The 144,179-nt window shown below is 43.8% G+C and overlaps 1 protein-coding gene and 2 long non-coding RNA genes across 3 annotated transcripts; 1 reads left to right on the top strand and 2 right to left on the bottom strand.

The window, feature by feature from the left end:
- Window positions 1-49,177: 49,177 nt before the first annotated feature.
- Window positions 49,178-60,477, bottom strand: ZFP64 (ZFP64 zinc finger protein). Its single transcript, XM_054845830.1, has 6 exons — window positions 59,559-60,477; window positions 58,778-59,017; window positions 57,233-57,394; window positions 56,171-56,233; window positions 55,332-55,583; window positions 49,178-51,233 (listed from the first exon to the last, which is right to left on the bottom strand). The coding sequence occupies exons 1-6, from the start codon at window positions 59,611-59,613 to the stop codon at window positions 49,933-49,935; spliced, it is 2,073 nt and encodes a 690-aa protein (XP_054701805.1). The 5' UTR covers window positions 59,614-60,477; the 3' UTR covers window positions 49,178-49,932.
- Window positions 58,440-85,412, top strand: LOC129214331 (uncharacterized). Its single transcript, XR_008579671.1, has 2 exons — window positions 58,440-58,644; window positions 80,213-85,412. It is a non-coding gene; the product is annotated as an uncharacterized LOC129214331 (long non-coding RNA).
- Window positions 85,413-104,406: 18,994 nt separating this feature from the next.
- On the bottom strand, window positions 104,407-106,044 carry LOC129214358 (uncharacterized). Its single transcript, XR_008579673.1, has 2 exons — window positions 105,874-106,044; window positions 104,407-104,545 (listed from the first exon to the last, which is right to left on the bottom strand). It is a non-coding gene; the product is annotated as an uncharacterized LOC129214358 (long non-coding RNA).
- Window positions 106,045-144,179: the final 38,135 nt, after the last annotated feature.

Genomic DNA, 144,179 nt, shown 5'->3' with positions numbered 1-144,179 from the left:
CTGCCCTATTTTCCTGGGGGGACAAATGCAGTTTTATAACGACCAGTTACCTGCAGCACTGATGAGATATCAAGCTGTGGAGGACACACGGGAAAGGTTTCCAAAATTTTGTACACAGAGGGAAGATTCAGCGGGCGCAGGACCGGGCTGAGTAACGGGGCTGCAGAGCCCCTCGCTGCCTCCAGCCCACGCTCTCCGGGCGGCTCTCAGCCGCGGCCTCCCAGACACGTCCAGGGAAGCCTTTTATAGCCACTACAGCCTCCACAATTCAAATTTCATTTTCTATGCGCTTATACCAGGCTTGTCAGGCTGCAAAGGGACTAGAGAGCCCGCTTCCGTGGGACTCTGCTCCAGAGCCTGCGCTGCCTGCCGTGGATCCCAGGCACGGCAGGATGCTCGGGGGGGAGCAGGGTGTTTTCTTTTTCAAGACTAGTTTCTCCTTTGTAATTTCTCAGTTAAATCTTTGGCTGTTCTGTTACTCAAAAGCAAATATTTGCATTGCTCAATCATAAGAGGATATTAAGTAGGTAATTTCCACATGAGCTGCTGTTCGCTGTATTCAAATGGAACATTTCTTTTACACCATGCAGTCCCCAGGTCACTGGAACCCCAAATCTCTTTGGTTAGACCGACCACTGGTCTTGCACAAATACAGATGTGAACATTACTGCCTTGCCACCAAGAAATTATTTTTGAGCATAACGCTTAAGAGTGTTTACAGTTCAAATACTAACAAAACATTTAGAGGTACACATTTCAATACAGTATATGGGAAACACCTGGCCTCAGAACCATTTGGGTAAAAATTGCTGTCAACCTTCTGTTTGTCAAAAGGGTATATTTATCCTCTGACTTTTTGTCATGACCTCTGCATTCTGAAATGAATTAAAGGTTTATGTGCAGGAATGCAGAGAGCAGGAAATCAGGAAATAGCATGGGAAATGGCTTTCCTGTCCCGTTTCACTGCTTTACGTACTGTAACGTCATCGAGTGCAGAGATTCTGTCAGTTTATGTTGGCGTCCTTAATTTGGGGTGTGCATGTCATATTGCTTTGTTCTCTGCTTCTGGAGTACCAAGAGGATCTATTAAAGGGTACAGTGCTGATTTAATTTCACTACAAGACAGCAAGAGACATGGTCAGATTTCAACGGTGATTCGTTTATGTGGTTAACGGGCAAACTAGACATGTCGGAGCTAGTTAGACACAATTAACACGCACTCTGAACCATCTGCCCTTGCACAGATTTTTAACAGTAAGAGCAGAAAGATCAGCTCTACCCAGGAAGCAGATGATTCACCTGGCACCGTCATTTTCACAAACTCATTTCCCTAAAGGGATATTCAGTGTGGAAGTGGAGTTCACAGACTAAGAGTGAAAGGCAATAATTTGTATTTCATAAACAATTTTCCGTAAGACTTCAATGCTTTTAAGCACTACAACAAAGAACCAGGTGGGCAAAGTGCATGACCTATTTGGTGCTTAACAGCCTTATTGAAATGCATTGAAATACCGAGCTGGGTGGAACGGCTCAATCTGGCTCTCAATGGTAGCAACAATAAATTGCCTGGATTATTTTCAAGTTGCAGCGTTGAACTAAAGGACATACGATTAAAAAAAAAAAAAAAAAAAGAAATCAAACAGGTTTTATAGTGGCTGGATACATTCCATGAAAACTTATCATCAATACTTTCTAAAAGTATTTGGTAACTGCTGGTTAGTAGAAGATGGAATCTCCAAATATCTGAAATATCAAATCTCTTTCACTCAGGTACTTAAATATGAGCATCAGGATCTAACTTCAAATTAGCTACTCTTTGGCTCGGTGGCCTTGAATGAAGTAACAGTGGGAATGGGGAAAGCTCTGAAAGCAGCAGAACTCACTCAGCACTTTATAACATGAAGTTCTTAAAGACAGCCCTGAGACTCTTAATTCTTCTTGCCTTTCCTGCTGAATTTGACAAGAATTGCCATATGTAGGACAGTAAGAGAGGTCTTACACTCAGTTTTCTTAGCAATACCTCACCTAAGGGAAAAAGGGCCAAATACTAGCCTTACAGATGATCACAAAACATCTTTTAATGCTGCGCTCTGCTGAGCTTTTCCTCTCTTAACGCTACTGTAAACAACATCTCAATCTACCTACATCATTCAGCTCCCTCCTCCCCAGAACAGTTTTCGTTATTCACTCTATATATCCCATATCTGGATGGAAAAACAATTGATGCCAATTTTTAATATTTTGGTTTCTATGCCTTTGTTTTAAACAAACCTACCAACATGGCTAAAACATGCGGGTTTTCATTCAGCTGTTTAAATGGGGTATTTGGAAGTAGATGGGTGTTTACAGGAAGCTCCAAAACAGGAATGTATATTTTTATGCAGTAATTAGTGATTGTTTAATATACCAACTGGGAAGGCAAAGAACAGCATAAACACATAATTGTTACCAGGCAGGGAGAAGTAGAGCATTAGGAGATAGCATAAATAGTCAAACGTGACCTCGAAAGGTCAAAAGAGAACTAAACAATTTTGTCACAGCACTTGCTTATTTAAGTCAATGCAAGTCCAATTTCCTCTCGGCTGTTTTGCCTGGTATTTTATACTGTCCAGTATTATTCTTATTTGACAGAGAAACACACTGAATCAGTTGTCCTAAGTACATTTACAAGTGGTGTGCGACTATTAAACAAGAAAAATCTAGAGCATTTTGCAAGTCAAAGATGACTATTTTAAACATAACGCCATGTAAAATGCTGAACGAAAACCATCCACATTATATTAATTTCTAACAATGATTTACTGAGGTCAGTGACAATAAAAATGCAAGTCAGCTATGGAGGCATTTTGTAACCTAGTTGATTTTTTTTTCAACCCCCTTCATGCTGCTGTGTACAAGATTACCCTGGCACTGAGTAGAAACAAAATTTAAAATTTAATCCCTGAAACAATTTTCACTAAATTCATTCATGTTGTGATCCCCACTCCCCCCTGAAAAAGGATCCCCTTTCTATTTCAATGCGAGGCTAGGATTTCGCTGTGGGGGAATAGCCCCTATGTGTGAGCCACATGGAAGACAGGATTATTTGGTTACACTTTAAATCATGTTCATTTTTAGAGCCTGTTCTTCATAACAAATAGGGCATTTTATCCTCATATTCTTTATCTTTTTTTCCCCTTTTCTTTTTTTTTTTTAAAGTTTCCTTGGAGTGATTATAAAAATCACTTAAATCCTGAAGGGGAACTATGCCTCAGTGACAAAACAAATTTGCCACAAATCATTTTACAAAAGAACAGCAGGACTTTAGACCAAACTCGGGAACTGTTCCTATTCATCATTCATTTGTTTTGGAAACTCCACCCTCCTCCTGCCATGTTCAATATCTAATTGGCATTCTGACACTTCAGATAACTAAACATCTGCTGCATGGATGCTTCTTAGAAGTCTTTTGTTCCGTAAGTTGGAGTTCAAGGGATACAACTCACCGATACACTAGATTCATGCCATTGTTAGGGCAACTACTCTTCCTGAATGGAGAGAAAACAGTCAAATAAAAGCATTTTGCACAAATACTTCCCCCTGCCCTTCTGATAAGCTTCCTAAGGGGTTAGTGTATTAAAATTCAGATGTCAGAGTGCTGCTGCTTCTTAGCTATTTCCGCCGTTTAGGAAGTCAGGGTCTTTGCAAGCCTCCTGTTAACAGCTGTTGACAAAAGGTTAATTTCTGTTGCAGTGACAAGCAGGTTTCATCACCGAGTAAAACTGGATGCAGATAGCGTTTGCTTTTTTTTTTAATGTAGTAGTTCAATGAACATAAGTGAACAAGGTGGGTAGCTACCATTCGGTGCTGCTGTGAGACCTTAGGAATTAACATTTTGAAAGGAGTTTGGAACACATAGATAAAAAGATGGTGTAGATCTGTGAAGCAATATTATTATTGGATCAAGAAATAAATCATATATAAAATTTTGTGAGCATGATTTGCATGTTTCTGCTGCTAGGTGTTCTTTAGCCTAAAGGCTTTATTATTTGATGCATCCAGCCAATATTGCGAATACATTATCTGTATTGCAGTAGCTTCTAGAGTTTCCAGATCAGCCTCTGTGTGCTGGGCCCTGTTCAGCCCACGTAAATGAGAAAAAGTCCCCGAGCTCACGAAGGACAAGACTGGCAAAGGCTGGGAGAGGAGGACGGCACAAGTCGGTACCTAAGCTAAGATGTGTTTTGGTGAACGGCCAAGGATAAACCCCACATCGACAGGGTCCTTCTGCTTCACTGTTAGACTTTTCACAGTGTGGTTCCTACTGAATTGTAGCCGAATCTGACTCTTATCCAGCAGATATTTCCCTGTTCATAACCATAGAAAGGACATTCCCTTCCCAAGTGTGGCCTTTGTTTGTAGAAACAGGTTTTTAAATGCCTGAAGGACCTGGGCAGAAGAATTCCCCACGACCTGGAAGAGTGCAGGCATCAGCCCGGGCAGTGGATGGGACTCCTCCCGCTCCGAAGACTCTTTGCCAGGCTGAGCAGCCGCCCAGGTGCTACAGCAATCCCCTGCCTGGCCACATTTCCAAGCCTTGCCTGATGCATTTTTATTCCCCTTCTGAAAATCTAACACTCTCTGAAATCAAGTTGCTGTAAACTCTGTGAGGCAGGTTACAGAGGAGGGCACTGATGAATGCCCCTAAAAACCCATTGTGCCCACTCCGCTGCATGAAAAAGACTGCTGAATACACTGCCCAGGAAACAACTCACGTCATTGTGCCTCTGCACACACAATCACTCAAATGATGCATGTAAATAAGAGATTTTATAGGCACATTCACTTTGCAAATCCTTCCCATCTATTCCAAAAGAGCCACATTGTAAACATTAACAGGCTGATCATAAGCCTGAATTTAGCAGAAAGGCTTCCAGTAACACACGAGTGGGACTGGATCAGACAGACTTCTGTATTCCCGATACCTCACTGGTTACCGACCTCGGACTTTGGCCCTTGCAAGCATTCAGTGTGCACGAAATCTCTTCCGTAACATCTAAATACACCAGCCAGCTATCAGAGGAAGGAGGCAAAATTGTGTTAAGCATCTGTGTAGGCAGAGAAAGGGATAGAAGAAAATAAAATAATCGTAGCTACTTATTTTAATTAACGTCTCTTCAGGAGCTGACACAGATAGTACAGTTGATTCACGAAGGAGTCACATTTGATATTTCCCTCTGCTATTTTTGATGAAGAGCTGGGTAGTTATAAAGAGCTAGATGAGATAGGTGAAAGTGGAATAGCCATTTGTACCTCTTAATAACTATGGCCAAAACCAATCTTGTCCCTCGTTAAATGCTGATTTATATTCAGTGTGGATGAGTCCAGACTGGCAGGATGGAGCTGGCTTATGGCTTTGGGAAATCTGGATTTAATTCCTTGCTTTCCTAAGCAAAATCTTTCTTGATTTTGGCCAAGTGACTCAGGAGTTGGACCTTCAATACATATAGTCTAGTGCTGCTGAATGTAAAACATGTTTGCAGCAGAGCATGAATTGGCAAATGCATCGCATTTCTCTTTATTTTCTCAGGGGATATCCTAGCACATGGCTAGGATAATTAAATTCTCCAAGGAATTTTACTGGGTCTTGCACTGGGTCTGCTTGGCCAGCCAGGCAGTGAGTGCCACCCCCACAGCCAGGATCAGCGGCAGCTCTTTGCCAAGAGAGTAGGAAATGAACCGCATGAGAATCAACGTTTGGGAATCTGGTACAGTCTGGATGTGGACCAGAGTCCATCATTTGAGTAACTTCATAAAGCATGTTGTAGGAGATGAGCTTCCTTTCTGTTGCCTGGAAAACACACTGTAAAATGACAAGTCCTTTTAAGGCCATTTCTGTGCCTGCTGTTGAGATTGCAAACCTGTGGCACCTTCAGATACACATCTCTTCATCTGAGTCAAAGCACTCAAAGCGGAACATTTTGGGTTTTCCCAGTTCAGCGCACAGATCGGGATCCAAGAGGCGGCACTATTTCACCGAGAAACCTTCAACGACATTTCTGCTTCTCCACAGAAACTTCTGCGTGCAAGTTTTCTGGCTAAGTCTTTCTTGTAAAGCAATTGAGAGCCTGTCAAATGAAGAAGGGGAAGGCGCTGGAGCTCTGTGTGCGCCACGTCTCCAGTTCTCTGCTCTCAGGCTGGTAAGACCAGGTCTGTACCAGGAAGACCAAGGTGAAGTACTTGCAAATCAGTGCGATAGCTCCCATGAGTATGTTTTTCCATTGCTGGGCCCAAAGGGTCCCTTGAAGCAATTTTCTTTTCCTTTGTGCCCCCTCTCACGTCCTCTCACTGGACACGGCTGTTGGGGCCTTCTGTCAGTCTGTCCAACCCACTTTCTCTTTTCTACCCCCTGCCTTTTCTTCCTTGTAAAGAAGAGAGATGAACATCTATGTCAGTGAATCCCTGACCTACATAGGCTGACCCCGAGGAGTCAGAGATAATGCACAAGAGTAAATGAGGTAAAAAATGGAGAAAAGCCCCCAGACGGTGAACTCCCTAGCAAGGTTTAGTCGCACCATGACTTCCTGAGAACCACTCGGCGCGCGGTTCAGTTTGAACCTCTCTGTGTCCCTTAAGGGCCTTTCAGATTCTTCACACAAATTTTTGGTAGGGTTTATTTCCAAAAAGGGTAACCCTAGAAAGAGGCCGATAAGGGAAGATTTCCTCATGCTCTCCTTTCTTCGCCCCTCCGCGGTGCCGGCACGCTTGAGCGGACGTGACAAACTCGGTTCTGCTGAGAAGAAGGCGACGCGATGGCCCGGGTGGGTCCCGCGCAGGACTCGTCCCTCCGCCGGGCTGCCGAGGGGACGGCCTGTCCCCGCTGCCCTGACCAGGGAACCCAGCGACACCCCCTGGGACCACCGCAACGCCCCGGAGATGTCGATGCCCAGCAAGGGAAAGCTTGATCTTCTCCGATTTAGTGGGACTGATTTAAAAAAAGAATAAATACCTATAGATAAACATAAAATGTCGGTCCATGCATTTAAGGCGCTCGTACCTGGCAACAAGGGTCATATGCAAAACACGCGAAAGCGTTTCATTCGAATGGGACAGCCTGCAGCTTTCTCACATTAAAAAAAAAAAAAAGAAAAAAATCCTTTCACAGAAGAGGTCTGAGAAGTCTTACCTGTCGCTGAGAAAGCAACAGTGTCAGAATCATATATATTCATCCCCAGCATGAAACAGGCTGCTTTACTGATGGTAACATAACATCCAGGTGTTAGGCCTCAACCCCACTTCAACTATTGTTTATTGCCATTGCATGGATTAATCCCTGCTGTCAGTCCGGTCTGCGAGATGCTCTCAGAAAGAAAGGTCTGCATAGCATCATGAGTGTCAGATCCTGCTTTGATACACTTTATCTTCCCTTATCCCTTCAAACTCACCATGACTACTCTGCCTGACATGCTAAAAATGCTTTAGAATTGGTGCATATAGGCTAAACTCTGGTTTCAGGGGAAAAAAACCTGTCCACCCCCACTTCTTCTTTTTTTTCCCCTTTTTTGACAGAAATCATTGTTGATCTGATAAGAAGTTTGTGGAGTATCCAGTTACAAACTGAGAATCCCCAGAGTCGGTGATTCATTAGTAGTTATCCTAGTGTTACAGGAAGTAAACAGCTTTTAGATGTGCATTTTGCATCTAATTATGTCACAGTCCACTGGCCTTCTCAAAGGTGTGTTGTTTTTCAGGGTAATACATTAAAGATAACAGATTTTACAACAGCAGCTGGGAAAAACAAAAATAGATAAGTCCTGGAAGCTTTTCAAAAGAAGCGGGAGATCTTTGCTACCCAAGGGGAGACGACTGGGTGTCGTTCGGAAGGATGTGAAACTTTATCCAGCAAAAAGGTGCCTGTCAAATCATCTCTATTTTTATGGCTCATATTCTCCTTCCAGAAAGATCCTGAATCCATTTGGTTTTGTACTTCCCCACTAAATGATTAATTTCACTTAATGCTCAATGGCTTCGTTCTGTCCTCGGATTCATTTAAAGCAAACTTTTCCGGATTTATACCGCAGCATGAGAGGACAGAGCTGAGCCCAGTGGGATTTCTCCACTTAGAGGTTTCAGTTTACTGCTAGGGGTCAGGAGCTGAATTGCCGTGTATCCGACACTAACGATTTTTTAACATAAGTTATCTGTCATTTTAGCTGAGTTGAGTTTGTCAGGACTCAAGAAGCGTTTTCTCTAACAGCCTGGATGCCAACCCATCGCTCCCACGCGGAGGCTTCGCCCGTTGCCCATCGCTCGCCCGCTCCAACGCGAGTGTGGCAGGGGATCTGGCACGACCCCGCTCGTGACAAGGGCACCGTGACCAGCATGGCGCGGGGCTGACGCCTCAGACTGTGCCCAGCCACGGGCAGGGAAGAGTTCGGGCGCACCGAACGTGGGTCGCTAAATCGCAGGGCTAGAAGGAGCCGGAGGGGTAAGTCAAGGAAAGCAGATCCTCAGGGACATGGGCCAGCGTGGCGGGAGAGGTGCGTCCGCAGGCACGGCCTGCCGAGACCTGGCACCGTCTGCAGTTGCCACGATCTTCACTTATTTTCAGAGACGCTGCAAAGAGGACGACAGCGCATTTTGGACACAAACAACAACATTCCTGTGAATGCTGTCCAGGATGTATTTAAGTAGGGGATGACTGATCCTATTAGTCTGCTAAATCCCAGACTCAGGGGTGCACAGAGCAGCATTCTTAAAAAACAGGCAGTTTTATTTAGTTTTGCTTTTAAAAATGCAATTAATAGTCTAAGTTACATTGAGGTAAATAATAATTTGATAGTGAATAAAAGTCAGAGGTTTCATTAAAGCCCTTTTCCCCTGCCATGCCTCCCAAAATTCTGTTGCCCATGTGCCAGGAAAAATTGCGTAGTGATTTTAAAGCGCTTGTGCGTCCCTTTTCAATTCCAGAGACTACTGTTCCGTTATTTTGCTGTGCTATGGTTTGCTGGTTTTGCCCAGCCCAGGGCAGCGCGGTCAGGCTGCCTGTCCTCTCTTCTGCTCTTTCACCAGTTCCAGCCGTATCTTAGAGAGCACCAGCATGAAATATCTCCCGCCTTCGCCCATTTGTAACGATGGGCAGCAAAGAGAAGCACCATCTTTTACCAGCCTATGCACCACAGTTTGTGCTGACAGCCTGACGAGCTAAACAGGTAGTGTCGGGGTGCCCTTGACTTCCCAGCAGTGTGCGGATTCACAGGAGCTTTTTCCTCGATGCCCCACCACACTTCTCCACAATCACCTGCCTCCATCTCGCACCAATCTCCTCCTACTTGATAAAAGCAAGGATGGCTGTCTGGACAAATTGGCCTATTCCCAGCTCCTCTGGGCTGGGAATGGAACTACAGGGTGGAGTCGGAGGATGGCTTTGGTCACTTGGGCTTTTGCCTTCCATCCCCTCCTTCAGCACCTAAAATGCTGTAATGCCGCAAACCAAAGACAACGCAAAAACAAATAAACAGCGAATACAGCTGGGTTTCCATTGCTTTTTGCCTGCGTGGGTTCTCCTGTTTCTACCAAGGAAAACCCAGGCAGCTGCTCCTGCCTCCGTCAGCACGCTAACGAGTTACCTCCTTCCTTCCACTCCGCACGCAGAAACCCTGGGAAATTGATCTTCCTTTGGGACCTCTATTTGTCTCAAATTTGGTTGGAATCGGGCAGTTTCTTGCAGTGGGGAAGGGGATGAGGGAGATGGGCACACATTAACAGAGGCGCAGGGAGTACAATCACGTACACATCATTTCCGTAGGAAACCGGGCTAAGCTGAGGCGGCCGGGGAACCGTGAGCAGAAACGGGCCCTGGGGATGCCCGAGTGCTCTGTTGGGGACCGGGGCGGCATTTCGCTCAGGGACGGTGCATCCCGGGGAACGATGTCCTTCTGCCTGGCACAGCGCTGCCCGCTTCAGCTCTTCCCGGCCCCGGCAGCAGCACCGCACAGCACCTGCAGCGCCTGCCCCAGTTCCTCCCATCCGCGGAAGGGAAATTAAGACTTCCTTCCTCATCCCGGCAGGGCATCGCTAAGATCTTCCTACTGTACGTGAAATATGTAAAATCTGCTGATGAGAAAGGCTATAGAAGGCCACGTTATTCCAGCGCTGCAGTGGGACCCTACGTCAAGAATGCATATAGTACCTGAATTTAAAGAATACATGTATTTTTTTCCATTTGTTAGATCAGCGTTTCACTAATACAAACTGAATTAATTTGTTTGAACTCACAGCTAGAATAGAGGTTATATTTCTAGGAAACTGCAAAATGAAGGCGTTTTAGAGTGCATTTAAAGAGAAACGCAAAAGCCCTGCTGGCAATGACAAAACAAAGTTTGAGCTTAGAATAGAAAATGGATGGGTTGTAAATAACAGTGATGTTAAAACCTCAATTGATTCAGTTCCACAGTTAATCTATTATATTCTTCCCATGGAATTTGTTTTGCTTGAAAAGGATTATATGAAATCATAACCTTCATTAACTTTGAGTGATTCATTTTTTTTTCTGTAACCAGATGTTTAGTTACAGCTGATAAAGCATGAAAACCTGCATTCCTCACAGCTTGCTCTGCATGGGTGTGTTGGGTAATGATGACAAATATTAAGGTACAACATTGCTGCTCTTTGCTGACATAGCAGTGACCGATTTACTTATCAGATTCAGCTGGGAACTGGAATGCCAAAAGAAGGGAAAATATGAATGTATCTGATATGAGCCTAATGGATCCTGAGAGTATTTATAGCTCAGAGCAGATTGAAAAAAATGAAATGCAAGTAAATCTGAAGAGAACCCATACTGCCATTCTGTGGGGCAAAGAAGGCATCGCATGGCTTTTGAGGAGATGTGATTGCTATCTCGACTGTATACAAAGGTAAAAATGCAGCTGCAGTTGCTCACAAATGCTGCAAGAGCTCCGTCCCTCACAGCAGCCTGTAAGCCCCAGACAAGAGCTGAGTGTCTCTGTAGAGGACACGGTCCAGGAGATGTAGCTGTGCCTGTGAACGTTTCGGCGTAGGCGATGGGCTTACACAAATGAAACTCCTACGCAGGGTTTGTACGAGCCTGGGGGATGGGAACGTGTCTTGTTAGTATTGCACTACCAAGTTTTCAAACACATTCAGAACCCAAAGCTTCTGTTGGTTACGGAGAGGTGTGTCACGGTGCTGAGACAAACTGGCTGCTCAGGGCAAGTAACCCGTAAGAGGGCAACCGTCCAGTCTTTGTACGTGCCAGAGCACTGGGATCGGCGTTTCTTTGAATAGCAAGTTCTACGTCTTCTAACAAATGGAAAATGTAACTCAATCTTGAAGAAATCCATGAAAATGTAGAAAGAAACTTCAAGGCTTTTCTTAACTGAACTTTTTATAAACAGATTAATCATTTCCAGAAATAGAAAACGTCAGTCAGATCATCTTGTCTGACACAAGGTCAGCTTTCTGCAAATAAGGCCAGTGGCATGTCAGATGTGGAGATAAAATAACAGCTTTGCATTATGCCAGCCCAAGGTGCAGTTACCTGTGAAGGGGTTTCATTTCATTTCATTTCATTTCATTTCAGTGCTCTGCCCAACCCTCCTTGGACCAAATCAAGAATGCAATTTTATTATCGCTCTTTTCAATGTCTGTGTTTAAACTGGTAACGCCAAAATCTTAGCCAAAGGAGAAGCAGTCCCCATAGACCGAGCACACGTCAGGGTCCAGGCCCATGCTGCATAAATGGATCCACCCGGGACAATTTCAGAAGTTACCACCCTTGTTTGTTTGCTCCCACCTCTCAGCTAGTTATCACCAACCCAGAGTCAGTAATAAACAGCGGCAGGCAGGAGCTTCGTGAACTGCACTAACCAGACCTGCAAGGGTCTGTCAGTCATCACTCTGTCCTGACATACTGCAGCTCCGACACCCCCGTTCTGGCCTGCTCTTGTTCAGGTACTTTTGTTTACACCATGGTGGTGCATTGTACCAAAGCGCTGCTAACTCTAGTTCTGTTGGGAATTGTGACGTTACAGAAGTGAAGCGACTTAAAAAAAATCTTAGTCTTCATTAAGGAAAAAAAATATTTTTTTCTTTTTTTTACGCAAGCCTGATGGAAAGAAAAACTCAGATATATAGCAGAGGGCTTGAAAAAGAGTAAAGATATTAAAAAATGAGTGTTGAGTCATTTTTTTAAATCTCATGATTTAAAATGATGCCTGACCTTAGATGTTAATGCTTCTTAATTAATAAGGTATGGATGAGCTCTACCTGTTTCCTGCCCAGCATTTCTCGCAGGACCATTCTGTGCCCACTTCCCAAACACTCAGGTACACCTTGGACCCTTGCCTCTAGGCAGTGAGCGCTACAGACAATGATACGGAAGAGAGAACAGAAGCAAGACCGTGTAATAAAGGTTATTGTTTTCCCCAGCATCCTTCATTAGAAATTGAAATTGGGTTTTTTTGAGATGAAAGCCCATAACCTCTATGTACTTAATAATGAAACTCAAGTGACTTGCAGTGCTTCTGCCAATGAAGATTGATGCCTTGCTGTTAACTTTGCCACCCGAACACGAAGGAATTTAAGACTGTATTTCCTGAAATACCGGCCACGAAGAACACAGAACCACTAGCCTTTGGCCCCAACAATCCTCCCAGGTGTTTGTTGCCCCGCTGGCACATTGCAAGAGCGATCGTTTAGCCAGGAGCCGAGGGAGCCATCCCGTGCAAACGGAGTACGTACTGCCCTGCAGTCCCTGCCCCTCGGAGTACAGCTCTCCCACTCGTACCTCCGCCTCGACGTCTGCTGACACGTGCCACAGCACCAGCAGAGCAGCTGGACAGATGTGGGCAGTCGCTTTTCCAGTTCTTCTAGGAACTGTCCAGAGGCCCGAATGCCTTGGTATGTCAAGCTACTGCACTAAATCAGTGCTTTATGAGTGTTCGCCCTCTCCTTCCCACCTCTCAAAAACCCCTCGTCTCTCCCTCTAGAAAGCAAGCTCTGCTACCACGTGCGTTTTTCCTTCGAGGGAGGAGGACGACAGGCGCCGCATTGACTAGGGACATCGCTTACTGCACCGCTGGAAGATGCTCAGCTGCTTCCGACAAGGTGAACAACGTGAGAACTTGCAAAGAGTAGGTTCACACTGACATTAGGTAAAATCTGGACCATGAATAAGTTAATGTACGATAACAGTGATAAAACACTGCGGAAGCCAAAAGGCGCGCACACAGGGAAGAGCTAATGCCTGGCTGTGTCGTAAGACAGACTGGCCACGGTGCCGATCTCCCGTGACAACGGGCACTTGAGTCGTGGTAAGCACGTCTGGCTGCAAATCACAGTTTCAGCGCTTAGTGACAGGTTGGCAGGTAGAAGGATTAGCAGTAGCATGTACAGTTTTATGTGCAGCCAGCCAGCCCAGTATTCCCACAATTAACAGTTTTGCCCTTATTGAGATACCAGATGTATTTTGTGAAACTCGGGTACAGTATCGTGCTGCTCCAGAGCCTTTGAAGTCAGCAGAGATCACGAGCTATTTTAGCATTTGCCAAAAGTGACAGTGTAATCAGCCATGCCTGAAAATAATGGGAATTGTCAACAGTTAATAAAACTACTTTAAGAGGTTGGACTGATCTCTTTTCAAAGGCAATCTCGCACCTGTGAAAACTTGTCTATAGCAGCATGTATCACCAAATTGTACAATTGTTATTGCAGTATAATCATCTGTTTGCACCTACAGAGTTGTAATCCAGCTGACTTGAGGGCAGGTGAGCCCAGACCTTCTGTTTCCTGCAGTTTCTTCTGATTTTATGATTCAGAATGGAACATTAGAAGAGAAAGAAAGCTCCCGTGGTAACTTATCTATGACTGCTTAATATAAGTAGTGGAAACGTTTGCTAGAGCAGAGACCCGTATTTGTTTACCTCTCCCAAGACAGTGCCCTAACCCCGAGGTAGGGAAATTATACGTATTCTTGTTCGCTCCTTACAACTCCACTTCAAACTCTAATTATTCCATGAAAAGTGAAACAGTTCCAACAGGAAAGACCAAGAACTCACTCCCTATTAAGACGCACTGTTGCCCCCGGCTGAGAAAGGAAGAGATGACCCTACACGTGGGTGACTGCTCCAGCCACAGAGACCTGGGCAGGCGGGGGGATCCCCTCTGGGCACGGCGAGACCCCGTCTCCGAACCGAATGCTGGCAGTAGAACAGGACGTGGCCCATCTGCGTGACCTGACTTCAGGACTACTAACCTAAGCAAAAGCCAGAGATGAGGCCCTCATAGTTTCCATCTCGTCCTTCTTTGTGGGACGGGGACCAGACGGCTTTTACGCTAGAAGTGATACTTGGAAACAATTGCTGAAGCTGCTTTAGATGGCACTGGCCTCTCCTATCCTTTCAAAATCTAACCAGAAGTAACACGATACACTCAAACCCTCTCATTGCAGGAGACGTTTAATGAACCCAAGGACTAACTAAGAGACTTAATTTCTTTTTTCCTGCTTTCTTTTCTCCTCCTCCTCCTGACCAAGCTGGGATGCATTTCTTATGCAATGCTTATATGAATGACAGCATGCAGAAGGCATAGCAGAGGATTTCCACAACACCCGGGCTTGTATTGTGCTTCACCTTATTATCATTCTCTAACCCTGCACATATGGTCATCTTCCATTCTTCTAACTGGTTCCAGGGCCCTGGAATTCAGCATGACCCCTGAGGGCTATTCTAATGCAATCAGTAGGAATACTATATCCAGGGCCAGTCCAAAATCAAAGGCCTGGCCAAAGCCCAGGATAAATTACAGCTGTTATAAAGAAATCACCTTTTCACCTTGGCCCTCATATTCTTTCAGTTTACAGTCATAACTCAGCAAGGCCAGCAACATTTGTCATTAATAAACCTGGTTGGATAAACAAGACTGATGGATTAACAAGTCACATGTAAAGAAATCTGAGAAAGTGAAAAGCTTTAGACAGAAGGATAAGCTGAAATTTTTTTTCTGAGGTGAGAGAAAAATTGATATATTTTTACATCTATTTTTCCGTACATTATCTTCACTTGCCACACGTGCTGGCATGACTGACAGCTGTAAGTACAGTAGGTCTGAACAACTACTGGAGCGGAGACACTGGCCTACGTGATCTCGGAATGCACGGATGACGTGTGATCTACGAGCCTGATGTTAGCGGACACCCTGGCTTCACTAAAGGAGAGACTTCTTGCCAATATTTATCTTTTATCCTACTTGGACACCATTGTTTTCCTCCAAACAAAACCCTTTTGTGAGTTTAAGTGAGAGGAAAGGATATTGGACTTAAAAAGATACATAACCAAATAAGACCCTCATTTCAAATTGAATTAAAGAAATACCTTGCATAAGAGTCATTTGATTAAGAATGTTAAACTAAAGTTGTGCCCAAATGTGCAGTTCTGCAACTTTGACAGTATCTGATTTTCCGTTAATGAAACATATACGCCCTGGTGGGAATGGCATGCCAGAACGTGAAGGGTTAAAGAGAGCTCTTGGAAACCTGTGAGAAAGAGGAAGAGCAGATTATATTCCCTAGCTCTCTTGGGAAAGCCTGTGAGGGCATGATTTTTCTTTATTAATCTCTCTGTGATTTATAGTATCTTGATTTGAAAATTGTTAAGTATCTGTTAAAAATAGGAAGAGCAAATGCTGTGAAATACATGTAGTATATTGATAGTTTATATAAAAGATATATACAGGAGTATATTACATTAAAAAAAACCCCGCAACCAAACTACTAAATTTTGCTGTAAGGGGGGAAAAAAAAAAAAAAAAAGAGAAAAAAAAGAGTGGAATAGTAGAACTGTACAGTAACAACAAATATCCACTAATGATTTGAGATCAAAAATCCTCCCCAGCGCTGCTCTGACAGCACAGGGACAGCGAGGGACAGGACAGTTCAGTTGGCTTTAAGAAAGCAAGGTCCAGGTGTTCAGAGATGTTTGCATTGAAATTCAAACTGATTGAGAAGTCTGTAATCTCTCTATTTTTGTTTCTGACACAATTTGGTCTAATTAGTCCTAATTTGCCACTCCGGGTAGTGGTCTCCATGCAGAAGGGAGAGGGTGGGCTGGCGGTAGCTGTGATTGAATATGCAAACGCCACGCTAGAAGCTCAAAACAATAACCCGGGGAAAAATAATTTATTAGGGTTTCGATGGGTGGGTTTTTTAAACTATTTGGCCTTAAACTGTCTTCATCTGGACATCAGCTGTTTACTCTGCAAACATCCCCACCCAGCCGGCACAATGCGAGGTGCCGCTGCAGAGCCGGCAGCTGCAGAGCACCTTTTGTGTTTTCAATTTAAAGCCTTTGGGTTGATAGTTCACATTAACATGGGGAGAAATATACAACTTGTGAGTTTGAAAAGCAGTTTTTACTCATAAAAACCTTTGATAGTTTAGCCATCTGGTCAGAGTGAAAGAAGCTCATAAAAGGGGCCCAAATAGGGTCAAAGGTCTCTTGCTACGTGGGTCAAGGGGGCCGAGGAGGGTTTGCTGTAGTGGACTTTACTAAAAACTTGTCAGTGAGGATCTTTGACAAATTATGGCACATTCCATGGCTTTTTGGGAAAGTATTTGATTACAGTGTGCAGGAATGTTGTTGATATTTGCAAGCTTTAGGGAAAAAGGCATTTAAATCAGAAGCTGTAAAGATCCTTTAGGAATCGTCTTGTGCGTGAATATGCATGGGGAAGATTTGTATTTTAGTCTGATTTCTTTTTTTTTTTTCTTATTTTTTTTTCCAGTATAAAAAGATTCAGGGGAAAACAAAACAAAAACCTCTCTACTGCAGAAAGCACAAAGGCTTTGACCTTTGATTCAGGTCATTTATTCTTTTAAATGGTCACAAATTATAAAACATCCAATTACTTTTTTTTCTTCTTCCAACTTTTGGTAAATGACAAAGCAATAAACAAAACGGGGGCAGGGAATTAAACATCTACCTTATTTTTCTGGTTTGTTCATATCAACCTAGTTAACGATACTGGTTTTATTTGTAAGAGGTTGTTATGAAAAGTAACAGGATTTAAGCAGACTGAAAGCAATTTTCTTGTAAAGGTTCAGAAGAAAGCAGAGGAAATAACATTATTTTTATGAGGTGTTTCATGGCACAGCATTATAATAAGTCATAGTACAGTAGTCATGTCTTAAGGGACAAGGCTAGATCACTGAAAAACACAAAAATAATTGTGTCAAAAGGTTTGTTCTTTCATCCTGGGGGAGGGGGGCAAATGGCAGAGAAATGACTCAGTTAAGATTATGTCCTTAAAATATACTATACTAACATTCCTTAGTGGAAATCCACCTTTTTCAGCTTAATCCAGCTTCCAGTTGTGCACGCGCCATGGACTGCGGCCCCAGAAAATTGGACACGTATTCGTCTCACTTGGAGCAAAAACTGCACATAGTTTTCTGAAGACCAACCTCAACGAGGGGAAAAACAATAAAAATTGGGACTATTGGAACTTATTAAAAACTTGGCTGGCTGGGATGACAGTTTGCAAAGCATTTTGCAACTTCGTGATTTAAAGGTATTTTGTTGTTTTGAAGGTTGACGGGGCAGTTTATAGCTACTGTGACTGCGGAGGAGCTCAGTGTTGCAAAATATCTGTTTTTTTCTTTGCGTGCACACAAAGCAGCAGTGTGCTGCTTCGTACACTACCTTTCTTGTGACACCCGAAATTAGACTCTGACCTTAAAACAGCGAAACATCGTATCTACGAGTGCAAAACAAAAATGCAGGATTACACCAAAGCAAATAAAGATATGCATCAGTTAGTTGTCACCTGACTGTTTTTTAACAAACATAAATCAAGTTTAATAAGTCGGATTAGTCGTTAAGTTTTCTTTTAAAGGAACTCTGATTTCTGTACATACTGTTGACCCTGAAAAGCCTGGGTGTCATACAAACATACCAATTTACCCGACTTCTGCATGTACGTGTATCTCCTACCTCCTGGCTGGAATTTATTTTAGGTGGAGATTCTCAGGGGATGTAAATCAGCAGAGCCCCACTGATGTCACCAGACCCTGGCTGCGGGGGGCACGCCGCTCTATCAGCGGAGGTTCTGGCCTATGGCGTTTATACTGCCCCTAAATAAATGAATAAGAAGCGTTAAGAGGTGATTATGTTTAGAGTGCAGATCTGCTCGGGAGCAGGTTACAGAGTGACAGTTAAATAGAAATCGGGGCTCGTTAACTACTCTTTAACAGACTTTATAATAAATAGGCTTGTCCATTAGTTGTAATGATCGTTGCGGAAGGGCATTGGCCACACTGGCAGGCTTTCTGAAATTAAGAAAGGAATAAAAAAAAGTGTGAGGGCAAAACCCGAACTGCTGAGGGTGTGAAGTAGTCCTGACCTGACCCACAGGGACAAAATAATCCCTCGCAGAAGAGAGCGGTTGTGCGCTCGGTACAGTATTTCGCCCCGATTGCCACGCACGCTGATACCTTGTCCTTCTCCAGGAAGGAAGGACCTTGTCTTGGAGACCTGCTGGAAGCCGTGGGCTGGAGGAGACATTGCCCGTCCTTAGGCTAGCGATCATTGGCTGACCTTACGTATCAAATCGCACCGGGAAGAAATTACCTTTCTTAAATCTAGAGAAGGTAACTAGTAAATGCTCTTCTTATTCATGTGTCTAATCCCTAAATCCTACTAAACTATTTGCCTCAGTAATGTCCTACTGCAGTAAATTCCACAGGTTAATCATACACCAAAGACAAGATTATTTTCTTTTATCCATTTTTGTTGACATATAAAAGGACATTTTAAATTTGACTGCCATTTATCTTTAATCATCAGATGAGTAAATAAGTGTAATTAACCACACAACTTTATTGCACCACAGGCACAGAAGCACCTCTGGTACTCATGGGGAACGCTAGCAAGATGTTGGGAGGTCCCAACGTGCTGTCCAGGCCTCAGTCCCCATGCCCACGGGCACGACGGTGGCACTGGATGAGACGCAGCCACCAGGACAAGTGCAGCGCCTGGCTGCGGCAAGGCAGACCTGCTGTAATTTCTCCTGAGGAGGATAGGTGGTTTCTATCCCTGAAATTCCTTAGAGATCCATTCGGTTAATGTGGGGCATCAGTTGCCCTTTGATGACAGAGCCCATGGAGCCTATATGTGCCAGCAGCTGCTCTGTAATTATAACATTACCCCAGGACCTATGGGGACAAGCAGTTGCAGTCTGGCTGAGGAGCATATGTGGGTCAGTAGCTGATGAAGCTGAAATTTATCATCGGAATGATCCCCAAGTGCTTTGCAAAGCAGGAGAATGATTAAGTATGAAGGTAGCACTAAGCAAGGTTTAAAGATTAAGGAAGAACAAGCTCAGATGAGAGGTATTTAAACTCATAATGATGTGAAAGCAATGGACAGTACTCTTGGTAAGATGTTAAAGGTTAGAAATACAAGGGTTTACAATACAGAGGCATCTCTTGGGTCAGGGAAGCCCTTATGCAGTCAGCAATAGGCCAAATCAACTCTCAGTCACACTGGGTTAAATCACAGAGTTACTCTCAGTCATTCCTGTGTAAGGGAAGTTGAACTTAGCACATCACTTGTTCTCATCTTTGGTTTGTTTTGTTTCATTGGCGTATACAGATTTACTATCTCCTAACACTGGAACAGAAATAAAGAATACACAGATATGAAGATATATTGTCTCTGCATCACTAGTCAGAAAACTGAAGAACGGTACATTATATTTCTTCGACAGGAGTGGGGGAAGACCTATTCACAGCACATACCACGGCGTTTTCTTTCACATTACTAATTCACGGACCTAAAGTTGCCCTGAATGAGAGAGCTCGTAGACTCTTTAGTGAGTCAGAAGTCCCCAGGTCTGCTCTGGTTGAATAGCACCTTTCAACTGGGCCAAGATACGTGTTAAAAATTATGCACACATTTACAATGCTTTTCCTAGTCAAGGCCCCGTCCCGAGCACACACTGCGTTTCTCTTTTTGAGACCATCCTTTTCCACGGGGGGGGGGGGGGGGAGAAATGAAACCCAAAACTTAAATCAATAGACTGACAGGTGAAACCAGGGCAAAAGTTGGACTTACTGCATTGCACTCAGTTATGGGCAGCTTTATTCTTATATAAAGACAGCTCAGGTTAAGAGACGTCTCTGATAAATACAATGGGAAACACGCCACAAGTCACTGAGGTCTGAGTCACCCACTTGAAATATTTCTTCCCAAGAACAGTTTGATACAGAGGATATTCCTGACTGCACTGCAGAACAGTTGTTGTTTTTAGGTGACTGTTTGACACAAACAGCCCCTGACCATGTTTTTTAAACAACCTCTAACTCCTGTTACTCAGTTATCAACTGGCTTTGTACTTAGCATGGTGGTTAACATCGGACACCTGCTTAAAAATCCTTGCTGTTCATAATACTGCACAGACTCTAACATGACAGATGCGGTTGTTTAGCTCCTATTATCACCTGATTTACACTTCTTGTTTTGTGCTGTTGCCTTTTTAATCAGGATTTTAGATTATCATCTTTCCAGCACAACAAACAAAACACGAGCGTTGCGATGAACTTATCAATCTCCATTAATTATATCAGCAATGTGGTGAAATCATCTGTTCTGTCATCTCTGGAATATTGCTTGGCTTCAGGTTTGGCGCTCTCAATCCGATTTGTAGATACTTATTCTTGCACTCGTGACCTCCTGATTGGATTATTGGAATTCTTTGCTGACAGCTCTTCCTGATAAGGCCTCGCACAGGATTCAATTAATCCAAATGCAGTAGTGAAGAAATTCTGTTAAACAACTGTTCTCTCCTCACGGTGCATACAGCCCTTTCCTCGCCTGACGGGACGGTGTTTTAGGTGGCTGCGGCGGCAGCCCATACTGTACCAGGAGCCAGCAAACATCTCGCTCTTCGGTGTGCCCCTCCTCTGCCTTCTTCCTGCCCCCACAGTAAGATGTGCTGACCTTTTGGGTGCTCTTAATCCCTTTATCTACTGACCTCCCACTTACTATTTGTCCTAACTATTGAAAGAGTTTCATCCTCAATATCACTCCGTGATGAAGATGTAAAGTTTCCCCCTTCGTGTTTTGCAGGTGGTACCCAACCCTGTAGTCTATACAAAGTTCAGTTTCCACAGCGGGACACCGTGAGGTAGTTTACACGTAGTTTACCATCCCTCGCTGTGGGCAGCTGAGATCACCGCGCTCTTCCCGCTGGCAGCGGCCTGGGCTGCGGAGGGGAAGATACACCCCAGCAGCAAGTCTACAGGCTCCGCTGGTAGATCGATACGGAAATTGCAGCGCTAATCCCAGTTCCTCGGGAGTTTCCTTAAATGCTGTATTTATTACAACAGAGATGGAATCTTAAAGCGACCCTGAGTCTTTTCAGATGCCCGGCAGCAGCGCAGAGGGTAAACTGCTGCAGGATTTAAAGCCAGGCATTGCAGTCTCCAGCCAATACAGTTTATCCAGCGGTAGGCAATGTGCATGCATGTTTGATTGACAACGTGTTGAGCTACTGCTGTGATCCGTAAGAGCCCTACTGAGAAACTGGAGGAAAGAAATAGGAGCCTCCTATTTTTGAAAGGGAAAAGTAAATACACTCAGAGATCAGAAATTCAAAGAAATTAAAAAAAAAAAAAACAAAAAAAAGGCAAAAGTTTTAAAATTAAATTTACAAAGTAAGACTCTACTGAATATCCTTGAGGTTTACTGAATAATACATGAAAAACTCTTGCCACTATCTCAAGGCAGTTAGAACCTGGTGCTAACGTAAAGCAGCCTGGAGTGCAACGCCACTGCAGTCAGAAATGCTGGTCAGACTTCTGAAAGATCAAAACTTAAAGCATAAAGTTTGCCACTAGCTCCCAAGGGAAAAAAAACCCCAAACATAAAATCACTGATAGATTCGAGGGCTGGATTTATTTGGGCCTTTATCTTTAAATGAAAGAAAAAAGTCTGGATGACACCTGCGTTTGCACAGAATTTGACTGATTTCCCTGGGATGGCAAGCTTAATGCTTGCACGGATCTCTCCCAAAGTTCTCTTTTGTTTTCCTTATCATTCCAAAAATACCTTTCATCATTGTTTTTAATACAGCCTGTTATAACAACAACGGGTATGATATTTTTATATCAAAATTTCAACCTATTAAAATATCTGACTTCACTGACATACACCAGAAAGCCAGGAGAAGTATTTCTGTTCTTCTGCACAGAATGTTGATTGTATTTATTAGTCAAAACCTTAACTGGGGTAAGGAGACACGGTTCTTAACCGACACTGAACAGATTTAGACCTCCTCGGTCGTATTTTCAGTACCTAGTGGGTTGGAGAACCTGGCAAGCCGGAGTCCTGCATCCGTTTGTGTAAGACAAAGAGGAGAAGCTGGAGGTTATCCATGCTATGGGTAGCCACGTGTCCACACACCCTGCTCACACACAACCTGTGCAAATATTTTTAAAATTCCAGAGCCCATAGTGTGTGTGGGAGGGACGAGGGGACCCTCATGAATCTTCCTAGTAAATCCTGAGGCTTATCAAATATTTATCAAAACTTAGCAGTTGTTTTGCCAAGGGTTTATGATAGATAGAATTTAGATAACTTCTGAAAATTAGGAGTGGATAATGAAGTTCACATGAGGAATTTGTTGTTGCTGTTCAAGAGTGTCGTCTGGCACAGAGTTCAAGGGTCCTGGCCTACTGATATTTAAAGAAACTAACATTTCACTCCAAATTTCAGCTGAGTATATTTCACACCACAGAAAAGCAAGCTTGTGTCAACCAAGCGTAATGTAACCCAGAGCACGCTACTGTTCGGTGCGAGACTATTGCAAGGGAGCTCGGGAACTTCTGAACCGTCGATGCTGGAGCACTTGGCTCATAAACAAAGCACACGACCCTCCGCATTCGCAGCCTGCAAAGCTGAACCAGCTGCTTCTCACTGCTGCCAACTAGGTGGCACGTTCTCTTATTGTGCCTTTTTCTGCTCCTCCCCTCGGCCTAGCTCCTGCAGCTCTCGGCGGCTTTGCAAGCCACCTAACCCTGGAGGGGCCGTGGGACCGGCGTCCCAGCGGGACACCCCGGGTTTGCCCGTTCAGGGTAACCAGGTGCTTTAACTGAAACGCGTGCCTCTGTGGCCCCTTTCCAGAGAGCGAGAACAAAGATGGATGTGCTAACATCCATAAAAGCGGTGTGTATCGTGGCCTCTTTTTTCACAAGTAAGATGTTCCCAGCCAGCGGATTATAAATGCCATGCTTCATTACATTTTAAACAATAAAAATGAATGACCCATCTCCAGCGAGTGTTGTATTTCTGGAAGGGAGGATAACCTGTGTGGTTAGGAACATGTCCTAAATCTATCTGCTCCATTAACCGGTGGAAGTTGGAGTAGTTCTAAGGTTTGAGAAGCAATTAATATCTTGCAGGCAACAACATTCTTGAATGGATGACCCAGGATTTCAGTTACACCTGAGCAGAAAGTAATACCTCACCAAGCTCTCACGGAGGAAAAAACCCTCATTTGAAAGTGCAGTGAGAGGTCATAAAAATTGCGGATAACTTTAGTTAGTCATTTGTAACAGGTAGATGCAAGAGTAAAACTTCCTGGAGTGGGGGGAAAGGTCTTTATGATTTTTCCAGGGTTATGAATACATAAATAACAATGGTCACTTAAGAAGGACAGAAGCTTTGGGATTAACCTTTCCACACATTTCTAAGTAACCTGTTGACCCAGTAAAGGATTTTTTTCTTGCTTGCTCTCCACATCAATCATATCTATAGGAGATGTAAACATTTCACCATCTGGTTCAAAATGAAAACTAGAAAATAATAACTCGACCTTTACAATTAGTTGTTTACACTCAAGCTGCCTTTCGATACATGCATTACTACAAGAATTCTTGTGTAAGAAGTGAATAGTTTTAGCTATGTCATGTATTCCTCCCATTTCAGACACGAGTCCATTCCCCCCAGCAGGTTTACTGTGACCTTCCCCACTGCTCAAGGTACAAGAAATCCCCTCCCCACCACGGCACCTCCGCCAGGACGGGATGAAACTGGTGGACAGGATGAAACTGGTGGTGTCTCCGAGGAGGGCTGTGCTCTCCACGAGGTACACACCTCTCCATGCCCACATCCAGAGTGGCTCCCCACGAAGGGCATCTCCTCGTCCCCAGTCTGGGGCCGGCCACTGACAGCCTGTGCAGTGGAGTCAGTAATAACAGGCCTGAACATTAACCAGTATGAAACCGGGGATTTAAGAGTAAATATGTTCTAGTAGCCTTTGCCAATGAGACCACCAATCCACGATGCACACATTTGCCTGGGAAGAGGAGAGGACCGCATGATTCAGGCTACGTTACTGCATACCAACATCTGGAGCTTACAGATAACTTATAAAGCTTTCCCATGCAAGTTTTTTAACATAAAAATAAAATTCCTTGTCCAAAGTGGTCAAGTCAGATAGCTAATCCAGCAGCCCATGAAGACAGCCACCGATTTCCGCTGGCATCGGGATGGGCCTTTATTGCCTACCAACTGTTGAGTAAGAACTAATTAAACCGTCTCTGTTCAGACATTGCCTCAACCCAGGAGAGTTTTGCTCATGGATGATTTCTAAACACAGCTATTATTTATAAATCGTGAGTCAGATTGAGGGACACAGAAAGCTCTCTACTGTTGCTTTAGAGGAGCCTTGATCATTCAGTAAATAACAAGTGAACAAGGTTTGTTGATCTGAAAAGAAAATCCACTCCAGACCAACGGCTCCATCATAATCACAGAGAGTATATTAATCTCTTAATAACACATCAAACTTCCTTTAAACTGGAGGATTTCTGCCTCTTTCCACAAGCTTTTTGAGTGCAAGGGATTCTTTCTGGATATAGTTTGTTCTGGTTTTGCTTAGCCTTTACAAGGTAGGCATCTAATTTGGGTGCTCAGCCACCTTCCCTGAGGGCACCCATCTCGTCCCATTGGCTTTGCAGGGCACCTAACTTTCATCCTGTGAAGGATGTTCACCTTAAACTGTGGTTCAATATCACAAAGCGTTCAGCAAGGAGAAGCAGCTTACGGCATTGCCACCCGAGCTGTCCCTCACCTTGGACCCAGCGCTGGAGCTTTCCATCCTTCCCATTCAGCTGCACTGTGAGCGCTGTCAGGACAGTGGTCCACGCTGGAAAAAAGCCCCAGAACAGCTCAACAACTGTGCTGGTCTACCAGAGAGGCCAGCACACGACGACGAGAGAGAAAAGGGTGGTGGAGGAAAGGGAGGCAGGAGCGGTCGTTGCCCTTGCAGCGTCCACACACGGGATGAGGTGCCTTGAGCAGCCTCAGCACCCATCAGGTGCCAACAAGAAAACCGGTGGGGTCGGTGAAAGAGGCACCACTGACTTCAGTGGGTTCTGGATAAAGAATTCTGAGTCCAAGGTAATCAAAGCAAAGATCTGGCTCTTAACTGGTGTTGTCACTGAACTCACGCTGCCCACAGCCAGTTGCATATATGGCATCACATAAGCTGCAGCATCTACTTTACAATCAGTTAGGCTTATAAAAATGAGCAGGCGCAGTATTTGGGGTACAATAAGCACCAAACTGTACCTTTAATTTGTACCGGCATTTTCCATGAATATATATGGAAATAAGTAAATCAAAACCTCATTACCTAATCAGCAGTGCCACCACTGCTGCTTGCAAGTAAAGCACATCCAAATTCAAAGTAATCAGAATGGAGACCTCAGAAGTATAAAAAACAAATTTTGCAAGCGCACAATTTCACAGTGCAAAGACATATGCAAAGTTTAGCTTAATTATTTTTGATTAAAATACTAAAATACCACATATAACTATGCCACAGATATTCAGTCTGAGTGCTACCAGAGTTATGTTTCTATTTGGAGAAGAGAAACAAATAGCCATAAACAGACATAAATAAGATAATTTTTCTGTAAAGGATGACTAAGCACTTGCATCAGAGGGGCTGTGGTGCAGCGAAACATAATATTATCGCATTTTAGACAATCTTAAAGACGGGTAAAACCTGGCCAGTGAACGTCTGACTGCTTCCTTCCCCTCACACTCTACAGAAGGCAACATCATTTGTCTATTTGTTCTAATCAAGACCCTTCTTTCACTGTTCTAATGGCAATAGGGATTTCTCATCCTCCCAGTTTAAATTAAGTAACTTTTCTCGCGTATCCGCTGCTGAGCTGCACACTGTGGACGGAGCAGGTACGCTTCCTGAGCGGCCACCCCCATGCCAGGGGCAGTACCTCTCATTTTAAGATTTCGATTCACTGTACCATGATTCTCCTCTCACGGTGCTCGAGCTCAGGAGCAGCGCCCAGCACCGCCACGCAGCATCACAGCCCCCTTCCCTCTCCTCCTTCCCCAGGTCTCCCTGTGGCTTGAAGCGGACGCCGCCGGTTGGACCTCAGCTTCTCTTCAGAACAGTCATGATCAAAATCGTCCTTAAGGAACAAGCCTCCCCCCGCTACACACCTTTTCCTCTTGATTGAGGGATGTGAAAGAGTGCAAGAGTTGGCAGCACTGAAAATAAGCAGTGCCTTTAGGTTAACACAACACAGGAATTCCCAGGCGGTTAGGATTTACATTCAACTCTGTCAAAGCGGAGAATGATTTCAATCTGGTCCATCAAATCACAAAATAATACCTTATCATAGATATATTTCAAGGAGGGCAATAAAATGAAACAAATAGGCTAATGAGCCAGAAATCCAACACAGCGGGCGGAAACCCCCCAAACTCCTTGCTTTGAGAGTGCAAAACTGGATTCCTAGTTAATAAAGCAGATGCTTTTATTAATGTCCAGAGAACAGCTGAAGTGGGGCAATAATTGGCAGGGACTGACCTTGGGCTAATTTGAACAAACCAAATTCAAAGGAAACTTGTGCTTTCATGGAGCACCTCTCTCTCTATTCACATTCCTCTATCCCAAGCACAATTTTTTTTTTTTTTGAGGAAAACACCCTTTACTATGCAAGGATTTGAGGTTTTGATGTTGTTGAATTGTTTATCTCTAAAAACAAACTTTTGGGGTTTACTTCCCCCACCTCCCCCGAATATACACATTGCCAAAAGTTCCCACAAGTTAAATGACAGAATTGTCTTCAAATGGCAACAGTACCAAGGCTTACTGCTAATGAGTTGCAGATCTGCATCATAATTGAACATCCAGATTTCCATTTACAAAAGAAGGATGTGGTCAACAAGAACAAATAACATTGCAGAGCCAAAAAATAATAATTACAAAGAAATTTGCAGAGTCGAGAGTACAGTAACTGACATAAATACCAGCCTAATTGCTGAAGACACGGTGCATGAAAAGACTAATCAATATGGCCAATGCTTCATTCTTTGTCTGACTCCAGAAATGATACGTGGTAATATCAGCTTTAATCGTACAATCCCCGAGAAATGTTTGCTGCGGCGCGTTCATGCTTCTGTCCCCCTTTACAAGGCAAAGTACTGGGGAAGTTATTTTCATTCTCCCGAGTAATAACGCACGCACACACACACACAAAGACGACAGGAAAAAAAAAAAAAATGACCCAAATAAAAGAAATTAAGCTTGCCATAATGTCTGTGTTTCATGTTAACAGGCTCACTGTCCTGCTGGGCTGTCCAGAATGCTCTATCACAAGCACTGCCAGGGGCCCATGCTGGGTGGCTAATTAAAACAATTACAAAGACAAAGAAGGTATCAATAGCATTCCAAGCAGCAAACAAAGAGATAAAGTAGCGAAGATTTAAATCATCAAGGGTTGATCTCTCCAGGACAGTTCTGATGTGGGGACCGCGTCCCCAGCCCGCCCCGTCCCCTCGCCGAGCCGGGCGGGTTCACTTTGTCTTAGCTCGGTACCAAAGGTGCGGAACGGGCCCGTCGCTGCAAAGGGCTCCTGAAAACTGCGGTGGAGCGAGGCTTCACACTTTGGGAGCTGCTGCCTTGTAAACTCGGGAGAGTTTTGTATTCGGTTTTGCAAGATGGTTTGTTTAAAGCTGGCTAAACGGATTACAGCTTTTACCCACAAACCCATCTCTTTTCTACCGGCAATTACAGGCATAAAATAGAAACGCTTCAGTTTTAATTCTAGGTTTTCACAGGCGGGGAGGATAAACATATATCATGGAGGGAATCAATAGCAGGAGAACAGACGGCTGCATAAATTAGGCAAGTTTCTCAGATTCTGTTAAAGATTTTCCCCAAAGTTTTGATAAAGGCAATTCCACAGAGCAGTCTATATATAGAAAAATGGTAAGCAATCTTCAAGTGTTTGCAAGCCAAGCTGTAGTAATACTTTGGACAAACATGCTTACCTTGATTGAAGAGCGTAAACAGGGACAGTTGTTTTTCTCATACACTAAAATAAAGGCAGCTTCTTGACAAGGGCTGTTTCTCTTCATACAATCTATTTGCCCCAACACAAAATGTTGCTTTACGGAAAAACACTTTTCAACAAAAAGCTGTTTAAAAGCCTTTGTTATACTGACTTAGTTATCTACAGGACAGTTTGCCCAAGGCTTACTTAAAACTATGCAGCAACGGTAGTTTTGTATAGGCAAAAAGTTATGTGAGTTTACAGGAGTTTCATTTGCTAAATTAATCAGAGCAAACCAAAGAGCCGAGCTGGGTGTGTCAGCTCTGTAAATGCATTCTGACTTCCACTCAGCTGTTCTTTTAATCATCAGGATAAAGAGCCGAAAACTCCAATTAGCCAGCAAGAAACCTTGAGGGGCAATGACAGCTTTTTCTGATTGCTTCCTCTGATGGAAGAAAAGTGATTGGGAACGCAATACTTAGAGATCAGCAGCTGAAATAAATAAGAAAATAAACTGTTAATATGGAAAACTACAAATATGGACCATTATTCTTAAGAAGTGTGCCTTCAAAAGCGTCTTTAATAAACTTGGATTAAAAATTTGCATTGAAGCGTCTACATAAACGTGCCGTTTCCCTCCCAACAACTACTGCAACTGTTATTATGAAGGCACAACCACTCTACACACATTGGAAAAAATTAAAGGCTAAGGATGGTAAAAGAGGATCTCTGCTTTTAATGGCTTCTGACAAGTCTGTGGACAGCCTGAAAAAACATGATTCTTTGTGAAAGAAGATCGTAAATCTGATTTTCATTGCAGCCTCCGTTTGTGTACATTTCTGTGTGTGCAATTCTGCACCGATGCCGAAAGATCCCTGTAACAGGGAAAGGGAACAGAATGTATTTTGTAGCTTATTAGACACATTTTGACATGGGGAAGTTTATTGGTTTTATTGCCTGAGCACGCCAAAACGTAATGGAGGTAAAAAAGCATAAGCTCTGAATTAGGCTACCAGAGGAGGTCTCACAATTTATTTTGAGGGAACTGAATGACAGGTAAAGTCTATTTGATTTTTTAACACATCCAAAACTTAGTATAATGATCTGAACAGGTTTCAAGAAATGATCGTTGTTATTATTCTTTCATAGCAAAAGCTCCATGAAACCTGTGATTTCTGTTGGGAGATTTCATGCTAATGTTGTAGTAACTTCAACACGAGCGGGATATGAATAACCTGAAGATTTCATAAACGAGTAACTCTCAAACACCAGAAGGATTAAGCTGACACTAGACAGTTTGACTACAAGCTGCTTTGCCAACCAGAAAAAAAATATTAGAATCATAAAATCCCAGCGTGGTTTGGGTGGGCAGGGACCCCACAGCCCACCCAGTGCCACCCCTGCCACGGGCAGGGACCCCCTCCACTAGCCCAGGTTGCCCAAAGCCCCATCCAACCTGGCCTTGAACACTGCCAGGGAGCCAGGGGCAGCCACAGCTTCTCTGGGCACCCTGTGCCAGGGCCTCAGCACCCTCACAGGGAAGGATTTCTGCCTCAGATCCCATCTCCATCTCCCCTCCTGCAGCTTCAGGCCATTCCCCCTTGGCCTGTCACTCCCTGCCCTTGTCACCAGTCCCTCTCCAGCTTTCCTGGAGCCCCTGCAGGGACTGGAAGGGGCTCGAAGGTCTCCCTGGAGCCTTCTCTTCTCCAGGCTGAACCAGCCCAACTCTCTCAGCCTGAGGTCCCCAGAGCAGAGGTGCTCCAGCCCTCGGGTGAAAATGCTCTTCCTTACGCTATCGTGGGTTCACAGGTGCCGCAGTCACGGTGTTCCCAGCCCATTGGTATAAAAGCTGCCAACGTCCTCCCTTGCCTGTTGCAGATCTGCCTCCCTTGACCACCTATAAATCCCACCACGTTAAGCACTGCTCCCGTGTCAGCACGCTGACTCCTGACATTGATCTATTTATTCTGTAGTTGATATCATGAACAAGAGAAGCAGATTAGGTTTAGGAGTAAATGTCAGGTCACTGAATCAAAGTCGAATGGAAAAGAAAAGGAAGATTTGCTGGCCATGTGTGTGTTGTATATTAAAGCTGTTGCTCCCACAGCAAAATCTTCTTTTATACATTCGTCTGTGTTTTCCTCCCTTTGCCAGTTTTATAAAGCCCCTGTTGGCCATTGTGGTTGTAACATGGGAATCACAAATTAGTTTTCTTAGCTCTAAGTTGCAGATATTAGCAAAATTAGATCACACGGTTTTCTGAAGAGGCTCCATCCACTCCATTTTCTCAGAAAAACAAAACTCGTCCCTGAGTTTTATTAACCAGTGCAATTGCTTTTAACACATCAGGAAGAAAGAAGGACTTTAAGCCCTTTTTGTATAATAATGGAGACACTGTGGTTTCTATTGGGGGCTAACTCTTAAAACATCACATCTTTTGTCTCTGGCCCCCAGCAGTAGCCATGCAATCCCTGACCCACAATAGTGCCCTGTAACACTCCTTGGCTACTGCCTAGATTCTTGCCAAGCTTTTCATCATATCCACAGAGAAGAGATTAAATTCATATAACTGCTTGTAAAAACTCCTTAGTCAAGCACGTGGGTCCGTTTTTGTAGCAAACATCTGAATCCAGAGAAGACGGTTAAATCTGCCTCCGTGTGCTGCAGCCAGACGTGCCGTCACCTATCGCTCAGCGCTTGCTCAAACCCCAGGGAAGGCAAGCTGGCTGTAAGGCTTCCCCCAGAAACCTTCTCAGGTTTGCTGCCACCCACTCACTAGGAAGAGCGCTGAGCACAACCGTGAAAGCAGCCCGTACAGATACATGTTTGATAACTCAGATTGCTGAATCTCATAGCCAAAGGGCACTGATTCCAGAAAGGAATGAAAACGCTATAAATGCTTAGCTTTTGGGGGACTTCTTGAAGCTTTTCTGAAAGTTTTGGGAGTGTTTACAAATTCCTTCTTTCACGACACAAAAGCAAACCAGGATACTGTAGTTACGCTTTTATTACTGTGATAAAGATTGTTTTCTTTTTATGGAGGTATACTTAAAAAGTATACAATATCTATAAAGTGTGATTCTGTGGCAATTTTCAGAAGTGTTAGAGCTGGGTGTTCGGCTCCTGTAGCAAGTTCCTTGGGCACGCGTGTGCCCCTACGTCGACACAGCTGCCTCTTGAGCACGCTGCTGGGTTGAGCAGAGGACGGATGAAACGGCCATACACCATTGCCATGGCCCGTGACCCGTGTTCTGGGAGCCCCTGCTCTCCTAGGGTTGCAAACACAAGACTAGTGTACATCAAATTCATGCCATGCCTGCTTTATATTTTTCTGTGAGCCCCACATTATTTAATCTTATGAGGATTAAACCACTCAATGCCTGATAATTTTCTTTCAGCAGGACCGGTCACTTAGCAAACGTTCTTGGTGGCAGAAGCTATCTGAACTACGTGACAGCAAGAAGTGGGGAAAGAAAATGGAGCAATTCCAGATAAAAACCTGGCACAATTAATACTACTAATGTTTGGGAACTCACCAGTCAGCTTTGGAGATACTCTGCAGATGGGAATGAGGGCTAGGAAACCGAGCTTCTCTGTCAGAAGAAAAGTTCTAGATCTGATAAATGAATCAGCTGTTGAGCTGCCCCAAAGGCTGTGCCAAAAGCCCCGGGGAGCCGTACCCCCAACACCGAGAGCCGTACCCTGTGATTTGTTGCTCCTCAGGGCAATAAGAGCTTAGGAGTGTCCATCTAGGCATTGGTGGCCTTGGATCATTTCAGAAGTCACAGCATCCCCCTAACAGTATTTCTATGGGAAACAAAACTAAAGTTGCAAACTAACAGAAGAACTAAAGCTGCTATGTGTTAGACAATTCTAATGGACATAAAATTAAAAATTCCCTAAGAAATAATTCCTTCTGTTTTTAATAATAGCTTCAGAGTTAGAGACCTTTTATATTTAATCAACCTGCTTGAAATGTCTTGCCTCCAGCAGGAAAGAATCTCAATCAGAGAGAGACAAACATTCATTAAGCCTTGTACAATAAACCTGCTCTGCAGCTGAAGTGCTATTAATATCATTTTACAGAAAGAGGAAATGGAAGAATAGTGAGATGGGAGTAACTTGCTTGGGGTCACAAAAAGGTTCATGAAGGCATGGTAGAGTAGTAAACCTTGAGTCAGAGACCTCTACTATAACCCATGCCCGCATGCCCTCTCTTACCGTGCTGTTCCACATTGCCTGGTGGTGACTTTTTTTTTTTTTTTTTTAAAGCAGTAAAGCTTATAAGATGTGAATACATTGTTTTCTTGAAGATCTAAACATTTAACACCAGCACTTTAAAGTTTCACTCCACAACACAAAAGCGATTCTTTTTATACTCACTTATTTTCCTAATTAATGAGCAGTATTAAAGAGGCGTCCAGCCCCCCCCAGTTGGCCATAATCTTTCTCTCCCCCGGTGAAGGAACCTGACAGACAGCAGCTTTTTCTGTCCTGGCAAGGCTGTGCCAAGATAAGCGTGCTTTGAATCCTCATCAAGTGAAAAGAGACAAAACTTCAGCTGTGGGACGGCTTTGGTGACATATGACTTACGTCACCTTAGCTGCCAGCGTGCAACACGCGGCTGCCCTGTTTGCTGCTGGGAATACACTGTACCGGAGTAACAGCTGTCTCTTGCAAAAGCCACTAGTTGACTCCTATAACCATTTAAAATAATTCTACTGGCAGGGAAGTAACAGGCAGACCAGATGCCAGTTAATTAATCACCTGTAGAATTATCCAAAAGGGGTGTAGGGCTAGTGTTTCTATGAGAGAAGATGGAGCAGCTGGTGGAGCAGAAAAAAGCCCAAACCAACAGATTAACAGATTTGGTAGATTTTGTCACAGATTTGCATGTCAGTAAAGTATGCTTTGGGAAGTTATACATATATTTTACTCATATGAATAAGATATAGATACGGAGTTGTTCATACTACGTTATGCCGGCTGGCCAGAAAACAGTATGTTAGTGCAAAGACAGCTTGACCTGCAGCATCTGACAAAATATTAAAAAAATCATAATGATTGGTTCTATAGAAATACAATAGCTATTTAACAACTGTAAATACAAAGGACAAAGGAGCTGAAAGACAGAATATCTTTCCCAGTTTAATCTTTATTTATTGCCAGATGCTCAGGGCACATGCAACATGCCTTAATACACTAGAGTAGAATTTCTAAGTTATTTTCTTGCCTTTCCAGTGCCCAAACACCTGCTTAACAGAAAAGACAAATCTGGCACCAGTCCCAGCTATATGGATGTCAGTATGATGGATGCTACAGATCTAATCTGAAGATGGCTGGAAGGCATCAGTTGTTTCTGACTTTGGCAAAGTTGAGGATGGCACCAACGAGATCCGAAACAACTGAGAGCTAAAGAATCGGCAGCCCGAGGCCTGGCACTGGTTATCACACCCCAGCTGGCTTACTGCAGTCTTATCCCGCTGCAAATGTAACATGAAACATTAATTTAACGCACCCAGACACCTCCCTGCAGCATCCCCCGGGACCAGGAGCTGCAAGGACCCACCCTGGAGCGGGTATAATGCAGCCCTCCTCCAAAACCGGTTTCTCCCAGTCTCCTGTTGCACCCATCCACGCACGCTCAATGCAAGTACCTCAGTGCACCAGAACCCACCACAGCCTGTTGCTAAAAGAAATGTATTGCAACCAGGATTCAGATCGGGCAACGGGGGACAGAATAAGCAGCCTCTTGCCGTGAGCAAAGAGGAGGCTGACACCAGAGGTGGCCGCAGCAACTCAGTGATCACGGAGTGGTGAATCATTAAAAAAAGAAGGAGGGGTTGAAAAAAGAGGGGTGAAAATCTCTGAGATGCTTAACATAACCCTGATAATAAAGCAAGCATTCAGCCGGGGCCCTCGCACGAGCGCTGTTTGATGCAGCTCGTGCACTGTGAGCAGCCGCGCGGCTGCGCGTGCGGAGCCCGACTTCATCCCCAGCACAGCGAGCGGCAGGTCGCTTCGGCGCTCGCCTTCTCTTCTTGCACTTCCCATTTATGTAAGTTAGCTGTCCCTGCAGAAGGAAATGGAAACTAAAAGGACTTTTAGTTGACTTAATTAATGCCTGTAACACTAGCCAATTGACATCAGCACCTTGTCTGTCACTCACTGTAGGAGGGGGGAGATGTGTTAAAAAATAACAGCCTATTTCCGCTTCTCCAGCCCCAGCTCCGCTGCAAACCAGCAGAAAAAACCAAGGCCAAGTCAGTTAGTGACATCTTAAGGTTGCTAACAGAACTGGCGGGGTACTTTATTGGATGCATTTGGTATTATACAAGAGAAGAACAAAATAGTGCTGTTCCTCAACAGAGTACTTACAGTCAGAAACACCAGGGCATCGCTTGGGTAACATGCTGCTTACCCAGAGACTGGTGTTGAAATACGCAGCTTACAAAGTAAGTGCAACTTACTTTAAAAAAAAAATAAATCTACATTTAAGTCTTTCTACTTTTAAACCTGAAAACAAGTGCCTCTAAACTGAGCAGCATGGATGAAGGAAGGGAGTCTCTGACATCTCTTGTCTTTACAGGGAATATTTGCAAAGCCCAACTTCAGCCTCGTGGATTTAATTTCACTGCAAATCTGTGCAGAGAGAGAAGCTCCTGCAATGGGTGAGTCAAAGCTGACGCTGTTCTGACTCAGCCCCGGAGAAAACCGTTTCCCTCCACTGATATGGCGCGGGCAGGGTGTGATTAGCCTCATTAGTGATGGCCAGCCTTTGTGACTATCCCATCAGTCTAGATTGCAGAGTTATAAATGGAGTTTTAAAACAAAAATGTTTTGAAATGATTATTTCTTTTACCTTCTATTTGTCAGCCACTAAAAGAGTAGTAGGTGCTTTACAAATAGAACAAGGCCACTTTTGTCACCCTAAAGCGATAATTCTGCAAACTTCCCATCTGCGCGAGGACTCACCGGTATCAGCCACGACTAATATTTGGCAGGATGTTCCCTCCCGGAGCCAGTCCGGCCCAGGGCTCGGGCGAGAGGCTCACCGGGGCCGTTCCAAACATCACTGCTCCCGGCCATCTCCTGCTCTCTCTTGGGTGCTGCTGTTTCCAGAGCAGAAAACTTGTCCCCATCGTCCCGGCTTGCAGCAGAGCACAATAGCTTTAACCGCCAATAGCAAAGTTATTTTCTTTAAGAAGCTGAACCAGAGCAGCAGTAGAGCAGCCAAACGCACCACGACCTAACTCCAGCTACCAGCACGGTACCCCCGCCTCGGGGGGTAAGCGAGGCTGTGGGGCAGGGCACGCCAGCATCTACACGGGCATTTGTCAGTGACGGCTGGTCCCAGCGAGGAGGAGCTGCGCCTGGAGGATGCACCGAAAGACGGGATCGCAAGGGTGGCGGGAGCTGGTACGATCGAGAGAGAAGGGACGTGCACCTTCTCCTGCTGTGGCCCCTTCTCCCTAAGGGTGAGAAGCAGTGGGTGCTCCTGCAGGCATTACTCAGCCTGGCCTTCAGCTGGGGATGATATGAAAAGAAACCAAATTACCGAGTACTCTGCAATTATCAATATAAAGTCCCTGATCTAATTCCTACGGGAACAGTTGTGACTGCAAAGCAGTGGGGGTTCTTCAAAAGTCACTGTCTATATACAATGTATAACATAGCTGCACCTCAGCAAAACAAGCAGTCAAACCCTTTGGAGAATTCCAGCGTTAAATTACTTCCTCCAGTCTCAGGGTACTGTAATTTATGTGCGATACAGCCGGGAGAATTCAAAGAGCGAGCTGTCCTGGGGGATGTTTCATTTCACAGCCCCTGGATGCACACGTGGGCAGAACAAGGTGGTTAAAGACAGAGGTTCCCCCCGCTGAGCAACACCGGCTCAGCGCCTGCGCTGTGCACTGAAACCGGATTCGCTGCTTTACATACAGTACTGTCTTAAAACCATCCTTTTGACAGCTTGCCTGACCTTTGCAAGCAATTGTGATATTGCTTGCTTTACGTGCTGCTGATTTAATAAGTTTAGGCGAGACAGGCTGTCCGAGTGGCTTTATCCTGCTATGCTCCCCCCGCCATGTATGATACATTTGAGTAGCTCACCCCTGGAAAATACAAGCCTTCGTGCCTCTCGGTGAGACGCACCTTTACCTCCTGTGCTATCGGTGGTGTGTTGGGAGCAAGAGCTCATAGGCTCTATGATCACTGACATCTAGCCACACAGCTATGAGCTATGTAGTAAATCACTGAGTATCTCTGGAGAGATGCAAAACCCGCCTGGATGCGATCCGGTGCAACCTGCTCTAGGTGATCCTGCTTTAGCAGGGGGGTTGGACTAGATGATCTCCAGAGGTGCCTTCCAACCCCCACCAGTCTGGGATTCTGTGACTCTGTGTACAGGAAAATATAAGACTTCCTATGTAAATATGAACAAACTTCTTCCTTAATCTTTACTAGAGGTTTTATCCATTATTTGACTGATGAACTCCCACGAGAACCTCCTGCACCAGGCAGGCTGGTGACTTGGTTCGGCAGTCCAGGCTTCTCCACTGGCATCACCAATGAGCATCCCTCAGAGGTGTGTGCGTGCAGGCTGCATTCGCGTTTTTGTGCTTGATAGATGAAGTTTCTTATTTGAGTAACTGAGATGGTTACTCTTATCAATTTACCAACAAACAACATACCCCGGCGTCTGATCCCTTTAAGCCACGGCTAGATTTTGTCAATCAAGCCTGTTGGGACCTCTGGCACACAAATGACAAATCATGGTGTTAGCAGAACTATTGACACACATTTTTAATACATAACTACTGTTGTTATATATAATCAGAGCTGATAGAGTTCAGCATAGAAGGGTATTTTAAAGTGCCAATAAAACCACTTAGCTTTTACAACACACTGCGCTTACTCCATTCCCCCCCTTCCTCCAAAATGCTTCTCTTTTGAACTAAGCAATTTATATATTGGGCCAGTGTTATAAAGTAGGTATTTATAGCAGATTTCAATGGAGTAGAAGCTGGAATAAAGGCAACTTGCTTTTAAATGCAGCACGGAGGCAACTTTGCATTGATAAGATTATCAACTGTTTGTACATAGAAGATGATGTGGTCACTAAGGGGCCTCACATTCTCTTTCTGTAACTGTAACCCAAATTATTTGCTTTTCTAACAAATCATTTCTACTTCAGCTTTTCTTAGACTCGTTCAATATCAACTGAGCAACTTGCTCAACGATTAGCAGCTGAACTAAAGAATTTTGCTGATAACACCACACTGTCGTCTTAATTGAATCCCTTTCTTTCCAAACCCCACAATAAATGCATGACCAGGCTAGTGATAAAGGCAAGTCTAAGCTGTATTATCACTATAAGACGATCACATATGCAGACAGTTGGCCATAACTTGTGCTTTGTAAGGCCTCAGGGTTGCATTTATCTTGGAAATCAGTTTGGTATTGATGGCATAACTCATCAGCCATGCTAACTAGCCCTTACTGCCAGACTGCTTCAATGACCACAGCGATCCCTTCTTCCTTCAGACAAGCTCGCTCAAAGCAGCAGGACAGGGGTCACAGCAAATTAGTTAACACCCAGATTTTTACCAAGTGTGAATATAGAAAATTATGTGCAATAATTTTAAAGATGCTCCGTTTAAATAACAGGAATAGGGATTAAGTTTTTGGGAAGTCCCCTCCAAAGAAACTGTGTTTTGTAATTGTTTTCCCCTAATAACAACGCAGAAAGAGAGAGAGGAATATTCTTAAGTCCATGGTATAGCGTCTGTGTCTAAATGTGACCTAAAAATAATGATCATCTTTGTGATTTAAAGAAATTAACATCTTTATAACATGGAATGAACCTTTGGATGAACTTGATTTTCTATATGAATTAATAATGCTTTTGTGGTGGGTATGTTTGTTATTTTTGTTTGGTTTTTAATACTTGCTGTTATCATAGTAAATAGAAGAATTGTGTGTGGGGTCTAGTTTTCCTCCAAATACAAAGTATTTCTATTTAACAAATGCAAAAATTGAATGCATACAATAGAATGTGCATTGCAGATGCACGGCAAATAATAGACATTTGCACATGCAAATAAACCAATTATGCATGCATGCGTCAATGGCTTGTGAAACAAATATTTGAAAACTTAACCCAGAGCAGGAAACTGGCATGGCAAAAAGGTAAAAGAACAAGTAAAGCAAACTTCTTTTTCTGTTTTCTTTTGTGTTACTGCTAGTTTCTGTACCAGTCACACGACCAAGCACATTTTAACTAAGGATCTAACAAAGCCGGGTCAACAGAAAGATTCCCACGAAGTTGAGTGGCCACATGAATAACATATTCAGAGCTTAATACAGACAGAACTTTGTATTTCTGCACATGGATCCTTTTCATACAAACTGGATTCATAGCTGGATTTATTATTAAAGACTTCTCTACGTGGGGAGGAAAATTGATTAATTCAAATTTAAATATATTGCTGCAAGTGCTGCGTACTCACTGGTGTTCAGTAACTCCGCAAAGAGCCTGCTGGCTTTCTGCCTGTGCACGGAGGGGTCTCCCTCAAAAACCCACACCGGCCCTGTGCCAGGAATCCCCGCTCGGCGCTGCCGGGTGCTGCCCATCGCCTGGCTGCTCCCAGGGCACCGGGCACACTCACAGTGTCTGGAGGGGGTCAGGCTCCCAAAGCTCCGGCAGCGTGAGCCCCCTCATGGCACGAACCTTCTCGTCTTGGGCCTTTTCAGTGCCGTAGCTGGTCAGGTGAGGCTTCTGGATCTGCCGGCTCCTTGTGCATCCTGGGGAAATAAAAAACAGGGGAGTGAATTCAGCAGGGGAAGGAGGCGTGGGCACATATCCGTTCCTGTTAAACACGCTTTGTGCACTTTTCTTAATTTTATATTGGAAGGAGGATACAGTTTCACTGGTGGTGGTGGGGTTATCATGGTTAATTCATGGTCCTGCCCTGGAGGACTGAAGGACGAATAAAAGGCAGGTGGGCTTTTCCCTGGGTGTGATACCATTTTACTGTGGTCAGTGCGCCAGTCAGCACTCCTGAGGGAGTCTGGGATTTATTGCAGAGGATTTATAGAGCTGTGGAAGTTTAAAAAAAAAAAAAAGAGAAGAAAGAAGAAAAAATAAAAAGATAGGCTTGGATGACCTTTACTCTATTACACAGGAATATTGTGCCATTGGAGTGGAATTTAAACCTAATTTAAACAAAAGCATTCTTCTCCTGCAAAGGACTTGCTGTTGAGAGAGAAGTGCAAGGTCTGCCCCCCTCAAGGTCCCTGTCTGAAACATTTCAGCTTCAGCTCAGTGCCCAGAGGCTGACCGGTGCTGCTTGCTCCGGCTACCCAGCTCTGTGATGACGCTGGAGACACCAGTGAGGTCCAGTTCCTACCAGGCTGTTGGTTTCACTGCTACACATGAGGAGCTGTGCCGGGCGTTGTTACGGCTGCAGTAGTACAAACTATCTCCTGTCCAAAGACCTTGTGTAGATGATTTCAGAAACTGATATGAAAAAGCGAGTAGAGGACAAGGGGTGGGTTTTGCAGAGTGTGCCAGTCCCTTGTGGTGGCCCTTGCTCAGGACAAACACCTTTTCTACTCATCACCAAGTATCCCTAATTCTTTACCTTCCTATTTTCCTTTGAGACCGACTCTCCTTCCTTGATCTCCTGTTTCTCAATGGCTTTTATGCTGAGCATTTCCCCTTTTTGTCCCTTATTTTTCCTTCCTTTGAAAGTATGGAAAATGCTGGGCTGTGGCTGGACTGGTATTCCTGAGTGTTTGGACACTTGAGGACTATGCAGGAGAAAATGAGCAGTGACTCTCTGGGGCTTGGTTTCCATGGCAACAAAGATTAAAAATGAGAAAAAGACACCTACTCCTAGTTCTTGAGATGTTTTTGGAGATGAGGAATTCCTTGCCCACCTTTTCTCCCATGGGCGGTAGAAGAACAGCACGGGGACCAGCAGCACTCATGTTGACGCTTAGCAGAGATCAGCGGCTCAGTATGAGATTACAGTTTGAGATTACAGCTCCTCTGCAACATATTTTAGCATGAGACAGAGAGGTAGCACTACTCACCGGCCACAGTTTCAGGGCACTTTGTGTAAGCATGGAGAGCAGATGGAGAGGTTGGCTGACGGGGCCAGAGTAGCAGATGCATCTGTAACCCTGCAGGCAGTTCTGGTGGTCGAGTCGCTGACTCACGCAATCAAACCCACACTTACCGTGGCTATGTAAGCAGTCCTGGAGCACGTCAGAAATTAAACAAGATGGTAAGGAAGTAAGAAACTTGAATTGCTTTTGGACAACATTTGATTTCAGTAGTTTTCTGTTTTGAAGAGCCTTTCCCTGGTGTTAGGATGCCATTAGGATGGCATTAACCGCTTGCTCCGTCCTCAATGAGTGCTTTTCTCTCTCAGCGTGGTGCAGTTGGCATGTGAACGTGTCACGGCCAGCGACTGGGAGAGTCCTACGCAGTTCCGGCAATGAAGCCAACAAAGATGCCAGCTGTGATGTGACAGCAACGTGCAAGGAAAGGATAGGGCTGAGGGAAAGGGCGAAAGAAGCAAAGCGGCAATGGCAAAGGACGTGGGCTACCTCTGCAGGGTTCTGCAGGCTGCCGCAATTCAGTCATTCTACAGCAAAGATGACCAGCACATCATTGCTGAAGGAGCTCTCAACTATGCAATCCCGAATGTCCTTTTATTGCCTCACCTGTTTCCAAGATGAACGTCAGGTTGAAACTTGTACTCACCATGCCAAAATCCCAGCCAGCTCATACAAGGGATGGGGCTGGTGGCAGGGAACCAGAGTTCTGCCATCTTCGTTACCTTTATCTTCATGCCACTTTGGTGATTCGTACAAGGTCTGTGAAAAGGCAGCCTCCACCTTCACCCATCCGAGCAAAGACACCCAGGGCAGCTCCTGTGCCCGGAAGGTTGAACCTCCCCGGTCCCAGGGTGTCTCCACATCCCAGGAAATCGGTGCCCAACCAACATGTCTTCTCACACCAGTGGTGCCTGGCTCGTGACGAGGTTTTAGTTGGAAACGTGAACTTGGTTTTCCAGAGAACTTCTCTGCTGTAGCTTCATCAAAAGAGTGACTTTACCCCGGTGCCTTCAGTGCTTTGAACTTTATTCCTGACTCCCAGTGAAGCACAAATGGGAGCTGTCGACACTGTACTGAACTTTTAAGGCTGACACACTATTTAGCAACTTATTAATGCTAGATCTTTTGAGGAAAGTTCTCACTCACCTCCACTCTAAAGAGCTTTGTCAGACTGTAACCATTTTAATTTTACCACAATTGCCCCTGGAGGAGCTGGTGAAAGTTATACCAGCTGTACATTTATTTTACTGTTTTTACCTCCCTTTTTTCTGATCATCAGTCTGTCAAGGCTATCAAGATTTACATTTAAATGTAAAACTGGACTGTCCACCAAATAGCCTTTGAAGCTATTAGCTGTGAAAGATAATCAATGGGGAATGGGCCCCTGCAGAGCACTTTTCCAGCAGAGTCATCACCAAAAAGCAATTTTGCTGGCAGGCTTTTTTTTTTTTTTTTTTAAGAAAAAAATTGTGAATATCCCTATCCAATTAAAGTTATATCAATGGCCGATCTACATGATTTTACAACAAAGGCAAAATTTAACATTGTTTAGGCAAATTGATTCACATGATAAATTCTGAACTTTTTAGGAAGGACTAAGAAGCAAGGATTGGCGACTTTTTATAACCCCCCAGCAACTGTATGTACTTAAAGAAACAGAATGATCCACTATGTCTGGAGATGAGGAAAAGTGCTACTGTTCAGGATAATAAGCCTTACATCAGTCTTGTAAAAATTTAAAAACAAGGTACATTTCTGTCACCTCTTTAGCTTTACAACTTGAACATGGCATCTTACATTGTTGTTTTTCTAAAACTGTGTCACCATTTACAGTCCCTTTCCTTTATTAAAATAAAAAAGCATGTTTAACAAAGAACTTTAATCTATTAATTATGACTGCTATGCATTATGCAGTTTAGCTTTATGCATTCCTGTTCTTTCAAATTTTCCTTTAGGCCATCACGAGATGTGACTATCTCCAGCATCTATCTCGGTATTTGCATCTCGCTCATCACTGAGGTATCCAAGTTATTCTCATCCTCACAATGTACTTCTGAGGTGCAGTCACCTTCCTCAGGCGGGGAATTCAGCAGCGCTACTCCAGGAAAATACATATTACTAATACAATATTTAAACACGGTCAGCAACAGTAAGCGGAGACACACTTTGGAAGTACGAAGTTGTGATGGGAGTTAAGAAAAGGCGGCAGGTAGCTCGTTTCTTTCCAAGACTGTCATTTAAAGGGTGCAAACACAACCCAGGCAGAGCGGGGTGGCGGCTCGGGGCTGGGAGACCCGCGGGGAATGCAGCCGACCTGAGTCCCTGGCCCGGGGCTTCCCCATCTTGATGAGCTTCCCTTTTGTCATCAAAAGAAAATGATAGAAAATTGTCTGAACGGCTCTGACCAACAGGGATACGCAGCCCAAGTCTGCTGCATAGGGCCAGCCTTTAATTCCAAGTGCTGCCTAGACAGAGCGCACAAAGACTTTAACAGCTCTCCTTCATTTTGAATGACATCAATGGGAAACTCAGGCTGAAAATGGTGGAGGTTTCTCCAAGTTTTGTTTTGGGTGTCTTTCAGTTTATCAAACCTGATGTGAGAGACGTTCATGGCATAACCTGCCATTTCGCGCAGGAGCACAAGAAGGCGCGAATGCCTCTGTGTATCCTTAAGATAAAAAAACCCCAAAACAACAAACCAAAAGAAAAAGAAAACCCAGCAAAAACTCCACAGGTCCTCAGATAATTATTTCCCAGATAACGTTCAACTTGTACCTAGGAAATTCACCCACTCCTATCACTACCCAGGACAGCTTTCGCTTTCAGACATTAAAAGTAAGTTTACCTGAGGTCTGACACTAGGAGCTTAGAGCAATCCCCACAGCACCTCTGCCAAAGTTGAACCTGTAACAGTACATAACTCCTGTTTCTCAGAGGCGACCCAACTCCTGAAGCTTATGGAATAAAATATCCAGTACCACAGGTGACAGAATTCAGTGGCTAACAGCAGCAGACCCCGAACATACGTGTTGTTTGTTACTTTAACGGTACGTAGCATTAAAACCCCCAGCTTTGCTTCGCCGTGGACTTTTTTACTTCCCTACGACGTTGTGAAGTCTCTAAAAGATGAAAGACAGCCGTGTAACCAAATACTGTATGTTTTATGAGTCCTTCTCTGGGTCTAGCAACTGGAATAAAGACGAAGGCAGAACTGGATACCTGAGAGAGAAAAGAAAGCTTTTCCTGCGACAGACTTTTAATTCACAATGATACCTGAGACATTATTTCCTCGGGTCACTATAGAAACCTTTATCACCTTATGAAAGCTCATCGGGATAAGTGACAGGAGACATCAGTTTCTCATAACAATATTGGTTTCTCTTCTTAAAATTTAAATAACAAGGCTAAAGATTTTCCAACTAGAGATGTAAAAGGCCATTAGAGTATCCAGTCAATATTCCTGAAATCGCAGGATAGAAGCCTTTCCACTGAGGACACAGCAAATATTTTTACAGACCCCAGAGCATCGCATCGCATCGCAAAAAGGATGACTGACTATATTTCGACTGTAAACACAAACAAATAAAGGAAGACTCAGAAATACAGAATAAAATAAACATATATAAAAAAGAAACCTTTCCCCAGTTGTTAGTAATCTAGAGAAAAATGTCTTGGCATGCTTTAACATTTTTAAAGAATAATTTAAAACCCCACAGAAGAAGGTACTTTCCAGTGCAGTCAGATCATAATAGTAATAAACAGCTCTGCCAAAACGATTAGGAAATACTCTGATTATAATTTTAATTGCAAAACCCATGCATAGTCAGTAGAAGTTTGGTTTTCCCCTAGATCCCAAGGGACCTAGCTTTGGGCCAAGTTCTGCTGCTTTGGGTCTCACCTCACATGAGATGGTCCCATTCACTCCCCCAGGAGTGCTTCCTGGCACATCCGCATGTCCAGCGACCCCTGTGCGCCGGACAAATTGATGCGGGTTTTGAGCAGGAATCTGCCATTTTGATACAAACGACAGTTGTTTATCAAAACCGCATGAAAGATACCCGTGACACCGATGGAGGGCTTAATCCAGAGTGCTGCTGGTTATTGTTAATCCTCCACACCGCGTCCTTCCCGGGATGCCGTGCGGGAGCTCACGCAGGTATCTGCCACCCCGAAACACAATGACAGGTGCCAAAGACAAATTTTTCTTTGGACTTTGGATTTTTTTTTTCCCTGCTGCAAGTTTCTACCTCACAAGAACAGAGACACAAGCACAGTCTAGTAGGTCTTGCTGAGGTTAAGCCTCTGCTCAGGTGATACTTGGGTCTGGTTTTAAAAAGCAGCGTCATGGAGTAACAACAACAAAATCAAAAGAGGTTGGGAAGGACGGAAGAGCAGGGGGCTGTTCTGGTTGAAGGGCACACAGGCTACGCACCGCTGCTTACTTAGGGTGCTGGCTAGCGTCCTTGCTCTGTTTAACCTCCCTTTAAGCAGTCACAGAGATTCATATCCACAGAAGAGGGAGGACCGTAACACACCAACTCACAAATGGGACTCCACAGTAAATTGTGTAAAAAAAAAAAAAAAAATTATGAGTCTGTGCAGAGCAAAACCTGCAATGAATGCGTTGAGGGAAGCTAACGGTGGAGTGCTTGGTTCTACCTTTTCCCCAGAGCCAGGCCCGTGCGATACAGCACGCACGTTAACCGCTGCTGTAACGAGTGAGCAGGAGTGGGACGCGCTCCCCAGCAGCAGGCTCTGCTCGCTCTGTGCCACGCACGCGCTGCAGGGCTTGGTGCTTACCGCTGCGCTTGGCCATCCCCGGGCAAGAACAAATCCACCCAAATACTTTCTCCTGGAAAGAGACAACTTGCTGAAGAGCTCTGAGGCTGTGGCAGCACTCTGGGAAGGTATACGACTTATTTACCGTGTGCCTGAAAGCAAGCAAGCTCTACAAGAGACACTTGTTATGAATTACCATGCTCTCTCAAGGGATGGTTCTGTTGATAACATGAAGAATGTATTAAATGAATATCAGAGATTAAAACAATATGCTTCTGCCAGCTCCAAAACCCAAACACCATTACTGTCATATACAGAAATAAAGCTAGAATATTGGAACAGAAAATTGAAAAAAAAATATTGCCCCCCCCTTAGCCTTGTTTATCAGCTTTTCTTTTTTTTTTTTTTTCTTAGGGTGGAGGAAAGAAGTCTCTAGCTTGTTCACTTAAACATAATGCAATCAGCTAAACAATGTTAAGCAGCAGCCCTAAGCTTTGCCTGTTCATTCACACCATTCTGCTATCTTTCCTGTTTATCTCAGAGGCACACATAGGACCAGAATGAAGGTTACTTTTTACAATATGACAAATCTACTGGTTTCCTATTTTAGGAGGTACACAAGCCTTTTTGTGAAGCTGCAATGCAGATAACAGAGCTGGGTAACGTTAAGCGTGACATTAGATTGAACGTGAGATTCCTGGACCTGGTGGTGCATCCCCTGGGTGCAGGTCTGTTGGCCAAGTGCAAACGCAGATAAATTGCAATTCAAACCATCAGCTTCGTCAAAATCTCTCATTTTGTATCATTCTTGTAGTGCACTACAGTTCTGCAGCTGCAAACTATGTACTATGTACTATTAAAATTAGCAGGGATTCAGAAATGACCGGTTTAACATAGATTGTGAGATTACGTTCTGGCCATACATGGGATCTCAACAGCAGAAAACTTTGGATTTATTATTTGTTGCTTTTTGTCTTAAATGAAAGTAAGATTTTTACAGCTAAGCTTTCTGTACCTTCTTATAAAAGTGGATTTTGAAATGTGTTTATCCGGGAAGCGTTAGGAGCCGACGGCGTTCAGCAGGACACACAGCAGCTTCTCTGGGTCTCTACCACCACCTATAGATGACACCAAATACTTCACGCTCCTGAAACCCTGCGCACAGAGTTCACTTACACCAGCGAGGATATGAAAGTCAACGTTACTTTGTAGTTGCCAAATTGTCGTCCATTTGCACTTAGAAGTTTTCAGGCTTGGTACAATTTCCTATACCTGAAAGCTTGCCTATCAGCAGCTAGTCTCACTACCTCAAACTTTTACCTTAAAATATGAGTACTTGTCCTCTGTAGGAGCGTACGGCCATGGCTCCAAACCCAGAGCAGCACATCTCCCCCAGCTCCTGTCCCACGGCCCAGGCTGGAGTTTCTTGTCCAGGTGGAGCACTGGGAAAGCTCTGCACTGCGGGCTCCCGACGTGCAGCCTCCTCCGTTGGGATACTTACGGTCTGTACCCACCCGGCTTCTAGAAATTAAAACATAGTTCTCCTTGAGATCACCAGCCTTGATAAGCTCACCAGCAGGAAACATGGGGAAGCTGGGGTGCGATACAGAGGCAGACGTACTGGGGACAAACCCAAGTACGTGAGGGCGGATCCATTTTGATTCTTTTGCCTCACAATAAGGGGAAAATATATAATATCTGGTACTAAACCTAGATCACCAATGGAGTACTTACTCCTAGTCAAAGGCCTAGCACAGGCTTTGAAAGCTGACAGCATCTGAAGAGGTATTTTCCCTCACCATTTGTGTTGCTCACGGTTACAATTACTAGAAAAGCAGTTGGAAGAAATCTCCCAGCTGCTCCATCTCTGGTTCGATCATGGTCGTAGCTCACCACCTACTTCGCTGCGCTGGCCCAACGGCGTGTGGCGCGGTGGTTAGGCTGGCCCACTGAGATGGCCTGAAGCAGCCCCCCGCTCAGGACAAGGACACTGGGCCTTGGCCCGCACCGCACCCTGCCCAGCTTGCTCTGCGGCCTGGCACCCGCGGCGCCGGCCCCCACCCGCGCTCTGCTCCGCCGTGCAGGGCCCGGAGCTGCCGTGAGCGGGGTGAAAACCCCGACCGTCCTGTGGCCGGGCGCAGGGGGCCTGTCTCTCCCCCGCGTTCACGGTGTGTCGGCCCGGGGCACAGCAACACTGCGCAGTCTGATGGTGCGATCCTGCACGTACCTACGCACACCTGGACGTGGGTTAATAGGGAAGAACTGCTACGGTGCCACGCATTTTAATTCAATGATAACGAAGTGTTAGACCTCTGCCGCCCCAGTGATCGTTTACAACCTGGATACCAGGGACCACATATAATAAGATCAAGCACTTACCTGCGATGCCTTTTATCTTCCAAGTGCTTTACACGTAGCCTCAACGCAGCGCAAACGCAGGGATGGGGTCTGTGCCACAGGCACAGCAATGGCACGACGGGAGAGCCAGAGACCGCAACCGCCAGCGTTAAAGTCCAAAGTGTCTAGGCTTCCAACTCATTGTTCTCAATGACTGTTCTGCAGCGATCTAATGTAGTAAAAAACCTCCCGCCTACTTCTAATTTATATAAAAATAGGTGTGCTCCGTGACTTGGAACTGGGTCTTGTCAGCTCCTTAAATCACCTATCTGTAGGGAAGGGATAATTAACAGGTGACAAACCTGTATCACCAGCAGACTTGGAGAACAAGTGTAGGAAATAATAAACCCTGAAATATGACTGTCAATGAACTTGGAACTTTTGCTTCATATTTCAATGCAGCGTGAGGCTGGGAGACAAGTCCTTCATAATGCCTTTTTAATTAAGCATTTATGAAGGTGTGCCTTCTAACAGCAGTGTGGTGTTTTCTGATACCCACAAGCGGCAGGCACACTGTCAGATGGTGCAAATCAAACCCCAGATTTTAAAACTAAGATTATTGGGAAGGGGTTTTTTGTTTTAAAAGAACATTATTTTAGAATCAAGGAGTAGGAAGGCAGAAGAGATATGGATCTTCAAAAATACCATTTCCCATAACTAATGAATACAGTGACACTGGAGCATTCAAGTTTAAACAACCCTTATTTCAACAAAAAAGGTCACATTTTCAAGAACAACCTGTACAAATGTACTTGGGAGATATGATTGCATTTCCCTACTCATCGTTGTAAAGCAGGAAGCCTTACACTGCAGAATACATACCACACAGAGGGAAGGAGCGGGGAGCACCCCCACGTACACAAAACAAAGGCTGTACAAGCTAAACATTTCCAACACGAGGCGCATTCAGAAAGTGACCCTGATTATATAATCTTTATAGTTTTCCAAGCATGTTTCTAGCACACAAAGCATCGTTCAATGCCTCCCACTAGCAAATACTGTGAAATTTAACTTGACTTTGATTCCCCAAGAGGGAATCTCAGAGCGGGTTTTGCTAACAGTCTCTTTTCAGTCTTCATGTAAGTTAACAATTGTCCTTGGGATGCTGTCTGGCTGTGAAATGATCTCTGATTTTTGCAGATCCAGGCACCTACGGAGCTGTCTATTTTCCCAAGCTGAGCGTTCGGTAGTGGAGATATCATTAGCTACCACTACAAGAGTGCTCAACAGGTAGGACTATAATGCATAGTTCAAAATACAGCCTAGAATTCATTTATTATAGAAATGTGCATCATACAATGGTAAATTACTATCTCATTGTGATCCAGTCTGGATTTATGCTAGAGTTTCAGACCTTGGATTAGAATCTATTATTTTTTGAAGTGAAATGAACTCAATATTTTCCTTTTTCCCCCCTTAACATGAAGGGAGCCAAAGCGTAATGCACTTTTACCACCCACGCGACCACAAACAGGCAGCATCAAAATAAAACCAAAATTTAAGTAGTGTTTGTAAAAAATATATTTGCAGTTGTTTCACTTTTTAAAACACAGGCGCCTCTGACAGAGAACACTGTGCAATGTATATAATTTGCAATAGTATTCTTGCTAACAAAGTTAGTTATTACTGATGGACAGACAAAATTCTTTTGTTTTCTGAAATGATCGCCTGGACTTCTGTGTAAGCATTTCCAGATTAAGTGCCAGGTGCTAGCAACTTCTACAGATATTAAGGAAGAGCCCCTCACCACTTGACTAGGGCTGAGCCAGACCCAGTAGCAGACATTTCTTACAGCTCACCAATCAGCCAGGTGCAGCGAATGCATACGTAGCCTGTAACTGAAACAGGCTTCCCTTAAAAATACACTGCAGAGGGGCTTGCACTATTACCTTTTGGTGCGTGCATGAAAGAACAGCTCTGCTGCGAAGGGGATTCATCACAAGGTGAGGCTTTCTCATTTTAGCCAGCACAATACAGGACTCATTCTGGGAAGCTCACTGCTTGGTGGAATCGCCAACAGCTGCTTCCACACTCAGACTTTACAGAGAACCCAGCCGATTTCACTGGAGGCACGTGGATACACGCACCCTCTTCTCACATACAGGATGTACGCTTCCATGTACGGACAAGTAAAATGTGTAAGTGGAAGGTACGTGGCTTTGCAGGTCAAATCCTGCTTTCACTTAGGTCCTATGCACGTCTGCTGAATTCAGCACTGCCTCCGAGACTGAGAATTGTTTGGTAATTGTACTCTGCGACTAATCCGGTATGGAGTCTGCTGGACACAGCAGAGCCGTATGGGCTCCGCTCTGAATGATAGAATAGGTCTGCTTCGGGGCTTCTGTGTGCGAGGATGACGAAAAGATAGGAGGAGGGGGAGCTGAAGTGGACACTGTAATACTCTGACCTCCGTCGCTAACCACAGTCACTTCCGTTGCTCCTTCTTGTATCAAAGCGTTAAGGCCTTCCAAGTCAGAGCAGCTGATTCCGGAGCTGGTGATGAAAGCTTGGTTTGCCGAAGCCTCATGACTGCTGACGGGAGCAGCAGGAATCAGAGTCTGATGTAAAGCGCTTCCATCGCTTTGGTCATGGGTTGTGAGAAGAACCGCTGGCTGTGCCACGGGCCCGGCTTCGCTCTGAGCTATGGGCGGCGGAGGTGGTGCCAACAGACTGACCTGGCCCAGCAGCTGCAAGCGGCTGTTGGCCGAGAGGTCTTCCTGACTCTGGCCGACTAACGCAGGAGGCACGACATTCACTGACGCAGCCTGAACGATACTGTTAGTCTGAGGGACCTGGTGACCCACGATGATCTTGACCCTTCCCTCGTTGTACGGGGACACCTGAGCAGCCTGCAGCGGGACCTGGAGGTGACTGACGGTAATTGGGGCGCTGGCCTGCCGACTGGGATCCATCTGGAGCTGTAGAACAGCCAGTTCGTTATTTTTAGATCCATTATACATACTGTGCTGCTTCTTATGACTCCTAAGAGAATCTTCTCGGACAAAGGAAGCGTCACACAGGTCACACTTAAATGCTTTCTTGGCGTCCAGTTTGGCAACTTGCCTGGAGCCCCCTTGCTTTGGCCTATCTCCTTCCTTCTTCTCCACCATTTGCTTCTTGGTCTTGACTTTGTCACCATGAGCTTTCCTCACATGAGTTGTCAGGTTGCTCCGCTGCTTGGTGTCAAAGCTGCAGAATTCACATTTGAAAGGACGATCTTTGCAGTGAATTCGCTCGTGCACTTTCAGAGCTGCCTTGTTGGAGCAAGAGTAGTTGCACTCTGAGCACTTCACTGGTTGTTCGGGCTGATGAGTTCGGATGTGGTGCCGAAGGCTGGTTTTGTTTCCACACTGGAATTCACACTCCGGACACTTGAGAGTGTTTTCCATGCTGTGCTTGATACGAATGTGTGATTTCAAGTTTCCTTTCATGGCGCAGCGGACCTCGCAGAACTCACATTTGTAAGGTTTCTCACCGGAATGCACGCGCATGTGCCTCTTCAAGTCCGAGTTGATTTTAAACTTAGCAGGACACATCTGACATTGGAAGGGAGCATCTCCTGTCAACAAAAAACACAGTTCAAAGTACAGATGAGACACCAAGATCCACTGGAGAGACCAATGCTACAATGAATTATGTACAGCTGACTTGTGCTAAATACCTGTAAACTCCCAACATATTTTCAAGATGTAGAGAACTTTAATGGCACGGTATTTATCGCCAGGTCTGATGTATTTGTGTGCAAACTCTCCACGAGCATGCCTGCCCACATCTGTTGCTTTTTCATGTCTGCATCTTAGATATTCTCCACTTTTAGTTCATTTTGCATGTAAAGCTGTTCAGCGTGCTCCAGAGAAGCGACTGAAGTTTCTCATTTGTCCCTCTTTAGCAACAGCGTATCTCAACTAGTGTTTAAAATTAATAAACACTGTAACAGCTGCTCTGTTTTTGAAGTCTAAGAAAAGGACACAAACACATCCATGTCTGAGGTTCACACTACTAGATTTCCAGGGAGGCTTGTAGGTTAAGGAAATGAGGACAAGAAAAAATGGTCTCAAGTTGTGTCAGGGGAGGTTTAGGTTGGAGATTAGGAAGAATCTTTTTACCGAAAGAGTGGTCGGGCATTGGAACAGGCTGCCCAGAGAGGTGCTGGAGTCACCATCCCTGGAGGTGTTCAACAAACGTGTAGATGTGGCACTTTGGGACATGGTTTAGTAGACATGGTGGTGCTGGGTTGACAGTTGGACTTGGTGATCATAGAGGTCTTTTCCAACCTTAAAGGTTCTATGATTAACTTTAGGCCTGGGTAACTGGAGGCTACTGCAGGAAGAGATGCTTAACAGGCACCAGCCCTACTGCTCAGCCATGTATTCCTTACTGCCCTTCTCCCCCGTTTGTTCACGTGGTGAGTCAGATCGGCTGACAAGAAAAACCCACGACTTCTTTTGGGCTGGTTCATGTGGTGTGGCACAAACACGACGGCTGGCACAGGAGGGCAGTGGACACTCCTGCCCAGAGCACAGGGAGGTGCAGGGACAGAAGTCCATACCTGGGTGACTCTCAGGTGACTGCACAACCAAAGCATTACTGCAGTTATTGGGGGAAAAAAATAAATAAAGAGGGATCACAGCTACATAAACGCAACTGGAAAAGATAAATGTGAGATTAATGAAACATGCATGCAAGTATGTGACTCTAGGGAAACGTGCTTACACAGAGAAGTAACGTTAAGCTTTTGTTTTTCCGGCATTACAGCAACCAAGAAAGAGCTATTTGCACCACGTATCATACCTAATAATGTTCCACAGATCACTTCAAGAAAAATCTAATATCAGTTTGTATTCATGCAAACAGGTATAGAAAATATTCATAAGTGCCTTTTTTTTTTTTTTTTTTTTTTTTTTTTGACAGCAATGCTGATCCAGAAACCTAACAATAGCAGGTGAAAGTTGGGTCAAATTCTTAACTGATAAAGCATGAAAAACACACACACTCATCTGCAAGATCTCTGTAAGCCTATTTATGTCAGACTACCTACACGAAGAGCCATTTGAATTGCCTGGATTTAAACCACCATTTTGCATTTTCTTTATTTGCAGGCTTGTGTCACAACATGCACGACCAAATTAAGCTGCAGCTCTGCTGAGTCCAGAATCAATTCCAGGGTGAAGACCAGTGACTCTGTTTTGAAGTCATTAAAAAAAATTCAAAGCAAGCCTATCAACCCAACTAAATAACTGTTCACTTTTTTCTTTAATCTAAATGTGTAGTTCTCTAAACTACCTGAGCATGAAGTCTTTAGGTAGGTATTATTAAGTGGAAGAATTGTGGTGTTAGGTTCTAAGACACCCTTGGTGGGGGAAGGAAAAAGAGAATGTACTTAATTCAGCAAGCATTTATCTTCTTTAATAATCAAACTGCAAATGGCTGATTTATTTTATAAGTTAATATTTTATAGAGTTTGTGATAGCTGTATAATTTTGCATAATTTGCTTATCCAGCTACAGATGCCATAGGTTTAGCTGCATATTTTTCAAATCAAGTTGTGGCCTACTGTGCTAATCCATGTATCTGTTTAATAATTGAGATACATGGTGTATTATCTATATTAAACAGATTTTATTAATGAAGATGCACTGTTTGTTCATCTAGTTTATTTTACAGTCTCAGCTGCACACTCAGCTACTGAATTTTTATCTCCTTTGCTGATGAAGGCACAGTATGTATTTCAATGACTTAATTTTCACATACAGGGTAGCACAATATATGAAGAAGAATTAGTAATTTTACTGAATATAGCAAACTATGTTGGTTCCATTTATTTAAAGAGTGGTCTATTCATTATATTTCTTTACATTTCTGTCCATACATAATTAACACTGACAGATTATAGCTTAAAAAAGTGTCTGATCCTGGAATTATAAATTGTAAGAGTAGTTTTACTCAAAATAACAGGAAACTGATCTTTAGAATGACTAGTCCAACAAGTAATGCTGCATAGATGATCTCACTCTGAGCAACGTAGATTACACTCACCTTCTACAGAATGACTAATTTAATTCCTGTAAGCAATATATTCTACATACCAGCCTTACTTTTCCCCTAAAATTGGCTGTGTGCATAACTGCTTTGTAACCTAACAAGGATGAAATGAATGCTTTCAAAATTCTTGTGCCTCCTCTCAGCGAATCAAAAAAAAGTCCTTTTACAAAAGAGGATTTACTTTGGAGAAATGGAAGAGACAACAAAACTAAAGAACTTTGCATAATTCAATTGCTTAAGACGTAACAGACTGATCTGCCAAAAAGAGAGAAGGTAGCCTAAAACCCCTTCCCAACTATTGCAATATTTAATGCCCAAAAATCTAACTCTACTGGAAAGACAAGAGAACCATGATCATTCATCGGTTCTCCCACAGCCAAATTCAGAGCGTACCTGCCCATGCACATAAATGCACAAGTATGCACACCCCTATACGTCCTGGGGAAAATGCAATACCATACTCCCTGACTAGATAACTTCTCATAACAACCCATCTGATTTTGACTGACCATCACATCTTCTTATATAGCAAGAGGGGAAACTTGTAAAACAACTGCCTGACAGTCCTGCCTGTTCCATCACAGCAGATTTGTGAAGTATAAAAGATTCTTTTCTACTAGAGACAGATTGGTTTAACCCTCCCTTCCTTCACAATGCACAAGGGATTTATTTCTTTTATCTACTCAAAATAAATCCCATCTTGCACACATCTGAACTAATGTTGTTTAGTACTTGAATTCAGAATCAGATGTAGGATAGATTCAGAGCTAATCTAGTAATCACTGAACCATAACCACCTTGCAGCTAAAATTCACAGAACTAATCAAATGTATAAAAGACAACACAGAAACTAATCCAGTACCCTGGATTAGGTGAAAAACAACATACAAAGACAACTGTACAGCAGCATCTTTACAGCAAATCTCTTCTAGAACAATCTACAAAAGAGAAATCTGATTAAAATGAAACTTAGACAAATAATGCAAATATAAAATGATATGATGTTTATAAGCCTGGAGGCTAAAGCTTTCTATCCATAACACAAAAATTATATGGGCAGAATATAGTTCTGGCTGCTCATACTACACTGTTAATGTCCATCAGTCTGCGCATGGAAGGTACCACAAAGAAAGGTCAAAAAAAGATGTAACTTAAATTGCTAATTACTTGCTAATTTACTGATGCAAGAAAAACTAAATTATGCAGCTGAGGTTTGCACTGATATAACTAGTTCAATTATAAAGTAATTTCAGTGTTTCTAATATAGTGGACCAGATTTGAGAGACACAGATAGCAACCTAGATGCTCTTAATCAAACAATCAATCGGATCCTGCTGTTCTACTGGTTTAAGAACATCTAATAGGCAGTTTCAAAATCAATTTAGAAGAAAATCTACCAAGAGTCAGATCTGTCTTCCAATTGCTTCCAGGTATTTTTAGTAGAGCTGTATTGCCCTACTAGATTCTACGCCAAAGAACTTCACAGACGCTGGATGCCTAGGTGCCTTTGAGAATTCAAAAAGGCCTTTCTGGCATGTGGACACCTGTATACCTCTTAAAAATCTTCCCAGTGACCTTCAAACCTTTACAGATCTGAATGTCAGTATGAACTTACCCGTGTGGGATCTGAGATGTACAGTTAGCTGGCTCGAGTTGCGGCTTGCGTAAGGACAGATCTGGCATTTAAAAGGACGCTCGTCGGAGTGAATGCGCTGGTGCTTGTTGAGGCTGCTGCTGTCGGCAGCTGCATAGTCACAGTGTTTACATTTGTAAGGCTTCACCCCGGTATGAGAACGCATATGCATCTTCAGCTTATCTTTACGACTAAAACATTTGTTACAAACTTCACATTTATGGGGCTTGTCTCCTGAAGCAAACAGAAGAGCATCAACACATCAAGAATTTTTGCACCATAAGGATGTTGTTGTAATAAACCCCCCCCCACACTGAACACTGAACAGAAATGGGACTAGTTTTCAAAGGCTGGACGTTGGGTTTCAGCAGCCATCCTATCAGCTACGAACTCTTCTATGCTCCAGAAGGCTCCAGCACAAGCACAACAAATTCAGAAGACCCTTTGGAACTTTCTCCCTTTAGAAATCCGGAACTCTGGCTTAGGGGGAAGGGAGGTGAAATGTCGGAATCGTTGTTTCCCATGAAGGACAAACTAAGTTTATGCACCACCACCACCACACTGCACCCTGACAAACACATGGTCTGCACCTCAGAAATTTAACTGGGTCTTAAAACAACGTACAGTGTTCATGTTTCATAGCTGTGAGTGGTACTGCCCATAGCGGGACACGGCTTACCCAGAAAGGGCAACTCTCTGGGCACAGAGAACTACAATATTAAGATGTACAGACATACGTGTACATTCTATCCAATTTATCCACAGATACGTTATTTTGTATGGGAAACCAACCAAAAATAAAACATAGCAACTACATAAACCTGTGTGTGTTCGTAGATGACGTTCCATATCCTTCATACCATAGGAAGTCTTGAACTGGCAACCTGAAAATGGTGAGATTAAGATCATTAAATTCAAGGAAAATCTAACAATAATAAAAACATAGTCCCATATTCTGGGCATTATGTTTCTTTTCAAGAACATTTTATTTAAATTTCAGTATTAACAAAAAAAATCTGAATTCCTCATCTTGTTTACTCACATCTACTTAAAATAGTGACCGCCTTACCTATGAACTATAGTTTTCTAATGCTTCCCCTAGGAGGCAATTCGCTGTCTGCATTACCATTTTCTGTAAGCTTTGAAACAAATTCTCTGTCTAGGATTTGAGATGCTCTTTACAGCACACAGGGGATGCCGGGAGAACTAATTAATTCCACATATGACTTCAAGTTAGTGCAACTGGGAACTCGGGTAACAGCTCACCATTCAGGAATTCTGTCCAAGTGGAAAGTGCTACAGTTTTAGAGCACAGAAATGAATGCTAAGCATTTGAGATGTGCCTTTCAAATGAAGGCAAGCCTGTGAAAAGAGACTGTAACTTCTGCTACCGTTAATATGACTACTCATCTACGTGGCTGTCTCTGCACACGCTTTCTGCGTATTGCCTGGGTTTTACTCATTAAGGTCTCCAAATACTTCAGTTCAATCCATCCTTATCAAAAATGCTAACTGACCAAAGACAAAACAAACAACACAAAACACTTGTATAACATTTCTCACATACGACAATGGCAGTTAGCAAAAAGGTAGTAAGACTTTGCTCCTACATTGCTACAGGCATGGGCATCGGCCAGTGTCTATCCACAAACCCACCGCGGCATGGCCAGAGTATATCACCACAGTATGGGAGCACTGTCTGAGGACACGTGAAATCAATAGCAAAACTACTGCTGCTATCAACAGTAGTACATCACGCCCTTAGTAAGTAGGTTCCCTTCCAGTTCTGCACTGCTTAAGACAGATACAGCTACCGTGCATATCGCTGTATGAAACCTATCAATTTTAGAATGAAAAGGAAGAAGGTATAGTTCATGTCTTACCTGGATAGCAGCAGTTTAGTTTCTTCTGTGTAAGGGAGGAAGTGGATTTTCTTGAACGTGCTTTTGGTGGTGTAGAGACGATAGCAGCAGTTGGAGGCTCACTGCTCTCACTGGGCAGGTACGTTTGATAGCCATGCTCAAAAACAAACTCTGGTGCAGAAACTAAACACATAAAAGAGCTCACTTTGAGAAAGTTAACTTCTCCCATCATAAAAATCTAATTATTTTCTAGTTTCATTAATTACTTCTCTATTCTGCCTTTTCCAGCAATATTCCCGTTCCTGCGTTCCTGTTCACCTGGGGCAGGGGGGAAGGAAAAGGGCTGTTCTCTCCCTTGCTATCCTGCGATCAGTGAAAAGCCCGCCGGGCCCTGCTGAGCCCCGCTGAACGCCGTACCACCCTACGCAGGGCCACTCGCCTCCCTCCGAATCCCATCCCACACCGTTCAGCTGCTACTTCGGCTCAGCTTCTCTGGTGCCTGTCCAGGTCTTCCCTTACCAAAGGGATGTTTGTTTGTCAACACTGCTTGTGCTGCAGCCCAGAGGGGGAAAAACTCCAATTATTTGTATGGCAAATGCTGTCAAAAAGGCATCACGTAAACCATTTTTTGTTTTTCCAAGTTGTTAAAAAAGTCCAGCCTCTTTCAACTATACTGCTTTTAGCTGTTACTCACAAGAATAACAGGTGAAACTATCTCAGCCAAAGCAGCAGCTTTTAAATCAATTAAGCAACGCTGTACCCCAAAAGGGCAGAAGGATGTAACTGCCCTCATTTTAAAGATGAGTAAATATGAAGCAGAAAAATGACTCATCCAAAACCCACAGCGAGTTGAGGGATTATAATACAAAAATTCCTGGAAGCGAGCCCTGAATTCAGTTTGTTTCACTGCTCTTCCAGATTCTCTGCCCTAACCTGTCTATCCAAATTAAAGTCAAATAATTTGGATTTTAGTAAGGTCCCAGACCAAAATAAAATAAAACTATATATAGAAGGGCAAGCCTTCACACACGGAACAAAGTTCTAGTTTTATTTAAATGTCTGCAGGATCAGGACCTCGCTCGAGCCTTCGCACAGGCAGAAATCTTGAGTAATATTTTTCCTGCCAATTCGTTGTGGGAGCAACGTTAGGGAATGCAGTGTTCTCACACAAGAAGGCCTGGATTGGTGCCTGACAGCAATTCTGTGTCTGTTTTTCATCAAGAGCACTCTTAAAAAATAAAACGCGTGGTAATTTGATTATTTTTCGTAAGTATTGACGATTGTAATTAGTTTGCACAAGTTGGTTGCACAACACATTAGACTTAAGCAATTCTCTACGTGAACTTGTATCCCAATTAGGAAATTAAGGAACCGCTGTCGTACCAACACCAGGGTGGCAGCACACCACCTTTTTTTCATTCCTCTGCTTGCAGGTACGCACCCACTACCGTGAAAACTGTTCTTTCAGCTGAGCGCGATGGGGACGTGCGAGCAGAGGGCTACGTAACGTTGGCACCTTGCACGACTCGAGCGCTTTCAGGCTCCTGGCACGTAACACCACGATACCTGTGATGGTTTGGGTCTCCGACGCGATGGTCCTGGTCGTGGTTTGTGCCTGTGCCGGCGGCACCGTTTCTTCCGACACGAACTGGACTGTACTGGTGGCCCCGGCCGTCGCACTAGTGAGCTGGCAACCGCTCTGCTTGTGCCCAACGAAGGCATCGAGGTTATTGAACTGCTGCTTGCAGATGCCGCAGATGTGGATGTCGGGGGTGAGCTCCACCAGCACGGTGGTGCCGCCGGGGACTGCGGAGACAGGAGCGCGGTCAGGGGCACCGGACACGGGGGGCACCGCTCCGACCGGGTTGGGGTGGGCAGCCCTTCCAGCCCGGGGCGGCCTGGCCCTGCCGACAGCTGCGGGGGTGAATTAGGGCGCTGCGGGACCCCCGGGGCACTGCCGGGAGAACGGGCCGCCCGCGCCCCCGCACCCGCTTCCCGAAGGGCCCGGGGTCCCGCGGAGGGTCCCCGCCACCGCGCGGAGGGCACTCGCCCAGCGGCCGCGGCCTCTCTCCACAAAGCCCGCCCGGGGCCACGGCCCGGCACCCACGGCCCACGGCCCGGCACCCACGGCCCGGCACCCACGGCCCCTCCCGGCCCCGGCGGGCCGCGGCGCTCACCCAGATTCCCGGGTTCCCCCCCCTCCCCCCCAGCCAGGTTCCCGGGCTCCGCTCCCGCCTGTTTCTTGCGCTACTCAGGTTTCGGGGCCTGCCCAGGCCCCGACTTAACTCGGTTTCCGCCACGCGGGCCCCGGAGCGCGCATACCCCGCTGGCGCGCAGCGGCACTTACACTGCACGGGGCCGGGGAAGGCCGGCGCCGCCCCCCCGCCGCCGCCGGGGTTCATGGCGGCAGCGAGCCCCGCACACCTCCTCCGCCACCTGCGAGGGGCTTATTACCGGCGGGAAACCTCTCCCCCCGCGCCTCTCGGCCGGCGAGCGGGGGCGGATGTGGAGGAGCCGAGCATGCTCAGTGGCAGCAGCGAGGCTTGCGGCTGCCCTCGCTTACCGCCGGGCTGAGGGCTCCCGCCGCTGCCGCCCCCCACCTCGCTGTAGTCCGGCCGAAGGTGCCCCTCGTTGCTGCCGGCCTCCCGGGCAGGCCCCGCGCAGGAACATCCCCGACAAGCCAAACCACCGTTATTACACCCGTGAGGGGCGAGCTGCCCCACGCGTGACACCGCTGTGGAGCGGGTGGCTGCGCTGCCCGGCCCTGAGGCAGCCGCACTGCCCGGCCCTGAGGCCTCACCGCGCTTCAGGCCTGCTTCCCGCGTTCCCGCGGAGGCCTTAGTCTGAAGTTAGAGCTTTAATTTGTATAGCAGTGCTCGCAGGAGTTTGGCAGCAAGTTTGGGCCCATGGTGGGATTAAATCTTGGGGTAGTAGAAGCAGTGAAATCTAGCCTTAAGATCGGCCTTTTGGGTGGCGTTCCTGGTCTTCATGTGGGATCATGAAGATCATACTAGCCTTGCTGGTGCAACACTAGTAACTGTGCTGAGAACCAGACTGGTTGCACAGATAAAACTGCCAGAAAACCACTCTCCTATTCCAGCTCTTACCAATCTTGCTTTGCAAGTCTTCTGTCCTTACAGTCCACTTGTCCTCTGCAAGCCCTCCACCTCTTCTTCAGTCATGCTCACCCCAAACCTCAACGATTGCTGCGTTTTCAGTGCCAGAAAAGAACCTGATGCCACTGAAGTTGCTGGAAAGCCCCTCTGTTGTTTGAGCGGGTTTCTAGAGGTAGATCTCAGTGTGCATTACAGGCAGTGCTCCTCATACTTCGGGTTATAGAAAGCTCTTTCGTATAAGATGACCCCCCCCTTTTTAGGGGGATTGACGTGTTTTGTGCCAAGCGCGTTTGGTGCTGTGCCGCAGCAAACTGGCTCAGCCGATTTGGAGTGCCAGCTCACGGAAAGTTACATTGCTTTGCCCTGTATTAAAAATGCAGCTATTGAGGAAAGACCCACAGCATTATGCATCATTGTGTACAAAATGGAAATTTGGAAGTCTGGTGGCCTTTACTTGGGGTAGACACCTTTGCTACTTGAGCTTCACCAAGGTGTAAGACAGAAAAAGCTGCATTTGGGGGCGATCAGTAAGGACTCGGTGTTTGGCGGCTGAAGTCTCTGGCAGGCACATTCCATCTGCACGCACTTTGCATCCCATTCCGGCTCCTGCTGCCTTCAGACTTGTGTGAGGCACTGGTATTTCTTCTGGCCGGGGAGGAAGGCACTTACCTGGTGTCATGGGTAAAGCGGCTGCAGAGGCAGGAAAATGGACCCACGTGGGTCTTGTAGTATGGATGAACACGAATGGGAAAACGAACTATCAATTCTGCTTTCTCTTACGAATTTGATTCTGTTGCTTAGTGGTTTTATAGCTGTGTAGATGTAACTGGGTATTCATTAATAAATGCAGAATAGCCTGTGTATGCACTAAACATAGCCAGAATTTCAGATGCCAGTTCATGTTACAGTTGAAGTTTTATTTTCCTGGGAAAGCGGTGTCCGCTTGACATTTCCGTTGACCCATTTTGCCAAAACAATATAGCACAGACGCGGGATTGTTAGGGGCCAAGATAAGACACAAAAGGTGATAATCCTAGTTCCGGCCTTTGAAACCTGCTGACTGTGTTCGATGATAGCACATTGTAGTGCTGGTTGCAAGGATCAAAGTTACCTCATGTCAAGACCTCGAGTATATTTTAATCCAATTTTAGATTAAAAATGGGATTAATACATTAAAATACTAATGAAGAAGGAAACCAAATAAATGCCACACAATGTGTATTGAATGTGGAACATTACCGGGAGTTCAAAAATTTATTTAGAATCCCCCCTCTCCTCCAAAATAGTAAAAATTAAGGAATTTACATTGATTCTGGAAATACAGATGGTTTTATGCTAGCATGGCTACACAGCCACTACCTATAAAGCACAGCACAGAAATAGGAATATGGCTAGTGGTGATGAGACTGTTTTAGGAATATATCCAAAAGAAATTAAACCTTAGAGTAAGAGTAATCAACCTGAGTCTATTTTTCCACAGTATAGATAGAGCTGTGGAACTGAAAACTGACTTTTAACTCATTTTGCTGTTTTTTCCAGAACACCGTGTCCCATTTCCAAAGCTGACAGAGTGTCTGCCTGTCTGTCTATCCACCAGTTTTAGCTGGAGTCACAGGTGTACTTTGGAGTGTAGCATAATTTATTTTAATCTCCCTCTCCCTTGGTTTAATGCCTTTTCATTCGAATAGAAGCCTACTTGACTTGATTAGGAAAAAATAGGCATTGTGCTTGCTAAAAGTGGATTTTCACTTGCCCAAGGACCTGCAGTGACAGGCAGGCAGGCACTGTGCCCCGTTCGACTGCCGGAACGAATGCAGCAGGGTGAGAGCGGTGCAGCTGTACTCCCTGGCGTGCTCCTTCCCTCACACTGCCTGGCGGGGTAACGGTGTTCAGTTGATGCAGGATGGTCTGAGATTGCACTGCTGAGTCAGATATGAATGGTTTCGTGTCTGGTGTGTTACCAGCTCTCTTAGAAACATTAGCTACATTATTCAACTGGACGCTATTAACAAGATGTGTTAAATTAACTTACGGGAAAAGATTCAGAGCTAACTGTACTGCTGCAGCCCACATCCCTCCTCCCTTCCATCGTTCCTTCCACCTGACTTGCAAAGTGCTCGGTCAGTAGCAAACCCAGCTGCGCAGTTCCCTGTGTGGGGAAGGGCTGGCGGCACTCGGCAGGACAGTGCTCAGTCTTGGGCCGCCGTCGTTCTTCCCACCGCTGATATTTCCCGGCATGCTGCAAATACAGCTTGGCTGGGAATTTTCAGGCTTTTTCATGGGGGGGAAGAGGAGGTGGGGCCAAATGAATACTTTTCATAGGGACATGAGAATGAATTTTGGTAATGTCTCTGCTGGGAAAAGTTTTTTGGGTCCAGGCAGTATGCACGGTTAGAAACAGAAAGGCACCGGCAGAAGAACAACCAGTAGCTTGCAGTGCAGGCGCCTGCGGTTCAAGCCTTTGGCCTTTTATAACTTAAGGGAATATTAACTGTCAAATCACTCACTCTCTGGGTTTTGTTTTGATTTTGTTTTACATATATGGTTAGAAGAGGAATTAAAACTGGTCAATAGGCACTGACTTCAGTGTAATGCACAGCTTGAAGTATTAAAAAAGAGGCCTCATGTCGTTGGGACGCCAGCCACCTTCAGCTCCGCTGCTGTTGATGAGAACTGACGTACAGCGCTCCCGGCTGTAAGACTGTCGGGGCCTGTCTTTAAAAGCATTGGGCTTACAGTATATCACCTCTTTGCCTAAGACCCTCGTAGCGCAAGGCCCTTGGCAGCACACGAGGGTGTGCAGACCGTGGCTCGCAGAGACACCCGTCACCGAGCGCGCGCTGACAGTGAAAGCTCTTGGAGCTGGCACAGCTCGCTGCTTTGCGTTCCAACAGGACGTAGCCTGATAAAGGCTCGATTCCGCCTTTGGCGTGAACGTTGAAAACATCATTATTCTCTTATTAATAACTAATAACACTTACAGATCAAGACTTTATTGAACGATGCTCTGGACAGAGAGTTTTCATTTTACTGGATGAGGATTGATGTCTGAGAGTGTAACACCATGCCGAGCACTTGAGTCATCGAGCAGAGCTCTGCTGAGATCACACTTGACACTATTTCCAGCCTCTAAGGCATAAATCAGTATGCATGTGTAATCTTCGTCACCCTTAACCTGACTGAAATGAAAATACTGCAGCGCTTCAGGCTCCCTACAAGTGCAGTGTGAGCAAACAAGGCCCAGAAAAGACAAATGTCAATCATGAGAGAGAAGGGGAAAAATCAGACAGAGGCATAAAAAAGTCAGGCCTCATCAGAGCCTCGGAGACAGGCGTTCCCGGGCACCGTGTTGGACAGCTGCGCCCTCGGTGCTTTCCTGGAGACAGACGCTTATGTACGACAAGAAATGTGTAGACTTTTCCCTTCGTACAGAGCTTCCATCCACCCCCCCGTCGTCTGAGATCACAGAGGGGCAACGTGTCCTGCCTTGCAAGCTGCGGGGAGAAAACAGCAGCCCAAACCTATTGAAGTGGTGGGAAGGGAGTTACCAGTTGGGCTAGGCAGGAGAACAAACCCCGACATAGAGATTTCTCTAAAACGTTATGCCGTTTATTGTTTCCTTTGCCTTTCACAATAGGTGGAGGAGGATAGCTTTAAAAGAGGGGAAAAAAAAATGATAGAAACCAGAGGTATGAATGTGTAAATAAACAGAACGTACCAATAAGATGTGAAAAAAACCAACAGTATCGCAAGAAAAGAATATGGACTCGGTTGTAAGCTTGTGGTCACTGAAGAGGGAAAGCTTATCTCTCCTGAAGGGCCTGGTGCGAAAACATCACAAGTGGGATTGGAACGTGGCCTAGGGGACAGACAAAAAAAATGTAAATTGTAATTAAAAATTTCAGACACTGAGGACAGGGACAAATGAACGGTGTATTTAGAGAAAAAACCTAGCCAATTAAAATAACTTGAAGATTCAAACCCCAATTTTTAGCATTTCATAATTATATTGATGGATAATGACATACACAGCAACATAAATGCACTGAGCTCAAATTAATTATGTTAAAATAATAGGTAATCTGTCTCTGTGTTGATAACATATAATTATGATGATGTTTTTCAAATGTTTTAAAATAATGTCATTTCAATTCATAATGCAAGGTAGGGATTTTGCTGTTTAATGTATTTGCTATTTATACAATATTTTCAATGTCATTGCTTTCTTCTACAATAAATAAAGTCTAAATATAATCAGTTAGTACCTTAAGATATTTCTTACTGCCGTATGAACTGTAAAATAACTCAATGCGAAAATATTATTCACTGAAATAGCACATTGACAACTGCGATTAAACCTCAAATGAATACTGTAACAAAACAGAAATGTATTTTTATGTTGAGATGTCTAATTATTCATTGTCAGAAAGCAGACCTAAATCCACACAGAGGAAGTTTTTAAGGCTTTTCTGGGGTTAACGCTGCAACTCTGCGTTGCTGCCTTTCACACGACGGCCAGTGCACAGTTACGATTGGGAAGGTCAGCTGTGGTGTTTCACGGGGAATCGCTGACGATCTCCAGTTCCTTCCAGCACAGGTTGTCCTTTACCGGGGGCCTGGCAGCCCCGGTTGGCGCAGTCGCCGCGCTCGGTTACCGTGTCGTGGGGGTGGTGGAGGTGGGTGAGATCGAGTGACCCGTCCCGTGGGCGTACGTGTGCCTGAGCTCAGCGTCCCGTGGGCGTACATGTGCCCGAGCTCTCCATGGTGTGAGCGTACACCTACTCGAGCTCTCTGTCCCGTGGGCATACGTGCGCCCGAGCTCTCCGTCCCGTGGGCGTACGCGTGCCCGAGCTCTGTGTCTCTGTCCCCGCCGCAGCCGGGTGTGCAGGCAGCTTCCACTGGCGTGGGCTTTGTGCGTGAAAATGCTGTCCTGGTATCAGGCGCTGAGGAGCCTTAAGAAAACGTTTTATGTCCTTTTGTTGCTGAGAGTCATGTGGACTTCAGATCTTTGCTGAATTGGGGCATCCCTAAACTGCTCTAAAATCATTGGATTTTTTTAAATTTTGTAATCTTTTCTTGCTGTTTTTTTAATCTATTAGCCACAATTCACTTTTTGCTTTGCAAACCTTCCCTTCCCGCACTTCTTATCTCTTTGCATTTGTTTCAGTTCTTTTTTTCTAAATGCAAATTGGCTGCTATCGTAATCTGAACAAACTTCTAAAACAAACTTACATTACCATGATGATGAATATGTCACACCTGAAAATAAACTAGTTAATTTGCAGAATATGTTTCAGCACATTTTGCATAAATATAGAAGTACGGTAAAACTCCACTGGGATAAACATGATAACAAATAAATGCTGGATCTAGGATTGTACAGCTCCAGTCTAATGTTTAGTCATTTTTATTATTATATTTGGGTTAAAAATGGAAAGCAACACCAGCAGAGGGGCTCCCCTGATACTCGGTGGAGTTTTGCCGGCTCCCTGGCAGGGCACGGAGGTAATTTTATTCTAGAAGCTTTTGAATGCTTTACAAGTAATAGAAACCAAGTGGGAAAAGCATATTCCATATTTTAGCTCTGACATCCTCATAGAAAAGAATATATAAAAAAAATTAAAGATTCAAAATACTTGCCTGTGATTCAGTACCTAAAGACTTTCTGGTGTTTTTCAGAATTCCCTGGAGACCTATAAATGCTTCTGAGCTAGAAGTACCCAGTGTAGCTATAGTCACTTATGCCACTTCATCAAACTAACGAGCCATTGAGTGATGCTATTCCCTGGTTCAACTCTGCCGGGGAGGGAAAGTAGGAAACAAACCTGAAATTTAGACAGAATGGAATTACTAAGAGCCAGGACAACTAGAATTTATTAATTCATACACTCCAAAGCTTACCAAAAATAAGCTGCTTCCCTCAGACTCTCTCTATAAATCATGCCATCTTTCAGGAAGTCTGTGCACACAGAAAAGGCTGCAGGATTTCAGTACAAGCAATGCCTCTCGGTTCGCCACAGACCACCTTTATCGGGCTTCCTCCTCACGCAACCAGGGCTTGTGCAAGGGACCAGAGAGGAGTATTTTTGTCAGATGACAGTGAGAAGGACTTCTGCTCATGTCTTGGCTACTAGAGATCAGACATCTCCAACTTTTAAATTCAAAGATTTCTTCAGCTTGATTAGCTGATGATAGACAAAAATAAAATTCCTTTTGTATTGCACAATTAGAGACATTTATTAAATACCATGTCCTGGGCACTGGAGCTGCAGCTCCCGACGATGGCAAGTTTTTCTTACAAGAAACATCCTGCTCTGAGTTTAGTGGGATTACTCAAGCGAGCAAGAGCTGAGTTTCTTTTTATGCTATTGTAGATTACATCTGGTGCCATTAGAATGATAAACAAAGTACACGAGACACTTTTTTGTGTGCACGTTTTAATTAACTCGGCCACGACAGCGAAGTAGTGTGACTCCAGATCTTCTCTGTCAGAAATAGTGTGCAAAGAACTCTGCATTTGAACTGTGTAAACATATTGCTGTCTTACGGAGTGCCAGAGGATGTTCCAACTAGAAAATTCTATCTACTGATCTCTAATTGTCAAGGTATTTAGCTTGGTCAGTCCTGATGTAAAATAATAATAATAAAAAGAAGTATTTTGGTGTTGCACCACAACTTAATGCTTCTATTCTGGAGCTCTGTACCACCCACTGCACAAAAAATTAATACAAAAGTACTAATCTTTCTGAAAGAAGGCTTGAGCTTTCTGTTCATGTCACAAGGTGTTGATACCGTATTTTTTCAGGCACTGAAAAGATCACGAAAAGGGTAACAAGCTTTTAAATTCCTTCAGAATAACATCTGCATGCAAAAATCACAGCGAGGGAAATACTATCTGAACTTCAGCTGCTACTCATCTTCATTTTACAATGAAATCTTTATCATGGTAATATTCCCCATGGTCATATGTGTTTCTGCTTTCCAGGAATCCTGTAACAAATTCATCCATCTATTTTCAGGCTTCATGAGTTTCAGAGACTGTGGCGGCATATTCATTGAAAGCAAATTTTAAATTTGCCTTGGAAACTTGGACTTAAAAATATTCAGTCAAGAATCAGAAACATAAGAGCATCTTCCTGAAGAAGGCAGAATATCAAATACATAAAACATATTTGCTTATAAAGAGTTGCAGAATAAAATGTAGCTCCACAAACTATTTTCTGAACATATATAGCAGAAGAAAAAAGATCGTTTTATAAGTTCAGAAACAGACACAAAAGAAGAATCTACTGGATACCAAAACGATTAACCCAGCTCTGTTGAGTGACCCACCTGAGAGGTCTCACGGAACCGATAAAACTGATGAAAACCTTTCATAGCTGGGATCGACTTTTGAAGCAAATTGGCTCTCTGCTTCTGTTAATTTGTCATGCTTTAATCGAAAACATACAGAAAAATAAAAGGAGACTCGTACTTTCTATGTTTTCTTGGAAAACGGAACGTGAGACATTACCTACAGCATCTTACCTTCCCGCCCCTTCTCCCGTAGCTCCCCTGCCCGCACGGCTGGCGGAGCGTGTCCGGGGGTGGCAGTGCCCGGGAGAGGGTGCTGTTTGGCCGGAGTTGGGATTTTTTTGTTTATACGGAGCGGCTGATACAGCTGAGCATACTTTGAAATCTCCTTCCACGTATTATTTTATTTTAGGCTCATTAGTGTGAAATTCCATTTTAAATAGCATAGCCTAGCTCTGAAAACTTCAATGCCAGCATAAATTCTTGCTCAGCTGTATTAAGCAGAACACCTAACAAGTTTAAATTCCAAAGATCCTTTGTGTCTTTTGACTAGTTGCTACCTATATCTTATGAGATAAAGGTAACTTCAGGTAATATAGTTGCTGATCCCTGGGGGTTTCATGAAATTCTCATGAAAATGAGATGCACATCTTGCGAGGATATTTCTGTGAATGCTCACAAACTAAAAAAAAAATCTCTGAGAAACAAGCAAAGGAATAAAACCACATTGCATACCAGTTAGCAATTTTTCAAGTTAAAATAACTTGCCTATCAGTGTCTAATGAACAATCTCCCCCCCTCGGGGCTGAATATGTTTACCTGCATTTTGCACCCAAGGGGAAACGGAGGCAAAGGGGACCTTGCCACTCCAGCAGCGTGACCGAGGCAGCAGGCAGCATCCTCCTTCCCACCCAGCCCACAGAAGACATTGCCATCCCCAGGTCCTTCTCACCGCTCTCCGTGCAGGGCACTTCCACCTCCACCACCACCACCACACAACGGGGCAGTCGGTGTAAATGCTCTTCGCGCTGTTTCAGATGACGCGCTTGGGTAAATCGTCTTTGCTCGCTTGGTTGGTTTAGGGTGGAAGGGGGGACCCCCAACAGCTCTGTGGGGGGCTCGGGCTGGTCCATGCAGCCCTTCTGCTCACCCACCAGCTCCAAGGGACACTCTGCTTCCAGCCTCCCAGCTGCAGCCCAGGTTTATAAACACACACCAGCTGATGGTACTGTAGTAATTACCTAATAATGAGTCCTCAAGGAGATCAGGGCCCATCCCAGGTTAGTGGTACACACCTCAGCCCCGTTTCAACAGCTGGGGCAGGAGAGAACGTCTCTGCGTCGGGGTCGCACCTGCGCACCCAGCTCGTTCCCTGAACTCCGGTGGGCGTTCAGGTCCGGGCAGGAGGGCTCAGCACAGGGCTGCACGCACGGCTCAGCAGCGTATACGTGGGGTGCCCAGGCTTGACTTTTACCCCAAGCCGTTCTTGTGACGCTCCCACTGGGAGGGTTGGAGAACTGCACCGGCCGCCTCAGACTTTGTGGAGGTTTGAGGCTTTGTGTTGCCAGATCTTTCGGTCGCACTGAAATTCAAAAAGAAGTGCATACCTACAACTGTTACCTAAAGCCTCTTCATCTTAAACATCTCCAAAGTCTGACTGTGGTTAGTGACAGTAAACAACTCCTGTCCGCCCTGTGAGAGGGATTGTTTTCTTTGGAAAGCCTGGGGCGCGAGTTAAATGTGTAGTTGTTACTGGGCTAGATTCAGCAGCTTCTGTGGGCGACTTATTTAACGGTGTCGAGCCGTGATTCACGTAAAGAACGTCAGTCAGTCACACGTACATCTAAGCATAAAACAGTCGGTTGCCTTTTTGAGGAAAAAACCCCAACCCCACATATTTTTCTAGCTGACATTCTTTGAAAATCAGTTAAAGTTTGTGTGGAACATTTCAAGAAGAATCAATCAACATTTTCTGGAATTTATGGGACGAACCAGCTTTGGGTGGAGTTCGCATCAGTAATGTCCCCTATTGATGTTCCACAAACCCTGATCTCGCAGGCGTCGCGGTGCCTTTGCTTTCAGTTCGTGCTGCAGCTGCTGTGTGCAGTAGGTGAACCGAAAGGTTCTCATTACAACTGACATCGCTGCACCTTGCGCTGCTCGTCACAGTCCTCTGGAAAAGTACCAGGAGAAGGGTGGAAGCCCACTGTAAGAGCCTGCCCTCCTCTTTGCGTCAGCATTAATGTGCTTCTCAACATGGCTAGTGAAAACATCCCGTGAAATTTGGTTTTTGATGGAAAATGACTTTTCTGACAAAAATCGTGAACAAAGATTTTTCATTGCTACTTTTGGCCAAAACTGAAGGAACAAAGGTCATTCCGTGCTTTTGAAACTATCAGCAAACAAGGACGTTCTCCATCAGTTCCCAGTGAAAAGTTCCCAGCTTTTCAAGAATAAAACAGGTTCACAGATTTAACTTTTCCAATTAAAAATCAATTTTTCACAGAAAAATGAGAGGTAAGCAATCGTAAATGACACCCTGCGTGTGCAAATCACGTGTTTGGGTTCAGAGCTGCCCCGCAGCCTCCGTTGAACACCAGAAGGACCTGGCTCACGGTCGTCTTCTGTACGGACACGTCAAGGATGCGCAGGAGCCGGTTTACTCGGGGCGATGCCCGTTAACCCTGCCTAGCACGGGGATTCTCGAGTGCACGATGCCGTGTGCCCTCTGCCCATCCGCTTTTCCATTTAAAGCTTCACTTTCCCGTTAGAAAGGAATTAAAATATTGACAGGAAACCGTTGCACGGTGTAACTGCACCGAGTCACTGCGGTGACTTCGTGTCCTGTTACTGCGTGCTCAGCGTGTGGGGCTTTGCTGTGCAAGAGGGGATCTGGTGAGGGACCCAGCGATCCTTAGCTGTACTACTGCCCCACGCGGACTTCGTTAGCCTAAAGGTTCCTAATGTATGGTGGAGATGAAGCTTAAGTGATCCTAAATTGTGGGGAAGAAGGCATGGCTTAAAACTACATTTTCTCCCCAACTCATTTTGTGCACTCAGCCAATTAAAAAAAATTAAAAATTCCTGATTGCATTATTTCTAACTGTAAATATAATTATGAATGCATAAACTAAACCACTGAGGCATGCATTTAATTCTGAAACCTGAAGTCATATTTCTGCCAACCTATTACAGTGAAAAGTCAAATAGGAAAGGGTTTCCTAGTGTTAAGAAATTGCAAAACTTCTGTATCTTCTGTTATTCTGATAACGATCATTTTTGTTCACTGCTGTTCAAAAGTGTACTCAAAAAGTGACGAAATTCAGAGGAGAAAAACATAGCAACAATGATTTAATAAACATCAATTATTTGAAAATATTCTGGGGAAGTCTGTAGTGATTGGCTTTCTTTAGTTCCCACGTTAGCCGACGAGGGGGGAGGATGTTGGACACAACGGTGCGTGGCCGAGGTCTGGTGGAAGGTCGGACCCCAGCCGGCAGCGACGTACATTCATCTTCGTGTGTTCTTGTGCTCTTCATTGCACAGGCGGAGCCAGCAAGACAATCCCAGCCCGGAGGAGTTTACAGCCCCCATAACACCAAAATCCAGTGAACTGGCAGAGAAAAAATGAATGAGATGACTAAAGAGAGATTTCACATTCGCTTTCAGAATTCTGTGTTTTGTTTTGGGTTTTTTTTTTAAATCGAGCATTCAGCCTCCAAAGGTTCTCCAAACCCACCATTCTCCCCCACCCCAATCCCCACCAGTTTGGAACCAGTGCTGTGGGAGCGTGGAAACTCCGCAGGCGCTTGATCAATCCTCGACCTGAAGACACCGTGCAGTCTGCAGCTGCCACGCCGTGCTGCGGCGGCGGGAGTGCCCGAACGCTGCCTGGGATTCCTGCGTGTTGTCCAGAGATCCCTCTGAGTCTCTGGGATAAATAGCGCAGGATAAACCTCGGGGCGTTTTTCCGTGTTAAATGGGAAGCCGAACAAAGCAGCTACTCTTCATGGATCAGGTGGATAACCGATGAAGAGAGAAAAAGCTACAAGTGCTGACCATCGCCTGTTAGCACGTCAGTCCGTGTTGTTTGTGTCACCTGAGCGTGACATCGGGCGGGATCCTCGGCTTCACTGGACAAGGTGCTGAACAAATACACGAGACAGTCTGTCTCCCAAAAACCTCGCGAAGGAGCTGTAAGATGGCAAACGACTGAGACCATATGGACGTGTAAAGCCGTAGTGGGAAGCAGGAATCAGCGCAGCAGTTCAGCATGACATGAGTTTTGATCTGCCTATGAGTTGAATGGATTCAGGCTACAGTTGATAAGCTTATCTTGAAGTAAGACAGAAGTTCGGCTGCTGAAATTCCTACCGTTTCACTGTCATTATACAGCTGAAAGTCAAGAACTGTCAAATTACATGAATAATATCTATCCATACTTAATACAGCGAACTGTTGACAATTGCCTCTCATCCTTCCCTTCGGTGCCTGAGCCCTGCGAAACAGTTAGGAATGATCAGACTGAATAGAGGCAAAGCTGTGGCCACATAACCACGCTCCAGATAAGGAACTCACTGTGTCTAAAATGGAGAAAAAGAGCAGATAGCAGCAAACACAAAAACCCCCAGAGATAATTCTTCCTGGACCACAGCAAGGAGAAACGTTGGAGATTGTGCTGACACTACCGGCGTTACAAGTACTACGAGGCTAAGGACAATGCAGAGTAGCCTTTTTTTCCCCTCCCCGTTTAGAAACAATCACATTCTATCTTCTTATAAGATATGGGAAAGATTGTTATCTTGCATAATGAAAACCAAATGACAGGCAGATAAACTTAGTAGCTGTTTATAAAGTCTCGTACAGTATTCTCAATGGTATACAGATAAGGAAATCACGTAATTGAAATGGCTACAAACAGCATTAAAAAGGCATATAAGAAGAAAATAAGGAGATCAAATGCAGAAGGCAGACAAATTTTAGATTACTGATGGAGGCGTTCTTGTAAGGCAGTTCGATGTCTCGTGGGAGTTGAGCACCTCCTTCCCCTCCAGGCACGTGTTGTCTGAACCCGCAGCCCCGTCGTCCTCCTTCAGTGATGCCCCATCATCCTCACCATCTCGGGGGACGAGAGCCTTGACGATGGGGCTCCTGGAACAGCCCCCAGCTTTGCCTGTTACGTTAAACTCTTTGCCCTTTAATGTCTTCAAGGATAGCTTTGCTTGAGCCTCTTCAGAAAGAGCAAATGGCAGTAGCTGCCGCTTACTCTTCTCGTCAGAAACTTGAAAAATTCAAGTCCTTTCCTCTCTGAATATGGATTTCCTTACCTTTCTCAAGCACAGGGAAACATTTTTAACTGTAGGTAGAACAACAGCATGAGAGTTTCTGCTGTGAGGCAGGTTTAAACTGAAAACGCATTGATAATGTGAGATTTGCAAGAGTTCTCACAGCCGAACGCAAAGCCAAGTCAGAGGAGCTGCGTTGTGTGCTCCGGCGCAGCTCTCAGAGGAGCTGGAATTCAGGTCAGAGCAGAAGTCCTTACACTGCAGTAATCTTCTCTCATTAGAGAAGAAAACCAGAATTCAGCCGGACAAATGAGCTAAAATCAGAAGAATCTTGAACAAACATCTCAAGCATTAATCATTCATGTAGAAAGAAGAAGAAAATCATCAAAATAATTGAGCAATTGGAGACAAATGCCACGATGCCTTGTGTTGCCAAAACCTCATCATTGGAAATGTATACGTCTGATTTCCAGGTTTATTAATGAAACAAAAAGGCATCTACAATAGATAAATAATACATCATATGGAATTCACACAGTCTATTTATAATGGAGATCAGTGACACCTATCAACTCGTATTAAATCACATCACGCATATTTTGCCTAGTCTGCACTTTGTCAATCTCTGCTTCCTATTCCATTGCTGTAGTAGCTGCAGTTAACGAAAAAGTAGCGCACACACCGGTTGAAAGAAGTGATTTAACCCCTCCGAAAGAACGTTTAAAAGACCAGCAAAGATCAGCCGTATTTTTAGGCTGTAAAGCTCATAGCGCTGTACCACCTTCTACTTTTCAGAGACGTGCAGCGAATGAGTCCTGGTGGTGCAGCGGCACAGCAGGTATTTAGCGTAGAGGTCAGCAAGCCAGAATTAAGGTCATACAGTGAATCACGGCCACAGAGTGACCAGTGGCAGGTTTGGGACCAGAACTGGGGTACCCAACCTCCTGAGCTGTAAAACTGCGTGATCCTCCATCCCTGACCTGCGTCCCGGTGAACAGAACCAGGGGATGAAGGGGGTTCTTTGAGAATAAAGTTGATTTTTGAGTTCCTACAAACATCACCACTAAAACATAACTTGGGTTTAGAAACATCCTTCAAAAACCAGTATAAATAAGTTATTTTGCAGAAGAATTATTTACCATAAGAAGAGATAGAAATTTATAAATCAGTTGAGAGATCTGTAGGGGAAAAGTTATTAGTTACGTAATGAGAAATGGGGTCTAAGGAAGCTGAAAAACCTGGATTTTGCATGCAGCTTTTAAAATATAATTAGTGATCTAACATAAATAGACGTCACTGGCTGTAGTAATGTCTGTGGCAAATAAATAACAGTTGAACACAATAAAACTCCCTGTAATGTACTCCGTTGTAATATTGATGGCAGCATATGGCAAACATCTGACAGCTGTTAAACAGATGTGGCAATTAGCAAACCTTATGGTCATGCTGTTAAGATTATTATGCAACACGTTCTCCAGTAAAATTAGATGACTTCCTACTTTCTGTAGCTTTACACATGTGGAGTGCTAGTCTAATGTCCCATTTAGGCAATATTGTTAGCTAACGTCTCCTAACCCATATTTTTTAAGTTGATGCCTCATAGAAGATTTAGAGAAATCCAGAATTTAAACAAGAACAATATCAATTCAGCTGTGTAGCAGATACTTCAATTATAATAGCTAATGGACAAATTGAGAGATAAAAAGACTTTTCTCTCATGTTGAAATTCAATGAACAGTTTTCAATTAGGCTCTGAGTATAAAAGGGAAAAAAGAAAGATACTTTTCCTTGATGTTAACATTGCGGGAGAAGATGAGAGTAACTTCGCTTTTTCATTATACAGAAGAGGTGCATATAATGATGCATATTTAAATTATAAATCAGGTCACTATCTGCCAAATGAAAGCAATATCAATTAGAGCTAAGGTGGATCAGGCTTTAAAACTCCTTATATTTAATGACAAAAGTATGACTGTTACCCTCACCCAGCCAACAAAGGGATAATTTAAGGCAGTAAGAAATCAAAGAGTGATGTCACAAAAATAAGCCCTCACAGCTTTTTGGGTAGTATTATTATAATTAATAGACTTCCAATGACTTTTTTTTCGCAGGTTATGGGCTTTCACAAAAGCATTTATTGCAGGCATAAAATATAAAACTCTAAAGAGTGGGTTTGACTAAGGTTGACTTGAGGGTCCTTAGCCTTTCTACTACAGTAATTCCTGTAAAATAATAGTTTCATTTATAGCTCAATTTATAACGTTGAATTTATGCCAGTTCATCTGATATCAATCATGATAATAGCATGATCTATTGTATGTCACTTGTGCTAATGCAAATTAAATATCATTACATTACAAAAAAGCCCTATGTTAAAATAACATTAAGTGTGTAACTTTAACCAAAAAAAAAAAATTAAGGATGAATTAGCAATTTGGGGTGAGCATATATACAGATAATAAATGTAAAACCATGCATATCTTTTATATAAAATTATATACATGCTTGAAAAGGAAAAGCTAAGCAAAATATAAAATTGATTAAGGCTTGAGTAGCAAGATTAACACTGATTTTCCCCCTGTCATTGTAGTTAAGGTCGAATAGCAAGCAGTTTATTATCTTTCTTTTTAACCACTGTGGTTTTCAGTCTCTTTGACACATGAGTATTAGGAATCAGGGTTTTAAGAACCCTTCCGATCTGCAAATATAGTCCTTTGAATACCCCTGTGTCTTTATAAATTACCTACTTACACACTTAGCGTTGTATATGCGCGTTTGGGTATAGAGCTATCCAATTCACATGTCAATTGAAATTATTTGTAAGTACAGCTAGATAATATAGGTCTGAGATTAAAGTGCACCCAAAGATTTTTTTTTAAAATTGTAAAAAAATTGTTTTCTTCTTTTTATTTTTACGATTGAATGTCACTAAAGCCTGTGCTCGTTCTTACTTGCAAAAGTGGCAGGACACCTTGTCTGCATTACGTAAGATACGTTCTATGCGTGATTGCGGGAAGTTTTCTACATAAAACGTGAGAATAGCTGAAATATTTCTGAAAACCTTCCTGCTAGAATTCTTCTGCAGTTTTAGGTGGAGTGAGTGTTTATCAGCCATGTCTCTGAGTGTTAGGCATGGTTTACACAGGTTAAAACACCTACCATGGATTGTCTGCATTTTCTTCTTGAAACGAGGAGTGAGATCACTTTGCTCGAAAATGTTGGTTGTGAATTCTCCTGGCCTGGAAGTTGTGCAGATCCTGTTACGTTATTAGATTTTTAAAAGCTGCTTGCAATGACAAAGTTCTGCCCGTCCTCTCGCAGCAGGACGTGTGGCAGCCCGTGCCGTGGTTCCAGCAAAGCTCCTGCAGCCATTATTGTGATTACTGCGCGGCGGTTGTGCGTTCCTCCCTTTCGCTGTAACGACCGAGCGTTTGGCAGTCGTTAGCGTGCCCGCCTGTGTATCGCTGGGCGTTACAGCGTCAGGAAATGCTATCGCTTTCCCTCGCCAACAGGGAAATGGAGCGCACCGAAAGCAAAGTGCCCACGAACCTCCCAAATCCCCGGGGAGCGCAGCGTTCCCCTCTTCCTTCTGGGAACCTTCATGGGAAAAAAGCAAGTGAGTTTTCAAGGTGGCTGCTCCAGTTCGGCTGGGATTGGCTCATGTTTTAACGCGACGCCGTTCTCTCTTTCCCGATACCTGGAAGGAAGGAAAGATGAAGCAGTCCTTGCAGTACGCTCGCGGCACCGCGTGTTTGGGTTCGGCATCTCTGGGCAATGCTTTTCCCAGTGACCGCGCTCCTTGTGGGTGTGTGGAGGAAACTCAGGAGATCGAACCTAGCCAGAGGCTTTGCACATCTTCCGTTGCACAACCGACCGCTCTCCGAAGGCGTATTCATTATTTCAAGTTTTTCCTCCCTCACGTGGCGGCGATGCTTGTTTCAGAAGCAGAACTGACGCTCTTCACCGTTCGTCGCTACAGATGTTAGAGGTATTCTTTAATGTTGGAAGGAAACACAGACCTCCTAATGGAGATCTTGGCAGCTAAGTGAAAGGAAAATAGATTGTTTTAAAATATATTTATAGTTCTTTTAACATATATATGCTCTGACAGTGATTTGGGGGTTTAAAATGTCTATTATTAAATTGGTTTTAAAATCTCTGTGTATAAAGTCTGATAGGCTTCTTCTGTTACCTACTTTACATTTTAAAATGCCGGGCTTTCAATTGCGTCGGAACACACTTCAGCCTGCTTTCATGTACGTTTTGAAAATTTTATCCCAAGTTGAAATAAACTTAGTGCTTGTGCGGAATTTAACTCTTTGCCACAAGATGAAGCCAAGCGTTTAACAGCTTTCAAAAAGGTCTTAGATGTTCATTTACATTTATAGATGAGTAATTTTAAGTCTGTCTGTCCACAACGTAACAATTCTTCAGATGATAAGGCGACCAGTAAACGATACGCACGTGTACTCTTGCACTTGGTCTATACATCTGCTTAACTCTAAAGGAGGGAGCAAATCTCTGCTCACGTTACGGAAGTTCAAACATGCGGACATCCCTGCGGGCTGGGCATACAGTTATGAAGAAACTTTTATTCCAGTTTCTGCCCCATGCAAGAAGCTTCATATTAGATAGTGAGAGAAAAACCCAGTTGCGAGACTTTCCTTGCGGCTTCCCCTCTAACATCAGGTACTGGCTGGTGTCAGGGACAATGAACCTGAACCAGGAGGGAATCTGGTTCCTGGTGGGAATTCTGCAGGGGTGACATACTGAAACGATACCTTAGAAAGTGCAAAGTTTCACTTTCCAGAGGAGGCTGACACACCGAATCAAACCCTTCTAGAGGCATCCTATATTTTTTCCATTAATTATTCAACCTGCAAATAATTTATTAAGTGAATGTAACCCCCTTTTTCTATTCTTAGATTGCCCCTGAGCATTTTTTAGTTTTCTCTTTGAAATTACTAACTGAGTACTTTTTAGGAATAATCCTTAGGACCAGATTGTCCACAAAGCTCAAGTGTTCACGTCTGCCTGCGCTGCACGCGAGGGGCCTCTGCGCGGTTGTGTAGGTGTGGCGGGTCTGGGGGTTTGCCTCTAACTCAGACACCTCGAGAAGGGGCGAGGAGAGCTGGCAGAGCTGCATCACACCTAGTTCTCTACCACAGACTACCCTTTAACAGCTCTAAACTTGCAAGACGATCCAGCAGCAGAGGCAGACGTGAGCTATGGTGGCCCGGTAGACGGCTGGTTGAGTGCCTTCCCTTCCGTTCACGCCAGGGGAGCGCTGGGAATCCCGCCCTGGGTGTGCAAATGGATGCAAACCGCTCACTGAGGGTATTTGACCTGAAACAGGAGCAGAAGACATCCTTTGCAATAACCTCCTTGAAACGCTGCATTGCTGTAGATGAAACCCAGGGCTTATGGCACTGAAAATGCCACGAAACATGGCAATAGCCACCTGACAGTGCTCATCGTCCTATTTGACAAGAGGATCAGGAACACGCCTTGAAGCAGTCAGTAGAAAACTCAAGAGGTAGCAGCAAATGAGCAACCGTCCAAAACTCCTAGGGAGGTCATAGATACGTATTTCCTCAGGTTTTGTGTTTGGTTGGTAGAAGCAGCGAATGTACTCACAACTAATTCCGTTCATTGGGAAATAAGAACAGAAAGAAAATGGAATGGAAAAGAGCAGCATCAAAAGTGCCAGCACCAGGAAGAGATAAAACCAAATCAGTATTCAAATTACATGCATGTCTCAATTTTGCTTTGTTATTGTGTCACTATTTTGAAAAGCCCAAATTATGCTCATAAAAACTTAAGCTATCCATACATATGTATGAAAGTATTCAGCTTCAGCAGGGTTGAGACAGACAAATCTGGTAGTAGGTTTCTTTTCAGGTTGTGAGAAGCAAATAATAATCAAGTGTAGTTGAGTTGTGTGAGATATTGGAGTCCTGGAACCACCTCCTTTGTCTTGTTCTTCTCCAAGAGGCAAGGACGAGTATGAATGTATTTCGCTGTCCCATCTGGGGGCTCATTCCAGTTTTCAGTGAAGATAGTGGCAAATTGTCACTGAGTTCAAAGCATGGGACTGGAGTCTTTGTTAATGTCCTGCTACAACGAGTCATGCTTGCCCACAGTACATAACGTACGTTCCTCAGGAATTTGAAGACTGAGCGGTCCCTGTAGGATGGCTTTTGCAGATGAGACATTGCACACATGCTGCATTGTAACGTGAGGCCCTGGCACAGGGTGCCCAGAGAAGCTGTGGCTGCCCCTGGCTCCCTGGCAGTGTTCAAGGCCAGGTTGGATGGGGCTTTGGGCAACCTGGGCTAGTGGAGGGGGTCCCTGCCCATGGCAGGGGGTGGCACTGGGTGGGCTCTTCCAACTCAAACCAGTCTGGGCCTCTATGATTTTGTAAGGTATGACATAAACCCCATCTCACATTATCTAGTATGTCTGGGGTCTACTGGATGACTCTGGGTGCAGATTTCTCAGAGCCACGGCCTCCAGTCGTCACCTCATTTAGGACGGCTCATACTATCCTCCCTTCTTCAGACCAGAACTTGAGTTGCGTTAACAGGGATTTAACAGATCTGAGTAGATCTGGCAAGTTTAATCAGTGTAATTCTCTTTAAGGCTATAAAATTTGTAACCAGAGATTCAACACTGTCATATTTGTTCATTAAAAGGTATTTTAGGGAAATTAGCTCTTTAAAACATTCTTCATATATGTGTTGATCTTACCTGAGACATAATTGTCTTCCAAAAAGCGATGCCCCTCGCAGAGCAGTTGAAGAGCCTCCTTCCATGCCAGAGCACAGGGATGGGCCACCCCCTTCTCCTCAGAAGCCGTTCCAACATCTCGGTGTTCTCTTCTCTAGACCTTCAGCGTACAGAACAGATGTGTCACATCATCTTTGAAGTATGTCATTCGCGTCGTTTTACCCCAGGCGTTTGCCAACAGAGTGGGTATCGGGGGAACGCTGTTCTATGCTGTGCTCGTTCGTCCCATAGTTCCCATTTACGTATGATCGTTGTGATCGTACTACAGGGTCTGAGAATCCATCTGCACCATGACTTTCCCTTACTGCGCAGGTAAAAATCTGTGCTCATAAATTGGTTACAGATCAGTTCTCGTAGCATAATTTCTTATCAGCACTACACCCCTCGCAAAGACTAGTTAGAATTCCTTGGTATTTCCTTTATCTTTATTACGTCTAGGACTTGACTCTTTTGCCTGATACAACTTCTGCTCAGTGAGTAACATTTTTATCTATTTTTGTTTTATTTTTGTGTGCTAGTATGCAGGACGCTGAGTCACAGATCAAGATCTCACCGAGCTGTGCAAACACAGATCATGCAGACAGTGCCTGCCCCGGAGAGCAATATTTTAGAAGGGATTTTATAAGAACAGAATTAAAGTTTACCGAAAGGCCCGAGAAGGCAGCCCATTTATACACCTCCAGCAATCACATTTTGGCAGCGTACTCCTGAGACGTCCGTACGTTTGCAGGACTTCCTCGCTGTGATGGAGAGCGCGGATAATGAGGGACACGTCTGCTCACCTTTGACTAGAAAGCGCGAGGATATAATAAGACGATAATAATATTTAGCAATTCTGTAGCTATTTACAACTTCCAAGGGCTATGAGCCACTCACTGGTTCATCCTCACCGCAGCCCAGCGAGGAAGGCGAGTTACCTCCACCACGTGCATCTTCCTGGCAAGGCGGGACTGCCCTGCGGTCTGTCATCCGGCACGTGCGCCACAGCGGAACAGATCTCGCCTTGGAGAGAGGGGCGTTTTTTTCCCTTTTTTATTAGGATGTTCACCTTAAACTTCTCATTCCATAAAAACGGGAAAAGGTTATTCACATGGAAACATAAGAGACTAAAATATGGGCTGAAATGTGCCTGTTTCAAGTATTTATGTTGATAAGAAAAAATAATGGGAGCATATGCTACAGAAAATAAAAAGTAAGGAACAAGATGCAGATTAAGACGACTAGAAATAATATGTCAGTGATACCCATGTCACCAAAACCTAGAAGACTGATGATCTGTATGACTGAGGGGAAGCAAGTGGGTGGTGAGAGCAGAAAAGGGCTGTCAACCATGAAGATAATGTTACAGGGACCCACGCTTCAGATTTTCAAAGCCGAGTAAAGAAGTCGCACAGTGAAATTAGTAGAATTTGCATGTGTCTCAAGTCAAAATTGCATGTGGGGAGAGATTTCACATCAAACACAGTATGACACGGAGTATTCACAGCGAACAGCATCAAGTAGAGGTGACAGATGCTGAAGGCAGCTGGTGAGCAAATACCCAAATCCAGATGTCGTTGCCGTTTTCTCTTCCCACTCGAACTGACCGGATGAATTCACAGAATCACAGCATCGACTCGTAACGGAGGGTGCGAGTCTGTCCCCCCAATCTGCTTTAACAGAAGCAAAAGAAAAACAGAAAAGATAGTGGAGATGCTGACTCTCCCAGCTTGTCCACCTTCACTTCAACTCCGTTCTTACAACATTGCCACTTGTAAAATACATTCTGTGACGTGGCTGATAGTAAACGTGGGTAAGTGGAGTTCATCTGCTTCTAATTTGACCGCTATAGTGTCACGTATTGTAAATGTCGAACAGATGCTTGTGCCTATGATTTTATTTGTCTCTGCATCAGGACGCCTGGGTCTCCTCTTCCTACGAACACCTTACGGGTCTTCTCCACGCCGTGGCAAAGGATTCACAGCTTCGCGCTCGTCTTGCTGGTTCCTTCAGGAGATCCGTTTCTGTTGAAACTGCCAAGAGAAGTTGCCCAGTGTTGGAAAGCTGGAGCAACGTCAGTTTGAGGGCTTTGAGTCTAGTTCGTACAATTCAAGGAAAATCAGCAGGAGTTTGTAAAACCAGTAACAAGTTTATCAAATGAATACATTTGACTGCTTTCCCTAACTTTTATAGCTGACTTGTCTTCGACTGCAGCCCCCAGTTTTGATTAGAGACTTAGAGTATAAATATTCAATAATAACAACCATAATAAAAATGTGTAACCTAGCTCCACCCCTTCCTTCAGGAAAATTTTATTCCACTGAATGATTGCAAAGTAGCCCCAATTTTAAGCACCTCTGCTTCAATCTTCAGTATATTTCTCAGGAAGATTAGAATATTCTCCCCTGTTCTGTGATGAATTAACTGCGTTTGGTCGTATTTTTTGAGGGGGGCAGGGGGAATTACCATATCGCTATATGCACAAGAGATCAAATGTATGATTAAAAATATTTATAATACTGATGTGGAAAAGAATGATATGTTAAACAGATAAGCATATAATAATGCATGTCTTACCCATAAAATTTAATTTATCCCTTGGGCAGGGCATAAACTTTGCTCAAGAACAACATGTTTTCCATCTATAGATTGCAGAGCTAAACTGCTTAATTTTACAGCAAATTGATCACTGCTGTAATATTTCAGGAGCAAAATGATCCTCAACAGTCAGTTCAGTTTCAAAAGCCAAAATTTATAGTTCTGCTTCTGATTTAGTGATAAGGTTTTTTAACATATTGGGCATTTCATCACTTTCTATCGGGAGTCAGCGTTGAACCAACAAAGAAATATTTTTTGAAATCAACAACAACAACAACAATAATAAAAAAAAAGGACCATAAATAATACACATCCAACTGACAGAAGAGTTTAATATTCCCTTCAGACTGGTAGGAAATTACTCAGGTTCCCGTCCTTGTAAACATGTGTCCCGGCCCGTGCGGGAGACGCGCTGTGCCGCCGCAGGGGCGCAGAGCCCACCGGCCTTCCTGCCGCCGAGGAAACGGTGTCGCTTCTCTTCCCAAGTGGCTAAACTTCATTTTACCCAATGCAAATAAAATCCGGTAGATCTAAAGTTATTTGACACTTTTGATATGTTTAAAATAAATGTAGAGAGATTTAATGGTGTGAAAGTTCATGACTCAGTAAAGATTGCTCCCTAGCTGGGGTCTTAGGATAGACACCTATAAAATCAAATTATTATAATCACAGGAGTCATGAGAGAAAAGCAGGCCCTGCTGAGCTCCAGTCGCTGAGTTTTTGCATTCATTATACTTCTCCCAGTTATGAAACAAAGGGACAAGGTAGGCTGAAATCTCAAAAGGTTTTATCGAGTCATTCTTTGCAGCAGCATTTTGTGATTACTACAGTGAATTTTTAGAAAGCCGATTCGCGTGCCAAGAGAAGGGGGAAGAGACACGGCTTCCTCCTTACCTCAATGCGGTAGTAAACGCACGTTTTGGAACAATAACCCCCAAAATTATGGACACTGGAAAAATAAAAGTAAAGGCACGGATTACGTTTGTGACGCTTATCAGAGAGCGATGCTCTGGAGTAAGTTACCGAGACAGATATCTAACGTAAAGCCATGATGCGTGATGCAAAGGTCAGATTTTAAACGGCTGGCTCCCACTGCCTCACGTTGTGTCTGGTTTAGGAGAGAAATGGCCTTAAAAGTCCTTCTTAAACGTCCACATGTCCCCCATCCATTTGGATACCTAATCAGCAGTGCCGTGTGGTGAGATTTGGTGGGTGGCACATACTGACGCGCAGGAGCACACCTATGTGGCTGGTTTATAATCAAGAAGATAATTCCCCAAAGCCGCTGTTGCCTTCGTGCCTTTGTCTGCCCGCCGCCCTGGGACGCGCTGCATGGAGACGCGGTGGTGAGGTCATTTGCTTGGGCCCGACGTTTCTTTGGAGGCTTAAAGGGTACAATGTCTCCGTGCACCGTGCGGAGTGTGATGGTGTGTTTTTCATGTTTGTGCTTCGTAATAAAAACAAGAGAAAGGAAAGGATCAAATGCCAACATTTTTTTTTGGTGAGGAAAACAATAATTATGGGTGCATATTTCACCTGCAATTATTTACAACTGGAGTTTAGATCAGGGAGATGTCTAAATCCTTGATGGAAGCTCACAGTCGGCAGTGCAGACGCTTTGTCTGGCCCCGGTCTGTTTGGCTGGATGGGATTATGCTGGGGAAGGAGGTGCTGAGCACTCTGGCTCCCTTCAAAAACCGAGGCGAGAGATTTCGGCTGCGGGCTCAACTGATTTAACTGCGCACGTTCTTCTTCAGTCGTTACGTCCCTTAGCTGGCCGAGCACGCGAACCCTCCCCACGGTTTGTGTTAAGCACTTACGCAGATAACTTAGAAACAGGGTTCACATCCTCAACTTGTGCAGTTTTACTGAGAACAGCGGATGAAAGGTGATTTATGTTAGCCAATATTTCAAAGGGATTTTCTAGGGCTCAAAATTCAGCTTTGGAAATACATGCAAGAGTTCTAATGGAAGAATGCACTAGAGGTTGTCAATCTTCTTTTAATTACAGAGTTAAGTATAGGAAATCCTTTACCAATCAGTTGCAATTAAAGAAGAACTGTCTGTGGACAATTTAGTGGATTTGTTTTACTTTGCGTCATCTTTCTCAGGTGGTTTTCACATAAAATCCCTTCTGCAGGTTTTAAGTTTGACGATTGTGCTTGAAGACCCGATCAGCTCTCCTGCAACTGGGTGCTACAGAAATGGATAGTAACGGACAGCCCGAGCGTGAACGAGTGTAAAATCTGGGCTGCGTCCAAACTGACTCCATGTCCAGGCGCGCAGGATTGCCCATTTACAGGCAGCCTCACAAAAACCGTGAACACATTGGTGGTCATAAATCACGTACTGTAATTCTGCTTGCCAATGAATGGCCAGCAAAATATTTTAATGAATGTTTGCACTCGTAATGACTGTGTCTGCACCCAGATCTCAAGGTGAACGTCAGGTGAACTTGCTGCGTATCGAGCCCACGCTTTGAAATACAAGATACGGAGCGAGTCCAGACTCCTGTGAAAATGGGTTCACGTTTGCGCAGTGGGTTCATGGCCCTTAAGCACAGCTTGCAGCGAAGCAGAGCGCAGCTTTAAGTGCCATCCCAAACCTGGCTTCCCAGCAGAGGCGTTTTCTGCCCGTTCCGACCGCAGCAAGCGCAGCGTCGGCTCCCCGTCCCCTTGCGTGCCTTCCTCGGGTTCTTGGGTTCCCTCCCGTGCTCTCCTCGCGTGACGGGCTCGCACTCTCCGCCTCCGTTGTTATTCCCCCTAAACTTGCTTTGTTACCTGCTCTGTCTCCTGTGTCATCAAAGCCCGACTCCGTACCGCCCGCCAATTAGCCCTCGTCTGTCAGCACGTTCACAGCACCCCGAGGAGTGACGGGGAGCGGCAGCGCACGGAAGAGCCGTCGGATGCGCAGCTCTGGGTCCTTGCCCTTCCTCGCGCGGTGGTAGCGTGGGGCTTAGGTTTCCTGGAGACAAAACTTTCGGGAAGCGGCAGAAGCCGTTGGTAACAACTGAAATCCGATGACTGAAAAGAGAAGCTGTTTCGAAATTAACAGCGAAGTGCACAGAACCTTCCCGCGTTTGAAGCAGGCTGTTAGGAATATGGCCCTCCTCTGTAGGCAGAGTGAAAAAGCCCGACACAGATATTTCCAGGAAACAAAGGGAATTAACGGTGTAATCTGATATTACATACCTGCAAGTGCGTAATGCAAATAAAGCCGCTTCTGTACTTGTTACAGGGAAAATAATATGACTTTGGTATAAAACACGCATTGCATTCTTTTGTGGAAATATATAAGTATGCATTATTCAAAATTCAAATATTAATGATCACATAAATATTCTATGATCTTGGCTATTACTTTCAGAACAAACATTTTAATTTTAAGATGTCATATTTGTAAAAGCTGTATTTTGAGTAAGAAAGAGGAAGAGAGAGGCAGACCCTTTTAAAGGTGTCTCAGTGTCTTGCCACGGTACCTTTGCTTAGCAAACACATGGCACGTTTAAATTTCTTTTAGCTCTGCAACGTTCACCTGCTTAAACATTTACAATGCTACTATTGAAAAAAAAAAGTGTAGGAGGAAATAAAAAGTGTGTGTTTGGATGAACTGTGGGTGTCTGAAAGTGCATGCCAGTAGGTAGAATTAGATTTACGAGGCTGGGTTTATGTGTGTAAGCTTCAGAGCAAACTTCAAGGGTACGTACGGCCAGAGCAGTGGGATTATATGAGCAGCCTATAAAACTACATCCTCCTATCACTACATCTGTGCTAAGGGACGTTTCCAAATTAATCAGAAAGGAAAGCAAAATAATAAATTATAAAATATTAAGCAGAAATGAGAGTTTTGACTTGTCTAGACAGTCTGGATCAGATTTTCAAAGGAAAGGCATAAGAAAATTATATTCGTGCCAAAAGTCAGCTTTTGTGTATGCAAATGGATAGTTATTACAAATGTTGCAAGTGGATTTCCAGATATTATTTCAAAATCAGCCTGCCAGATCTGAATGAGCTAGATTTTCCAAGTACTCACCACACGCCCTTGCAGCCAGATTCCCAGAAGAGCTCAGCAATGGTATCGCAGTGGGGTGGGATCCGTGAAGCGCTTTGAAAAAGCTGGCTCTTGTTTAATTAAATAGAAGCAACGTGCTTATGGAACTCTCGAGTTCGTTGTGAGCAATCAACATATAGAAACTGGCCCTAAGGTGTTTTGAAAATGTGCGCCTAAGCCTTACATCTATTAATGCTTGCTGATGCTGATCAGTTCCCAGGGCTACCCGAGGAAGGAGGGTGCCTTGGGGATTTTTACGGTGGGACCTTGCACCCTTTGGGGGCTGGAGCACCTGGTGAGGATCACCCCGTTGCCTTCTTGTGAAGCGCGTCAGGTCCCAGCTGCACGAACTGGCACGGCAGAGAGAAACTCCAGCCTAGCATTTCTCCTGGAAGGTCTTTAATCATTCTCATCGTTCTTGGCTTCTGCTGCCGGAGCGTGTGGGGGGAATACGGCTGCAGCTTCCCCACCAGCGCCGGCGAGCGGGGACACGCTCCCTGCCAGGGATGCCGGAGCTGCTGTGCGTTTCATCCTGGAGGTCCTGGTCCTGAGGATCCAGCCAAAGTCCTGGGCATCGGGCTGCATCACACAGCACGAAGATCGTTAGTGTGGAAGACAACGACGTGCTGTTTCATTTGCTTAGTTGTAAAAATACAATCTGCAGTCTTACTTTGTGTTTAGAAGTCATTACGCTTCAAAAGCTTGGCTTATTATGGTTTTCGCGATCAGCGTTCATGCGTTTGCACCCTTAGCGTCACCGTTTCCTCGTGGCAGGATGCAGCGTGCTTTGAAAGCGTTCTCCGAGAGGAAGAAGCCATTTCGAGGAGCTTAGCAGAGGCTCTGATTTTCCAAAGAGCTGGGATTCGGTTGGATGTATGAGAGAATATCTAATTAGCACACGTATCTGCCACAGTGATAAACAGGCATTGTTACAATCATTTGTATGCACAGAGGCAAGAAGTCACTTCTAATACTGTTAAAAATATTGAAAAGTCGATCTCAGGAAGGTTTCTGCGGGAGCCAGGGGGACTATTTAAGAAACACGATGCCTGGAGAAAGATGTATTGGAATAAGATTTTATGACAGCCTGTGCGTATAGATACCGCTCACACTTTGGTGACCACGGGCCGGGTGGAACCCGGGCGTTTGGCACAGCAGAGCTGGCCCGAGCCCGGAGCTGCAGCGGTTCCTGCGGGTGCCCTGAGGGCTCCGGCTCTTCTCTCCGCCTTCCCCCCGGCTGGCTCTTTTGGGGCGCAGTGCAGTGCCCTGCGGAAGGGGGTGGGCCCTGGGCTCCGCCGGCCCCCAAACGAGCAGCGCTCTGCCTGGGGTGAGCGTCCCGGCTGCACCCAGCTGACGGATGCCTACGAGCGAGGAAAATGGTCAACTGTCAGTTCTCGCCCGGTGTCATGCAGGAATAATTTTCCTCATCCCAGCATGCCTGTCTTCGCCGTGTTTGTGGTAATTGTGAGGTTTTCGCTTATTTGCTTATCGTTGTGTGCCTTCCCGTTTGTCCGTGCAGAGGACGTGTGCGTATTATGCCATATTTTACGTTACTGGGCAGGTTTCTGTTTCTCCAGCTTGCTTACGCTGTTTACAAGTTCTTGGCAGAAGTTCCTATCAGCCAGCGATCGGTTAGCAGAATTAAGAAGCGCCGCTTGTGTTTGCTCTACAGAGAAGCGCTGGTTGGTGTCCTCCGTCAAACGAGGGATCGGCGTACTGATAGCAGGAGCTTTTTACCGCTTCACGCTGCCTGGGTAAAACTAGACTTCAAGCTCGCGGGAAGAATTCTTCGGCCAGTGGGGCTGACTTCTTGTTCATGGTGTTAGCAGCTGAGACTGCTGCTGCCCACATGGTGCTCAGCAGGGTCACGCCTCGAGGACGCAATTCATTTTCCTAATAATTACTGTTCTGTTCTCAGAGGCTGGGCAGTCTCTTAAAGCCAGTCGAGCCGCAGGTTCAATAAAACCACTCAAACCCACTGAAGAAACGACCTTCAGAAACTTTGCACGACCGCAGGCAGGATGGGGAGCTCTGCTCTCCGCGCGGGTCGCCTCCTCTTCGCAGCTCTTTGGCGGGCACGGTGTTTTACACCAGGTCTGCTCAGCGGAGAAGGATGGGGAGAGGAGTACAGCGCTCGCCAGATGCTTTAACGCACTCCGCAGCCTGGAGTCTGGGCTAGGATTGCCGTAATCCGCCTTAGCAGCTTCCGTGGGCAGGAAACTGGGAGCTGGAGAAACGTTTCTTTCGGTGTTTTGGCCCCAAAGGGCAGGAGCTGGCCGGGAGGGGCTGCTGCTCGCAGCTCTTGCTCGCATCCCAGTCAGAAGCCAGAAATAAATTCCTTCCACTGGTGACTCTCAAAGTCCTCCGGGGTGGGTTTCGGTCTGGTCACTCACACATAAATTCAAACCTATTTGAGCCTGACTATCAGGGTTTGACCCTTCTTTTGTCCTGACACTATTGGCTTCTTCCAGGCCAGATTCCTGCGATACGTTGGTTTTCTCCGCAGCAGGCGGCATGCCATTTTGCCTTACGTTTTACCTTTGCATTTTCCTCTCCTGTCATTCCTTCTGATACTTTTCACCACACGATCTTCAGACAGGATTCGTATTTGCTCCTGGGCTGTTTCTACTGTCCTACATATGTCAGTAACTTTTTGCAGAGTCAGACTCTCTTCCCTGACAAATTTTCTGTTGTCATCACTTCTGAGCCCCACTACAGTTGCTGCCCCTGTTAATTCCCTTAAAAAGATATTCAGCTACGAGTCACCAGCTCTTAGAGCTGCCTTTGGCACACCATATAAATCATGTTTTCTGGACATAAAAATCATACGACTTCTTGGGTGATAGATCACATGCATGAATACAGCTAGTAAAATCTTCATTTGTTATTATCTGGTTATTTGTGTACTGCTGCGGAGATACTCTTTGTTAAATATAGTCAATATTAAGCATTTGATATAATAGCTATTACTTACTTTGCGCCTCGAAATAAGTACATGCGGGGCATTCTTTATACATTTCTGTGCACCTGCTATTCAGCCTAGAACTGGGGCACGGTACATGATAGAAGAGAGATTTTCATAGACACAAATGGGAATTAAGTGTCCAATTCAATTGACTTTTAATTGGAGTTGAAGAACTACAAAGCCTTTGAAGAACTCTGCTACACTGAACCTCTTCATTTAGCCTGAACCTGTTTGCTGATGAAAATCCCAGCTCCTGGGCAGCAGTAGGGAAAGGTTTCCCTTTGCTCCAGTGCCCACCTTGTCATTCACAAAATGTCCAAGGAGTTTGGTCTGGGTAAAGTTCGTATCTGGCTGAGAAAGAAACTTATTCTAATTTTTTACCTCCTGGTCACATAATATAGAAATGTTATTACAGTTAGCAAGAAAAAAAATCAAAGATTTCTCTCTGGTTTAGAAAATTTTATATTACTAAAAATCTACTTATTTTGTAGTGGAAATGGACAATTTCTTACCACAAGTGGAGATATTTCCAGTAAAAAAAAAATATTTTAAAGTTATTTCTTCGAGTGATAGTTGTACACATTATACATACCTTAATAAAATCCAATTGCTGATTAAAATAATTATAGAAAGTTTTGTAACTTTTTCTAATTCTTTTTGATCTGTAATCTTCTCAATACATGTAGAAATCTTTAATATATTGTAAACCCAACCATCAAAACCAAAACTGCTACTAGTGAGGAGTCAGAGCATGAATATGAAAGGGAAGTATATTTTGCACGCTCTGGCGGTGCAGCTGACCACTGTTTTAGAGACGCTGGCGTAAGTCACAGAAGATTTCCTAAAACAAGGATACGACAAACCCCCGTTTTTCCAACATCATCGCTCCTTGTTCTCGCAGCTCCTTCACCTCTCACAGCATTGTTCTCGGACAGCTCCGTGTTTGCTTGCGTCTCTGGTAATTTGGTACCCGAGGGAGCGGTGCCGTGTCGGTGACCGGCTGCTGTGCTCAGCTCTGGAAAACCGGCAGCCCTCCTTGGCTTGGGAATGTGCCCGGCATCTGCACATGTACATCAAATGCATATTTTACTTCCTTCCTTTGTATTCCACGTATACTGCAGCAGATAAGACTAGACAAATGCACTTTCATTGACAAAGCCTCACAGAATGCTTTGGGGTGGAAAGGATATTTGGCGATGCTATCTTGCATAGTTTGTCCCCTCTGCACCATGGCAGGATTGATTGCTTTATCACTAAATGATCCCTGATGGATGAGTATTGGGTCTAGGCATCAGTTAAAAGTGAGGATGATAATTCAGTTTTACTGATGCCACTGAAAGGGGAAGTTAATCTATTAAATTGTTTAGAAGTTTTACAATTTCCCATAAAGTGTTTAAAGCAGAGCTTCTCAACCTTTGCCACTGCACGACCTGCTCTTTCTTCTTATCCTCCTTTTTATCCACGCATATAGCACGGAATTAACCTGGTGGCCTCCAGCAGAGCATTGAGGGAGGCAAGGTGATTTTTCCCCCTGTTAAGGACATAAAGGAGCTCGTACAGAGATCAAAAGGAATGGGGAGATTTGTTAGAAGAGTTACAAATTATAGGGGCTGGCAATCTGAGGTGGTTTGCGTCACATCTAACGTCTGGGCTCCCACAGCACCTCTATGGGATCACGGTCTTGGGTCCTCGCCTGGACCAGGGCGTGCGCCCAGGTGTGCTCTGACCCCCCCGTGCTCGCCCGCGCGGGCTCTACCACCCGCGGCATGGCTGCGCAGCCTGGCACGCTTGGGGCGCTGGGGACCGTCCGCGTCGGGGGCCGACCCCTCTGCGCTGGAAACGTCTGCCCAAGGACTTGGCAGAACCGACTGGCCAGCACGTGGGGTGACGGGGCCCCCCCCCACCCCAGCCCGCTTGCCCTGCGCAGGGGAACCCGGGCCTTTGGCAGACACCGTTCCTTCCCGGGGGTGACGTTGCTCTGTGCCACCTCAAAGGCAAAGCCACCCCTGCCCCAGAATGATGAGGCACAGGGACAGATGCAAATGAGAGAAAATTAGAATAAAAGAAATTAGTATTTGACGCGTACAAGCATATGCACATAAATATAAATACATTTATACCTAAAATCAAATAGTTTTCCCCGGAGCGAGCGAGCTGTATTTGCTGCCGTCACTCGTGAAGACGGTTGCAGAGCCCCTCAAATCACAGCACAGCCTTTTTCCCACGCCCGCACCACCCGTTTCCCCGCTGTGTCCAATGTCGATTAGGAAGGTCTCTGAAAGCTCAGCAGAGGAAAAAGCTAGAGGACAGAATTATAATAATGGAGAAAGACAAAGATACAGAAGAAAAGGAATGGATATTATCGGCATGCTACATTTTTGTGCAAGAAGTCATACGGTATTAAGCTGTTTTGAATAATGCAACTGACAACTGTCATGAAAAAAAAAATTGCCAGTGTTGGACTCCACCCCAAAGTATCCAATTTAGTTCATATCTGACATAAATGCAAACATTTGTTTGAAACGGGCCAGGGATGAGAGTCATCAGAAATTCAGTTATGCTGGGAAACCAATGGAAGAGTACCCTGCTGTCTGAAGAGCAGCGAGAATCGCCACAGAAAAGTGATCTGATTTGCCAACGAGTTACCAGATTGCCGTTTCCCCCGTTACCTGGGTTAGAAAGGTCTTCAGAGAAGATGAAAACCCAATAATGAAAAAGTGAGGAAGTATTTAAAAATAAGCACGCAAGCCAAACAGTTGACTGTTGACAGGATGGATCGCTCAGACTGATAATGGTCACAAACCAAAGCTCCTCTGTGGATAGTTTGTCCTCTTAATGAGCTGAGCAGGCTTTATCTGCCGTGTGCTTAGTTATTGCTGGCAGTGCAGGGTTAGGTCAATTAATAGAGCTATCTGGGCATTTTTTTGCCTGAACAGGTTTTCACTGGAAATTGCTGATTGTTTAAACCAACTTATTGTGTGGAAATGTGTCAGTTTTGAATAAGTGATTGTCATGAAGGTTTCTTGAGTTTCAAGGAGATTTTCTGGTCAAAAGCAAAATAAACCTCAGAACCAATGGTAGGTAAGACACTCAACAACAATGAAGAAGCGAGCAGTGGAGATGCCGCCGTGATGTTGGTTGCTTGTTAAAATTCATCCGTTGTAGGTTCTCCTTCCACACAGTAAAGAGAGAGAGGAACAAATTCTGCCATTTCCAGTGATGGAGACACAGAAGGATTGTGTCCTCCTTCTCCCCCAGACATGGACTTCCTTCGTAAGTGGAACCAGAAAGCGCTGGGCCATTCCCATGGGCACCACTAAAACTCGTGCACGTGCAGGTGAGTGTTGCCCTGGAGAATATCTTCGTAAAGCTGAGCTTCCTACATTGATAGCAGCATTTTGGAATGGTGGTTTTGCTTTCTGAACTAGCACTTGTTTGATCTCTGTGTCAATGCTTACCCACAGATCACCAACGCACGGGGAAAACGTGTGTGGGATCTTCAGAAACCATTTTTACGCAGCAATAACAAAATCAGAATGATGGTCGCTATTCAGGGACCAAACAAACCTTCACTTCAAAGTAAACGTGCTGGAAAAATAAGTGAAAATGTCTAAGTAACTAAAAGTGTCTGTGAGCTCAAAGCCTCGATTCATCCTTTGCAGACCTCCAGATTACTCAATGGAGCAGTGGAGAAAAGAATCAATAGAAATGACAATAAATAAATTTATGGATTAAGATGTGGTTCAGATAAAGTAAAACTCTGTCTGCAGCTCTGCCTCAAACTGAGCAGAACCTTTTTCAAGTTCCAGAAAAGTTTGAATAATTTTTTTGGAAGGAATAAAATTTCTGCTGTTGCTTTACTCCCTGATTCAAGTGGAGATTTTAAACGATCTGGTGAGCAAAATGTTATAAGTAACAGAACATGAAAGGACATCAGAGGTTCAGGGAACGAGGGAAGAGCCCGAGATTCAAAAGATCTGGGCTCAGTTTGAAGCACTTTTCCTGAGCTGCTGAGACAATAATTCATTACTGAAACCTTAATTTCCTTTTCAGCCCTTATTTATTTAGAACATAAGAGAAGCTGGCTGTAGAGAGGGGTGCACTGAATCCCTTACTACTATTGTAACAAAACAACAACAATAATAATTGCTATTTTTTTTTTTTTGTCTCTGTGTGACAATTCTAACTTTGCACTCTCGGGCTTTGAGGGTTATTTTCTTCTATATATAGAGTCTTACAATTATTCAGTGAACTTGCAGCTTAAGTGCCCAGCTCATTCCTACGTGCTCGGATATTTGCACACATGAATCAGATACGCGGTTATAAAATTCTGACTCGGCACACGTTCAGAGTTAGGAGTTTTAACTCAATCTGAACCCATAAACCTTCTGAATCTTCCCCCTAGAATCAAAGGGAATGAAATGCTGACACCGTTCAGTATTTATAGGTTTGGGTTGACAGGTAGCTGCGAGGCACAGCGCTTGGTACTCACACACTGAGTTTTGCTCCCAAGTACGCCAGCCCTTCAGTTCGGCGGCATCATCGACCGTACGTCTTCCCCTCTGCGCTGACGGTGCTTTTGGACCACGCTTGCCACCTCTGTGCCGCCGCCGCGGTCTGAAAAACCAGATACACGACAGCAAATTTTCATTTTTTGCTCAGGGCACGGCCACTTCTCTTGCAGGGAGTAGCGGGCAGTGCGGGACCCCAGCCTGCGGGCACCCTGGCAGAGCCCCGGGGGGCTCCGGTGCGTGCTCCGGGCACGCGTGCCGTTAGAGGGCAGCCAACGCTGCGCCAGCAGCCGCTCCTCTCATCTGTTTCTCTGCCATGTTTAATAGGCTTTGTCTGGTGCAGGGCAAAGCCCATTAGGCATGAAAAGGCAGAGCTATGTAAAGGAACTTGCACTGACAGCCTGTGAAATGAGTAAGATTCTGCAGGATAGTGGGATTCAGCTGTTTTGGAAAAAAATATACGCACACAGACACACATTTTACATTTTTTTCTCTTTTTTGTCAGTATAAAAATAGGATCTCAGTTTGCTGAATGTATTCCTAGCTGCACTGTGCTATCTTTCACTGCTAACACTGCAATTGCTGTTTTCTCTGTGTTGGCCCCACCACATGAAATAATACTCCCGCGGCTTTGTAAAACACGTACTTTTGGCCACGTCTTCTGATACTTTGATTTTACAGAATTATACAAATACATCCTGTCAAAAAATACTCTTGGCGTTGCAGCGATTAATCATGCAAGCGGTCAGCGATAGCTCTAAGGGCTCACTTGCACGCGCGGGAGCGCAGCCTCCTCCAGAGGACGAGCTCGAGCCCGGTGCAGCCTTGCGGCTCCAGCCCAGGCCCCTGCACTCAGTCACAGCCGGTTTCATCCACCGTCATCAGCCTTGTACCTTTAATACGAGACAGAAGTGCGAGAATGACAAAGTCAAAGAGTGTAGTTACAGATGTGTGGTTTAAATAATTTAAGCATCACATGCCGAAGTGAATATAAGGCAGCTTCTGCACTTGTAATTTCCTTACAAACAATCTTCTCATTTCTTTTCCGCTATGAACCCCCAGATAATGGCAACTCAGGGTTTTTGCTGAGCTCTCCTATGCAGTGAATGGGGTAAGTGTGTTTGAGTCTGGCCACGACTCCAAGTGATAGTGAGAGCCTCGAGAAAAAGGGTCCTTGAAGTGCATTTCTGTTTCTGCAGATCTTGTCACCGACCCTGCACGCAGCTGGTGTAGTTAAGATTAGGACTGCAATTATTTTTTGCTGACTCTGTCAGTTTGAGCTTTTCTAGCAGAATTTCTCTAGAGGGCAGTAAGGACTCAAAGCTGTCTCGGTATAAATATATATATATTGTAGAAATGACAGATCATCTTTGCACAGCAGTAAAGGTTACAAGAGTGGGTGCACATGTTGCAGTGTAGGGTAGAACAGCTAAAAGCACATAAAGCGTACTGTACACTCTTCCTTCTCATAACATCACCCAGGCTGATATTTCATTGCACATTTGTATTCTAAATTACTTAAAGTATCCTGCTTTTAATCTTGATGAGGAAGGGCCTTTTTGTTAGGGAAGATTCAGTTCGGGTTAGCAGAGGGTATGGTAACAGGGAAACGAACTGGAAAAATAAGTCAAGGCTCCAAAAGGAAACCTTTGGGTAACACCCTGCAGGGCTGAGACTCAAATTGCTTCCGTGGCTCCTACCTACGACTTCCAGAAGCCTGGGGACACGGAGCTACGCCTAGGTCCAAATACAGTGTATGTGATCATTCTCTGGCTCCAACATTACGTTTGACAATGGCAAGTATAAGAATAGATGTGTAATGCCTGCTGCGAGGGACATAACGCCTGCTGAATTTTCACAGATGAGGTAGGCTTACTGGGAAGAAAGCCATGAGGTAATACGGAGGGTATGAAAGGTTTGGAGCTCTCTTGCACCATGCCCAGCATCCTTGCACACCCTACTTGAAAGTGATGCAGCGAGGGCACCTAAGGAGATTAAATTCCCTTTAAAACCTTATAAAACCTCATGTTTCACTTGGGAAAACAGCGTGGAGCGAGTCCCACACAAGTGCTGTTCCTAAGAGTTCATTGCCCTTTTCTCCTTGTCTTGTCCATAGACGAGGTTTGGAAGCCCCAGCAACAAAGCAGAAGATATTAATTCTGTGGGTCAGGCTGCAGCTTCGCCGTCCGCGGGCAGCACCTCGACCTCCCAGCACACGGACCCTCAGCCAGGAGGGTGGGAGGTGGAAGTAGTGGGCTCCACGCATGAGGATTCTCACTCCTGAGACGATTGTGCTCTGTGTCAGAACACTCACGGCAGCCCTGGCCACACGTGTGTGTGTTCAGCGCTGTCCTAATGACTTACAAACTTCCGTGCCTTGTGTCTGGATGAGCCGAAATGCAGGAACAGCGTCTCTGCACCCGTTCCGACAGACCTATTCTTTAGGCTCGCCCGTTCCTTGCCGTCTCGATTGCGATGATTTCATGGTATTGCATTTTAAACATGGGAAGGCTCTGGAAGTATTTTGTAAAGTTCTTCCAAGACAACAGTCACGTGGCAGACTAAAGCGTTCTGCTGCATCTGCTTGTGTCCAGCTGGCCACTATATAGAGTAAGAAGTGTGTGTGACGCGTATAGAGGAAGTTCAGTTCTTGCTTTCATGGTACTTAATCCCACTGGGTTAGCAGAGCAGAAGATCCCGAGTACGAATCTCGGGTACAGTCGAGCAAGCTGGGGTTCAGTCAGGTCACACCACAGACCATGCAGGAGACAGGTGGCCAGAGAAGGTGATCAGCAATTATATCATGGCCAATACTTGATAATAATGTGCCCTGACTTAAACCTGAAACTGAAGCTTGGCGATACCATGAATAACAAATGATCTTTGTGTCATTCTATGATATCTTTACATAACATAATAGAGGCTATCTCTATTTCAATGTAATAACCATTTACCACTGGTTTTAAATAGGGCAGGTGTGGTTAAATTTGAGCCGTGTTGTTTTCAGCCAGATGCAGGCAGGCTCACGTTTCCGCAGGTGCCTGTTTTGTCCTTATAATGAGACATAAAGCTCAGAGGTACGAGAGATATAATCAGGCATTAAACTCTGAGATCCAGTTGTTTACAGTGCCTAAACAAAATAGTTGAACCCTAAAATTTGAGTTCACCGTGGTGTACAGATTTGGAGAACCTAACTGAAAATGTGATTTACAATCCAGTAATTCAGGGGAGCCTATGGATTTCTTACCTCTGTTACAGCAGTGAGGCTCCCCAAATTCAGTTTGCTCAGGAGTTTGCAATAGCAACTGCTACTGCTTGGTAATTGTTTAATTTCCAAGGCACGTGTAGAGACAAAGGCATGTGTCCATCCCTTCCTTTCTCACCTTTACTGTATTTTAATACAAACTCCCTCCTTCCAGCAGCATCTCCAGACCTCTCAATTACTTACATCTTAAGTGCTTACCTGGCTACTTGACTCATTGTCATCTCTTTGAAGTTAGATCTCTTGAGGGACCACGTTGCCTCTGCTCCCCGAACGCTCAATGTGCAGACTGCTCCTGAGCAGAGCTGCCGAATCATAGAATCGTTTTGGTTGGGAAAGACCTGTAAGATCATCAAGTCCAACCGTTAACCCAGCACTGCCAAGTCCACCGCTAAACCACGTCCCTGAGCACCACATCTATGCGTCTTTTCAGTACCTCCAGGGATGGTGACTCTACCACTTCCCTGGGCAGCCTGTTCCAGTGTTTGACAACCCTTTTGGTGAAGAAATTTTTCCTAATATCCAATCTAAACCTCCCCTGGCACAACCTGAGGCCATTTACTCTTGTCCTAAAGAACCTTGCAGTCACCGGATTGCCACTGTGTGCCCCAGGCAGGCACTTGACCCACAGCTTAGGCAAGGGCTCCGTACAGGAAACAGGGAGCTGGCTCTGCCCATCACATCGGAGTGGTTCACACACCAGCCGCAGCATGCTCTCATGTTTTGAGAACTTTAGACGTATATCATCATCAACGTATGTGCAAGTGTTATGCCAAAAATTAAAGTCTGGGGCAAAAATATCAGTGGGGCACTTTAAATAAGCAACCAAGCCACAACTTTTCAAAACAACTAGTTCAAACACAAAATTGGAATGTTATGAACAATGTGAGAGTGGGCTAGATTTTATTGTAAGGTTATGTTTTTAAGGAATACTAAATTTAGGATCTAAAGATGTTCATACTTGAATATATTTAAATAATTACTCCGTAAAATATTCATCCTACAATCTGTATTCTTGCTTTTCAGGTGTCTTAGCATCTAACAAATGTGTATTCCTGACCTTAAAAAGTATGTTTCTTGCCTGAAACAAATTTAAACAATAATGTAAGATGCCATAAAACTTGAAACCTCCTATGTCAAGTCTAGAGGAGATTCATTCAAGAGAATTCCTTCCATATTTGCAAGAGAATTTGGAGGTTTTTAGCTCAGCTTTATCCAGCATTTTCACCTGAGACCTCTTTCCTTTCCTTTCACTGGCCAAGTGTCCTCTCTTAGGCTGTGGTGTGGCAAGCACGTTTTAGGTGTGGGTTGACAACCGTATTTTAAGCAGCCCCCAGCTCATTTCAGACTCAGTGCTCTGATGGTTTTGCTGGTGCAGTTGTTTGCACACCACTTGTGGAACCATACTGAAGATCTGATCTCACGTAAAACCACTCCAGATTAATTTGCTGATCTGTCCCTGGGAGAAAAGTCACTAATGGAAAAGGTGCTTGATACTAGAAATGATGTCGGGAATGGTTTCCTGACTCATGGACAGGTTTTGAAATTAGAACCTTCCCCTAGTCAACGCTGAGATGGAATAGACGCTCTTCTAGGATTTTTCATGGAAAATGGGTCACAGCCTTGTAGTTTGTTCTCACTAGGGCACCCAAGGCGACAGCTACACAACGGTGAAAAAACCCCTGTCCCCTTTTCACCCAACACATTGCACGTGATGAAGATCATCGTTGTGCGTTTACATCAGAAGTAGTCAGGGAGCTTTCAGTGCCCCGTTAGGTTATTCGGTACGAGCAGTGAGGCTCATAAATAGGGTTAGAAGTACCCCTTCGAAAGAGGAATATCCACCTAAAATAGATCTATTTCAAAGGCAGTGGCCCAAGAGCAATTGCTGTTTGGGGTCCTCAATATAATTCAAACCACACTGTCTCCCAGAAAAAGCTTTTAGTTAAGGGGCTATGATTTTAAGAAGGCTTTATACCCCATATGTGCACTATGGATCATGGAGCTAGGAAGCAGTAAAAGTTGAGTACAGCTAGTATACCAGGGACTGACAGCATTATGACTTTTATCAGTTGTGTGAGAAATAAGTCCAGTCTTAGTAAGACAGTTAAGCCAATATGACCATACTCCTATGCTACTGATTTATGGTACGCAGTCCACCCTATAAAGCAATTGTTTAGAAACCAAGGGCTTGAAAACCCTTGTTCGGACAAGTAGTCCTTGTTCTCAAGTTCCATTGAACTTCCTTCGCTTCAGCCAGAGCAGTCCCAAAAAAACCCACCAGACAAGTAAGCAGACTGTGAGAGACCCAGGCCGACAAACACACAGCCCTTCGTGTCCTAGGGTAGCCCAGCTTGCCTCGCCGAGCCATGTAAAACAATAAGCCAAACGTTGTGAATTCATCATCTGGAAGATACATGGAGCAGCAGAGCAGACCTGCACCAGCTTAGCCTTGGCTCTGCCGATGACATCTTCTATGGCTCATGCCTCAGTTTCCCCACCTATATAACTGTATAGGTAAAGCTGTTGTGCAAAGCCCTTTTATATCTGCAAATGAAAAACCTATAAATGCCAAACGTGGTTGTAACGAAAAGTATTTTCCTGGGCTGTTCAGAATCAGTGGGAAACCCATATTGGACACCACTCCTGGAATCTTATTGCAGCGGCACTTTTACAGCAAGAGTGCTTTTCTCCAAAAATATAAAGGCTTGAAAGGATAAGGTAGATCAAGTTTAGTGGTTCAGGATCAGTCAGTTACTCAATGTTACTGCAGTTAGGAGGAGGCGAAGGGAAGATGGTGATTTCAGTGAGGTACCTACAGGGAGACGTGTGCCAGGATCCAAGCCTGGTGATTCATAAGCTGTTCGTCAGTAGCTGTTAAATATCTGCTTTTTGCCAACGCTCACTGTTTCAGTCTGCCAAAGATACTGGATAAACAGTCGCTGTAAAAAATTTATAGTTTCTCTGGGGAACACAAAAGCTTTTTGTGGCATAATACAACATCATAAATTAAAACTTTTTTTTTAAATTAAGAACTTACATCATGTTTTGATGTAATGTGATGTGGCAGGTCATGCTTTTAATTTTAATAAGCTTAAAAAAGAGAGAGAGATTGAGATTTGGGAATATAAATATTGTTTCTGAACCTATAACATCTCTTGGTGGAGGCTAGCGAAGCAGGTTCACCTCTGCCATCTGGGTTCAAGTCTTATTTCAGGAAAACAATTTGAAATGACTTCTGGAGGTATCAGCATCAGTTAATGAACTGAATTTCCACTCCACAGACCTTCCAGGAAATTGCCAAACAGCATTAGCGCTTCTATAGTATTTGTCATACTTAGGTATTGCTGTGCTTTAAAAAGCCCTGTCATCTCCAGCTTACCTTTTCTGAAGTGTCCTGTAACTTTCAGGTATCTTCACTTTTAAAAAATTCCAGGATGAGGGACCAGGACTGTATTTCAGCGGTGCTTACAGTAAGTGCCCGCTGATTTCAGGGGCAATGGCAGGGCTCCGAGCACATCTCTGAATTCTGGGTCCTTAGAGGCATCTCACTTTGGAGTTGGGAACTGAAACCCACCACGTCAGCAGTCACTTGAAGATGCAGGTCTTTTTGGCATCATAAGGTTATGACGGAGAGCAGAATTCATGTATCTTTAAACTGACGTGAGCTTTCAGCACCTCTAAGACTAGGCCTGCAGTTAGGCATGGAAAAGTCTTCTACCTTAGCAACAGTGGACCTGGGTCCTCTTTTCTTTTCCAAAAAAAAAAGTAAAAAAAAAAAGTCATTTGTTTTTATGCATGAGCTAGCACAAAAAGGATATTAGCCTTGATTTTAACCTTTGGTTACTGCTCTAAGAAATGTAAAGGGTCAGGCATATTGCAGGGCTACACAAAGGGAAATAATCACCTATTCAGCATTTCACCTCCTGAATTTTATTCATTTTTCTTTCAGCTCAGTCACTGAAAGATGTGGTCTGAACCCTGCGTTTATTTAGTCACATCTGACATGACTTTGCTAGATGGCCATTGCTGTGTTCTCGCTCTCTTGGTCTGATTTCAGCAGATGTGACTCCTGGAGGGGGATTGCCCTCACCCCACGTTGGCGTTGGCTGCGGAGGGATCCTGGAGCTCTCGCTGCCTCCCTTGGCAGAAACTTGGCACTTTCTGGAGGAGTCTTGCATAAGCCTTGGGAGAATGAAATAGGAAATGACTACTGTAACGCAGCTGAGTAACGCGGTTCATTTCAAGCCGCTCAGACAACCACCTCACCCTCTGCTCAGCCCGAGGTAATTGGTTTGGGGCTGTTTAGGGCACTTGCCTTTCATTCTCCTTTCCAATTTCTCTTTCCAGTCCTCTTATTTGTTTTCCCAATAGTTAATTTTTTCCATTCTAACTCTCATTTTTATATTTTTAATCATATTCAGAATAGAGGAAAAAGGGTGACCCATTGTCCTCATAAGTGACATCTAGTCTATGACTTGACTGACAGGAGGTACCATTAGAATAAGCATCCCTTCTCCGGCTGAGACTATCCATGTTAACATTTCTGTACTCTGTGCTATATATTTGATCTTACATAGCTGTAAATTATGAGTGACTCCATCAAAGTCAGAGGCATTGCTCCAGTGCTAACACGGTGTAGGTCAGCTCAGATTCACGCTTTCAGGATTTCAGATGTCTCGCTGGGGCTCCTGTTGTATTGCTGGCCACTTCTGTCATTCAGTCGTGTACGTGGTTAGAGTGAGCTGGGACAAGTGCCCGATCCGTGAGCTCCTCACAAGAATCGTTGCCTTGAATTTCTTGAAGATCAGGTTCACGCTGGCATTTGAACTCGGCTATGGAGACAGAAGCGTACGCTCCGTTACTATATTGTAAGTCATGTCAGGGCAATATCAAAACACAACAAAAGTTAAACAAAACATCTGAAATAATTTTCTCTGTGTACACAGAGTATGTCTCCTTGGGGTAAAACTGATCTTTCCATTCAGAGTTCACATGGAAGGTAAACTCCTGGAGACAGAGAAAGTTCAGCATAAGCGGCCGAAAACAAGAGGCCTGGGTTAACCATTACCAAAGTTAAACTCTAAGTGGGAAAAAGATTTTGCCTTCAGTTCCACAACGTTGCACTCATTTCCTATGACTGGTTTCCATACTGGTAATTTCTTTACATCAGAGAAAAGGTAGGGATGGTATGGAGAGGGCTGAGCTGTTAGAAGAGAGCGCTGTGGGAAGGGCGGAGGAATGCATAGGTTTGATTCATGTGAGAAGGAATGTGCTCACTAGGAACAAAGTTTACAAAACTCATTTCAGGAGTTACAAACCCGCAGTGAGATCAAAACTTGCATGATCAGCCTAACTGCTGGAAAACAGAGTAAGCAGCTGCAGAAATTGGTATGTAGGGAAAGTGGGCAGGGTCAAAGGTGGGGGAGCGCTTAAGTCCCTTTGTAACTGATAGAAAACAGAAAAAAGGTTTTTAAGAACTTCATACTTTGTATTCTCTTAGATAATGAGAACGTAAAATGTCTGGTTCTCATCTTTTTTACACTTATGTAAAATTAGGATCAACTCAACAAGTTAATGGAGTTACATAGGTTTAAATCTGGCATAAGTGAGATAAGAAACAGGCCCATCAGTTCATTAAGGACTTCATTAACTGTGACTGGAATATCTTGCAGAGCCTGTGTTCCTGCAAATAAAAACACGCGTTTGAGGCCACAGGAAGGTATTCTGCGTGCCCTGATGTGTCTGTGTACAACTAGCTGCCTATTTGAAAGCCAAAAGCTAGAGGGCTCTGTACAGTTGCATCTGGGAGCGGGTGAGTACGGAGTTGTACGATCGCGGGACTTGTGCGTGCAACAAGAGAGATGCACACGCAGGTGGGTCTAACCTCTCATCAGCAACAAACTGAGCGCAGAGAAATAGGCGTAGGTCTGCACGCACACAAGACCTTCCATTTAATTAAACTTTGTCCTGACTTCTTGGCTTGCAAAATTATCCTGTTTATGTTTATCTCGCTTACATGTAAGTTAAACATATAACTACATTCCACCGTTCTGTGTTTTCTGCCGAGGGATACGCTTACAGTCTTATGATGCTACTCAACCCACTCTATACCAATTTTACTCAAACATCAAAATAAATGTATATTAAAAAATCCATCCGCAGGAAGGATCTGAATAGCAAAGGAACAAGCAGCTCCCTCAAAAACTTTATTCCCCTTCATGATTGATGGGCTCCATTACTTCAACTTTGCTGTTTGATCAAATGGTAAATCATGTCAATATACCATGTCTGCATGTCAAAGCAGTTTTGAAGAACTGAAAATTTTTAAGTTACAGGTCAAGCAGCAATTTCCCAGAACAACCCCTAATGAAAGCAAAGATTTTCTTCCTTTTAAGCACACATCAGACCAATCTAATTTACTAGGGAGAAAATTCACTTTAGTGCAGAAGGACAATCCAGACGTATACACTACTTACGCCCTTGTTAAGTGAAAATTGGGATAAGTGGTTCTAAGTGGGTGCATAGATCTTAAGCTTGTCCTCTTCAATAGGGCGAATTTTACCCTTAATAAGAAGTATAAGTAGAGCATCAGTGTTGTCTAGATTCTTCTGAGGACCATTAACACACAGCTGAGTTTCACCATAAAGATGTAGCAGAGAATGTAAATTAATTGAGAGCTGTTTTACTAGTTGTACACTTCTCACTTATTGCTTCTCACTTGTAAACTGTGGACTCTATTATGCTTTGCCCAAATTATGCTAAAAAAAAGAGGTTTTTTGATTCATTTCTATCAATCCTTCATGGGATTTCCTTAAGCATTTCTACTCAATTTCTGCTATTTGTTCTGCTGAAAATTTGTCATATCACAAGGAAATCCTGCAGACCCTTAGTTTAGTCTTCGTGTGACTTGCTACAGTTGTCCTTGAAAAGGCCTGCTCGAACAGACGAGAATGCAGAGGAAGAGGAATGAAGCTCAGGTACACATATTTGTACAGGCCCTCACGACAAACTCGATGCAGTAGTCAGGATAGGACCGACGGTGGCAACATTGGTGAGGTACTGGCACAGGGTGCCCAGAGAGGTTGTGGAGGCCCCGTCCCTGGAAGTGTTCAAGGCCAGGTTGGATGAGGCTTTGGGCAACCTGGGCTAGTGGAGGGGGTCCCTGCCCATGGCAGGGGGTAGGAACTAGATGATATTTAAGGTCCCTTCCAACCCAAACCATTCTATGATTCTATGATTCTAACATTCAGCCTGGGAAAGATTCACAGCATGCCTGAGGTAGCACCAGAGGACAGCTGGGCTGGGGTTTTTGAGCCGCCCTTCCTATAGACAGCACCACCAGACCTGCAGAAGGCCGAGTTCTCCGATTCCTAAGGTATCAGTCCATTCCTTGAAATGAATTGGATTTCAGAGATGCAGCTCTGCAGTGGAGAATGATGCCAGAAGATATGTAGCATCAGCTATAGGTTGCCACACCTCCATCCTGGAAAAGAGAAGTAAAAGGCCTTCAGAGATGGTTGCAGAGCAATTCTAACAAACCTGGTCAGAACGGTGGGCTGACTCTGCTCCTCCCAGCTTGGCTGCGTTTCTGGTTCCTAGGGATGGTCACTGCCATCATCGCGTTGCCAATCTCCACGCCTCGGAGGGATAAGAAAGGAAAATATTCTGACTATCCTGACGCTATCTCTCTCTTGAGAGAATTTCATTAGATGTTCACAGTTAGGTGGCTTGAATTGCTAATAAAGTCTGGAAGATTTCCTTTTCCTGTTTTATTCTCTTTTTTTTTCCAGCTTGACCCCAAATCAATCTTCTCTCTGGTTCAAAAAGGCTCGTTGTCCCAGGGAAATGTAAATGACACCTCTATGTGAGAGTTAGTGATTTTGGCTCATGGCCCTAATGTCGTTTCGTTGCTTTGTACATCAAAAGAACGTCCCCTGACACAGACATTGGTTTACCTTAGCTGGAGTGACTCATCATTTTCCCACAATTAAATTTTTGAGCTCTAATGCAAAGCAGACTTATCTGCTTTGACAGGACAGCACAGAATAAACAGAAAAGACTAAATTTGTATTGGCAGCTACCACTGCGCTGCAGTTATGAGTAATACAGCATAACTAGAAAGGACACCAAGAAATCAAAATAGATTCGAGTTGCTGGAGAGCCAAAAAAGAAGAAATAGCTGTTGATCCCCAGTAACCGACGGTTTAGTATTGTATCAAGAAACTGGATGGGAACAGCAGCAGTAAGTGTTTCCGGTCTTTCTCCCCAGTCTATATTATTTTTTTTCTCTTTTCTTTTTTTTTTTCTTCTCCCTTTATTTTCTTTTTTTATTTCTTAAAGAAAGCTATGCCACTGTGGGTAATTTCTATGTGTGCTACATATACTAAGGGAAAAAAAAAAAAAATCCTTACAATTTGGCGCCCCGTTCAAACACACGGGTTTCCTCAAGCCCCTGCCCTGCCTGGCTCCGAGCAGCACTTCCCACAGAGCCTCCCATCTGCACAGCTCTCCGCTTCCCACTAACGAAGCGGGATGCTCGGATGCTGCCGTGTGTGACCCACATGCAGCTACACCGACGGAGAAGCTACACGCGCCAGTGGGTCCCGGAGGCCTCCCTGGAAACCATCTATCCCTGCGCTGGATTAAATTCAAATTTAATTTGTTCTGGCTACGTCCTGAAGACAATTACATGGTGTCACAGATGCTTTCTTGCCGTGTGATGGGGGACATCTGTCACACCTGGAAATGCTGGTGGAGGTGTGGTGAGAGGAGGGAAGTAAATTCGTACCCCAAAAATTGGTTGAATCTTACCTTGGAGATACTTGGTTGCGGAAGGGAAATGATTCATGAACTCAGCAGCTTCAGAAAAGTATCATCAGTAATCTTCTTCTAACCGAGACAGGACATGCACTGAATTCAGATGGATTTAATTCCACCCAGCCCGCGGGCCCCGCGTCTCTGACCGGCTGGATGGCAGTCGACCTGTCGATCAGAAACACGGGGCATGAGGATGTTCCTGGAAATTTGGATTATGCTCATATCACATGGCTCCAAATTTACCTGCGCAATTATTACATCTGCACACGCAGATCAATAAACACTACGTACAAATGAACAGAACTCGTTGGCACGTGCTTAAGCAAATTAGGACATGATTACAGAAATTTGGATTCTAAATCTTTGTACGCTTCTGTTGTGATATTTTGTAATTGCTAATTGCAACAATATCTGCGCAGGGTACGTAATTCAACATGACAAGTGTTTGTAGCAGCAGGTGAATAAGATCCGTTATTGAAACAGCAACATTATTGCCAACATGGAGAAAATTAGATAAAAATACAAGGTCCAAAGAGTCTCATTCATATCAGATATAACACAAGCTGGAGTAAACACAGAAAATTGTTAACTTTACGTGTCAATAAATAAATAAATAGTTTATAAGAGAAGAGAACGGCCTGGCACCGTTTTGACTCTTTGGCATCATAAATAGAGTGGTAATACCATACAGCTCCGCTCATATATTTGTATTTTGGACTACTCACCTATTGTATTCTATGTTTAAATTGGAAAGCCTTGAACATTAATACACCAGACACAAACTTCTCACTTTAAAAGCTCACTACCTGGTGCATCAGGAAGCAGCGTTGTGCTGTTACAAAAACAGAGCATGCGAAATCCGATTTCACTGCCGGATTACATCTAGTGTAGCTTTTGGTCCTTAAGCAGCGCTTGGCACCCTTTCTTCACAGCTAATGCAAGCTCTCGTCTTAAACTCGCCATCGCACAAGAAAAACGATGTCTGGAGAAAGCCCTGAGCAACTGCGGTTGCAGTGCGGGAATGCCGGTTTTAACCTGTATGTCTGCGCTGACCTCGGCCTGATGGTCGTTCTGTGCCCCTGCCAAGACGTGCCAGTCGTGTCCAGGGCCACCAGCACGCACAGAATAATTGGCTAGAGAAAGGCGAATGGACGTGGCTCTGTGCCAGCGTGTTTTTGGACTGCCATGAAGAGGTCTTCACTTTTAATTAATTTTTAAATACAAAGCATCAAGGACATGATCTCCTTAACGAGAAGTACAGGACCGTCTTCCGTTTCTCTTGTCTTCCAACATGAAATGATGGTTGCTGGACGTAATGCAAGAGCACCTCTGTGCGTGCGTGTTTGCACGTGATGTCACGTAAAAGGACACAGGTGTGAGCGGGCCAGCACACGTCCTGCAGGAGCTATGGTCTGAGATTTGCTTCACGGATCACCGTGAAGTGACCGGATGATTCCAGCTTTCACAGGCCACACGCGTCCTGGATCCAAGTCCACGATCGAAACGATGAGCAACGCAGATGCCCATGTTAGACTGCAAGTTCTACCTTTCTTTGTGGCACCTTTACTATTAAAAGCAAGGACATAACGAAGCATCAGCGGAAAGGGTTAATGTAAGTGCTCTCTCTCTCTCTTTACCTAAGTTTTACATAATGCCGGATCCCTAGGACCTATTATCCTTTAGCCCTCCGAGGCAGTGACTGTGTCAGTTTGCTCCTCATAAATAAATCCCTGATAAACTGACCATCGCCTCGGAACAGAAGGAGTTTTTAACAGATTATAGCCCTTTTGATCTGCTCGCCCCCTGTCATGCTGGAACACCTGTATAATTTTGGCTGGAGTCTGGAAGGAATATTTCACAGCTCATAGCTCACGCGCTGTTTCTTAACCCCCTGCCCTGTTTACCAGAAATAGTTTTATCTGAATTTTTTGGTGTGGACTCCCCGCTTATTTCCTAGCAATCAGGTAATAAATAAAACTCCCGTATACATATATATTTGCACGCACGGTAAGTATAGTCATACAGTCAACATTCACGCCCAAAGTCAGTCAGATGTGGCATTCATAAATTAATGCCACAGTCCCATGTCCTTCACACTTTTGTTTTCACTTTAAGATTCTTTCTTAATAAGGAATAATGAACATCAACACCCAGTTATTCAGTAAACCAAAGCATATAAGCAATTAAATTAAATTAAATTAAATTAGCACAGCCAAGCAAACAAAGCAGTAATCATTCAAGTCCTCTATTTAGGCTGCAGCCATAATGATAGACTGAAGAATAACAATACATTCCAGTAAAGACAATTAGTATTAAATTTTTATTTTTTGAAAATCTTAAACACTGAGTAAATACTAATTTTTGACACAAAAGAGTCCTTTCAAATAGTCTTTCCCTCTCACTTCAAAATGTGACAAATCCCAGACAGAATTGGTCTTTTATAAGCTTCATGTTACTGGAGCATATTCAGCATTATCTTCTCCATACAGTTTTAGCTCGTAACCTCCTGGGAGTCTCCACCACTTGCCTCGAATGTACTAAAACAAGGATTGGCCGGTCCAGAACAGTAAAGGATGAAGGCATTAGAGAATAGTCTTGGGTCAAGAATTATTATTGCTAGAGGCCTCCAAAATCTAGTTATGGGTTTCAGCAAACCCTGTGGGCTCTTATGATAATGCTTTTCCACAGTATTATTGTTATATGACATTAAATCAGTCAGATTCATGAGCAACAAGAGGTCAATGTCTGATTGAAATTCATAAGGTCAAAAAGGAAACTAAAAATCAATTTATAAGATATGAAGATTTAGGTTCAAACTATATCCATGAGCAATAAAATTTCACATCCATAAATGTAAGAAATCAGTTATTAAACTTGAGGGGGGGAAGAAGACTTATTAAGTTTTACACACACATAAGGCAGCTAACACATAATTTTATCAGACATTACTGAAATCCTATGTGTAATATAAGAGATGATGGGCTAAAATGCTAAATGGTTTAGCACTAAATTATTAAGTGATGTATCCCTAAGGTATTAAAAAGATAAGAAATGCAGAGCAGGTGTCTCTCCCACCAACTCTTGATCACTAGTTTAAGTGCATATTGATAACAAATGCATTTTAGAGGCAAAATAGTATTAGTAATATTTTTGCTGTATGAAAGCCTCATGTCAGAATGACTAAAAGCTTCTACCTGACAAAGAAGTGTTCACACATATATATAAAATATATATATATATAAAAAAATCATGTTAAGTGTTAGCTCCCTGTAGAACAGAAACGAAACTCCAATGTATTTGAGTTAGTCTGATACTTATACACAGGTAAATAATGTAGGTGGAATAACAACTATACCACATTGAGAATGAGAATTATAGCAAGCGCTCTTACCTGTTCTGAAATGAAAATGCATTTTTATTAAAATTACAGATTAATGGAGATTCATGTAAGCCAAAAAGTATAAAAATGTAATACTGCAGACAGCTATGGTTATTGTAAGTCTAGCCAGTGCATTTCACGAGAACTCTTTTTTCCTTTGCTGTTGATTTGCCAGCGGTCCCACCCTTGGATTGGCGCTCTCGCCTTAAAGCAGAAGGCGAGCGGAGCGGTGGCGATGCCCTCTGCAACGTTAATAGCCCCTCCTGCGCAAACGTTCGGGGTGAGATGTCTGTGTGCTTGCCAAGAGACCGGCGCTCAAAACTGATATCTTGATTTTGCTACGTCCTGCCCCCAAAGCCGACTAAAAACCCCAAACACTGAGCTTCCCTCTGCTTCAAAGCCTTCCTCATCTTCCCCTGTTTCACACAAGCCACCCCTCTTGCCTGCCCCCATGGCTCCTCACCAGTGGTCCCCGCGCTTGCTGGCTGCCCAGGCAGGCTCAGGGCAGGTGCGGGATGGGGCGGCCGGCTCTGGGTGCGGAGCTGCTCTGCCCGGCGCTCCCGGACACGCTCACGTCTGCGCTCCCCTGCGCCGTGCGGAGACTCTGGTGCTCTGCCCCGGCTGCGCGGTCTCCAGCTGTCCTTGGAGGAGGTGGCAGAATGAAACGCGGCTGCTTACGAGGGAAGCGTGTCGGGAGCTGCTAACCTCAGGAGTACCGTGTACCTTGGGTGCTCCCAAAATCCCACGGGAATGGCTTTTTCCAGTTATTCTCCTCTTTTCTTCTCCTGCGATGACTTCTGCCACCCTTAGAAGGATACGGATGCAGTTCATCCAAGCACCGTTGCAAAGATGCCTGTGTATGAACTCCGACTCTGAGGACTCCTTGGCAATCGCCTTTTAGCCTTCAGCTGAACATTTATTTTACACCAGTGTTCAGATTTCTTCTTTTTCGTATTCACTCATCACCATACCAGAAGAGGGTATGATTGCCTCCTCTTATTCTTACTTTGATGATGGTTCAACTTGGCTTATCTCCTTCTTCCTTATCTTTCTCTTGCTACCCGTTCTCCAGCTGCTCAAGTTTAGTCATTTGTCTGGTCGTGACTTTTGTCTTTTTTTCTAATATTAACTTTTGCATCTTCTCCATTCGGACTTGTGAGTCTTATCAAGAAACTTTTTGGGGCCTGGGTTGCTGAAGCCAAGGTATTCTCAGAGAGTGTCTCTCATGTAGGAATAGAGGGAGGGCATTGCTTTGTAGCTCTCCATGAAAGAAAGGGTTTGACTGTGAACTCAGCACACTCCGACGACTTGGAAGGCAAATAAACCCAGCCTGTCGGTATTGTGTTACTAATAATGTTTGGGGTTAGGCCATGACAGTTAGGGCTGGATATTTTACAGCACCATTTGAGCTCCAGCTTTCATACACCACCTACCTCTTCTCCTTTGAGCCTCTCACTTCAAAATATGCTTCTTCAGTGAGAGTGAAGAATCTGATCGTGTTTCACCTTGGGTAACTCAATTAAGCCGGTATCTAGTCTCTCATTAACATCACCTTCATTCTCCGCTGTTCAGCTTGCACTTTTTCCTGCCCAGATCTTTGATCCCCGTTAGTAAACCCCAGACGGGCGCCGCAGAGGCTGATGGGCCATCGCGTATAGCTGGGTGGATGTGGGATGAAAACGGTGCGTGGGGGCTCGTGCAGACCTTTGGCCAACCCCCACTTGTGTCCGGGCTCATCTCTGACGAGGGCGCAACTTTTCCGGGCCAGGGCACCATCTGCAATTGTTTCCTTGTAGAAAGCATGTTTTATGCCTCACCTAAGTGACAAGAAGCAGGTTACGTTCCTTGGAGTGCAGCAGGTTGAATTTCACAGCAAAATCTTTCTAAGCTGACCATTTCATCAGGGACCACAGAAGTTTCCAACAAAATGAAGTCTTTGCCTTCGTTTCAACGGATTTCAAAGTCGGCCCAGATATAGGTCCCAAACAAATTCAGAATTCCTCTTTCTGAGTTTGATACTTCTTATATCTGTGTAGTGGTCCCACTTTAAGTATAATGTGAGTCAGACCAACAAAATTTGAATATAAGTTTTGGAATAAGGGGCATTAAAAATAGAAATTAAGGTTTGGGGTTTGGTTTTTTTTTTTCCCCCTCGTAATATTTTGGTTTCATTAGCCTTTTCAAGTTGGAGACTAGCATTTAGATTTCTAAGCTTTGCTCTCTGGCTGGGAATGCTGATAGTTACTTCTGAAAGATAAAAATATGAAGCTCTTGGATAATAACATGACTGTAGGGATTTAATGAATTCCTGTAGGACTGCCCAAATTGCAAGAGAGGCCAGCATTACGTCACTTGATGGGGATACAAGATGTGTTCAGAATAATCATGTAAAATTAAGGCAAATGATAAGTAAGTTTAGTGGCTTCCCCTTTGTTTTTCTGTACATAAGGAAACTGCCATTGCTTAAGATTTGTTAACAACAACAACAAAACCAATCGGGTTTTACAACGGAAAAGAACATTCTTATGCTTGTTTACAATGATTCTTCAGCAAAATTACCTAACAATATTATGATTGTTACATTAGTAATATTTTAATATAGTAAAGTTTAAATTATATTACCAAAAATTATAAATCATTATATAAATCGGTACATTCTATGGCTAGCAGGATACCTAAACACTACTCTAAAGATGAAATAAGGCTCTATTAATGCAATAAACCTACTTAATAAAAGTTGCTTTCATATTCAAAACCAAAATATTAAAGCATGCTCCATATCTGAAAGTCAAAAGTGAAAGAATAAATTAACTAAGGTTAAGAACCTTGTAGCAGCCTACTAACAAAGCTCTAGGGCATTATAAAATTTCATGCTCTTGTAATAAAGAGGATAAAGAATTGGCTAGAAGACCACTAAAAGTTAAAATAAATGAACATAAAGTAGATGAAAAAGCTTGACACGACTGAGACCACAAATGTGTAAAGACCAAAGACACAGTTTTAAGCCATTAGAGGACTGAATTAAATGCAAAATGAATCCTGGTAGTAAATTAATAGAAAATTACAAAGGTAAATGAGCTCTGTTTCACAGTTACAGAAAACTTTTTATATCATTTTTATATAATTTCTTTCCTGGTACTTGAAAACATAGAAGTGTGATGAGTTAAATGCTGGCACATACCCAAACCAGAAACAATTCTTATTTCTGCACACAGAAAAGTCACATGTTATAGAACAGACAGAAGCACGCGCACACAAGGCATCTTCCACTTATGATAAGATGGGAGCACTTTGCCATTTAAATCTTTATGTAAAAATAGTTTTATATAGTGTGTTAAAAGTTTTACCTCTAAGCTCAGTCCCACTTTTTTTTTATGTAAACCTTCAAAAGTGATGATGAAAAAAGATCAAATTTTTTACGCTTGTTTTGTTATTATTTCTTAATCAGTGGATGAGACAGAGAAGGGAAGACGTTAAAAAAAGGTAGAGGAATTGCAAGGTGCTGAAGAGCATATTATAATCCAAAGCAAAGAAACGATGTTTTCCTTACAAACTGCAAGGCAGCCAAAATCTGTACCGTTTGCAAGATCAAATATAGTCAAAACACGAAGCAAACAAACCCCTGGTATCGGTACGTTCTTTGTTCGCCAGCATGAGGAGTGCTTGCCTCTCTGACCACTTTTGTATTTGGAAAACTTGCCAATGGTGTGAAAATCGGCAAACGTTTGCCTCGTGTCTGCACTGCGGGGGGTTACGAGTCCAGCCGGACTCCCAGGGTGAAAAAGGTGACCTCATTTGGGGAGCGTCAGTGCTTTGAACCCCAAAATGCCCAAGCTGGTTTCGTAGGAGCAGCTGCATCCCTTTGATCAGGTTACAGTGACCAGAAATCTTCACGCTCTTTATTCCAGGGGGTATTGCCTTTCGAAGGTAAGGGCCTACGCTGAAATAGGTTCTGGTTTGATCTTCGCATTCCGATGGGGTAAGAGCGCAATCAGTCACTGCAGGTGTAATCCATCTGTCCGCAAACGTCCGTTAAAAGACTTTCTGTGTAAACTGAGTCTCACGTTATGTTTTGAAAAGTTCCAAGTGACATAGGACCAAATTACCTCCATCGCACTAGGCGACAGCCAGATGTAAGACACTGTTTATTGTCTTAAAAAATCCATTTTCTACCATGGTCTTTGAAATAAACAAACGGCAAGTGTTTTTCTAAAATCGTGAACATGCTACTTTATACCGACAACACGAGTGATTGGAAAGACAAGATTTATGTGCGGTGTGTGTCTGTCTCTTATACGAGCATAAGTACAGGGGGGTTTTAGGGCTCTCAGTAAAACTTCTGAACTTCAGTTTCAGGTGCTTATTTTAAGAAATTGTCTTCCTCCAGTCCTTATTTTCTGGATTTTTGTTTTGGCCTTCGGTGATCTTTGTGGGTATTTTCCACCCCCTGGATGCTCCACGGTGAGGATGTTGGTGTTCAAGTCTTAGCGCAACTCCAAGTTTCACCTCATGGTCATCTCTGTAATAAACTATTTTTTTTGCTTTTGGAGGAAAGCCCTAAAGCCCTTAAAGAACAAAGCTGAAGCTTTCACAGTAAGAATGTTTGGTTTGCTGGAGACAAGAGCAGCAGTAGATTAGGAGGCCTGGTCCTGTGGCACATTGCTCACTGCTGCAGCTGAAAGTAACCATTATTTAATCACTGATTTACCTACAGGGATGACAGCATGACAGTAAGACCCTCCTCAGTTTGCTTCATTACTTCTCTCCATTATAGAGCTGTAAAACAGCTTTTGTGAGTCTATGAGAAGGCACGTCCTAATGGGCAGGCCGGTTCAGCCGTTCTGGGGGTGGTTTGCTGGACACCACGAGGAATGCTAACAGAGCGGCGTCGAGTCTGCAACACAGCAATTCACTCCTGGGCAAGGATGTCCTCTGAACCTATAGAAGTATGGGTCAAGAGTATGAATTCTGGTAGCCACCAGATGTCTAATGATGCAACAGGAGTGGATTTGTGACAGCCACACAAATATATGAGAGAGGATCTAATTATTTTGCCAATTTTAGCCACATTCGTTCAGGTAGAAAAAAAGACAGTAACTTTTGGCTGGAAAGTACTGAAGTTTGATAAGTTTAAAAGGAGTAAATTAAACTCTTTTGAACTAAGAAGCTAGTGGAAAAAGTTGAGGTTCAACAATGTTAGTGATAATGGACTCAAGCACAGGCGCTGAATTTTTTGCAAGAGTACCATCACTTCTCTTCATTAACTAACTGTCCTGCTCCTTTTCCTAGACCAGAGCTAGCACATCAATCTGACCATTTCTAATGAGATATAGGATAATACTGCATGGACCAGACTTGCTTGTCAGCCACTGCCTGATGGGTTTAAAGTAAGAAACAATCCTTCATTAATTAACCTTCACTTTCTATGTAGATTCACTCATTGAGATGCAGGTAATTAAACCAAGGTCATCTCAAGGACCGACAGGGGAAAAACAGCCATGCAAAGGTGGTGTGGTTGTTTTGATAGAGGGCTTTCACCACAGTTGTTTCAGTGTAATAGCTACACGTACGAGGTGGCCTTTTTGGGGGAAAAGGAAAACCACCCTCTTTTTTAATGTGTCACCCCAAGGCTAAATGGGTTTTGGACCTAACTTCACAGACTTTGTATGGCTTTCAGGATAGATTAGGAAAAGAAAATATCAGTCAGCTCAAGAAAATTCAGGATAAAAAAATAATAATACACAGAACAAAGGCAGGCATGAACTTATTGGGAGGGCTTGCAGTGACTGAAATAGCCCTGCAAGAAAGACTCTCAGTCTTGTGTCTTGTTTTAAAGTAATATTCACCAATTAAAAAAGAACTTACTCCGATAGAAAACTGTATGTAGAAAACAGGAGTGTAATTGGTCTTAGCGGTCAGATGCATTTAACCACCTTTTAACCCTTGCAAATGCCATGATGGAAACCCATGAGAGCTGTGCAATGCACGCGCCTGCTCGCTCCTTCACAGGTATCAGACTCCAATTATGAAACCGCTGTAGCTTGGGGATATAACAGTATTTTTTGCAGCTCCTCCAAATTAGCTCTTACACCAGTCCAAGACACGTGAAGTTCCAAACTTTGATCACTGTTGAGAGCAAAGTGAATATATTGAACCTGCAAATAGCCTTTAGCTCTTTCCAAGTGGTTCCCTTATAATTTGAGTGTTAGATCAGAGTTGTACGCTGTAGATTTTAATAACTATCTTCCATTTGGTTTGCTGAGTACCACTTGCTGTGGATTATATGACCTACTCACCAGCATGTCCCATTATGAGCACTTAACCTTGAAAGTTGTAAAGACAGAACATTTAATCTGTTAAACACAGTCAGAATCAGAAGGTTATATAATTACAGGTAATTTGGCTTAGCGCTTCTAATACTTTCCAATTATTAAAATAAATTTTACTGAAAATTTTCTTCTCATGAGATGGAAAAGAAATAGTAAATATGGGAAAAATGAGTATTAGAGAACACAAATATTTGTGGAAATGTATACATAAATTTGTTTCAATTGAGGCCTTCAGCAATCATCGGTATAGTAAACTTTTACAAGCACGGATATGCAAAGAACAAAATTTAGTGTTAACAGATAAGAATGCATTTGGAATTCTTTTTTCCACAAATATTCCTGATATATTACGGTGGAGGTACTCATACAGACATTCATCCACACACCAATCACGGCTTGTATTTTGATATTTGAGAGCAGAACAGATACAAAAAAAAAGTGGAGAGCATTAAAAAAACCTTACTATGTTCTTATGGAAATTCTACAGCTAGGCAAACAGCAAATTATTTTCATTATGCAATTAAAAATCAATAAAATTAATAGCTTATCAAAAATAGGAAATAATTCACTACAGAAGAAAAGACCAGATAACACGTAACAGATAATAATCATGATGTTTAAAGCTCTGCTAGAAAGCCTTCAGTTTTTATGGTGATGAGGGAAATACAGAATTCTATATAGATTACAAAAGATTTATTCATTTTGCTTTTAAGATAATTGATGGTTTGATAAAGAGATTTTTTTTTTCTATGCCATTTTACCATCCACAAGTGTTTCTGTACCTTTAAAACAACTGACTTGAGTAAGTAAAGGATTCAAGTGCAATATTATTGTAAATCAGCCTAGAATCAGATTTAAGGAGATGATGAATCCTTGTAACCTGGTGTTTTATAATCTATAAATACTCGAGAAAAGTTTTACATAACACTTTTACAATGGAGGTAGAGAGTGAGATCAAAAATTAGATACCAAAATCTGAGTGCCCGATAATCTCAGCCTAGAGGTTAATTTTCCGTAAGGAACCACGAACACGCGGTGCAAGTGATGGACACACCCCCTCTGGCTGGAGCGACGGCGCCACTCGTGAGCGCGTGGCACACGTGAGGTAGCTGAAGACCGTGGTGTCAGATGATGCCACGGGGATTTCCATTTTAGTCCTCAAAACCAAACCCTTAGTTTGTAACTGAGTTTGGTAAGGACGATATACTCAGCTGCATTTCAGATTCGCACAGAGAGTTACTGGCGTTCCAGCACACGAAGGGCACCGACTCCGTTACACACACTTGTACGCACACGAGTGTTACACAGCTGTGAAATGATCACGTGCCAATTGGACCTGCACTTGGCACAGGCATTTCACGTGAATTACGAGAACTGTAAAAAAGAGCAATTAGAACTGCATTTCATTTGGAAATCTGAATTTTCAGCACCACCAACATTTTTCCCAGGAAGGCAACACTGTCAAAATGTTTTGTTTATGCAAGGCTCTAAAAGGAAAAAAATGCCAAACAAACTAAAAATATGAAGTCAGCTGAACCTGAATGGAGCTCCAATTACACCCATTTTTTTTAAGCTTTTGAGAAAGTGTTTGAGCTTAATTAGGTTAAGCTATTTCAAAGCATGCCCAGTTGTTGTAATTTGTTTATGATACAGAGTTGCTCTTTGATCATGAATGTTCATTTTTATGGAAACCCTGTTATCAGTCTCAGGATAAGAAATGAAATGAACAGTGTTTGTGGTAAGAAAATTTAGAAAAGGTTAAGAAGCTCAGAAAATAGCTGTCTTATTAATAAAAGAAAGACATGACTTAATTTAGCATGCGATGGCAGTAGGGTAAGCAAATTATTTTTTCGGAAAAAAAGGGAAACTAAAGTGTGTTCACTTCCGTATCCTGTCTAAGATCTGGTAGCCTTTGGAGTATCTTTAATAACCAATGCCTAGTCTGAGTTTGAACTCTGCCAGTTCTTGGGTAAAGCACCTATAATATCCACTCATAATTTCTATCCTTTGAAATCCTTCCATTCATTCCCATAGAAAAAGAAAACAAAGCACTCTCCATCCTTGAAATTGCTGTTTGATTCTGATATTTTTAAGAGATTTTACCAGAAAGGTGAAAAAGGTACAACACACTGTGATTGTCCCTAAGAAAATACCCTGGCTCTTAATTTTTAAAGAATGAACCTTAGCTGTTATTGGAACTGGGTAATAAGAACATACTCAAACCATCGTTATTTAAAAGCAAGAATCTAGGTTAGAGGCTGTAGGCTGGCTTTTTCAGCTTATCTCTTTTTTTTTGGTTAGGGTTTTTTTTGTTGTTGTTGTTTAAATCTTTTACGTGGTAAGATGGGTGCATTAGCTGCACGGTTCTCTAGCTGAAGATCATCCAAAATACATGAATACATCTTGGCCTTTGGGAAGGGCTGTATTCACAGAGCATTTAAATGAGTTTTTTTCAGATATTGCATGAAGATATTTTTGCACTCATAGGGGAATAATGCAGATCTGTCTAAGGTTCCCTGTACCAGCAAAGCTATCTCTCTCTGGAACATGCTACAGAATGGATAAGAGCTTCATATGCAAAAATGGAGAGTTTTAAGACCATATTTTAAAACTCTGTTCAGCTGTTTTTGTTAAATGCAATTGATAACCTCAGTTGCCTATATGCATTCTTGCACATCCAAGGATGCCATGATTGGTCATCTCCGTGCAATCTCACCTGATTTATGCACATATTAGACCCTGATGCAAATTAGGCAGGCAATATTTGTAGACTTTTTAAAAAGTAGGTCTTAATGACTCACCTTCCAAAACAAAATTAATGCTGTTGAAGAGCAACATGCAAATATTTGCTCTTTGACAATGAAGTCTTCAAGAAGCAGCCACAAATCCTGTATCATTAGGAAGGCCAATCAACTTATTTGTAGTAAACAACTAAGTCAATGAGCTCAATCTTTTCTCCTGTTCGCAATTAACTTTGAATTACTTTCACATTTTCCAAATGTATTTAATATCCAACATTTATTTTGCGTTATGGCCAAATTTACGAAGGTATTTTGTCAACAGGAGCCGGACACGCACGCTGCTTGGGCATTTTTTCAAAACTCATTAAATATCTCCTAAGTTTTGTCTGTATCTGGTCCTAATTTTTGATCTTTATGGTGGACAGAAACTTCTTTTGTTAGCGGTATTTGCAATTTTGGACACCGAGATGTGTTACTTACACTGAGTGGACTCAAATCACCTGGTATTATTTGTGCTCCAGTAAGACTTCATTTAATTAGTATATCCATATTTAAAAATCTGCTTTCCATAAATGTTATGCAACATTCCCTTAAAAATTGCTATTTCAGTTAACATTTCTGCCCATAAATCAGTCACTGGAATATTCAGAGAAAGCAAATAGGAAAGGGGTGTGAACACAGCTGAAGGCTATTCAATGTTTTATTCAAGGGAGTTTTCATGGAAAATATTTTGAGGTATTTGCTTAGTTCTAATCATTACCATGGGACGCCCTGGAAATCCAATAGTAACAGAAGTGCCAAAACTTGAAAGCAATTAAGTATGTTTGAAGAAAGAAATTTTCATTTTATGTTTGTGTTGAAATTTTGGTGCAGGAAGGAGGCAGCCCAGCTGAGCCAAATTCCACAATTCTCTCAGCCTCCAGCGGTTTGGAAGGCCATAGATCTAACCTCAGCTCTGAGACCCTCTCTGACTACAGGGAGCTTTTGTTTTCTGTCAATATTTTTGCCAGGAACTTGGCTATTGCTGAACTCCAAGCGTAGGCAGGCTGTTTATGTTTCCTGTGAAATACTGCAGGCAACAGAAGCGTGTTGGGGTAGAGGTGGAAAAGCACCACGTTGTAGTTTTGTCTGCATCCGGGAGAGCAGCGTGGTGGAACGACGGCTGAGCTGGTGCTGAAGCAGCCCAAGTACCAAGAACAAAACAGCCAACACATTTATCGCGGACCAATTACCCCAAGCACAGTGTCCCCTCCACTACGGGTCCGGCACCTTTCGGAGACGCAGGTTTTGCAAGTTGCTGGTGACCTACCAGCCACTGAACCCATGCAGCCCTTATTTTCCATTTTAATGGGAGTGGAGAAGCTGATCAGATCACAGATGCGCTCCATAATGTGATGAATGGCACCTTCAACAGACTACTAAAAACTTTCCATGGTGCTAGGGCTTCTTTTATTGCATATTAGCAGCCAGAGATGCTGCATGCACTGAAATGTGAGAAGGATTTTTCATGCTTGTGAGAGTTCAGCATCGAGCTATAGCTGAGCATTAGCACTTCTCTTACTTTACATTCAAAGGGCTCTTTGTCTGGGCTGCATATTCAGAGATAACAACAATGAGAATTCATGGAAATTCAGTGCCCTCTTCCTCTCCTCTGATAAAGCACAAGATAATAAAGACATTGCATCTGAAACATATTTGGTCAAATTTTGGAAGGCCAAAATATGAAGGCAATTCATAAATTAGGATGGATGGATGAACTCTCGTAGCATAAAAGAATGCCCAAGAACCATATAGGTTTTTTTCCCCCTTCAGGATTCAGCACTTAGCAGCTATTCAATTACTGTTTCAAGATAAAGCACGAATGCAACAGCTACTTTACACTATACTTCATATTTTACTTTCTCATGAATATAGAATTGTATTGCTGATCACACAAGCATCACACATCTAAGTCCTAATATCCACAGCCTCAAAAAAACCCCCAAAAAACCAAAACCCTGATGCCACAGAAAAGGATTCTTTTTTATCGCATTTCAATTGTCTGAATACTCAGAGAACTGTAGAATCTCCCGGCTGCTAGAGGCTTTCATTTAAAAAAAAAACCCAGGAGGCAATTATATGCTATACATTTTGGGAGCTCGTTTATGGGGTACAAGAAGATCTTGGCAGATTTTGTTAAATATGACCAGCTAAATCATGCAAGCCTAACTGAAAACCACGGATCCATGTAATCTTAGAGCCAATCAACATAGTAGACAAGCAACATTTGTTAACTGTTCTGACATCTTCCTTTGGCTTTGTAAGGCATGATTTATGCTCACAATGTTCTTTGCAAATATGAACCACAGTATTTGTTTCATATTTTACACATGTTCTAACGTGCTTTGTTTATTGGGGATTGGTTGGCTCTGGCCATAGGTATTGAATTAGAAAAATCTCCTAATTCCTGGGAGTGTTTGGAGTCCTGTGATATAGGCAGTAACAACAATCTCAGTGTTTGTCAAGCCTTCATCGTAGCGGGTCTCCTAACAGCTGAAATTTCCATGACTATTAATAGCGGTTGCTCAGTGGTGTCTGACGAAGCAGAAAACCATCCTACGAAACCAGCAAAACCATTCCTGACTGCCACCTCCATGGGCAGCCGGATTGGAATGGCTCCTGGCGACTAAGGGCTGGCTCACTCAGGACACGGGGGTTTAGGGATATCACCAGTGATGGTGGGTTGTGCAAGAAGCGTTTGTACACCACTGCCTGCATTGTGGCTGTCTTCTGAGAGGAGGAGACAGCTCAGTTACTTTAATAATTCACCTGTTTCTGTGCAGTTCCAACAGAGTTTGAACACCTCGACTTGGACGTGGCATGAAAAACACACCACTGTGTCCTTTAGGAATGGGACCTTCACCAGTGTGCTGGGTTTGGCTGGGGCAGAGTTAATTTTCTTCCCAGTAGCCGGTACGGGGCTGTGCTTTGGATTTGTGCTGGAAACGGTGCTGATACCACAGGGATGTTTTCGTTCCTGCTGAGCGGTGCTTACACACAGTCAAGGCCTTTCTGCTCCTCACACCCCCCACCAGCGAGTAGCTGGGGGTGCACAAGGAGTTGGAGGGGACACGGCCGGGAGAGCTGACCCCCATGCCCCAAGGGATATCCCGTACCATACGGAGTCACGCTCAGCGCATAAAGCTGGGGAAGCTAGCTGGGAGTTGTGATCGCTGGTAGGAAACAGACTGGGCATCGGGGGGGTTTCTGCAGGTGGTGAGGAATTGCATTTGTGCATCACTTGTTTTATACATATACATGTATATATAAAACAGTAATTATTGTTCTCTTCCTTTATTATCCTATCAAACTATCTTTATCTCAACCCATGATTTTTTTTCCATTGTGGGGGGGAGGGATGAGTGAGCGGCTGCGTGGTGCTCGGTTACTGGCCAGGGTTAAACCACAACCCGTCAATAAAGCATTGCCATGGGGGTGCTCATGAGACAGGCACTCCAGGCTCTATCCCAGTTATTATTTAAAAAAATAGGAATTGGATAACAAAGGGTAACTGTCTCACAGAGACAACAGACAGTAACACAGAACACGATACACAAGCAGAAAATATGAAATCAACATAAAAGCTACATCATATTTCTCAATATACACTGTTTGGTCCCAATTCTGCCATCAGTTGCAGGATACGATGACTTTACACATTGTAATTGAGGGCATAATTGTACCAATTTTCTATAATCTTCTATACATTTGAAAACAAATCTTGAGCTACCCCAGAAACGCATTCACATTAAATGTCTCTAGGCTCCACTTTTGTCATAGATCTTTTCATTCCAATGTTTAGTTTATAGTGGTGTCGTTAGGAAATATTAGAAATGCTAACATTTTAATATTATGAGATATATGCAACTTTTTTCTTGCAATATCAACTTTCTTGAAGTTATGAAAACCTGAAATTTTATAATAAGCAAGCAAAAAAAAAAAAAAAAAAAGAAAAAACCAAAGAAAAAAAGTAGATCCAGATACCTAAAATACTAGGTGCTGAACTGCTGAACTCGTGGATAAACTTTGATACTTCTTGAGGTATGAGATAAGGAACTAATCTCCTACACATTGGTCCAGGGAAGAGGAAAGCATGTCTCTTTTTCTCATTCTAAATACTCATTTTAGATATTTAGATGCCGAAGTCAACAAGGTTCCTGATTCACATGCCTGAATCATGGCCCAGTCAGCTCACTCGCTGACATAAAATAATGTTTGATAATTTGCACAATGCTTGAAAGATAGCTAGTGATTTGTTATCCGTAAATCCAATGAACTTTTGACATATCCTGTTGCCTGGGTGAGGCAAGACATCCATTCAGTTACTAATGGGGGAAAGTTGAGGCACAGTATGATTTGTTTTACTGATGTAAATGTCGCACAGAGCTGTATTTTGTGAATGGATGATAGATCTAATGAAAGCATTATCCCTTAGCCACGATGCTGAAGTATAATGGAATGAAACATTTTGAGGTGTTTAGGTGCTCAAAAACAAAGGTAGGGACTAATAAAAATCCTTTTAAGCAACTACTGGCACAATTATGCACTAATATTTTAAAAATCTGATTGGTCAACTGCTTCTCTCTGAAGATGGCAGAAACGGATCCTTTTTTCCTCCAATACTAAATACAATAGTGTATTCTGAGAATGCTGAATCATGCAAGATGCAAGTAAGCAAAGCTCTGGAAATTTTTTTTAAAGATTTTTTTTTTTTTCCCATGGGGAAAATTCAAATTGTAAAATTGAAACTTAATGTGGAAATTTGGCCATTTCAGTGAGGCATTACTTGGGAAAGTTTTTTAGGTCAGCCTGGGATTTTGGATAAGGGAGGAATGAGTAACACTGCCTCTGAGTAGCTAATGCCCCTGTGACTGTGGGATGTTAAGAGAGCAAACTCAGCCTTATATATCTTATTTAATCAAAGAATATATAACTTCATCAGAGCTGGCTTCAACTTTCCAGTAGAAATAAACCCCTTCTATTACTGGAAATTATTAGATACTCATATTACAGGAAAACATACAAGTTTTTTGCCTTTCTGGATTCATGGCTGAAGAAAGAGAACAAAAGGAAGAAAAAAATGTAAAAGAGAGAAGCAGCAGAAAAAGCAAAACCCCACCATATTTGTAAATCCTCTTTTTACTTTTAATAAAATGCAAGCCTAATCTCAATTTGGCAACTCTTTTCCCTAGGGCAGGCTGTAACTGAGAGGAACCGCTGGAATCACAAGCTCGGAAGTCGTCCGGGGGCTCGACATGCCGAGTGATGCGATGCTTTGTCGCTGTGGCACACAACGTTGGCTGAAGGGCTGGGCACGCAAGGCATATGTGTTAGATAACATTATTCGGAGACTAACCAAACTTCATGTGGCACAGGCTCATGAAAGGGAGCTGGGAACGGGCACGCGTCGACACGCCTGGCTGTAAGGCAGCTTTGGGAGAAATGACAGCGGCCTAGGCCACGCTGGAATACAGCTTTCAGACTAAGAGAAATCCAAACCAGGGCAAAACTAGGCTGCACGGAAAAAAATGGAATGGTTGCCTTTGTCAGCAGCACCTGCATCTACCAAAGGGGCACTAACATTGACTGTCATCATGGCCATCCAGAGGGTGAGTAACCAAAGTCATCTGGAAGAGGAGCATTACCTAAAGAAGGGGTGGGAATCGCTCCCCTTTGATCTGGTTTCAAGCAACCCCCCCAGCAGATGTGAGGGCCGTGTCCGCACGCCGGCAGCCCAGCTCTCACAACCCCTCCTCAGAGAGCTGTTCCTGACGTTCCTTACAAAGAGACGTTTACAAGACATCTGAATCGAAGGGCATCGTGTTCCCCTTCCAGAGTACGTGAACCCGTGGTCCCACAGCCAAGGACACCCATCAGTATTTGGAACCTCATCCCCTGCATGTGCGCACCCAGCTGTCTGATAGGAGATGTAAACAGCAAACGGTCTCAGAGATTCGAGAGAGGATATGTGGTTGGTATAAAGTCTGGTTTCTGTCTGGACCCCAGAACTGGAGTTGTTGAAATAATCCTTGAGATGACCCCAGTTGTCAAAAATCAAATAGGATTTGTAAAGTGCTTTAGGATCATTCGAGAGGAAAGGTGCTGTAGAAATATAAGGTATTATCATTATTACAAGCTCCCCATGTCCCTTGGCGATAATGCAGCTCACTGGTAGGGATAAACTATGGAGCCAACGTGAACCAGATTATTGCCTCATAAAATGGGACACCTGCCCTATTATCCCTTAAATAATAAGTACATAAAACAAATTTGACTGTAATAATAAAACATAATGGTGAAATATTTATGGGTAATTTTTCAATGCAGCATGCAAGGATTAAGCCATGCAATTTCTGTTGGCTTTTACAAGAGTTGCACTGTTAAATCCTCCCCATGAGGTCCGACAGAAACCGACCCGTAATGCGTCCGTAAGTCTGCGTAGTCTACGGTAAAATTAGATGGAGATTTTAAAACATGATGAACAATCACAGATTCCACCCTTGCACTTAACCTCCAGTAGGCAGAAAGGTAAGCTGCACTTCAAGTAATCCAGCCAGGAACATGCTTATTAATAGGGAAAACATTCTAGTCAGGTCCGTATGTTCGCAAAGGTGCGTGCAGATAATGCAGTTGTGCAGGTATGAGCAAGTGCAAATGGTTAATTAAGCCAACTCACGAGCTTGCTTGCTGGGGTGACGTTCAATCACAGCAGTGACTAAAGAAACACAATTGAAACGTACAAATGCAAATTGGTCTTAGATCTCAGTTTGCAGATAAACAGTACTGAGTCCTTAATATAAACAATACCGAGTCCTTAATATGACAAACCAGCAAATAATATGAAGAATTACTTAAGGGATATCATCAGCTTACATTTTTTACATCTCAGAATTTCTCACTTACCTCTCACCTTTTCTAAATTCTTGTAACTGAAAAAGCCACAGGGAGAGGAAAAAAAAAAAATCACGTTTTCTGATTGTTCATTTGGCAGAACACTGCAGATAAACAGGTTTCATAATTTCTTTCATACAGTTATTTCCATATTCATTTCCCTACTCTTCTGTGGGTTGACTTCTGATAGAGCAACAAAGAGAAAAAATAATTTTTAAATAAAGAAGTGTATTTCAAAGTAAGAAAATTCGTTAAAGGCATCTGAGGCAGCAGAACCTCTAACCTGTGAGTACTTTCAATATACTTTAGATTTTAAGTTGTCAGGGTCACATTCTCAGTTTCTGAAAAGCACTCACGTCTGGCTCCCGAGACAGAGCCTGATTTAGTCTTTCATAGGCACACAGTACATGCTCTAATTAACCCAACTTAATTTTTGAGAGCAGTCCCAATGTCTAATAGCCATGATGCAATATTTAGCAGATTATATTGCTTATTATTTTATAAGACACCGGATAAAAATAAAGAGAATATCTGAATTGCACCTTTCTTCAGCACTGTCTTCCAAATAATTGGATTATTTTGATTTGCCTTTTTTTTTAAAGCAAGATAGCGTTATTTAAAGTCTAGCTCGTTTGTGGGTTTCATATCACTGGCACTTTTCCAAGCAAAAGGAAGCACCTGATGTTTTCCATATACCTTCCTCTCCACTCGTGAGCGTAGCCCTGGGTGTACAGGCGGGCCGTACAGTCACACCCCCCCCGTGCAAGGACCGGCTTTCAGTTGGCACGCGCGCACACTCGCGTGATTAGCACCCCTGCCCTCCCGCTACTGCAGTCATTGCCCGCACCAGCTACGTGCCTTTTGGCATGTGTGTTTTCCAATACACGGCTCTAACACAAAGTCAATTTTATGCCGGCAGAGCCGATACAGAGATACACACGACGCGTGTGTGCGCGTGCGCGTGAAAATCTGTTCATGCCTTCCTTTCTTAGCGCTACCTCACTGCTTGAGGAGTTTCTGTGTTTTCTCTTTGTATCAGTCTGGCTCCGAGTACTAAAAGCCACATCCTGTTATGTTTGGTTGCTAGGTGGAGAAATGTTATCATGGGCTTCAGCAATAATTTATCCATAGAGCTAGAGGAGCTGTCATGTACTTCTGACAGTGAGCTGCAGCACTTTATCAGCTTGCCTGTAAATCAGCCGTGTGTGGGTGAAGATGCCAGCAATGTTTGATCTCTCTCAGACACTCTAATAATCTGCTTTTGTCTGATTGATTCCTTCACATCACCAAGCACATTGCAACCGAGAGTGGAGTGCCCTCTGTTTATCTCCGTTGGTCATCTGCTCGAGGGCAACAGGGCAGAAAATGCTGTTCTCGCTGCGATGTAAGAGTTTTTTGGAATTAGGGGCTTTACATCATATCCTGGAGCAGGTTTAGTCCAGTAAATCAATGATAGCAGAATTGAATGCACCATAAATACCTCAAACCGTATCTCTTACAAGAATGTAAGAGTAATTCATAGAAACAGGAAAGGTAACTTTGCTGGAAAGAATTACGACCCCTACAAGCTCAAGACATGCAGGTCTTTTACGGCCCGTGTTTACATCTACCCTCTTGAACTTTGGGAAGAAATGCACTGCACGCTGGCGTTTGGTTCCAGGCAGTGCAGAGATAATATTGAGCCGAGCAGGACGCTGTCAGAATTGATCTCTGCCTCTCAATCAAAAAAAAACCCAACTTCTTCTAAATTTCTGTCAAATTCTGTTTCACGCAGGAGATGCCAAAACACCGTGTCGTGCTCTGCGCCGCGGCAAAGCGGAGCACAGCGCCTGGTGGTGTGCAACGTCTTTCTGCCAAAAATATACATAAAAGGATGCAATTTAATGAGCAGCCGAAGCCCCTCTAGGAGGAGGGAGAAGCGTCTGCCCATTCCAACGGACACGCAGATCTGACTGGGGTTTGTTTTGTACAGCGTACTGTCCCCCCAGTCGAAAATCCAGAGCTTATTATCACTCAGAGCCTGGCAGCAGCTCATTGTGCGGTGACCTGGGATCAGCGGCAGACTTGGGTTCCTGACCTCTGTGAAAGCTGAGGTCGGGAGATATTGTGGATGTGATTGACTAAATCCCATCAGGGGAAGCATTTGGTTGTAGCATCCCCTCTCTGGGTCACGGTGGGATGGCGCAGGCAGCGGGATATTTGGGGAATGCACTAATTTCAACCCCGTGCACTAAGGGGAAGGGATGGTGTTTCATAGCACCGCTGAATGCTAAAACAGGGTGAAAACTCACACTGCATAATGTATTTGTAATTGTGCTTAAGGCAATGAGAGGAGAGAAATTCATGAAACAAATCTGGCGTACAGCGTAGGCCTTTGTGGATGCTGGAGGAGCAGTTACATCTCCTCCAGATTTATTACATCGAGTAGTAGTGCTTCAAGACAGAGTGGATCCACTGCGTCTTCCTTGGCCCATCACAGGGATTTCCCCAAACTATTATATAAATTGTTATGGAGCCTGGTTCCACGGTGAGAAGGCAGTCCCTCACTGCTCCCCAGCTGGCTGACCACGTAGGCAGCACCTTTTATGTGCAGCAGAGGGGCCTGTACTGCTTCTCCACATTTAATAACCCTTGCAGTGAAAGCTAGGCTTTCATCCACAAGAGATTTTTTTTTTTCACTGCACGCATCATAAAAGCAAGTATAGTGATAAAAGCAAGGAGACCCAAAGTTCCAGCATGTACCAGGGGGTATTCTCTACTCTTTCACCAACAGGTATTGTCAAATGACGTTCAGTTTTACTATTGCCAACCACACGCCGTTCTTCCTCGAAGACCTTAAGCTGGCATCCGTTCAGCACAGCAATATTTGGAGTACGACGCACACGCAGACTTGTGTATACGAACAGATGCAACTCCAGAGCCCTCATGGCTCCTGGACATGCAGCACGTTAGAAGAACAGGGACAAGTTATGAAGATTTTAAATTCAGAACTGTTTTCTAGTTTGGATACAGCTGCTCGAGCTCTCATTTAAGCCACTTACCCGTTAGCAATAGATCCGTAATTTCCCAAAGTTTGCTAGGAAACAGAGCCAGAACCGTACCGACTGGCTTAAATCAGCAGGAAAAGTGCACCGAAAGGCCCCAATTCTGACTTGACTTACGCTGATCTAGCGATGGTGGACGTCCATCAAGTCTGTGTTCAGACTGTCTCTAGCACAAATAACCAAAGTCTAAATCTTCAGTGATCTTAAACACACTCATTCTAAACTGCTCCTTAGCTTTATATTCCAAATTATTTACAATAAGCCTACTATTATGTCCCAAATGCTCCTCATTTCTACTATTGCAATGCTACTCTTTTCAAGCGCTGGCACTTTCCAAAGGAGATCTAAGAAATAAAAAAGGGAAGAGAAAATGACAAAAAGGAAGAAGATAACTTGAAAAGAGGAAAATGGAGCATGTCTAAGAAAACTACACTTCCAATAACATCAAGTTATCCTCAAGGGAGATGTATAAGTAGAAGATATTACATGGCTGAACAGTAAATATCACATTTCTTTTTACAAGCATGTTTCTGCATTTTATTATATCTTGACTGGCAGATCCATAAATTTTGAATATCCAGTCTAAGAAAGGACAGGCATAAGATCTACAGGCTGTATTCTCCACGGGGCTAAATGGTCAGTGGCATTTTGTTATTCCGTAACAGATTGATTAATTAGTGAACTATGTTCATATCCAGAAAATTTAATGTGTATGTTCGTGAGCAAGTGAAAGAAATTAATAAATACTTGCCTACATTCAGGAACTGAGTTCTAGAAAAATAATTAGTAGTAGCTGATTTAGGTTAATAATTACCATGCGAGTTATTTGATTCCCAGGCTTAAGAGATCCACATTAAAGTCCTCTCTAAAATAGATTTTTTGGGAAAATAGTTCCAGAAAAGTTATCCCAATGAGCAGCTACAGATTTCCTGCTCTCGAGCACTCTCCATCTATTAACATTGCTGACTGCGCTCCTGCGCTTAGCTCGGCAACGCGGAGCATTCAGCTCCTCGGTGGAAAGCTGTTGTATTTACACCCCACTTCCATGCTGCGTAGATGCACCCTGGTTCTGTCACCCTCTACGGCACACCGTCCTTATCGCTGTCTTTACAGCTCTGCTGCGAGGGCCAGCGCTCCTTTGGGAAGGATGACGAACACTGAAAACTAATTGCCACCAGTGGCCGTGTATATTCGTGGCACTGATCAGCTCTAAGTGCTCTTCCTGCCACCCGGTTTCCAAGCACTTTGTGGCATGTACTCAGGGGTGAGTAACTAGATGCAGCCCCAGAACCTCCAAAAGGAAACTACTTGGGTAACTCTGGGTTATCTGACCTCCTCGTAAAGTATTTTGCTGCTGCTGTCAGCCAGCAATATGTTATTTCCTGAAGTATAATCCCAGTAAGTAGTATTTCTGGATCATCTACCAAAGTGTTGGCCAATGTTGAGTGATGGATTGAGGTTATGACATGACTTTTACAGACAGCACTTTCAGGACTGATACAAGCACATGGGACTTGCTTGTTATTTTGTGGTAAAGAAAAACACTTGGAGATGGGAAGTGGAATTTCCGGCAGCTGGGAGACTTCACTCATTTGACATTAGACTGTTTTTTGTTTGATGGTGGAAGACAGGTCTGATGAAACCTGACATACAGCTTGCAATTGTAATTAATATCATCACTGTGTTAAAGGGAAAAGCCTCACGAGCTCATCGATGTAATTTCATTGGAAGATACATTTGCTATAGTTTTGGTTTGCCCCAGCTAAGTACCCTTGTGCTTAGAGGAATAGTTTTCTCTAGCACAAACTGCCAAGGCAAAACAACCTGAGTGAACGCTGACTACCTTTGAGAATATATTTATTTGGACCTGGCCAAACTGGATCTACCTTGCTGTCACATATTAAAATTGTAGTCAAAGGTTACATGTAGCCAAGAACGCCATCAGGATGACGAGTCTGGAGCAGGGGAGGAAACATCTTACTTTCCAAATGCTGTTTGCAATAGAGTTGTTTCATTCTTCAGGGGTAAGTCAGAGACCCGCACGGAAGCAGCATGTCTCAGCTGTAAATTCCAGCGTGAATAATTCCCATGTATTGAGCCTAGTATTTTACATTGCTGATCTTAAAGTCCTTGTAAAGAAAGGATTCAATTTTGCAGCCTACATTGAGACTATTCTAGTAAAATCATATATTGGTTAGGCACTTAGACATACTAAAAGTATATGGGCTGAACAAGACCCCTGAGAACGGGGCCAAAATCACGATGGAAGAGCAGAAGCCTAGGTCTAGCCAACGAGGAAATAATAAGGACATGGGTGAGTCTTAAATCCTGCCCTTAAGAATAATATTCCTGTCTTTTCATGCTCTCTGCCTGCTCAGGATCCACTGTCCGAAACCATCTCCTGACCTCTTTTGGCGTAAGAGAGGACTGAGGTCTTCCTTCTAAAACTTGGTAACAGCGTCGATGCACACGCAGAGTACAGAGTGTGAACGCTCAGGTGGAGATGGGCGATCCGGGTTTAATTCCCTCCTGTTGGAAAGTGCCATTGTGGCCAGGTGCAGCAGCTGGCTGGGAAAGGAAGGGCAATTCTCATCTTACGTTTCACTTGGCTAGAAAAGGGGGTGGTGGGGATGGAAGGTTGTTTTGTGCACAAAGCAAGCACGCGCATTGCTTTTTATCCTGATGATTATTTCCAAAGAATGGTTCGACGTTTCGCAGGAAAGAGCCACTCGATAAACCACGGTTCTCGGAGGAGTGACCCCAAGCCCTCAGAAGGTCCTTTTCCATGGAGCGTACCCTGCCAGTGAACCTCCTGGTAGGTCTCTTTTTGGCATCATAAACCTCAAGGGTATTTTTCTGCACAGTAGCACAAAGTCAGCAGGAAAACTGGAAATTGTCCTTATTCCATGCAAAATATCCTAAAGTTTGAGGGGGAAGGACATGCCTTCTACAGAGCAGGCCTGATGCCTTTCAGTTCTCTATGTCAAAGATGCTCAGCTCAGGTCTTGCTGCTTGCTGATCCCTGTCAAAATGGGGTTTCTTCCGTATCAGCCCAGAATCAGACCCAAACCACGGGGTTTGGGAAGGGACAGTAAGATACATGTGCTCGGCAGAGCAGGAGTTACCAGGATTTTGACGGTGAAATTCCCTGTTTATCTGGACAAGGGCTACACAGTGCTGATTTTCAGGAGTGTAAAAATATTTACATCTGACATATCTCAGTAGATCAAAGGAAGCTGTTACTGCTTAGCATTTCTGGCCTGCAATCTGCATTAATGTCTGTGCTCTTTCCAGATTTATCTTAAATGTTAATGAAAACACTGAATTTGCCCCAAAGCACCAGAAATTTGGAGAAGAAAGTGGGATGAAATTTTCCAGCAATATCACTGGATCTCTTAATGCAGATATGAGAGAGGCAGGTGGTGGGTTACAGACCATAATGAACTGACACCTTCTCTTCACAGAAGGTGTCACAAAGGTACACCAAAGTGCTGCAGCCGAACCTATTTTAGATTGCAAAAGTGCAAATGAACTGGCAAATCCTTACAGCTGGGTAGATGCTACAAAAAGTGTTTATTTTTATAATATGCAAGCATAAAGATACTGTCGCCCTTGCTTCTGCCGTGAGCAGGTCACCTATCTGAACGCCCAAGCCGAGGGTAAGCCACCCCAAGAGGCGAGCCTGCAGCCCCGACCGTGGTGGTCCGCTGCCCTCTCCCTCCCTGCAAGCGCTGGCTGTGCTACGTGATGCATTGGTGCTGGTACCTAACGGACCAGCGTGGTACTCGACCTGGTGAAAATATCAAATATTTGAGTACCTGTTTCTAAGCATAGATAAAAAAATGAAAAAAAAAAAAGTCTAATCAATATAGAAAACCGAATTTGTATTCCACAAACAGAAATTAGCATCTAATGGCTCATTTCTTATCATCTGGCCAGCTCTTAATGTGCTCCCATAAGAGAGAGGATGGACCAGGAGTCATCATGAGAGTCTGAAACCACGCTGTAATGCAATGCAAGGCAGAAGCGTGGCAGCTTTTACTGATTCTCAAGATCTAGGTGTGCAAAATACGTCAGTGACAGATAAGGCATCAAGGACTGAGAAAAGAGAATTTCATTTCAGCGGGAGGTATTCTCAGTGAAAATGAAAGCTGTTCTTCTAGATGTGGTATTAGAGACACAGAGAAACTGTAAATTGAGTATTTCGATACCTATCCACCCCTAATTTTACGCAGTTTTAAAAAATGAAATAAAGAAAAATGAAGGAAAGCTCTTTTGTTACATTCAGAACAATCAAACACCAGGGGACTGGACAGCTTAGGGAACTGTTAATGGGATATGGAGTATTTCAAGGTCACTGGTTCAACTCTAGCTCAGGTTAGTAGTAATTGGAAGTCATTATTACTTGATGGCTGTTCAGTAGTTTAAGTGACATGGGTTGGTGGTCTTAATGCAGAATCGAGTGAGCACCTGTCTATACCACAGACACACAAAAGGAGTCTCTATCGATGTCAATTTAGTACTTTTCATCCGGAATAAATTTAAAGAAAATAAAACATAAAATAAATAAATCCAAATAATTTATAAACAATCCATGCCACACGCTTTTTCCAACCTGTCATCGGTACCTCAAAGCTGGCATTAAGCTGTGAGGCCCTAACGTGGGTTAGACACGACCCAGAGGCTTTCTCTTCTCTTCTCTTCTCTTCTCTTCTCTTCTCTTCTCTTCTCTTCTCTTCTCTTCTCTTCTCTTCTCTTCTCTTCTCTTCTCTTCTCTTCTCCTCTCCTCTCCTCTCCTCTCCTCTCCTCTCCTCTCCTCTCCTCTCCTCTCCTCTCCTCTCCTCTCTTTGGTTCTGGAGGCAACCGCACTTGAAATGCCTTATTATATAAAACAAGGCTGGAGCATAAAACAGTAATTATGAATAAGATCTTACACTGGTCGATCCAGTCACAGATACGCTAACCTTTCAAGCACAGGGCAAAGTTGCGTTCATGGGTACAGGAAAGGATGGGTGATTACCCTATGGTAATTTAGAGAAAAAGTGTTGGGCAATGTGTTTGGGGTTTATGACAATTCAGTAATAATAACAGACTTTGGGCTAAACTGCATGATTTGAATTTTGTTCACTATATTATGACAAAAATCTTGGATTGACATATGTAGTCTGTGAAACTTAAATGAAGAATTTCATTGATTTTTAAATTCTTTAATCTCCCTCTGAAAATCTTACTGTCTCTCTCTGGATTTTATGATTCTACTTGCATGAATCAAACGTACTCAGACTTTGAGCTTATTCAGACTCTGAATGTGCTCAACCATATGTAAAGACAAAATAGTTTCTCCCAAACAATCCCAATTACTCTGAGTACTTAATTGGTATTAATTTATTTAATCATCTGAGTTATTGCTGAAGAAAATGATTAAAGTGATTTCTTCGGGACAGGGTTCTGAATGGACAAAGCATTTCACATTATCTGCTCAAAATCCCTTCTAGTGGGTAATGTTTACTATTCCCTTCACATACAATTATTCCTCTCAGTATTAATTAGACAATTTTTCAAAGGTGTAGTCATGAAATTGGACTGGCTCCATGCCTAGTCCAATATATGTTGCTCAGTAAACATATATCTGAAGATATATGTTTACTAGGCAACTGAATTTTAGCGGAGTGACATAGTTGTATGCCGGAGTCCAGCTATACAAACAGATATTTTCTTGATGGAGAACTCATTTCTATGCAAGCTATTTTTAGCTTTGTGCTTAACATGTTTTGGGTGAAAAAAACAAACCAGAGGTAGACTATTTTCCTAAGTAATTCTGTACTGTACGTGCCGTGTTTGGGATATGTCAATGACTCAGGGCTTTAAATAAAAACACAAGGCACCCTGTCACTGTCTCATGCTGCATTACTGGGGTAAAAAGAAAACATCTCTGCACAGTCCTACTGAGTAACACCAACCTACCTCGGCAGGAACTGTCGGTGAGAAAACTTCCCTAAGGGCAGAGGAGTAAAGGGTTCGTTCATCAGGAACGGAGAAATTGGGAACCGAGGGTGTCCGAGGGGTAATATGTAACAACTCTGCTGAGACAATAACCTACATTTGAATCAAAAGTGGAATCAATTTTGAATTCACATTAACAGCATTTCTGGGTTCTGTAATATCTGGCGCTTCTCGGTCTTACTCAGCTCAGGCAGACTGACAATTCGTGCGCTTCCTTCTGTAGGATTTTCACGTTAAATTTGTAGGCTAAAGAGCCGTAGACTAATCCACAGGGCAGTATCGCTAGTGCACGTTTCTGCCACAGATACATTTAAACCTGAGCTTTGTACGCGTAGGCTTTTCACGAGGGTCTGCTGTTCTGGGAGCGCGTCTGAACGGACCCCGGCTCCGCACCCCTCGAGACTGCAGAGTCTCGAGAATTCGCAGGATCAGGTCCAAACCCGCTCCGCTTTCCAGATACAGCCCTGTATCACGGAGACATTTTTATCAAACATATTTCTACTACTTATGTGTTTATAAATGTGGTACGTGCTTTTCTAACTTACACTTAAGAATCAAGTAGCTGATGCAACTGGTTTTTTTCCCCTCGCTCCTGCATTTTGAAATATTATTTTGCTCTTAATTTTCAGCCTCCTCCGCCTCCTCCTTTCTCTCTCTCTCTTTTTCATTTTTGTTGGTGACCACAACTGTAGTTTCAGTAAATAAAGCTAGTGCTTGATAATGTGGAACGGCCAGGAGCTTAACTCTGCCCTTGGAGATCGCTTACATCAAACCAGCGATCAAAAAGTGGTGCAGATAAAATTTGTCATCAGGGATTTCCTACAAAAGAATTACAGTGGAGAAATAGCCTGATCGATACTATGGATTTTCACTGCAGGGGCTGATAGTCCAATTGCTGTGAAACACTCGCACAGATAAAAGGGCACGGCTGCCACTTTGTTACAGACTGCTGACTCAGCGCAAAGCCTGTCAGGTATTTATAGGCCAAAGTGATACAGAATTATCACCTTGCAGTGCCCAGCTCTTGTTAGTTCTGAGATTGCCTCCCTTTATGGGATTGCTAAATGCAGGTGAATGGAAAAATGATGGCTAACAGCTGTCAAAATGCAACAGAATGAAGTACTTAAATCTTTTTTTATCCATTAAAAGGGTAACAACTAAACATATATCATAGTGCAGACGTTGTAATGATGTTTGGGGCCAGTAAACTAGGGGTTATAAACAATGTACAGCTGATCAAAATGGTAAGGAAAATACAAAGGGGAAAAAAAGCAATAATAAAAATTCTTCTTGTTACTTTACAATATGTGGCCTGGCATTTACTTTGCTGCTTTTTGCAGAGATCTCCGGGCCCCTGATCACGGCTGCTATGACCAGCCTCCCGTCAACACCGGGGTAGTTTTATACCCCATATACTGCAGGGACAACTGCTTTGAGAACTCATCGGGATGACTCCGGGAGCTCTCCTCCATCGTTCTAAGCCAGTGTTTTACACCCTCGCGGAGAGGAAAGGCTGATGGATACCTAACATTAACCCACAGCATGAAGGGCTCATTGACTTCAAGGGCCGTTTCACACGGAGACACTTACAGGACCAGGGCGTGATGGAGGCAAGAGGAATGCGCTCATCTCCCAGTCCAACAGGTAGCATAAAGCATCCCTGCCCTGGGACACGCTCCCTCAGTGGCTGTTCCGCCGCCGGTGCTGCCTGCACGTGCTTCTTGTGGTGGTACCGAAGGGGCCGCCGCCACCTTTCCTGTCATCGCTCTGCGTGGGACAATGTGTGTTTATTTTTGGAGACGAGATTGGGTTTGACTGCATAAGGAAAATATCTGGAAGGCCGTACGAAAAGCCTAGTAATGTAAAGAGAGACAGGACGTTTGATCAGGAGGATCTGCACAGACGTTGCCGTATCCGTAGCCTCCTTGGTGTTTTTCGTACAGGAATTGGTGATGGGCTCCAGCAGGAGGTTTCTGCAGCTTAAAACCAGTTTGAGAACCAGTTCAAACATGTTTTTACATCTACTTTCTTAGCACAGACAGAGCCAATTTGGGCTCTAGTACCTATGATTTCTTTACACTGTAACAGAACGTAGAGGCATACATTAGGAGTCTGTTTTGCTAGATAATGAATAACCTCGCAGTCCATCTCCCAGAAAACTTAACATGCAGTTAAATCATTTTTTTCTAACATTGCTTTTCAAAACCCTCGGCATATCACCTACTCTTGTATCACCACATTCATTATTTTGAGAATATTTCTTTTACTTGTAAATACACGACATGTCTTGGTGTGCGAGCAAACCGACGTTTACCCTTTTTGCACTCTCAGAATATGGATGGTTTTAAAAATATGTAGGGAAATGAATACCCATTTCCAAGGGGAGGGGGAGGAAGAAGAGGAGACATCTGATTTTTACAACTTAGGCCCATCTTCAGTTATACAAAGCTTCATATACAGCCATATTGTAAGAGCCAAACAATATTTGCTGTTTAGGTAAGATGAAAGCAGAGCCTGACCATTGCTAAATACGACTAGAGGGGCACCTGAGCTAAGACGAGCCCAGGGAGTGACACGGAGTAAAATAAACCGAGCTGGCTGGGCACCTGCGTCCAGGTTCTTCTCACCTGAAAGGCGTCTGGACTAAGCCATCTGGACCCTCCTCGACAGCCGATGGAAATAGGAGTGTGCAAGGGGGGCAGCCCCAGGCTGTGCTTAGGACAGGCAAGAAGAAGTGTAGGTAGGTCTGTATCTCTCTCATCCTGTGCCTTGAGCTGGTACCTAAAAGGCCCTGTTAGGTGAGATTGCTTAGAAGAGGTTAAGGGATCCATTATGAATAATGCTTTGAAGATCTCGGTTCTGCTGGCTTTTTTTTTTTTTTTTCCTCTTTTTCATTAATACTGGTTTCAAAACCATCTTAGGTCTTTTGGAGAAACACAAATAGAAGGATTAAAAAGCTGAAATTTTTTAAATGTCTTGAGAAGGTCATGGCCAGGAGTAGCTGAAATTCAGAGGAGTTTATGTACCTAATGCTTTAGACTTCATTTAATAACAGAGCTTTAAACCAAAGGAAGAAATACTGCACAAAGACCGAGAACTATATTTTTAAAACCAGCACAAAGAGCCTGGACTTTGGTTTTATCGGCAGAAGTTTTCAGTAAGTTTAACCATAACGGTTAACTGCAGAAGCTTTAGGGTGAGACCGCACAAAGTTTAAATTAAAATACTAAAGTATAATGCACAGTATTAATTTAAACAATAATCTGATTGCCTGTAAGAAATGTTGCAGGTTTCTAACCCAACGTCGTTCCTAACCAGGACAGAAGCCACACCTTTCTCTCTGCTCCACAGGGAAATTACCGTAGCACTTGTCTGAGCTGCCTGGCGCTGGTGGAATCATAGCTGCTCTCATCACAGCGTTGTTGGATGGAAGTTTACTGTCACTAGCAATAAGCAGTAGATAAAAGGAGGGAGGGGGAGCATAAGAAAACAAAAGGGAAAAATAGAAGCTAAAAAATTCACCAGAGGTGAAAAAAAGGGGGGAAAAAAAGAGAAGATATACATAAACTAGTTGTTTTTGTCTTTCTAGTTGCTATGATGTGCACAAAGGAAATAGACTGAATAAAATCACATCTCAGGAACACCAACATAAATTCCCCCTTGCTTTGACAAGTACGTAATTTTGTGCAGTGATGCTCTTCACGTCTGGAGAGTTATGAGGCAATTTCATTCCCATCTGACAAATTTACAAAGAAACATTAGAGAGAAGGGATTAGAAAAGCGAGAAATCTTTATAGACTTTTTCCTCAGGCTGTATTTTCCTTCCATCTTTTGGCTCTTCCTTGAGGAATATGTATGAGTGACTCATTCTGTATGAACGCCATAACCGAAACACTTAGCAGATAAGCATAACATGAAATGTGCTTTAAATCAACTAATTGTATTTACATTATCTGGGAGGGCTGATCCTGATTGGCTAAAGTTTGTAAAAATTTGCTATTGTGCATTTTCAAGATAACAATTTAAAACCGGGGGGGGGGAGCTAAAATATTAGCTACGTAACTTTGCAGAAAAGTCCACACCAGAAAAATAATTTGCACTTGCAAAGCACTTCTCAGCTTAGAGCTCTTATTGACCTTCGTGCCCTCATTATGGTCTCGTGAAGACCAGGAATATTTTTTCATTTTACCCATTGGGAAACTGAGGTAGATTAAATTCACACAGAAAATCAATGTCACCGAAAACCAGGGACAGGGAGGGACTAGTTGGGCTGAGCTCACTCCTCTGCATCGCAAACAACCTTGCCATTGACATCGAGCTCCGTAACTCTGGAGAACCTCTACTCCACGCGGGCCACCGGGTACTTGCCAGCGCATGTTGATAGACTTTATACCACTAGAACCGCAGATGGAAGGATGAGATGAGGAGAGAGCGAGGTGTTGTTAATGCCTTGCCAACATCCGTGAAAGGTCAGGGAGTTCCTGTGTTCTGTGGCTGCACCCGTACAGCCTCTTTCTGCCACAAAAAAATAATAAAAAAGGGCTGTTTCAGCCTTCTCTTTGCTGACAGTGGACGGTTCTGGCACAGATTATTCTAGAAATAAATGATAATAAGAAATGCTGTAAAGGCTTTGCTTTCTCCTGCAAGATTTTAAAAAACAGAGTGCCATGGCTCGTTTTAGTTATACTGCTGAACATATTTAAGCTGAGCTGATATATGGCTACTACAGGATATCAGTATTTTACGTTCCATGAGTAATCAGTGTCGTTTTTCTTTTTTTTTTTTTTTCCCCTTCATTTTTTTAACATCAAAGCGTTGCACCAATTGTTCATTACTGGTGTAACGTAAGGAACTTCCACCACGGACACCCTGGGCCCTGCTCGTCCAGATCTTTTGTTTCTGCGCAGTTTCGCGTGGGTCCCCTTTTAAGGTCACTTCAAGTGCTGAATGATGGCACTTCCCTCCTCCTTTTATTAATGAAAATTATACGATGGTGCTCGGAAGTTCCAAAACATATTCCTTTCTTGGCACGAAGATGAAATATAATAAAATGCAGATGCTTTCTGATACAGAGCACAGATGAAAATGTTTTATAACCACGACTTATGGAGAGAGGAAAGCACAGGGGACACGGTTCCTATGGCCCTGGTTGAAAGCCCCAAAGCAATCACTGCAATATCTGTAATATGACAGGAGAAAGTCAGGGGAGGGGTATTTATTATCTTTTTCATGGGACCCAGGTGGAGCTCCTGGCAGCCATGTTTATGACTCAGGATCCATTTTAAAATAGTGAACCATAATAAATGGAAACTCAGATGTGTAACTGTGCTGGATTTTAACATGTTTCAAGTTTTATTGTCTCTGCATTTGCAATCATTTTTGCACGGAGCGTACCATTTCATAATAACTTTCGACCGTGCTGCTTCACCCTGTGCACTCGCTTCAGCTGACACGTCCCCTTCCCCTCCTTGTGTTTTGACAGCTCCGTGCACTGGATAAAAAGTTCTGTTACGAGACTTTTGTTCCACCTAAGGAGTCGAAGGGAGACTTGAAAGCCGTACCTCCTTTTCTAATTACTAGACAAATGATAAAGGAAGCATTTCCCATGCTTTCTTTAAAAAGACAGTTTAATAACTGACTCGTCTGGACAAGATACTCTTCTCGTGTTTCAGATAGATGTGGAAGCAGAAATATTTGCTGTTCCCTGCCCTTGATGCACAGTTGAGATATGGCTTTTCCCTGCGCCAAACAAACGTTGGGCACGTGTCCTTTAAACCTAGGGAGAATTATCAGAAGTCGTTACGCAGCGGGATTGTCTCTGGTATTGACCGAACACATCGAAAACGGCCCCTAAAACTAATACAAAAAAAAGGAGAGGTGGGTGCAAGCCAAGCAGCCTGTAATCTCATCTGCCACCGGCCTTCCAGAAGTTCAAAGACGTTTGGGTAAAGGATTTTGGTTCCAGTCTGCTGTTGCTACTAGAGATGGAAACTGTAAGCTCAGCTCCAGATCTAAACTTTACGTAGTTAGGCAATTGTTTAGATCCAGTTGCGCAGCCCGTTCAGATGCGGTCCCAGGAGCGTGGCTGCTGATCGGAACATTTTCTTTGTGTAAGGGACAAAAATCTTGTGAGAAAAGACGGTATTGCTAACACTTCTAATGTGCTCTGGCGAGATGATGACCACAAATACAGATAAATTCAAAATATTTTGGCATTTTTGGCTTCAGCCCAATCCAGAAATCATGAGTATAGAAAAATAAAAAAAATTAGTTAACACAAACGACAAACTTGGGTGAGTTTAAGGTCATTATTTATTCTAACCAAGTTGTTTCTATTGTCACCGAGGAACAGTTTAACGGACTCACTACCCTGAGCACCTGCAGGACTTTCTCTGCAAGCCTGAGCAAATGACCCCGTCACACCCGCTCTTGGCTGGCAGCGGAACCGAGAGCATGAAGGCATCGGCCAAAGGCATTCAGCATTTGGGGGAGTTCGGCGATTGTCCTGAAGCTGGGTTTACGAGAGCCGCGCTTCCAGCCTTCCCTTAGACACGGCATATGGCGCAGCCCTACGCGTTCGCTGTTCTGAGCAGCGTCTGGTCCCGTTACTCTGCAGATCATAATTTAACACTTCACACTGGAGAGCTCGCCGCTCAGTCCTTCAAAATAACACGCTAAATCAGGAAAGTTCACACCATAGTTTGCATAACAAATAATTCCCACAACTTCAAGGAATTCCTCTGAAAACAGTTAAATCTCCTTCCAAATATTTTAGGTAGAGTTATCAAAAAGCCCGTCTCTGCGGAGAGCATCTTTGTAAGTGCCGCTGTGCTCAACACGTTTGTACAATTCCTGTGGCTGCATGGGTTTAGCTGGCCGATAGCTGGGTGCCTGCACGATATCTTAAACAGGTAATTAAATATATAACTACCCTTTTCATGAGCACAAAAGTATGGCTAACCTCTTTGAAAACTTAATGCGTACCCAGCTGTCTTTGAAAATGAGTAGATTGAAATGAAGAAGGAAAGTCTATTTAAAAATTACTTTTGAAAAAAATTAAGAAAAAACTCTGTATTTTTTTTTCTTTTCTGTATGTGTGAGACATCGAAGCACAACCTTGTAGTAAAGGTGGTGGAAATCAAAACATAATATTTGAATTATTTTGATAATGATAATCCCAATTGTTTTGAAAGTAAATTATATTTGAAAGTCTCTCCAGAATGTACTCACAAATTCATAGGAATGCCATTAAAATACAGCATTAATTAACATCCACTTTTATAAAGAGCTTCTAATATTGTGTAAACAAGCAAGAGTTGAAAAGCTTATTTTTAACTCGTATCTGCATATGCAGTGTGATCATAGTGAGTTACAAAAATACCCAAATAGCACTGGGAAATGAATTTTCACAGTTTGTTTCTGGTTGAAGACACACCAAAGTACCTGTCTTTAATTTGAGTAGCTGTGAACAAAAGGTACTTGCCAGCTTGCTTAGCATCGTATTCGTATGCTCGTGTCAGTTCAGCCACGGGCGGAATACTGATGTGTCAATATTTGTTAGCCAAAACGATAAGAAGTAACTGACTTGAAATAACTTAAAACAATCCGGAGCGATTGTGCAGCATCGTACCAGGTTAAACCTGACCGTGCCAAGTTTTATCTCTTCAAAAACAAAGCCAGCTGGATGGCACGCTAAGTTGTCCCCATGCAACACAGCAGAATCGCGGCAGGACTCGTGTCTGAGGCGGGACGTGTTTAACCGCCCGCCAGACTTCCGTGGCCTCCGGTAACATCACGCACCGAGCGAGGGAGCGCTCCGGTGGGGCTGGCTGGGGACAGACATCCCAGAGATGTGCGGATCCGGCCGGGTTTAAATTTAGAATGGAGAACGACATTAAACCCCCTCAAAACTCACTTGTACTAGTTGACATCCTAATAGTTATGACTTATCTAGGCAATGGTGGTGTTCGCCTTGATTTTACTTGTAACATCTTGCTTTCAGTACCTGAAATCGAACCCAAACTTTTACAAAATAAATGTTATTTGTTCTGGTATCAAATTAATCTGGCATTGGAGGCAAAGTCTGTTGAAGGATTTAGGATAAAACGAAGAAACTCGGGATGATTTAGAGAAAGAAACTCATCTTGTTACACACATACAATTTCTGAATTAACCATCTCTTGTACTCCAGATTACTTCTGCAGCTTTACATTCCACGTGTGTGCAGCGCTCGGCCTCGCATCATGTTAGACGTGTAATCATTTTGTATACGGCACCAGGTTAAAATTATTGAAAGAAACCCAAACTTTACCCTACGACGGTTAGAAATCGCTCAAAGAGGCTCCGCATTTCATCGCTCAGTGGAGAACAGGCAGCGGTGGAACGCGGCAGGGAATGTCACAGAAGCCTGCTCGCCAAGGTCCCTGCAACACTCGGTGTTGTTTTCGGGGTTCGGCTGAGTTCACACGGGGGCTCTGAATAGGTAAGGCTCTATACAAAGAGGGTCTTCCGAAATCTCCCTCCCTGCCAGCTGCCACTGTCACATCCTGAGCTATACTGGTACAGAAGGGAAGGGGCTGCGGAAGGACCAAGCCCCACAGGCATCCATGGCAGGTCTTTAATCCAGCAGCCCCACAAAGCATCTGCATCCTGCTGTAAACGCTGGGCTGCAAAATGCTTGTGAGGAGCGAGCATCAGTAAACGACAACGAGCAGCAAAGGACGAAGCAGGAGAGTTCAGGGCAGTTCACAATTCCTGAATCCTGTGATAACAGCAGGGGACTTATTACGGGAAATCTTTACCCTTAAGACATATATTCTTTTAGAATTAAAAGCCTTTTTTTCCCCCTCCTCTTCTTTAAAGAGAGAAATCCTGTAACTGGTCATTTTTTATCACTTTCTGGAAATAGGTATTCATGCCCACATGCACCTGTTACGGTGGTAATACCATCAACATGGTGGTTGTGATGCTCCAGAGATATGAGAAATATGCAGGTTGTAGGTGGAGGTAATACCTCTTATTAGATCAACTGATTAGACTGGGAAAAGACAGGCAAACTTTCAGAAAGACAAGCCCTTCTTCAGACTTTAAATGTAATAGACATCTTGAAGACACTATTATAAAATCTCGATGCTTTAAAGCACCGCTCATTCGTAAGATCACTCAAGGACTCCTTCAGAAGCTGCAAGTCTTCAAAAGTGATCCAGGAAATGCTGCAGTACTCTCTACTTTTCAAAGGCTAAAAAAAATCTTCCCGTTGTGAAAGAACAATAGGAAATGATTTTGCTGCTTTTTTTGGCTGAGCACCTTCCAAGTTACATGTTTGGATGATTACCCTTCTCCGTTTTAAAGGGTAATGTTTACTGAGCCTTCACAAAGAAATAGCAGTCTGCTGAGAGCCAGGTTTGCTTTCGTGAAATGCTCAAATAACTAGTATCGAGAATTGTTCGAATAATTAACGTCAGGAAGAACGGCTCACGAGTATATTAGAAGTTCAAGGATCACAAATGGTCCTAAGCAATGTCTGAGACGCAGCCCAGGAGTTTAAAGGTGGAGGGAGGAACGCCTGGCATTTCTCTGACTGCGCCAAGCCTCGTCCCTGCGGTAGCACCACGCCTCTCGGTTCTGCGCGGCTGTCCGTGGCCCCGCAGCCTGCGCAGCGCATCATCAGCGCATCATCAGCGCATCATCAGCGCATCAGCGCTGGCTTCCCCCGCGAAGGCTCCCGGTGCCGAGAGGAGCAGCGGTAGAGAAGCCCTTTGGCAGCACCGTGGCACTGAAGAATATCTGTGCGTAGACAGCAACTCCCACTTGCCAGTTTACATCAGCTTTCAGTAGCCTTCGTGTCACCAAAGTAACACAAAATATATTTACC

Source organism: Grus americana, chromosome 17, assembly GCF_028858705.1.
Source record: "Grus americana isolate bGruAme1 chromosome 17, bGruAme1.mat, whole genome shotgun sequence".
Taxonomy (NCBI): Eukaryota; Metazoa; Chordata; class Aves; order Gruiformes; family Gruidae; genus Grus; species Grus americana.
This window is presented reverse-complemented; position numbering and strand designations above follow the sequence as displayed.

Excerpts from the sequence above, each read along its gene's own strand:
- ZFP64 (XM_054845830.1), bottom strand. The coding sequence starts at position 59,613 with ATGAACCCCGGCGGCGGCGGGGGGGCGGCGCCGGCCTTCCCCGGCCCC. Across the intron at positions 59,018-59,558 it reads CTTCCCCGGCCCCGTGCAGT|TCCCCGGCGGCACCACCGTG; the intron begins GTAAGTGCCGCT and ends CTGTCTCCGCAG. Across the intron at positions 57,395-58,777 it reads GGAGACCCAAACCATCACAG|TTTCTGCACCAGAGTTTGTT; the intron begins GTATCGTGGTGT and ends TTATGTGTTTAG.